The following is a 123,699-nucleotide window of genomic DNA, read 5'->3' as shown; positions in this document are numbered from 1 at the left end:
CCATAGAATTGATTACATCTATCAGCATCTCGATTACCTTAACAGAGCAATCAAGTAAGTTTTTTTTTTAACAAGCGATATTATTTATACTAAGGGGGTGAGGGATTGGGCTAGCAATAATGTGATTCAAATTCGCATTTAATGAGAATTAAACCTAAAACCTCTTATTTACAAATGAAGAAAAATATCATTAAACCGTAGGACTAAATAACAACAAAAAAGTTCTTTTCACTAGTTATTACTAAGGTTATTTATACATATGGTCTAGCCTTGTTACATTTTGGTTATTTAATCATTAAACTAGTTATCATTGTATTTAATTTTCCTCTCTTTTGTTTGCGGGGATGGTGTCAATGTGAAAGGATACTTTTCATGGTCGTTACTAGACAATTTTAAATGGTCTGCTGGATACACAGTACGGTTTGGTTTGTTCTTTGTGGATTTCAATGACGGGCTAAAAAGGCATTCAAAACTGTCAGCATGATGGTTCAAAAATTTCTTGAAAGGGTGGAAAGAAGTCCGATTGCAATTATTGTTCGTGACATTAGACATTTAAGCACATCATTTCCCCCTTTTAATATTTGTATTCCTTCAATAATATGAATTTTATTTTTGTCTACGGACAAAAATAAATGTATGTTTTGTACCAAAAGATCAATAATAAATGTCTATTGGTGATCAAAATTTTAACTTCCTTGCAGTAAACTTATCAGTCTGTGTATAATACAAATATGAGATAATTATTTCAACCTATGACATTCAAAATCCAAAGAAAAGTAGCATGAAAGTCAGATTTAGATCATAAATAGAATAATGCTTGGATTCTTCCTTAAGGGATGCGCTCATTCACCGACTTACTTATAACGTATATATGTTTGTATGAAAAAACTCCACGTAGCATACTCACAACCCTACGTCCTAGGTGTGTACACGAAAGCTCCTATTTCTCCGAATATAGCTCACAAGGGCTCAATTTTAAGATTTGAATGTAATCCATTCACAACTTAAAGAACGTATAGCGCATTGACCGCTTCTTATTGAAATATAGGGCCAGGGAAAGCTTTCCAAGTATATCCCCTTCTTTATTGTCCAACATTTTAGGTTAATATGCATGGAAGCGTTTATAAGAATCGAATCAGATGGCATAGCTTTCAAATTAATATCACTAATTCCTCAGTCCTTTTGTTATTTCATGGTTTCTACATGATTTATATAAATGCCCGAAACAAAAATACGAACTTAACAATGGCACTCCAAGGCAATACTATCCTCTTCAGCTTGCTACTAGTTCTTGGCTGTGCAGTGACAAGTAGTAGAGCTATCAATCAAAGCCATTTTGGTACTACATGTGACACTGGTGTCCTGAAACGAAGCAGTTTTCCAGCCGGTTTCATTTTCGGGGCAGCTTCAGCGGCCTACCAGGTAGTACTTGACTTTGGCTTTTTCGCTAAGGTTATGGTCAGATGACAAGCATGGTTTTGATTTATATTTTGTGTGCGCGCACGTGTGTTGAATTTAGTATGAAGGTGCTGCAAATGAAGATGGTAGAGGACCAAGTATATGGGATGCATTCACTCACAAATATCCAGGTTTTCTTCTTTCTTCAATTATCAAAAGGATATTGAATTTCTTTTAGCGCTGTTGAAGACTTTAAATCCAAACCTTGTGATTAGGTAATTGATGGTCAATAAGCTTAATTTGGTTCTTGGTTGCTAGCTCTTAGCTCGTATTCACAACGTTCGCACGGATAAAGAAATGCGATATGCAAACAAATTAAACATTGACGTTAGACATACTAAAATAGCTTAAACAAAATTATCAGTAAATACCGTGTTAGTTGAAAAACTACAATAATATTTCAAAAGGGCAATATATTTATTGATTTATTTTTAATTCTACATTTTGACGGTCTATTTCCAATACTTATATGTTTTAATGGGAAACAAAATAGGTAGGATAGCAGATGGCAGCAATGGTGATGTGGCTACTGATCAATATCATCGTTACAAGGTACAATTAATTAAGCCCACACCATATATATATATATATGAAATCATGTACAAAGAACAAGAAGGTTTCTTTTTTATATGCCTATACTTTCTTATTTTTTTTATTGGATTCTCTAACTTCCTTGTTGTTATAGGAAGATGTTCAGATTATGAAGGAAATGGGATTTGATGCTTACAGATTCTCAATCTCATGGACTAGGTTGTTACCAAGTAAGACGATTCATAAAACTATGTGTGAGATAAATATATATATTTTTTTAATTTTGATTAGTTCTTTGTAATTCCTACATTGCCTTGAATTTTCAATACCTGAAAAATTATAAATGAAATTGATTATGAGAGAGGGGATCGTTGATCCCATACATAATATAGATAGGTTATTAATATTTTTCCTTATTTTTCATTGATGTGTATTATAGTAGATTTTTTCAATGTGCCGAGAACATGACTGATACACCAAGGGTTATAACATAAATGGTTGAATACTTAAAAAGAGTTCAATCACTTATATTATGGCACTTGCTATATGAACCGTGTTGCTGGACATGAATTTTTTTTTCTCCTATCAGAGGTGGGAGAATTAACGCTTCTCGCCAACTACAATCCCTTGCTTAATGATTTTTCATATCATACATGTTGAATGATTTTTTTATGCCATGTGTTTAATTGATGCTTTAACATGTTTGTCCATACTTTAACTTGGATCACATTGATCAGATGGAAAGTTAAGTGGCGGTGTGAACAAAGAAGGAATCAGATATTACAACAACCTTATCAAAGAGCTTCAAGCCAATGGTTATGCACCCGACTCCTATGACTAATAGATAGGATAATGTTAGGGAGATTAATTTTTTAAACTAAATTTTGTAAATCGTATGATGTGTATTGATGATTGAATTATTACTTAAGCGTCGATTAACGTGCTTATTTTCTATTGATGACACATTATATGATTTGCAAATTTGATTTACCTAACATTACTCTACTATTATGCGTCCTTAATGAAAAAATTAATAAAGAAATCAGCTATTGATGTTCATTTTCTTTTTTCAATATATTAATTGGTGAATGCAGGTCTAAAGCCCTTTGTCACAATTTTTCACTGGGATGCTCCCCAAGCACTGCAGGATGAATATGGTGGTTTTGTAAGCCCTCGAATTGTGTAAGTGAAAGTTAGTCTATTCCCGTTGCATATCGAACCAAAACATTATCACTTTTTGGTAAGACTTGCAAATATACGCTCGACAATAAAGCCTTGCTATAATACATCTTAGAGATTCACAAGTTGTGCTGTGTGTGGATCGTGTTGTTAAGAATACGAATAATATATCCCTAGAAAATATTTGTATAAGAATGTAACAAAAAGCTTGCTCCAAATTTTATGTTTTTCTTTTTGTTTTCATTCTCCTCCTAATATACAATATACAGGGAACATTTTCGGGACTTTGCAGACTTATGCTTTAGGGAATTTGGTGACAAAGTTAAGCATTGGATCACGCTAAACGAGCCGTGGAGCTATACTACTCATGGTTATGTGGAAGGAAAGTTTCCACCAAGTAGAAAATCAGGGACTGAGCCATATTTGGTGGCACACAACCTACTTCTATCTCATGCAGCTGCTGTAAAGTTGTATAGAGAAAAGTATCAGGTCATTCATAGAAATCTCTAATGCATTACTATAATCTAATTATATATATAGATGTTTATGTCAAAAATATATTTATTATTTGCAAATGCTCAAATAATAATTTGTAACGTGTACAGGCATCACAGAAGGGCATAATAGGAATAACGTTAATATCACATTGGTTTGTGCCATTTTCTAACTCAAAGCAGGACAAAGATGCCGCACAAAGAGCATTGGAGTTTATGTTTGGATGGTATAATTATGTACATTTAAAGGATAAATATATATTTTTAAATATAACAATAAATTATACTGAAGTGGGGAATAAATTGGTTTGAACTCATCGTCAATGAGATTCAAATTTAAGATCTTTCGTTTATATAATTAATGTAGGTTACAAATTTCCTTTTAAAATAGAGAACTTTAACAAAAAACTTTAGATACTGTTCACTTTAACGAAAAACCACATTTTTACACTAAAAAGTCAATTCTAGTACTATTCACTTTGCTCTTTATTTTGTTCTTATTGTTAAAACTTAAAATTTTCAAACTCTTTTCATTAGCTTTCCTTTTAAAATATAGGTTTATGGATCCCGTGATGCATGGTCACTATCCGCATAGTATGCGATCTCTCGTCCAAAATCGATTACCCAAGTTCACCAAAGAACAATCCAAGATGCTAAAAGGTTCATTTGATTTTCTTGGAGTAAATTACTACACAGCATATTATGCAGCCAATGCACCTCCTCCTAATGCCAGAAACCCAAACTACACGACGGACTATCGTGCCAATCTCTTAAGTAAGTAGAAAACTAACAACTTTGGCTGACGATGTTGCCTTTCTTTCTTTATTATATATACACTCACAAGGCTTTGAACTTGTATATTGCTGCAGCTAAGCGTAATGGGGTTCCAATTGGTCCAGAGGTATGTACTGTGTGAGCCTTGAGTGTGTATATATACCTTAAACTAGTATAGTAGTATACATAGTTTCCGCAATTATGTTGATCAAGTTTCACTAAGTTTCACCCCTTGATATTTATTTATAGTGAAATTGCTGAAGTTTCACCCTCCTGATATTGCAGACTCCTTCAGATTGGCTTCATGTTTATCCAAGAGGAATTCGAGAGCTATTGCTTTACATCAAGAGAACGTATAAGGATCCACTAATTTACATCACTGAAAATGGTAATTTGTGGCTTTTAATTGAGTCACTTTGTGTTATCAGATGTTGTCCAATATGTACTAGACTTACTAGATATTAGAAATTACGTAACAATACCACCTATCATTGTAGGAATTGATGAGTCGAACGATCCCAAATTACCACTTAAGGATGCTCTAGTTGATAATCAAAGAATTGACTATTATGATCGTCATTTTGATTATCTTCATACTGCGATATTCAAGTAAGCTTATAACAAAAACAAGATTTCATTCTATTACTTGATGACTAAATAATTTCGCTGATATATATGGTTGTATCTGATTCATATTCATATTTTCGAGCAGGGATGGCGTTAATGTGAAGGGATTTTTTGCATGGTCATTGTTTGACAACTTTGAGTGGGAGTTGGGTTATACTGTAAGGTTTGGCATCAACTATGTGGATTTCAAAGATGGGATGAAAAGATATTCCAAACTCTCAGCTTGCTGGTTCAAGAATTTTCTTAAAAAATAAAGTCATTTGAAGTGGATGAATTGCATTTTTTTTCCTTCCTAGCACGTCATAAGTCAAAAGGAAATGCACATGGTGAAAATGTGAATTTCTAGGGGATTATATCCATCATGTGTTGGGTAATAATCAACAATCAATGACAAATGTATATATATAACAAATGTATATATAGAAATAAATAAAAGATGTACCTGTGCTTTGCTGCGAAGTTTGAAACATTGTCGAAGGTGTAGAAAGGCTTGAAAATATATGTGCCAAAGAGTAGTGTGTATATACATATATTCAATAAAATTTCCATCTACATCAAAATAACCTTCTTCCCTCTCCTTGTTCAAGTTGAAAGTTTCTGTTCGAATCCCATCCTCGACAAAGTCCTCGTAATTCTGCCAAAAGATACCCCCAATCATTGGCTATCGTTTCCATTGATCCAAGTAGCAGAAGCATCCGGCAATCTTCTCGTCTGAAAAAATTCCTGCCAATTTAGAAAAGAACCATTCCAAATTACAGATGTACTCTATTAATTTAACCAAGAGCATGCATGGCACCGCTACTATTAAAAGAGCAACTTATAAAGACAAGTTTCTACATTCCGTTGTTAAATTGCTACCAAGAACATGTATGGAAATTTTAAAATGACCAGAAAGATGATGTTTATATGCGCACTGAGAGGAAAAATCTTCTACAAGTGAAAAAAAAACGTATTTATATCAAACAGACCTATCGCTTCAAGCTTGAGCTCGCGCATCATCTGAAAAAGCCTCTTGTATCCATTCCAATTACTCTTCTATGGAGCATGTCCCTCTACTATTCTCCTCCAGAATCAACCATAATTGCCATCTACATTAACTGATTCAATACCCTTAGCTGCTTTTGTAGAATTTAATTAATTTCATGAGAGAACTATATATGAAAGAATTATATATTCTGTAAAGAATGCAACATATATGGAACATATAAAGCAAATGAGGAATCTGTATATGAAGTGTAATTGAGAGTTACAGTATATAAATGAGTAACATATACAGTGTTGTACTGGATAAGGGTGTATAAATATATGGAATATATAAGGTAAGCTGGAAATGGAATTTGTTATTCTAGAATCAATGGTATCTGCAATTTTAGAATCATTGTTAATTTGTGGATTTATTCATGCAGGGTGTTTCCGTTTTTAGAAAGTATCCGTAGATGTTTTTCTATTTGTTTAGTTTATGAATCAGAATGTGAGAATTGATCGGTTCATTTTGTGTAAGACTACAGCTGCAAGATTGGTAATTTTTTTTTTTTTTTTTGTACAAATGAATATAGTATAATACTTTAAATGCACGAATTATCAAGTCATTTTATGTATGACTGACAATATGAACAATATGAAAATGGAAGAATGCTTACTCCCTTTCGGGGAACGATGTAACGCATGTGGTTGCACGTCTAATTCTGTAATCCAAATGTGCAATCTTGAAGCAGCAAGAGTATCAATAAAAGATCTTATGTAAGGAAGGTTAGAAGCCATACTGAAATGGGGCTCAAGCCGAATCCCTAACCGTGTATTTCTGTTACCCGGAAAATTGTATCTCCCTCACCTTCTGAAGTTACTTAGCTGGTGCACATAAACCATCTCTTCTGTCCTCAATAGTATTAAATTCATTAATGAAAGTGGTGGTTAATCCATCAGCTCTAATGGCCATATTATATATAAAAAAAAAGGGCAGAAGCTTTTGAGCCCAAGTACGTTCAAAGAAATTAAGAAGTAAATTTTCATTCACAGCATCCCATACTATAACTTGCTCCTTGAATCTATTGATAACAGAGTGAAGCCTTGAGTTTGTAGTAGCACAAGATTTTTCGTTTTGTATTGATCTCCTTGTTTATCTTCCTTCGAGTTATTCTATCAATGCCCTTTGTTATACCTCAACTTTAGTGTTTTGATATATTTCCATCATATTTCGTTTCTTGTAGGCTGCCCGGCATGCTTGAGGAACTTCCTAAATCAAAAGAGCCAGTGAATTCGCCTTCGCAGCTAATTTGCCCCTATCCATAGGCAAGAGCATTGATCCCAACACAAAAGCAAAGACTTGTAATCATACCAAAAATATGCGCGTACCTTTCTGCATAGCGAGGAAGATAGTGATAGTGATGAAGCACTCTGATTCTGCTATTTAGCATCTTGTTGGCACTGTGAATTCCTGTAAGATGAGCAGCCACTGCACACAACCCTGGTTGATAATCGACTGCAACTACGTGATAACGATGGTCGTGACTTGTGAATACTTGATTTCAACCGTGTTATTTCCTCAAGACTTTGTCTGCTTATCTTGAGGATCAAGTTTATTTTTATTTTTCTCGTAGTATTCTATCTTTTTTCCTATAGTTGTTTTGTTGAGAATGAGTGCCACAATGATGGGAGGAGGGACCTTGCATGGCTTATAAGAGGTTGGGCTACTCCTCAGATTGTCAATTGGTTTTATAGTGGAACCTCAACTTTCTTCATGGTATCAGAGCAGGTTATCCCACGTGTGAAGTCGAACAGCCACACGCATCGAGTGATGTAGAGCACATGTGGCCATTGAACTTTCCACATGGAACAATTGCTACAAAGAAAGTGAAAGTTCCACTAAAAAATCAATTAGCTATATGGAAAGTAGTCATATTAATCAAAAAAACCATGAAAGAACCCTACCTTCATCCATGTAATCTCAAAAAAGTTAATTGATATTAACCTCCACATCACGAAAGAAGTTATTGGCATTTGGAATCTTGGATTTTGGCCTAGGTTTTACGGACACCTTGACAAATGCTGTCTGTCTACTTTCTAGTTAGAAATCGATTTAGAGCAAGAGATGCTTTAAGGTTAATTTGATTCTGTCGGACTAGAATACCATACGCAATATTCATTTGCACCCATCTTAATGCTACAAACACAAGCTACCTGACATACACGTACGTACACATCAACTAACTTTCGAATTCCCTCCCATTACTTGAAAAAAAAAAAGTTGTGTGACGATTACAACTATAGTTATATACAAATAAACTTTCGATCAACTTTTTAAATGACACCTGATAGGATTTTTACCACCTACAAAAATAGAGATAAAAACACATGAAATACTTGCAAGAATATAAGGATGTTATAGCATAGATGCTTATGTAAGGTCGTTCTCTTCAAAGACTATTTGGATAATTTATGTAGAAATAATTCCTAATTAAATACTTAGAGTTAAAAATTGAGAAAATAGATTCTGAAATTAGGTAATATTAAAAACGAATTTTAATTAAAAACTAATATGACAAAAGAAAAGAGTTTTAAATACCAATTTATGAAAGCACTAGGATTCCACCATCACCTAGCAATCCTATGTACTTTTACCAATTACCTATAATCTACACATGCCACTTTGAAGGTTAGATTTTCCTAATTTATATTCTACTTGGAACCTCCAACATAGAACGTATATCTAACATACAACTCGTCCGGACGTTCAAATCAAATCTGACCATGAAATACTCATTATGCTTTATGAAAACCCCAACACTTAAGACGCAGTGTTCATCTTAAGTGAAATTATAATTATTAATCATAATAAGCCAACGTCAATTTCAGGAAACCTTTCGACCAAAACTGCTTCAAATTACTTTTCTAAATATCCTAATGGTGATAAGACATTAAGACAATTATAACTGTTTATTCATTTAGCACAATAGAAGTAATTTTTATTTTTCTAATACAGTAATACCAAACTAGTTTTAAATTTTCCATGAATAAGCATATGATAAAAATATTTTTTCAAAAAACGCTTATAAGTGGCTGGCATTAATATTTAAAAAGAGATAAAGAAGAAGCTGTATTCGATCAAACGATATGAAAAAAATGGCTACAGAAAGGAGAGGAGAGATGTGCTTTATACAAAATATAAAGCTGTGTCATCATCCTAGGATTGTGACACCTGTCATCATCTAGAGCATTAAACCTATGCGCATGGTACTGCTAACAGCCAGACCGTTGTTGCCGGCGACCGGCACACTTGGTCATAACTCGCCGTCCGCGATTCCCCACTCAATTAATAAATTTGTTTGAAAGTTGAAAACCACATGCCGTTGTTATGGAATCACAACGTTTCGGCCGGTGACTCGGTCGCTCGCCATAGAACACAAGGAGAATATCACAAGCAACCCAAAAATGTTAACCACAAACCTCAAAGTATCAACCAGATATCTTCTTGTTTTGATCAACGATTCTGTAATTAGCCATCATTTTTTAATCTTTAATTTAGTCCCTAAGTTTAAGGACCATACCATAGGAATCTCAATTGGAACCAATATTCCTTTACCCAAATATTTTCTTTGAGACCCTATAGAGGTTATCAAAAGTGGTGGTGTAGGCCTTATTTTAAGGTCTTTCATTGGAAATGTTCTTCCATATATGTTGCAGTTAAATGTACCTGCGGACAAAATATTAACAACACATCAACAACCATATCATTCAAATGTTAACAATTGTAAATTCACATAATCAACGATGTCAATAATATCTTACAGCATATAGCCCGATATCAACAATATATATGTGTGTGTGTGTGTGTGTGTGTAATGGAAGAGACCGCTAGTAGAAACAAGCTATTGCTGTGGTGATTAGGTGGATAAATTTTTCATTATGACAAAAACATAGGTGGTACATCACGTGTTTTTATGTAAGTGGTGGAAAATTTTATTTTTTAAGTTAATAACTTTTTAACACACAAATCCTCATATTTGTATAGTAATACGTGATGTACCATCCATGTACTGATCACACTGAAAAATCTCTCGATCAGGTGACACCGAAAATGTGAGTTGTGAAAAAGTTATTCCTAGTCACGTTTTTGTATCAGTATACCAACTGCCACTCTAAGAATATTCTCGTCACTAGTTGCTCACTGTTGCTCTCTTTTCTACTGATATATTAGCCTGCAGTCTTTTTCTATGTCTTTGTTTCGTTGTATTCTTGTCAATATATATTTGCTTGAGCTGTCTATAAATGCCTCCTGGTAGCTGAAGGTGCATAGCTTATTGTTAACCAAAATCAATCATGGCATCCAGATCTAGAGGCTCTATTCTTATACAGCTTATAGGTTTACTGGTAATTGTCCTTGCCTCAATGGTGAAGAGTAGTAGAGTTACAATACCTAGAGTAAGTACAGATCTGTACGACACTACTTCCCTCAACCGGAGCAGTTTTCCTATAGGTTTCTTATTTGGAACAGCTTCAGCCGCTTACCAGGTAAAGTACTTTGCTGCATAAATTTTCAAATTTTGCGTGTAAATTAAAGGAAATAGTGTGTTCTCCATGTATTTTAGATTGTGTGTCGTCGTAAATATGCTGATATATTGTCACACAACGACTGATCAACATGATTTTTAACTGAATGTATGGTCTTGATTAATATTACAATATAAGCTTTTGTAGCAACATACGTAAGTCTTGCAACTAAATATTCTTAACATATGATTTTGTCTTTATTATTTTGTGATGCATTTACCCACCTGTATATGTAACTCTGCGTAAATTTCAGTATGAAGGTGCTGCGAGTGAAGATGGTAGAGGTCCAAGTATATGGGATACATACGTTCATAAATACCCAGGTCAGTTTTAATTTCTTGTTCTTCTTTTAGCTCAAATTTAGTGGCTCCCTGGGATGCAAAGAAAATTATAAAAAAAAAAAAATCAACATTTAAGTACTAATCCAATCATCATTAATCAGGTCATAATTTACAAAATTTGATCTAAATAGTTAGTCTTCCTAACATTATCTTTTTTTTACATTCTTTTTACGAAATTGAGTGGAATCAAATTTTAAAATTTCATGAGAGAAATGCAATTAACACTTGAAATATTGGCGAAATTATCAGAGGTCGTTTGGTAGCTAGCATCCATAGTTGTTGTGGCATGATTGATTTAATAATATGCCCCGAAGAGCTCAAACCATACTTATCATTGTTGCCGGCCGACACGGTTTTATAGACGAGTGACGAATACTTTGGAATTGCATATTAAATCATATAGTATTCTGTTAGAGTAGTCCAAATGGCTAGCTCCCATTGAACAAATTATTTTTTCTTGCTTTTTGTCAATATGTTGTGACAAATTAAGGTAACCCAAGTTATAAGGTCTAAATAGATCATGCTCCAATATGATTTGCAACCTACCCTCCCAAATTAAGGTAACCCAAATTATTTTTTCTTGCTTTCTGTCAGTGTGGTGTTGAATCAAAATGGATCATGCTCCAATATGATTTGCAACCTACCTGTCCATAATGGAGGATTAACTACAATACTTACATATATTTAATTCAATCACCATCTGACAGCCAGATATACTTCATAAAATATATGTATTTAATACAATCACTATTTAGCTGTCGAGATGATTATATTAAATACATGTAAATATTGTGACAAAATTCTCAACAATGGTTAGGATTTTCCTTCTAGTTAACATTCTCAAAGTTTAGAATTTTATTATGCAGTAAATTACTTTAATGTCCTATTTAATTATAAGGTTTGCACTACTAGACCAGGCGTTGACGTTTGTGTATTTTGCTAACCTGATTGAATAAAATATTTTATGAATAGGCTACTCTACTCGGCATGATTTTAAAACCATACTTGCATTCAGTTTTGAACTATAAGAGCCAAATTAAAAAAACCTATAAGAGAGATTAGAATCACCACACACATAGACCAGAAAATATGATTTGGATTTTTTTCTAGTTACAGATTTTTCCCAGTGACAATGAGCAGTTAACCTAAAAAGAGTGAAATTCTTGTAATTTAACTGATAAATAATTTTGCACGTATTCTTAATATAATATTTGAATATGCAAGTTATTATGGTGAATTGCAGGTAAGGTAAAAGATGGTAGCAATGGAGATGTTGCAGTAGATTCATATCATCGCTACAAGGTACAAGAGCATATAACTAATTGAATAAAAATATATATGCGATATATGTGGGTGTATTTCAATAATTAATTGTGAGACAATAATTTTAATGGAAAACGTATGACATCATTCTTTGATTCCTAATTCCATATTTTTTCAGGAAGATGTGGGGATTATGAAGGAAATGGGTTTGGATGCTTATAGATTTTCTATCTCATGGTCCAGAGTGCTACCACGTAAGTTTAATGACATATCTCATGGCCCTTATATTTGTGCTATATGTCCATAGGACCATAGATCTTTATTTATCTTCCACACTCAACTTTTAATTTCAGCTGTCAGATCGATAATTGAATAATATTAAAGGATAAAAATTAACTGAGTGTGTGAAAGATAAAAAAAGGGTATAGTAAATTACACCACCCTTAAATTAAATCTATTAGTGATGATTTTCTATATTTTTCAGATGGGAAAATAAGTGGAGGTGTGAACAAGAAGGGGATAGAATACTACAACAATCTCATCAATGAACTCCTTGCCAATGGTAATTTTTAATTAAATACTGAATACTACAGGTATCGTTGAATACTCAAAAAAAGTAAATGGTAGTTTAATACTATTTTTCTATTAACGAATGACTGCAGATATAAAGCCCTTTGTAACACTCTTCCATTGGGATCTTCCCCAAACCTTGCAAGATGACTATGGTGGTTTCCTAAGTCCTCAAATTGTGTAAGTGAATAATGTTATGTTACAATACAACCTTCTGCTTTTCGCATCCAATATTTATCCATGAATGACTACATATGAATGCAGGAAGCATTTTCAGGACTATGCAGGGCTTTGTTATAAAGAATTTGGTGATCGAGTAAAGCATTGGATCACCTTGAATGAGCCATTGGCATATAGTGTGGCTGGTTATGCCACTGGAGATTTGGCACCTGGACGATGTTCCGATTCGCTAAAACGCAACTGCACAGGTGGAGATTCAGGGGTTGAGCCATATTTGGTCACACACAACCAGCTTCTTGCTCATGCTGCTGCTGTTAAATTATACAAGGAAAAATATCAGGTGATATCTAAGAGTTACAGATCACTTTCGATATAGTTACAGCGAGACTAACAAAATGTTGTGACATGTGCAGACATTTCAAAAGGGATTGATAGGGGTGACATTGGTTTCCCTAGGTGTGGTGCCATTTTCTGAGTCAAAGAAAGACAAAGAGGCTGCAGTTAAAGTCCTGGATTTTACATTGGGATGGTTTATGGACCCAATGTCAAATGGTGACTACCCTTATAGCATGCAATCTATTGTTGGAAACAGATTGCCTAAATTCAGCAAGGAGCAGTCTAAATTGCTAAAAGGATCATATGATTTTATCGGATTGAACTATTATTTTTCCAAATATGTATCTGATGCACCCCAACTAGCTGTTAGCAATGCAAGCTACTTAACAGACTTTCCCGCTTCGATGTCAGGTACGAATGATATAAACTTAAAGTTATCATTTAGTTATATTATTCGTATTCTGACACAATTACTGTTGGTGGTTAAAAAACTTGAACGTATAAGGCCTTTCTCGGTGGACCTGAAAATTTGAATTCGATTCTTATAAAACTGGAATCAAACTCACAAAGTGAGCCTAAAAATTTGACTTTAATTGCTGAGTGTAATATGTGGTCCTCTTGAGTTTTATTCTTATATAATAATGAGCCACAAAACTATTAAACTCACGCTAACAATAGTGTGTCATTATAATTTAGGATCGAACTCACTCCATGAAAGTAAGTGGATTTCACGTGTACTCCAGTTGATGTGCATGTTTGAAACCATGCATGCACATCAGTTGGTATCTAAAATATCTTAACGAACAGAGGATTTGAAGAAAATTAAAACTGCAGCCTGTAACTCTAAACATAATTAATGAAGGAAGAAGAGCTGTAGAGAGAAAAGGTTTTTGTATTGCGGCATATTCGATTGGTAACAATTGAGCTTGCTTAGCTCTCAAGCTATCTCATTAACCTCCTAACAAACTCAGTTGTTCCCTCACAGCTCGCTAACTTATTTTTCTGACTTGGACCTTATTTAATAAAACGTACCCAATATATATGTGTTATATTGCTGCCTAAGCTTAGAGTAACCCTGACCGTTTGTTTTGCCAGATGAGCGTAATGGAATTCCCATTGGGCCAAAGGTGAGTATCAGATTGATAAAGTCTTATAATTTCCTTTTAAACATACTTCAAGTAATAATTAATATGATTAATAATCTGATCCAATGGATGATAGCTAGAGGATTTAGAAATTTAATCCTATATATAGTGAATGATTACTATCACGACCTCCCAATTTACATCAAGTAATTGATCTTGCAGGCTGCTTCACTCTATATTTATCCGAAAGGCATTAGAGATGTTTTGCTCTATACGAAGAAAAAATATCATAATCCGCTTATTTACATCACTGAGAATGGTAATTATTTTCTACATGACTACATATTTGACTCATTTGGAAGTGTTTTTACAAGGACTGAAACCGTTTTTAGAGAAAATATTTTGGGTTTCAAAAGCACTTGAAGTGCTTCCTAGGTGTTTCTTGCAATTCACTTGCATTTTTGCTAAAAATTGATACCAAAGAAATTTCACCAAAAACGCTTTTAGTCATTTTAAAAGCATTTATATTTTTTGAAATGACGGAATTGTTTTTATTGATGTGGTTAAGCTATAATAGTTCATATATAGAGTTTAAGGCTTTGTATTTGTTTCCCCCTTGTATTGTAGGCGTGAATGAGTTTAATGATCCTAATCTGTCGCTTGAGGACGCTCTTCTTGACAACCAAAGAGTTGACTATCACTTTCGCCATCTTTATTACCTTAGAGAAGCAATCAAGTGAGTATTTTTTTTTTTTTCCTTTTTAACTTTTACGTACCATATTCACTGATTTTGTTCGACTTTCTCTTTTTGTGAGAGAGTTGTTCTAATAATATCGGTGATCAGTATATAGTACAATAGTACGGTGTTATTATGTCCACCCACCTATCATATTTTCTCACTTACATTACATATTGAGTGGAAAATATGATACTTAGTTGGGTTAGCACCGAGAAGAATATGCATGTGGAATGAGTTAAAATGAGTATTATGCATAAAGAGAAATTAAAAGGTGTGTCAGAAAATAATAAGAGAGTGCATATGCAGTGATATGATTATATTGCCTCTAAGTTCAATACTAGTATTCAACGTTTAAACTTGAAGAGGGCACATGAGTACATTTACCATTTTAGTTGTCAAAGACAGTTTTCTTAATAATAGTATGTACATTATAGATCGATATATAAATTAGATATCTAATCTTTATTTTCTATTTTATTTTTTTATTTTATTTTTTGCAGAGATGGTGTCAATGTGAAAGGGTACTTTGCATGGTCACTATTGGACAATTTCGAATGGACTATGGGTTACACTGTTCGATTTGGTATCAACTTTGTTGATTATAATGATGGGTTGAAAAGATACCCTAAGCTTTCTGCATATTGGTTCAAAAATTTTCTCAAAAAGTAAAGACATAATTTATGAGTGGCTCAAAATATCGACAATAAAAAAAGCAGATATTTCTTTCCTCTATGTTTAGAGGTTCTTTCAATAGTTGGAGTGTTTTATACATGATAATGGGATCTAAATATTTAACGAGTGACGAACGTTCTAAATGTTTTATATATTTTATTTCTAAGAATAAATTGTAACAATGGTCCCTTAATTTTAACTCAATTGGAGTAACGGTTTCTCAACTAAAAATCTATTACCATTGATCCCTTAACTCATTAAAACGTGAAACTATGGTCCCTCCACTAAAAATTCATTACCATTGGTCCCTTAACCTTAATCCAACTGGAGAAATAGTCTCTTAACTTTAACTCAATTGGAGCAATGGTCCCTCAGCTTTAACCCAATTGTAGCAATGGTTCTTCCAACATAATTCATTTTGACAAAATTTTGACGAAGTTGACAGTGGCGGAGCCAGGATTTATTGTGAGGAGAGGCCTCACACAAGTATAAAACAAAACTAAACCAATAGTGATTATAAACTTACTAATGCAAAACATCATAACATATATCCAAATAATTATGAGAACTTTAACGAAAAGCTCCCAGTACTGTTCACTTTAACGAAAAACCATATTTTTACATTAAAAAGTCAATCTTGGTACCATTCACTTTACCCTTTATATTTTATCTTTTTCGTTAAAACTCAAAGTTTTCAAACCATTTTCATTAGTTTTCCTAATAATTAAGTAGTCAAAATTAACATATGCATAGATAATTTTATCTATTTATAGTAATTATAATTATTCTCGACGAATTTCGTATTTTGAAACCATTGCATGATGTCATCTATACTACTTGAAGTATAATTAAACTCAATAGAGAACATTACTAAAAATTTTGCAAACCCTAAACCTCAAGGAAGAGGTAGGATAGAATAGAAACAAATATTTTATAGAGAATAATAGAGTTTCACAAACCTTATTGTTCTTTATTCAATAAATTTGGGATTTGGAATGGCTAAATATATGAAATTCAAGAAGAATAGGGGGAATAGCTTGCCAGTGCATGAGTGAAAGACAATTTTTTTAATTAAAAGTGAATAATGGGTTTTAATTTAATCTCATTGGTTTGTGATAATGACCATTTGATATATTATACTTAATTTTGGGATGAGATTTGGATGAAAAGATAGATAAATGATTGGATTTTAATTTGTGTTAAGTGTTGAAAAGGGTTGCAAAGCAATAGATAGGCATAATACTAATCTTGTTTTTTAAAGTTAGGGTAGGCCTAAGACTACTCTAGTGACCTAGTCCTCATGTGCCTCTGCTAGTGGAAGTTGATGAAAATAACTATTGCTACACGTTTGGATAAGTTGAGGAACCCCAATTGTAGCAATGGTCCTTCCAACATAACTTATGTTGCCAAAATTCTAACGAAATTGACGAAATGGCTATAGCCACACATTTTGATCAGTTAAAAGACCAATGATAATTGATTTTTAGTTGAGGGACCATTGCTCCAATTTACTCTATTTCTAAACATAAACATTTTCAAGAGACTAATAAATTTGAAAATAAAAACTATGTATATTTTTTTTCAAAAAAATAGAAGCTATATATTGAAGTCTTAAAATAAGCCACTGCAAACTTGCAAAGATGGTAATTCCACTAAAATAATTGAGCTTTGATTGTTGTTGAAAGGATAAATACCAATACAAATTAACACATATATAAGTGCTGAATAGTCGCTATCTTGCCATGGTTTCCACTATATTATTCACTCTTCCTCGAGCTCTATCTCGAAGCAAGATCATCATCATCAGGATATCCCAGAATTTGTTATAGCTAGCAATTAGGGGAAAACTTTTTGCATGTGATTTTGGCTTTCATAATAAAATATATGAGAAGAATACAAAAATGAATTTTTGAAGAGCCAAAAGAATAGGACATATGCTGGTTTTATCTTGATGCATATGCTCTCTTTTTGTTCACCATCAGCACAAGACTAATTAATCATCTCCCACACACATATAAACTTTAGTGAGAGAAAAAGAATTATATATGTTCGAATTGTTGAGAGCATCCTACATTAGAGAATGGAGGTTTTGCACTAATGTGTATAATATCTTCTTAGTTGTTGAAAGTATTCATTAATTAGATAATAAAATCTTTGTATTAATGCTTAAAGATCTCGAATTAATTTATTTTGAGTTTAAATATTCATATCTTGATATGGTATACAAGCAAACTACCTACATGTCGAACTTAATATTTACTGAATATTGTTGGGTTTATACATCTTACCTCTCAAAATATATGTATGAGAGCCACCAAATAATAGTGAGATCCACACACATCATGCAATGGATGTTATATAGAATTATCATGCACATACAACAGTTTCTTCACTTATCCACCATATAAAATCATGTGGGGATCAAGATTTTACAAGACTAGCTAGTATATGCTTTCGATTTCAAATATACGGTGAAGTTCAATACTTTCTTTTGTGTCACCCTAAAAATGACATCTCCTTATGAAACCGAATGAGTACTACATAATACCAATAAATAGAACATTTGTAGCCATAGAAGGTAGGACCAACTTGAAAAATATGATACTTCAATTGTAACAAAAAGACAAATTGATGAGCTCGTAGTTTTGTCGAAAGGCGCTTGCATGGGCTCATGTTCACATGGATCTGGACCACATTGGCATAGTGTGTACAATTAAGCAACCATGGTCCATATATTGACTGATATGTTTCGACTTTGACAAGCTAACTCAACAGCTTTCACACATTATTGATCAGAGAAAGAGTAGCTGATACCAATCTATAAAATATTTGATATTTCTGTTGTTCTCAATGTTATGTTACTATTTTGTCGATATATATATTTCTTAATGTTGACATTGTACTAGCAACTGTAGATTGGGAAGTATCACACTTTTATTGGCTCCATAATAGCAAATGGAAGTATTGATAAACTTATATATTATATTTTCAGCTTTGATAAGAGTACACACTCATATAAAAAAATAAAATATATATATATATTATATATATATATACGCACACTCACTCACAATTTTATTTCTTAAACCATGGAGGTAATGCCTATTGCTACTGAACACGGTTCCAGCTTTCTACATTGCGTAATTGTGGGGAAAGCTCGCCAATATCATTGTCAGAAGTCATATGAGTTAAAACTATGCTAACAAAAAACAAAAGGAAAGAGAAAGAGTTATGGACCAAAAGCACACACTAGTTCATTGTTCAAATAGAGATACTATACGGAACTCCCTTTCCTGTAACCCCAGGTTGTGAAAAGGGTTTCAAAAGCTCATAAGGCACAACCCCAGCTCCATTTCGGTTCTTCAACTCACTACTGGCATTTCGATCATCGATTGTTCCTTCAAGCGCCAACAATCTCCCCTTAAACCGCTCAAACGCCGCCTTTATAACAGGCTCTTCAGCCCACGCCTGCTCCATCTTCTCTCCAATGTACTCTTCATCCGGTGAATGATTCGACAAAATGTCCAAAACAGCCATGATTGTTGTTGCTTGGATTTGTGTAGGAAAGCATTGCAAAAGTGCACTTTCAGGTTTTCTTACGAAGTTTTTCCAATCCTCTTCTGAGGGGTCCTCAGTGGGCATATTGGTCCTTGCAATTGTTGGCCTGTTAGGAAAATAACCTGCATAGGCATATTGGCCAAAGTTGACAGCTGCATGGTGACCAGATGCAACCCAAACCATTGTTGTGATGATGCCCATTAGGTCTTCCGGAGTGTTGAGTTCTGGCCACCATGGCTCATCTTTTTTGTCTGCATGGCCAACTGTTTTAATTTCTGTCCACCATGCTTGGAGCTCTTGATCAGTCTGGACAATGCTGGAGTCTGGGTAGTAGTGGTTTACATAGTCAGTGACCCATTGTTTAATGGCATCCCATAAGAGGAGTCCATCATTGGCAAAAGGGTAATCTTCAATTGTTAGCCTTAGTCCATGTGGAGCAGTTGGGTCCTCAACAGCCATGCCCCTAGCAATTACAAATTAAATATCGTCACTAACATGTTAGTTAAACAGTACCTTTAGAAGAAAATTAGATAATTTGTTCTATTATCATGTGAGGAAGCTCACAAGAAAATATGTCAATAATCACTTATATTAGTTCCACAAATGGATTGACATATGAACCACTAATAGACCTTTCATCTACTTCATTAAGTCATCCTGGTATCACGAAACTACGTGCAGGTTAGGCATGTTTAGTTGTCAAACTATCAATCTATCAAACTGTCAATTTAAAACGTCCATTCAATCAAGAGTCCACATAATCAGTGTCCAAATACTTGTTATTATGTTAATTATATCATAACATGTTAGACTCTTTAACAAGAGACGTTTCCTTAACATTGTGTATCTACACAGCCAGATAAGAGTACATACCTTCTAATAAGGTCAGCTGGGAGTGCCTCTTGGTCAAACCGCCATTCCTTCCCATAGGCAACAGAGCAAAGCTCAAGGGAGTACTTTCCAGGCGAAAATGAGGTTTCGATGATACCACCGGCATTGATGAGTGATTCGCGAGCAAGAGAATTAATCTCCATGGTGTATCTGAAATGGGGATGTAACAATCTATAGATTGGGTGCATGACACTCAGTTGGCGATTTGTGGCGATTATGTAGGGTTCTGTGGCACAATGTGTTCGTAGCCTGCAAAGCAACGAGAGATACTATTAATCGGTTCCCCTAGAATATTGGATGAATAAAAATATTTCGACTACATTATTTGTATCACCTTTTAAATCACTAGTGTAAGAATGTGATATTTTAAAATCACTAGTGTAAGAATGTGATATTTTATGTAACATTAATTTTATTTATTTCTTACCAATGACTAACAAGCTGATGATAACCAGAATCGTGGGCAAGGACATGAGCTTTAGCAAGCCTCCAGAGCCAGACATCCGTGGCGTTCCACGCCGGTTGGAAAACTTGCTTCCATTGTGGCTTTCCGTCCATCGGTGGTCTTGTTAGCTCAATGACCAGTGGCCTGAGTGTACCTTCAGGGGTAAGAAAAAACAAAGTCCTCGATCCATATAGTGTGGTGCCTTCGAGCTTTCTTACTTTGCTCACATAGGGTAGAAACAAATCATGGTAATCTAAAATAAACAACTTCTTTTCTTTTATGGCCTGCATCCATATATCAAATCCATTTAAACGATATAACGTGTCAGACTTCGAACAAGAACATATATTATTCTCTTGTAAATAATATTATGATATATCTACCTCAGTAATTGTTGCGAAACCTTTTATCTCTTGCTCAATTATTTCTTTGGTTATAGCTGATTCAGGCGGGCCATAGATCTTTGGGTCTAGTTCACTCTTCAGTGGCCATTCCTGCAATTATATTTTATTTATTATTTTCATATTTTCTTTTTTGGAATTCTATTTTTGACAATATGGACGAGCATAAGAAATAAACTTAATGCTTAGTAGTGTTACTACACAGAGATAAGTAATTCATACCGTCACCAATTTGATGCTGTAAGGGTTGAGACCTGCAAGAGTCTGCCTAGCAAACTCGTCGTCCCTAAACCAAAAGAATTTGTCCCCTAAATATAAGCCCAACGAAGAAAGTTCAGTTAGTTAGATATTGTGAGAAAGTTATGCATACAATGATGCAAATACAAACATAAATGCCACTTAGTACTACAATCTAGTGATATTCCTCTTCATTTATAGGTGAGATGTCTTAGGTTTGATTCTCACCAAAGGTGAATTTGAACAACATTATTGGTAATCCATTGTGAGGCTTAGCCCACTTCCTCACCCATGAATACAAACAATTCAAAAAAAAAAAATTACACACAAATAAATGGAGAATATTTGATATTTTTACTTTTATATTTTTAGATTGTAGATGTGGACCACACACATATATATATATGCTTTTTTTTTTTTCTTCAACAGTCTACAACTATATAAGGAAAAAAGAACAATAGTCACAGAACAAGCGTGGCTTAATTTGTAGACTTTTTATCACGCTTTATATCCGCTATCTAACAACAACGACGTTGCTTAGTAATTGTTGCCTATTTTGTTGTAGTTTCACTTAACTAACAGTTGTGAGGCTCATTGTCTAATACACATATATTGGTACGTGAGAGGTTGAATTTGCTTACGATTCATTGTTTCTGGGGGTACAAAACGCAAAACGTCATCTCCAGAAGACATAACCTTGACTAGCATGGGAAGCAAGGCTTTGAGAACCCCTTGTTCCTTGAAGGGAGGCAACTGAATCCCCTCGTGGAAAAGTGAGTCTATGGCCGTGAAGTACTTGAACCCAAGTTCAGTGTCAGCGATCGCTATCTCCAGCGATGGTACCAATGCGTGCATCACAGAGTACAGTGTCTTTGCTGAAAATGTTAGCTGCTTTACTTCTGAGAAGGCTTCATCTCTAGGAACGTACCAATGTTTTCTGCTCCTTTTCTCGGACAATGAATCTATATATATAACCATTGATTAGTAACTTTAAGATAACATTTTAAAACAGTGTTCTCTTGTCATGCAATTATATATAGTACACAATTTTTTTTTTTTTAATTACTATTATTAAGGGAATGGAGAAGAGTTTGAAACAACTACATTAATTTAGAGAGGAAGTTCTAAACCTTGGACGTATGGGTAGAAGAAACACAACACCCTATCCACTAGGAGATTGGACCACATGCAATAATAGTACATGGTTAGCTAGCTATAATTTTGTCACCATGAAGTCAATTTTAATTTGAGTTTGTGCAATCAATCTAAATTAATAATCTGATAACATAACATGTTAGATTATAGTGAAAAAAACATGTCATGTTGTACCTGCGTCGCATGGTGGTCGTCCAGTTCTACAACGTCTGGGATACGGGAATTCTTTGCCACCAAGTACTCGTCTTTCTAGTCTTAAATTCTTATCAGGATCACCAAGATCGTTGTAAACATCGTAGTCATATATCCTCTCGAAGCTCTTCCGCTCTCCCTGCCATTGCCTCGCAAGGTCACGAGCTCCTCTTCTCTTAGCTTAGCCAACCCACTTGGTGTTTGAGATGGCAAGTATGACTGTTCCACACATGCACAAAATCGTGCACCAGTCGAAACGAAGGTCAAGATCAAACGGTTAAAAAAATGCATGTTGGGTTTTAATGAGTAATAACCAATAACAAGTAATCCTTATTTAAGTCTATTATTTCATTCTCCACGGAGCAAAATTGCAAACAGATTAAACCAACTAATTAAGTTGTAGGGTTTTTATTAGAAGCACAACAAAAGTTTTATTAAAAATTAATTGTTTTAGGGAGGGAACCGGATCCCCTCCAGATCCAATAAAACTGAGTCTGCTAAGCAATCGATCGGACCGTTGAAATTAGATCCAACGGCTACAAACAGGGGGCCTTCTAAAAGTTATAATAATTGTAGTCATTGGATCAAATTTCAACGGTCCGGATCGCCTGCTCAACATACTTAGTATATATGGATCCGGAGGGGATCTGGTTCCTTTAGGGAGAAGCACTTGGTTTTTTCACAAAGCACTTTTTGTGCTATTATAATCCAAATCAATTTTGTTGCAGATTTGTTGGAAATATTTTTAGTGTGACTGGCACACAGGATAGTACATCACATGTCACTATATAAATTGTGAGATATGTGTGTTAAAAAGTTAATAACTTAAAAAATAAAATTTTCCACCACTTACATAAAACACGTGGTGTACCACCTGTGTTCCCGTTACAATAAATTTCACGATTTGTTGACTGTTGGCATGCCATGTCACTTTAACTACAGATATAATATATATTTTAGCTAGAGATATAATATATGTGATTGGAAAAAGGCTGACCTTGTTTGTGAAGCAGACCCTCTTTGCAGGATTGTCATACTTGGAGTGAATCCAAGAGTTACAGCTATGATGAACAGAGCCACATGGGAGGCCATCGACGACAATTTCCTTGAGAAACATCTCCTTGTGGTGCTCATTCTCTACCAAGATAGCACCTATCTCCCCAAAATCTACTGGAACTTTGAAATCTGTCTCGTATATTATCTCTCCTTCCTGCCGGCGACTCCTGTGTGCATACCCCGCAACCTTCTCCTTCTCCTCTCCAGTTTCTTCATCACAAAGCTTAACAAATTAATTAATCTTCTTTTAAAAAAAACAGTACCAAACGTTAATTACAACCTGCATCTATTTTTAACCACTAAGTATATCTAATTTCTAAATCTTTTTGAGATGAAAAATATCAATTAATTTAATAGCTAAAGTTTACTTTTGATCAGATTCAGATAGAAGGGAGAAATTGATTATATACTTTGTATTTTAATAAAGAAAAATGCTAAAGAAACTATATTTTTGTACTACATTATCATCTAATATGGCAAGTGATATATACATATCAATTAATGAGCTCACCCCCCTGACCAACCCCACAGCGGGCGACCCTCTAACTCTCTCTATTGTTCTATCTCTCTCGTACCCACTGTTTGGGTTTGATTTTGCTTGCATAAATTTACAGCAAAAAAAAAAAAAATGGTACATACACATAAAGATATATAGAGGGAATGAGAAACCCTAAAATCATTATCGAAGACTCCTCCCATCAACTTCCACCCCTTCGAAAAGCTAGTTCAAGAAACCACAAAACCCCTCTATCAAAAGAGAGGAGGGAGGGAGAGAGAGAGAGAGAGAGAGAGAGAGATAATGCTACAAAAACCAAAATTTTAAATCAAATTTGCAAGCCAAATAATGTGTCACCAATAAGAAATAAGCATTTTAACCAACACTTAAGCAATATATAATCCAATCATCATCATCCACATCATTTGGTTAAAATTTTTGCCGGCAGTGGAGTGGGGTGACTGAAGGGGTAGGTTAGGGCGTAGGGTTTCTTTCTGGCATAGGGTCTTTTGGCTGACCATTTTAGGTTACTCGATCAGAAATCCTTAGAAAGGTCGTTTGTCCTTTAATGTTCGCATGATAGTAGTTAAGATATGGTTTGATGCATATGCATGCTGTGCCGAACGCTATATACATACTTACTGGGATCAAGCTCAGCGCTAACAAGCTCCAATAAGAGTGATTGACCGAGCAAATCTGTTATATCATCAAGTCCTCGTGCTAGACCAAGGTGTGACAGAAAGCCTCCAACTGTAAGCGTCACGGTTAGAGTGGCCTTAACACTATTGAACTTCTTGGTGATAACTTCGGTAGTCACAATGGTAGTGGTGGTGGCAGGAGGAGGAGTTGGAGTAGTAGGGTCTGGAATCGGAGTAGTAGTAATTCTAGTAGTAGTAGTAGTAGTAGTAGTTTTAGTCGTGGTAGTAGGAGTATTACTATTATCACTACTACTACTACTTGTGGCTTTTATGTTTCTGTATTTAATTTCCGGCATGAAGGAAGGCCTTGACCAGACAGGAAATGAAGCACTTCTGGCTCTGCCATGAAAAAATGGCTTTTGAAGGAAGAGAGTTTGGCTGGATTTTGATTGGTGAACTTGGGGCTTCAACATCTGCTTATTTGCGCACAAAGAGAGAGAGAGAAAGGGAGAGGGAGAGGATAACGAAGATAAGAGTGTGTATGTTTGTTTGGCGACTTGGGCTACATGAAGTTATCGTTATATAGAGAGTAGGGAGAAGCATATTTAATTACAAAAAGATTAGTGCTACACTTGTCATCTATTTGTACTATTAGTAATATTAGGAAGGTTAAATTTGTGGTCAAAATTTGCAAACTAAATTATGTGTCATCAATAAGAAATGAGCACGTTTATCAACGCTTAAGTAATAATTCAATCATCAACTACCATGTCATTTAGTTTTTTTTTTTTTCAAAAGGGGGACAATTGGTGGAAAGCCATGGATATCCACCCCTTTCGAGGGCCTGAAAGACTCACAGAGACATTTCAGCCTCCCTCTGGAGACAAGTCTGGCTTCCACACCAGAAGCGGGTTTTGAACCCAAGACCTCCAGTTTTTAATTTAAAGGAAGTCTCGCAATCCGCCATTTATCACTAAGTCACCAGCTCGTGGTTCATGTCATTTAGTTCATAAATTTTGTTTAAAAATTTAGTTTCTCTAGCATTACTATATACTATTATTGTATCATCTCTCTAATGTTATTCTTACCCTATTATTATATCACCAGAATACCACGTGATGTGGAAGTTGAGGTGTCAACCTAGGTGGAATTTCTGTTTATTTTAATAAATGTTTTTTTATTTTTATTTTATTTTTATGCTTAAACCTTATCTGTTAAGTTCCCTGTTTTGTACGATTCACCCCTCCACCTGATCTGAGGCAAACAGATGATAATTCCAATGAAAATTCAAGCCAAAAGCTTCGACAACATCGGGACATAACATGGAATTTTTCATTCCTAAAGGAATAGAAAGAGGTTTTGGCGCTAACCAAAAGTCATGAAGAATTAAGAAAAGAGGTTGTCTTCCAAATCTTCTTCCACTCGGCAAATCCCTAGCAGTAGAAGAGAAGGGAAAACATCGTATCCAATCCTTTTCATATTTTTGCTCAATGTTGCTGGGATAAAACCCTATGAAATCCAAAGTTTGGCTAGAAGGCACAAACCATTGAAATTGCAAACTTGAAGTTGTTGGCAAAGCAAAACAATCGCTATCAATCGCTGGAGCGCGATCAGGTTGTAATTTGCCCAGTTGGCAGTGATGAAGGGGGTTGAGCACCATCAATCGTCGATGAGGAAGGTGAAATTGGAGAGCGAAGAGGGAGGGGGCGCAGCGGTGAGGTTGAAAACATGAGCACGTAGGTTTCATTATTATTTTTGTTAACAATTTTATTAATAAAAAATCATTGATGTAAAATTATAAATATCCACCTTGGCTGACATATGAATCTTTTAATTGATGTAGATGTTCACCTTAATTATGTAAGATGGAATAGAATTGAGATATATTTAGATAGGTAAAAATAGCATTACTCATAGAAAAATAGACCCCTTCCCTTTTGAAATTTTGGTGGTGAATCAGAATTGTTCCTATTGATGATCGTGAATCACAATAAAGAAAAAGAAAAGAAATGAAAATATAAGATGACAATTCATGTTTGTGTTTGTATTTTTTTTTATTATTATTATTTTGAAGAGAAATAGGACTTTATTACGTCAAAACATCCCCATCGTACGTAAGCATAGCATGTAGAAAAAGGTGGCCAAGGAAAAACCTTGTAAGGGCAATCCTTATGGAAAACTCCCGCGCAAGGAAAAAGAGTCACAGATGCCTTCAATAACAATCATTCTAATTTATTGTCATCAAATAAGCAATTCGTAAGTCATGGAGTACTCGAGCTCTCCCGGTAGGAAAAGGTAGACCTGTAAGCTATATCTTGCAATTCGGTGAGCAAATTGGTTTGCGTCACGAGGGACAAATTAACTAAACCTTCGTTCTCTTACAAGAAATGCTATTGGTCTCTTTTAAAAGTGGAATTCTTTATGAATCTTTGTTATTTTATAGTTTAACTTTAATTTCGTGTTAAAATTATAACATTTTGCAAAAGACAATGAAATGACTGAGAATTCATAAAGATTCTCACTTTTAAAAGAATCCCTTAGCATTTTTCTTCTCTTATCGGGTTAAGTATACAACAATTTTGTGGGGACCACTAGTCCTCATTCCCATCCAACCCGTTCCAGTTTCCCATTCATCCCACCTTTCTGTTCCCAAACGACAAAACCACTTCACTTTTGCAGTGATTTTTTTGCTTGGTGTAGGCAGGGAGAGCTTTTACGTTATTGTAGTAAAATTATAACATTTGAATTTCTCTTACATTTTACATTTTCGAGCTGATATAAAAATAAAAATAAAAGCGCTAGAATCTACAGATACACATTGATATTTTTTTTTTTTAAAATTAGTAAGTTGAAGTGTGGTCCATATGTATATTGATGCTGCTATTTTGTAATTAAGTAAAGAATATTCAAAACTCAATTGACACAAATACGTGAAAATTAATGTTTCCACATAAATTGTATTCACATGTCAATAAGACTGCAAAATGGCAACAATATCCTTTCTTCGTCAAACCAATCTATAATATAGATTTCAACTTGCACTACAGCAGTACACAATAATTAACTCAAAGAATGTACACCCATTTATGAGGTAAAACCCTAGCACTTGGAGAAATGTAATCGAACTTTGCCAATAAAAACAAATTCACTAAAAGTCAAATAAATGCAAAAAGTTGAGGTTTAAATATAAAATCAATTGGTAATACGAAAGTAACCAATTAATACTCGCAACCCACTTCATCATGTGTGACGAATTTCAATTACCTTCTGTAATGAATTTGAACGTTGTTGTCAATCATCTTGGAGTCCGAAAAAAAAATCTGCTACCACAATCTAGTCCGCTTTAATGCTGTAGTTGGCAGCTATATATATATGTTGAAGAAACGTGTGAGGCTCTCGATCAAGGTAAGCTGCATCTATCATATACCAATTACGGGAAGACCGATCTGCACCACAATCGTCATTTGATGGATAATATTTAGAGAGAACAACCTTGGTTAGTAACGGTACTCAATCATGAATTCATCTCATTGTATTGTAAATTTGTAATGAAAAAAGGGGCATATGCACTTCTTTCAACTAATCTCTTTCAAATCATTTGATTTATTTTGAAAATAACAGACCGGTGATGTGTGAAGGAGCACAAAAGAAAATGATGTGAAAGAAATCGTCTCCTTTCAGAAGGGAAATTCAAACTAAAAACATCCTCGATCACTATCGCATATAAAAGAACAAAAGCAAGAACATTATATAAGAACTGCAAATGCCACAGGTGGCCCTTGTTCTAGCTTGGCCTTTTCTTGGATCTTATTTTCCTTGTGTTTGTTTTGTTTATTGGTAATAAGTTTTAGGCAGCTGATCAGTTGCTTTCGATGAGTCGCTTCAATACAAAGTCACAAAAACAAAGGCAATGCACGTGAAGATTGGAGGAGGAGAGGAGACGAGTGGAGTACTGGAGGTGGAAACTGTAGAGCCATAGGGACGGAGATTCCTCGTAGACAATTTTAATCTCTACAAGTTACAAACCAGGGGTCCAGGATCGTGCATAAAAATGATATGGACATACATGCACACCCACACAATACATTTTTTTTTTTTTTCCTCGTCTAGTCTACTACTTGAGATTATAGCAATCGATATCCATATGGCCCGGGACTAGGGGCCAACATTTTGAAATTGTCTTGTTATATAGTGTAAGGGTAAATATGCAATAGAATTGTCAGAGTGGTGTCATATGGGAGTCTTGGACGCTAAAACCTAATGTTTTATGTTTATGTTATCTATAAAGAAATGATGTTATTAACACTTCAAAAGTATTATTATTCGCTACTAAAAATTTGGACACTGAGCACAAACTTGAAATTGTGCCCTATGAAGCAAATTCTTATATATTAACACCAATATGTTTTTTATATCTAGCGACAGTACTTAATTATTGTGTCCTTTGCTGGCGTGTTCATTGTTCATAGGACCCAATATATTGTTTTGTGATAAAAAAGTGAAGCACAAATACGGACTGAAGATCCTCTCCCGATCTCTATCTGGAGATTCGACAAACCCTTAAATCCTGGTCGTTTACGGAAATCAAATGGCGATAAATGAATCACGGAAATCAATGCAGCATCAGAAATAAATCAAGAGAAATCTCTCCTCTGTGCATCTCATATCGCTGAAACCAAAAAAAGAACAATTTATGAGCCTTCATGAATCATAACTGATACCCATGGCGGTGGTGCTATGAGCAGAGAGAGAAAAAGTGGAGACGAAACTGAACGGAAGAAACTAAAAAGGGCTGAGGCAACCGTGAAAGATCCGGAGAGGATCTCAATGCCACAAATACAATCTGTTTCTATGAATGAGGATCTTCTTTGAATCATTTTTGTGAAGATTCTTCAATCGCATCTTTTTATCGTATATTATGTAACCAATTTTCATTAGATAATGTTTATATTCAATTTTAAATAAAAAAAATTTCAACAATTTCTAATTACACGATATACGATAAATACATACAATTAGATAGATACAATTAGAAATTTCTAGATGCTCCCGAGAGGATCCGAGAAAGATCTTCATTCCATTTCTATGTCTCACTTTTTGACAATCTAACAACCACCAAATGAGCACGTTTGCACAATATCCTATGAGAGAGAGTGTGACAGGGCCAATAATCGAAGACAAATAATATATAACAAACAATTGTGGCTTTTTATGTGTTAAATAAGGACACAAATATGATGCTCGGGTGTGTTGTCCATATTTGTACCACTCGTTTAAGAATGACCACAATTAATTGGTGCCCTTATAGAAAAGGAATCAAATAAAGTCTATTTGTGTGATATGTTGGACAATGAGACAATTCTGCTTTTGTGTCCTTAATTTTATACCTAAAGGCCAGTGTTTTTTTTTTTTTTTTTTATTTTTTTTTTTTTTTTTTTATGGTTTATAAATTTATAATAATTCATGAAGATATTTTGAAAATATTAATGAGTAATATTAAGAATACTAAATTTGTAGATAAAATTTTAAAAATTAAATTACATAGAAGTTGATAATTGATTCATTACTTAAGTATTGATAAACGTGTTCATTTTTATTGATGACACATCATTTAGTTTGCAAATTTAGTATTCATAACATTACCCATATTAATCACAACAAAGAGAATTTACTTTGTCAATAAAAGAAATTAAATCAACATAATGTTGTTTAGCACTTATTAAGTTTTCCCTACCCTCTTATTTTTTTCTCTGTATTGTTTTTTTTGTTAAACAAACGATATTATCTACATTAAGAGGGTGTAAGAGTGGGCTAAACCTCACAACAAGCTAGCAATAATGTGGTTCATATTTGTTTTTGACGAGAATTAAAACTAAAACCTCTAATTACAAGTAATTACCACATAATTAACATGAGTGAAATTCTTTTTCAAGGTAAAATAAGGCGAGTCATGGGGCTCATCGAATTACTCTATTGAACGTATGCGAGGCTTCAGCGACTCATGGATTGTATTCAAGATGATGTCTCTTACTAGCATTCTAAAATGGTTTGTGCTTCATGTTATGACTCTGGTGAGGCCTCAATGTCGTAGATTTTGATGTAAGGTTCCACTGAGAACTAATGAAATATCATTAATTGTACTTCTTGATTATGTTTAATGATTTATTATACTAAATTGTTTCTTCATTATAATTTTTTTATTCTTCAGACAATCTCTGATTTCATCGTTAGGATCTCTTAAGATATTTTATTTTCTTGTTACATCGAAATGTTCCAATATAATATGCAGGTCCACTGGGAATTCTATAAAAAAAACCCATGCTCATAAAAAATTAAAAGTGCTTTTAGAAGAAGTACATCTCCACAAAGCACTTCCAAATGCTTGTAAGGTATAGGGTTTTATGTTACACACACATGAACGAGTTACAACATATCACCGGGAAAACAAAACGGTTGGTCCTCCCTCTATCATTTGGCTGGAAAGAAAAAAAGGTCTATAAAAGTGCTGGTCCGGTACACATGTCCAACAAATGTCAAATCCAATCCTCAATCAACACCGTCCATTCTCATCACACTGCACCTAATAAAACCCTAGCTTTCTCTGCTGCTGCTGCTTCTTCTTCTTCTTCCTCCTCTCTCCAAATTTCGGGATTTTCTTCTTTTTCCAAAATTAGGGTTTTTTTTTTTTTTTTTTTTTGGGGCGAATGTTTGAATTGGGAATTTGGAATGGAAGCTGGATTAGCAGCAAGAGCCAAGCCTTGTGAGAAAGGGGTATTTATCATTAATAGCCAAAATTTAACACCTAATTTCATAAATGTCTTTTTTTTTTTTAACTTTCAAATATAGCAGAAAACTCACATAAATAAACCTAAATACCCTTAAAATCCAAAACTCAACACTTAAATAGATCTCATTAGCATTGTTGTTCAAAGTGCGAGGCCCTCCAGAGAAGGATTTTGAAGGTAAGGACGCTGCAACCAGTAAAACATCTTCTACAGTCAAACCCAATGCCTTGAGTTCCACAGAGAACTAGTTGAGTAAGTTGATTGTCTGAGATGAATCACTCTCTAATTCAACAAAAGCGAAACACATTCTCCTTGCAAGACTAGTACCTTCCAAGTGCCGCCAACATTTCAATCTGGGTAACAGACCTAATTCCTACCTTGTTCCATGCACCAACAGCAACAAATTAAAGCACCTTGCCAAATCCCTAATAATTACACCCACGCCTCCCAGACTATTCTCTAACCTTGTAGCTCCATCCACATTCACCTTAACCCAACCATCTCTAGGAGTCTTCTACCGATGCTGCAACAGTTGTAGTGACGACGATGAGTGAGAGACAGCTGCCATAAATTCTTGTAACCATGCAGTAGCCTGCTGAACAACATCAAGTGAGTGATCGATCCTACCGTTCTACACTCTAGAATTTCTCTACTGCCAAATAGCCTAAAGAATCATGCAGACTAAATTAAAATTCTTTGGTTTATGTTTATTTGGTTTTTAATTTTGAGAGTTTAATTCATTGAATTTAGTTTATGTTTATTTGGTTTTAATGTTGAGGGTACTTAAGTCTATTTAAGTGAATTTTCTGTTTTTTGAAAGATTTTATAAAATGTGACATTTATGAAATTTGATGTTAAATTTTGACTATTATCGATAAAAACTCGTGAGAAAGATTAACTTGTTGAACACTCTAGTGAGTGTTTTACAATAATTGTATATATGGAGATAAGTGTCATTTTGTTTTATAGAAAATTGAAAGAGTTGAGCGTTAGAAAAGGAGTCCAAAAGAATAAGAATAAAAATAAAAATATTACAGGGTTGGTCAAGGGCCAAGTCCAAATGATGAGCCTAAATACAACTAGATCGAATAAAATGATGGGCCTGATCCCCATAAAACTAGGCCGACCGCGATCAGATCTAAATAGATAAAATCCTACCCGGTTTTTAATTCGATCATCGTGGTCTTGATTGATACATAATTTCGAAACCCTAGCTTAAGCCATAAGGTATCTCGAATATGGTGAAGCGCTCCGTTGATCCCAATGACTACCGTTCTCGGACAAGAAGTTAAATCTCTCTCTCTCTCTCTCTCTCTCTCTCTCTCTCGTATGGGGAATTGGACATGAATTTAAACTTGCCAAAATTTGGGATTGAAGAAAACCTTAATAATTTTGTGGTGTTTGTTTCAGTGCGTTGGATGTTGTTGGTGGTGGTGATGCTACTCTTCTTCGAGTCAAGGAATATTTTTTGTTTTGTTTTGACAGAAGCCATAGAGTTTCATTACCACAAAAAACCAATTACAGACTAATTACAAGGGTGGTAGATGGGTATATATGCTCTGGTGATCAATTTCTTGATTTGAAGGACATTAGCACAAGAACGCAAATAATTTAAAACCCATATACAATTACCCCACAAATCATATCACTAAAATGAGGAGTCTTGAAACAGATATGCTACGTAGGCGAGACGTGATATACCAAGCATTAGAGCAGCTCTAGCGGGAGCAACTGCTTGAGGGACAGGCTGCAGAACAGGGCCTGATTGCCAGAGGGAGGAAGTCCAACGTTGGCTGGCAAGCGAGCCCGAGCAGGCCCGAGCTCCAGGCCAGTGGATTCCTGCCAGCTCGAGCGCCCGAGGGCTGTCTGACGTGGGCTGATGTCATACACCTACCGAGTGAATCAGAGGGCCACTAGACGACTGTATGACCTCCTGAACATCCTCGTCGTCGTCCTCTTCTTTGTCATCGTCGTCCTCTTCGCCCTCATCCGCGTCGTCGTCCTCGTCGGCGTCCTCCTCTTCTTCGTCTACGCTGTCGTCGGATTTGGACTTGGACTCGGACTGCGACTCGTACAGCTCCAATTGCTCGGCGGTCAAAGGCTTAACTTCTTTTTCCTCCACAACTTCCTCCATAGCCTTCATCCTCTCAAAGCTCACACAAATTTGCAGAGAAAATCTCCTCTTTGTATTCTTGAGAAAACGAATTGGGATTGGATTTGGGAAAGTGAATGAGATAGAGGGAGGGAGGGACAAGAGAGGAGCTGCCAATTGGGATTGGATTGCAAATAAAATTATTTTATAAATAAATAAAATACTAATATTTTATTACCAATTACTGGGGCTATTCAAGTGCAACGGTGGAGATACAAAAGGTGATTACTGTTTATTAATGGTAATTACTGTTCATAAGATGGATTAAATAGTGAATAGCCAGGGGGGAGGGCTTCTACGCTGGAAGTGCTCTTAAAACCCTCACAAAAGCCAGTGCAGTGAGCGAGACTACAAAACACCGTAGCGGCACAGTCATCTTGACGAAGCAAGTAGACAAAATAACAAAACAACCTAGACTAAAAAAGCAAGAAAAACCGACATGTCCATAGTGGAGGAACATGTGTAGAATTGACAGGAGACATGGGAGTAGAGTCACGTGCAGGGATGGCAAGAGGCATGGGACACCAACTATAGCTGGGGCAACACCCATAGCACCAAAATCCGTCAGAAATTTTGTTGTTCGGTGTGGGTGTAACGGCAGTGAGGTCCCAAGGTTTACTACATCTCACGTTAAAGCCACACGCGGTGATCAACTGGATCATGAAAAAATTGCTCGTCGTCTGGAATGTGGTAGATGGTGATGGTGATGATGAACAAACTTTTACATTGTATTCTTACTATTGTGCTACCGTTGTGCTACTTCGCGTATTAGATATTATCCACTTGTTATTCTGTTATAGGCATTGGTTATGGTAGCATGGCTCATAATTTCACACAAACGTTTTTGTTAAAACACAAAACTGAAGGTAAAAGGCACACTTTTTTGTTTGTTAAGTTTATGTGCGAAGTCTTTCCTTTATAAATTTGCAGAAATCAATCAAGAAATTTCCGTAATAATTGCAAGCTTAATTATCCAAATGAGAAATCAAGAGAAAAATCGACGAACATGAAATCCGATTAACAAGCAATAATTTAACACAAACTTTTGGAGGCCTGGTTAACATACAAAACTTGAAGAAATAATTCTTCTTTTTCATACAATCACTAACACAAACTGATGAGCTACTCACCACTTTAATGGTTGTGAGTCCTTGATGATAAAAAAATCACGACGATGGTTTTGAGTCCTTAATGAATTTGCATCTTCCAGCTTTACAAGAAAATGAACTTCATGAATTGGAAAACGCTATATATGAAGTGTCGTACCTTACACGAGCTTCCTTTGCTAATCGTTTCTAGATAGAAAATGGATATTTAGCCAAAATGGTCTCAAAGGTTGGTAACTCCTCACTTTGGTTTTTGAGATTTAAAATCAATAGAAATAGTTCTTAAGTTTGTCCACCATCAATAATTTTGATCATTTTGTAAAAAGTCATTAATTAAGGATAAAAACTGACCAAACGATCCTCAATTTTTGTCAATTCTCTTTGGCCCATGATTTTTAAATTGAACGTATTTTTGTGGTCCTTATTTAACAGAATATTTCATTGATAATGGACAAACTCATGAACCACTTTCATGAATTTCAAATCTTAAGAACCAAAGTCAGGAGTTATGTTAATCTCAAATACCATTTTAACTAAAAAGCTATTATGAAAACATCTGGTTCGACAGATCAAAACAACGTGAGAATCAACAAACTTAAGAACTGGGACGGAGGTGGATGTAGACGTTTATGAACCCAAGTAGATATGCCAATATTGAATCGCATGGCCTAATCATGTGTGCAAATTTTCGCAGGTGGACTATGAGATGGCATTGGAGTACGCTACACAAAGCGGAGTGAGTGAGGAACCAAGAGACGCCATATTTCTGCAGTCATTGGAAGCTGCTGAAGATAACTTCATCGACTTGCATAGTCCCACATTCGTCTTTCGGCTGTTCTGCTAGGAACTTGTTTTATATTTCAACATCTTCTAGTTCATTTCTAACTGCAAACTGTGTCTGAGAATCATGATGTTACTGATTGTTTCAGTTTGTATGTAATTAAAAGCTAATAATTGAAAAGGCATCTTTGATGCTGAATTATGATGATTCATGGATGTGCATATAGATCTTCCTAGCTTGGGAGAATTTGTACCCATTTATATCGCTATCTCTCTCTCTTCTCACGTGACCAATCATGGAAGAGGGAAGATATTCCCGATATTCAAGTTTCTCTAGGTCGTCTTGATAGTATGTAATGACACACAAACCCAAAAGTTTAGGAAGCTAATATGTAATGAACACTTTCAGTCAGTAAATAAATAGTTAGTGAAAATTTGGATAGTAGTGGACAAATGTATATTCACAAGAATATAGCTGATAAGACTATCTATAAAGGAGATGTCAAATTGTAAACATAAAATTTGAATTTGACAGCCTATATGGTATTTTGACATTTTTAAAGTTTTGCTCTTCATCCGATATATCAAATTAAACTATTATTTTATTACACTATTTTCTTTTCATAATTGTTATTATATATTTTATATTTTTACATATATAAATAATTGATAATAGAAATTCATATGACGACTAGTACCAGTCCCAGATTCCAGCTCTTTGTTCTAATTGGGGTTCGACATGCTAGGTGAGTAGGTGGGCAACTAAAAGAGGGACTGAGATGGATAAGGGAGGGGACGAAATTTGCACAGAGATGGAAAACACAGAGGAAGGAGAAAATGGAGGGGAGAAGAAAACAATAAAAAAATATTTAATAATTAATTAAAAAGCATTTGAAGCTGCTGTCAAATTTTACAAAAGGAGGAGAGATGTCATTCCATGTCATGCCACATCATATTTGGCTTCTCGGTTAGAAATCATTGATGCTCTGATTTTGATATTTTAACATCTCTTTTAAAGATGCTCTAAGATTGTATAATCACAAGACTATTTAATATTGATAAGATATTAATTATTAATGACATTTATAATTGATAAAATCTTATCATCAAATGACAAGTTCGGCTACTTAATATTGATAAGACATTAATTATTAATGACATTTATATTTGATAAAATCTTATAATCAAATGACATGTTCGGTTACTTAATATTGACAAGACATTAATTATTAATGACATTTATAGTTGTTGTGTTGGGCAAAATTGTGGGAAAGAAATCCTCTCCGGATTTTTTCCATCAAGGTCCCTGAATCAAATGAATCGGACTTTTGAAATTTCATCATAACGGTTCAAAATTGTTATAGTTTTTAAAAGATCAAAATAAGTGGACCGTTAAATGAAATTTCAAAGGCCTGAATCACTTAATCTGATAACCTTGGTGGAAGAGATCCTAAAAGGATCTCTTCCAAACTTGTGTTTAATTAAGTTAGTTATTAAAATAGTGTGTTCCAACAACTTTACTTTTGTAGTTAAATTCAAATTTTTCATAGTTAATATTATTGATACTTGTTATTTACTATTGATACAATACCTGTTACGTTTTTTTCATTGAAATCTACTTAAGAAGCAACTCACGACACGATATCATTTTACTGGGTAAAAGAATGACTTATATAACATGAGTACACTATTACGTAACGTCTTCTAACAATAAAATAAGAACATGTATATTTATTATGTGTAAGTTATTCTCATCCACTGACTTGACATACTTTTTCCCAAGAATGGGGTGTAATAATGCCAAAAAGGAAATTTCGTTGCATGGCAAAAAGTGAATTGTACAACCCCTGATTATAAAAAAACTGTTATGTAAGTGCAAAATAAGAATTTTAAAATTATGATAATTATTCTCTAATTAATTATATAGTATTTATGGTAAATAAAATGTTATTGATACTTTAAAAATCTTATTTTACATTTTTTATAAGTGTATTTTCTTTTTCATATAATAAAAAATTCAAAACGTAAAATGAAATTTTTGGAAACGTAATAGCAATTCTCTTATAATTGTCTTAATTAAAAACTATTCACCGCTCTCACTCTCAGTCACCATCGTCACTGAATTCCCAACCCAAATTTAACTGTTGAAATTGGGAAATCAAGCAAAGATCCATTCCAATCCAAACTTGCAGGATCAAAATCCCATTTGCTATATTTGCAAGAAAGCAGACAACTTACTGTATTTTGGTTCTGAAAAATGGGACCCCAGATTGCCATTCTTGGAGCTGGAACCTTCGTCAAGACCCAATACATTCCAAGGCTCTCTGAGATCTCCAACCTCCTCATTCTCAAAGCCATTTGGAGCCGCACGGAGGTACAATTTTCCAAAAGCTTTAATCGTTTTATTTACAAACTATAAAAGTTTTAATCTTTTTCCAAATTTTTTGGTGGGTTTTGTTTGTTGTAGGAATCTGCTAGATCTGCGGTTGAGATTGCTCGGAAGCATTTTCCAGGAGTAGAATGCAAATGGGGTGATAAGGGCCTTGAAGAAATTATTGCAGATAGTTCGATTCTTGGTGTGGCAGTTGTTTTAGCTGGCCAAGCTCAGGTAAAACTCAAGCTTCTGTAAAAAAGAATAAATTGTGGGGTTCTTTTTTATATAAAATTTAAAGCTTTCGGGTTTAAATTCTAATTTGTTGGTAATTTGAATGTGTGAGGATCTTTATTGGATGACTAGTATTATAGGAATGCTTCATGTAGTTGGACTGTTGGATTGACTACAAGTTTGTTAATTTTAATAACTGATGTTGCAGGTTGATTTCTCACTGAGGATGCTCAAGGGAGGGAAGCATGTGCTTCAAGGTTAGTTTTAATTTTCGACGTAATTGTTAGTTGTGTGAGGATTTGAGAGGCCATCTTCACCCGCCATCAACTGCCGGGGAGGTGCATTTTTTTCTATTTTATTGAATGTCTAAATATTATGATGCAATGGTATGGACTAAATTTTTCTATTTTTCTGCGTGCTGTATCTGCTCACTATTGTTTGGCTGACTTGGTGGACTCGAAGAGAAACCTGCGGCAGCTTGTAAGTAGGATGCAGTTTCGGTTGAATTTATTGTGTTATTTGTTGCCTTTGTATTTTGTATATTTGTATGACATATAGAATTGAAGATTCTGGCTATTTCTTTCATTGTTTTTACATTTAATCGTCTTATTGTCTACCGGATCTTCACATATGATACAACTGCACCAAGGTTGAAGTTAATTTGTAAGCATCTTGAGGTAGCATGCAAGTTATGGTTTCTCTTGCACACAAAACTTTTCATGATATTAACTAGCTTTCGAGCACATAGGGTGTGTGCTATACGCAAGAACATAAGAAACAAAATGATCATCAGATTGTGTGTCCAAAACAAATTTAAGAATTTCTTTTTCCCTCAAGCTTCTGTGCTTCCTATTCAGTTTTCCTCCATTATCTTTCTTATTTGACCATCACCTCTAATTCACACCACACCAGTGCTTCTATATCAGGATTAGATATAATGGTAGACAAAATATGAGAGGATATATGATTGTTCAATCCAAAAGTTCAAATTTCTAAATTACTGATCTGATAATGCAGCTACAAGTGAATTGGAAACTGCGCTGTCAAGTTATAAGTCAATTGTTGATAATGCCCCTGACAAACCAATTTGGGCTGTTGCAGAAAATTATAGATTTGAACCTGCTTTTGTTGAGGTACTCTGTTTCCACTGCAGCTGAGTTATTTTTACTTTTTCAACTTGAAATATCCTCATTGTCGCTTCACAGGGAAGGAAACTAATGACTGAAGTTGGAGACGTGATGAGCATCCAAGTTATTGTTGAAGGATCAATGAACAGTTCAAACCCTTACTTCTCAAGCTCCTGGAGGCGTGATTTTACTGTAAGTGATTTCTTTCAACTTCTTCCTCATTCATTAGAAATTACCATAAGCAAGATTTCCTGAGATTCGTTACGTACTACTTTGGTTTTCTTTCTCAACAAGATTATCTCCTTTATGGCAGGGAGGTTTCATTCTGGATATGGGTAGTACATTTCATCGCAGGACTGAGGATGGTAATGTCACATTTTTCAAGTATTTAGTGACAGTAAAGTACGGTTTTGGTTTCTGTGAACACGTTCTGTTTCTCTTAATGTACTCTCTGCTGCTTATCCAAGCATGAATGTTGAAGTTTTATCTGCTGAATTTGACATTCTAGATGTACTTATGCTGAAGAAAGACCAAATAATGAATCTAGAATCTGGTGACCGTAAGTGACTACTTCATGGGACTGTCATGGAATTGGGGATTTCTTGGTAGATGCGTATATATTGTGAAACAGTTATGTGGTTCTCTGGGCCTGTAGGCAATTGGTTTTAGAGTTGGCCTGATTAGTTTAAACTTCAGGTTATCATTTATAAATGCATAAAGCATGGTCGAGTAAATTCATCTTACGACAAGTTTCTTAATCTGTCCTGTTCCCTTCAACAGCTTGCTGGATGTGAGTTAGTATCTGTGTCAGCTACAACCTCTCATGTTGACAAGACCTTGCCGGCACCAGATAGCATTTCCTCTCTCTTGTAAGTTATTATTGGATATGGTTAATTTACAGAATTTGTTTTTTTTTCCCTCCATATATTCTCACAGCAACAATTCCACATGTGACCACTGGATTTTGTTTCTTTAGTCAACTGGAGAATGGATGTTCAGGTGTTTTTGTGATGGTGGTCTCCTCAAGGTCGCCAAAGGCATGTGGCAAAACTTAATTTCACTTTATCGTTTTTCATCTGCATAAACTTTTTTTTCTCATGGTGCTTTATACCATCAGATAGTTTGGCGATTTTCTGGCTTGAAGGGGACGCTGCAAATTGAGCGTGGGAACCAAGATGGACGGCATGGCTACGTGGTATGTTGAAATTCATCCTGCAGTGTACTTAATTGTGTGACGTTGGATGTCAGAATCGGATTCTTTCCTTTTTTCCATCAAGACTCGAATTTCATCAAAATTAACTTGTAATAAATTGACCAGCTCTTGATTGCTTATCGTACTATTATAGGTTTTATTTTATGGTTCTGATGGACAAAGCAAAAGCTCCTTCTACCAATTTAGCGGTGTGGATGAAGAATTCAGAGCTTTTTTTTATGACATATCACAGGCCACTCTAAAGGTAAATTCATATGCCAATCGTCATGCTATTTAGTTTTAGCTTTTAGCATGTTCCAAGTGACCTTTGTATTTACATATTTAGTTGTTTCCGTTTTACTACTCTGGTGTGTGTCTCTGTGTTTTCTGTTCATCCCCATTTTCGGATTGTATTTGCATTGTTGCAGAAGGGGACTAGCTACGAAGCTGAGCCTCGCATGTCCTTTTTGGAAGGTGCCAGAGATGTTGCTGTTCTAGAGGCAATGCTTGATTCTGGAACAAAGCAAGGGGCACCCGTTCAAGTGAAAAAGTTTTGACCAAACAATTAGATCTCTCTCTCTCTCTCTCTCTTCCCTCCAGCTCCAGCCCCGGTTGCAGTAGCTTACAGTATTGAGGTGCATTCTCAGTTCTTTTTTTTTACTTTTTTTTTTTTTTATTTTTTATTTACAGTGAAATTGTTACGTTGAAATAAGAAAGGGAATATATTTATGTTATAACGTTGAAGAGTTCTAAACGATTGGTTATTGCCTCTCGAATGGTATCCGGATTGTAAAGTAGGGGAGTGTAGCTTCTGTAACTACACATTTATTAAGAGAATTCTGGTAAAGCTGTTTGATTTTTTCTGTTCAATCCCTTAACCTCTTCCAAACCATTGTCCTACCTGGGGTATGTACGGTACACCACCACGGGGCGTAGAGATCCTTGATACTCGGTTAAAGAGTATTGTAGTCGTAATTCAGTTCTTATTTGTTTTCAAAGCATTTCAGCTCTAGTTGGGAACAAATGCTTGCGCTTGAATCGGTTCCAAGAGTTCTCATCACTAATGAAATTTTAGTTGTTTCATTTGCCATGCACACCTGAAAAATGGAAACCTGTGAAAGCCACTTAAATCAAAAAGTACTTTAATGAAGGTTAAAAAAGTTGCTTTTCCTTTGAGATGCAATGAAAGTATGGGCAGTGAACTCGTCTGAGAGACTTGTGTGGACAACCAAATTTTCGAGGCAAATGGCCTTCTTTTGTCAAGAAGCTTGTAGGGTACTGAGTTTCACGACTGACATCTGCGCTCATTTTTACTTTCTGCTCACCTGCTTACCCATTTTAATTTTCAACACCCTTTTCCCCTTTTTGTTCACAGGATGTGATATCTAAATATTCTATTTTACTTCTCATATATTTTTTTAATTTTTGGCCGTCGGATCGGATGAATTGAAGAAGATCAACGGGCAAAAATTATCAAGAAGTGTGTGAGAAGTAAAATGGAGTGTGTGGATAGCATACTTCTTTGTTCACCCACTTACCCCTTTTAATTTTTCACATTTTTTTTTTTTTTAACTTTCTGCTCACCCGCTTACCTCTTTTAATTTTCTTTATTTTGTTTAATCCAATAGTTAGACATTCAGTTGTCCACAATGGCATACACATTCTGTTTGATTTTATTTATTCCAACAGTAAAAAATAAAAGAAAATACTAAAGAAGGTAAAAAAAAAAAAAAAAAGCGTGCAAATCACCGCCCTCTTTTCTTTTCTTTTTGACTTTGCACGCGTCTTGCGGATTTGCTTGCACATGGGTCATGCGTCATGAGTCATGAGTACTGTTTATGTCACTCAAACCTCCTCCAACCTTAGGCTATTTGCCAAATTTTCTCTCAAAATTTCCCTCCAAACACCACCCAACTCAAGTTAAAACATTAGGCTAAAAGCCAAACGTTAAAACTGGGCCAAATTCCCCTCCCGGCACCCCCCACCAAAACGCGTGGACTCATTGCAAATTGGGCCAGTCTCGGCCCGCCCACACGCGGATGCACCCCACGCGGTTTGCTTCCAATCAACTCTCGAGCCCAACGGCTCTTTTCCACATCCGATGACCATCATTTAAGGACTGTTGGTTCAACCAACCGTCTAGATTCAGATTTCAATTTTTTTAAAATATGTTATTTTAAAATACATTGAATCCAACGGCTGAAATCGAATATAATCAAATCTAACGGTAAAAAAAAGATCTAACGGCCTAAATTAAAATCCAACTGCTAAAATAATTAAAAAAAATTATTTAACACAAAATTCACCCAAAAACTCTATAAAATTTGTTCAAGCATCCACACAAACTCAATTTTCTTCTACAATTCTTCCAATTTATCTTTTTACCATTTCTTTCCATTTCCAAATTGTTCAACATGGCAAGAGAGCATATTAGAGGTCGTAATTGGACCTGTGAGGAAGATGTTGCTTTATGCGTGGCATGGGTTTATGTTAGTGAAGATGGTGCATCTATCTTCCTTGCAAAGTAGTGGTCATGATTGACAACTGCGTTCAAGATGCTTTCAAAAAGCTCTTTCCTCATCTGAAACCGCCTCCAAAAATCATGAGTAGGAAATCTCAAACGCTCGATGAAATAATCTTTCATCATTTGGTCATAACACTCTTCTCTATCATGCTGCACAAATAAACGCCTCGTGACAGAACCACGATGGCTAGATTCGCCATGGTGCTCAGATTGCATAAACGAGTTGACAAGTTCAACTTTGGCGTTGAACAATTCTGCATCCTCAATCTCAATCCTTGCTTGGTATTGTGCCATCTGCATTGTCCCTACTATGCCTTCTTCTATCACCCATTGATGAGATATTGAGGATTTTTAGGAAACAAAAATTGTTTGAAAGTTGAAAGATTGGTGAATATAGAGGATGATTAAAGGTTAAAAGATTGTGTGATCAACTAATATTGAACTTGTGTTTATATAGAGGATGATTGATGAAAGTTGAACGGATGGTGAAAGTTGAAAGTTTAGTGTTGAACGGTTGGTGAAAGTTGAAGGCTTGATCTGTCAAAAATTTAATGATTTTTCAATATTTATCGGAATTTAAATTTTTTTATATTAAAATGTTCATAAAATTAATTTACCATAGTCTACATGTTTATTTAAAAAATGATTTAACAAAAAAATTAGCCTAAATTCATTCTTTAATAATCCCGGATTAAAATTTTAAACCAAAAGAGTTGGAGTAGAAAAATTGTTTTTAGGCTAAAAAATTTGGCTTTTAGCCCAAGGGTTGAAGATGATCTCAGGAAGATGTCACGAATCATACACATAAATGAGGTTTATTTTCTTGTCATCTCTCCATTTTGGATAACTTGATGGTTCTACCTAACACACCTACGACAAATGACTCCAATGTCCAAAGTCTCCCACTTGATTTTTCATCTCCTCCTTTTTCTTTAATTTTAATTTATGTAATAATTATTCATCATTCTCCAATACAAATCTCTCTATGTTCGTATGTATTACTCATCTTAGGAGGAATTCTTTTGTCCTTTTACGAACAATCAGCACAATGGATGAGATCAAAATACAAAGAAGTGAGGAGTTTTTTGTGTACATGATCAAACGACCATTTAGTCTGAGTCTCCGTACCCATGAATTCCTCCCACTTTTAAATATTCAAACGTTCAGTAATACTTGGAGTATTAAGTTAGATACCAAAAGAGAGAAAGGTTTTATTTTTTAAGCTTAAATGTCAAAATAGTCTTTGTGTGTTATCTTATCGGTCAATTTGGTTCCTGAGTAATTTGGCCAAATTGATCTCCGTGTTTACCTTGTTAGCCAATCTGGTAAAAAACCATTAAAATTAACATGTATCTTGCAAATGAGAGAATAGAAATGTAACTTCAGTGTAAAACCATTAAAATACATGGAGACCAATTTGGCCAAATTAAACACACAGTGACCAAATTGATCAATAGAGTAAAATACACAAACCATTTTAACTTTTAAACCTTATTCTTTTAATATCTTAAAAAATGAAATTTAATTCATGGTTCTAATATACCTAACAATAAAAACAATTTCTTTCTCATTATTTTTCAACTGCCAGCATTGTGGGCCTAAGTTTTGCAATTGTTTTTCTCAAAACATGAATACCATTGTTCATATATTAATGTAGGAGGTTATACTTTGCTTTCGATATTGGCCCCATGAAAGTGAAACCCCCTTGTCAATGCCATATAAATCGAAATTTTGGCCATCGGTATGGCCAAATAAATTAGTTTGTGACATATCATACATATATCATTTAAGAGTTAAGGCTCAATATTTATTTCATATTCGATTTTTTACTTCTACAGTTCTTTCTTGGGAAGTGACTTTCGTGATTTTGTTTTCTCGACACTCATGTCTGGTTTTATATTTGAATTGAATAAATTAAAAAGAAAAAACATAAATAAATAGAGGCGTGCATAAAGAAAAACAAAACTTTTTTGTAAAACTAAATATTATGATTTATTTGATATTATTGATGACTAGTTATGGAGTTACCGCTTCATTTTTGTAGGTTGGTCTAGTCTATTACTCTTTCTTTGTGCTTATTTCACTTTTAGGGGGTTGGTTCACCGGTACCACCTTTGTAACTTCATGGTATAACCATGGATTGGCAAGTTTCTTGTGGTAAGAATAGGTTTCGCTCTATTGTCCGAAAATAATATTCCAAAGCTTTTGTATGTTCTCCGTTACTTGAATGCAATGATTTTAGAGCAACCTCACTTTAATGTAGTCCTTTATGTAAGAAAATGTTACAACTATGAACACAATAACTTTGGCTAAATCAAGCAATTTACAATTTTACCTATGTTTTTTTTTTTTTTAAGACAAAATAAGATTAAACAAGACTGACTCTTCAATAATAATTGCACGTGAAACACCTACTTTCTTCCAAAAATTGAAAACCATTACACCCAGAAACTTCCCCTCGTTGCTCCTCCACCAAATATCAATAAGTTCATCTTAAGGTCACATTGTAGTACTTGTAGTACCATTGAAATTTAATGATGTGACGTTAACCATTTTAAGAACGTGTACCCTCATCAATCAACTCATAATTACATTCCAATTGAGAATTAGTCAAGTTATTAGCCTTTTTCTAACGGCACACGTGATCACAAATCAATTAATAAATTAGTTTTTTCTAACATATTGACATAGGTAATGGTCGCCTTCGACGTTGGTCTATTGTGTGATAAACGCATGCTCTTAATTATTTAGAGTAAATATCATACAATACAAGTAAAGTGATGACTTTTGAGTTATAAGAAGCAAAGTTATATTAAAATCAAGTTTCAATGGACGTACCTGAAACTGACCCATTTTGTATTGTAATATCAATTTTGAGAGCTTGCGTTAATTTTGGAGTGAAGTTTGAGGAAACAGTAACTTTTGAGTTATAGAAGGTAAAATGTGATCGAAATCAAGTTACAAAAGATGTAGCTAAAATAAACCTACAAAAACATAGGTGTTTTTTCCAGGGTTGATAGGTCAGTAACTCAATGATTGTGTGGCCAACGTAACTTTTTCTTTTATAAATTAGAATATTGTTGTATAAAAAATAAAAAACATAGGTATCATCTAGGGCTGGAGGCTCAAGTAATTGATACTATTTACTTATACGTTTGAACTCGAAGGTTTTGGATTCGATTTCTCCTCCCTCAAGGATACATTTTTCCAATTTTCATCAAGGTTACTCCCAACCCATTATGTTCTCGCTATCACGTAAAAATTTTGGAATTATCATCAAAATACTTAATTATATAAGAAATGCAAAAAAGATTCTCTCAGAGAGTGAGACCAAACACTCATTTCATTATCAAAGCAACACACATGGTGAGCAAACCAAGAAACATATTAAAGACACACAATTGTCTCATATCTCTGAGAAACACTACTCCAAGACCAACAAATGAACACGTATCCACTTTCAATTGGGTTTTCAACACGATTGTTGGTCTTCTTTAAATAGCGGAGCATTATTTTCAGGAATGGTGCCAAAACCGACCACGATCCTCTCACACGTGTGACATGACCTCTCTTAAACAAAACAATAAGAATTAACAAAACACATAAAAAATTGTTAAGGAAGTGTGAAAAAGTTGGCACTTAGTAGGTTTCTTTCTGTCGAGAAGAGATTCTTCCACCATAACCACCGGATCAAAAGATTTGAGCTTTTAAAATTTTATGTAACGGTCTGCTTATTTTGATTTTTTTAAATTATAATAATTTTTAATCGTTAAATAAAATTTTAAAAGTTCAGATCACTTAATAGGGTAATCTTAGTGAAAGAGATTCAGGATCTCTTCTCCTTTCTGTCTATGCTCTTGCTCTTTATAGAAAGAAGATTCAGTCTTCCTCACAGATCTCAGCCCCACACTCTTCACTCTCTTCACTCTCTTCAGCTGCCTTTTTTTCTTTCCTTGCAAAAAACTGAAATTTTCCCATTTTTTTATTTTCTTAAAGTTGGAAGATTTTCCATGGAAGCACCTTGAAGAAAAGCACTTTTAGATACCTCAGGTTAGTGTGTTACTTTGTAAGTCTAATAAGTTGGCATTACTTGTAAGGTTTTCTTGTTCCCTTTTTTCTGCTTTTTTTTTTTTGTAAGTTGGTCATTTAATATGCTTGTGAAGTTGAACAATGCTTGCTTGCTTTTAAGATTTTCCTAAAGTTGGTTTTTTTAGTCGTTGTTTGAAACCCTTTTTTTTTTTTGAGTGTGATTAGTTGAAGTTAATGTGCAAGTTTTCTTTGAAATTTGAGCTTACTTGTCGTCTTGGACTTGATGGGGTTTCTGCACTGGATCTGTGAGTTGTGAATATAAAGCTAAGTTTGGTCATTTATCTTCTTTTAGTACTCTCTGATTTGGTTTTGGTACTGTGAAATATGTTTGGTTGCTCAGAAAATATATTGATTGAATAGAATATATGTATTGGTTGTTCTCAAGTTGTATAAATGTTGAAAAAGGGAAAACTTTGTGTCTTTCTAAGTTGAAAATACTCGAAATGATGTTTTTTTCTTCATTTTCTCTGTGATCCGAAAAATGGAAAAGGGAAGTGACATTTGAATCTCTCTCTCTCTCTCTCTCTCTCTCTCTCTACTTTCTTCTCAAAGAAACCAAAAGAGGGTTAATTTATGGAAGAGTAATATATTGATTCTTGATCTCTTTGAATCTGCAGGTTGTCAACAAGTCCTTCATGATTTCTTTCTTTTGAAGTTCTTGGTAAAGTTATCTCTTTTATCTTTGAGATAATCTTTGTTCCATTTTACAGAAAATTTATACATCTTTAGGAAGGAATTGATTGTTGGTGTTGGAAATCTTTTGAGGTTTCACTTGTACTGAGCATCTGTGTAATTCGAATTCGATTTGTTTGTTTACCCTGGTTTGGTGTTTAAGGAGTAGCTTCTCTTTCCGTTCCCACAAACTAGAAAAATGCAGAAGCCTCCGCAGTCTCAAGATTTTGCTTTGAAAGAGACCTCGCCAAACATTGGCGCGGGCTCTATCACCGGCGACAAGCTCTCATGCACCTATGACCTCGTAGAACAGATGCACTACCTTTACGTTCGTGTGGTGAAAGCAAAGGATTTGCCTGCAAAAGATGTCACCGGTAGTTGTGATCCCTATGTTGAAGTGAAACTCGGAAACTATAAGGGAGTTACTAGGCATTTTGAGAAGAAGTCCAACCCTGAATGGAATCAGGTGTTTGCTTTCTCCAAAGATCGACTTCAAGCTTCATTTTTGGAAGTTGTGGTAAAAGATAAGGATGTTGTGATAGATGATTTCATGGGCAGGATCATGTTTGAGCTCAATGACATCCCGAAACGCTTTCCACCAGATAGCCCACTGGCACCACAGTGGTATAGGTTGGAGGACAGGAAGGGGGTTAAGGTCAAGGGGGAGCTGATGTTGGCAGTTTGGATGGGAACTCAAGCAGATGAGGCGTTTCCTGATGCGTGGCATTCTGATGCTGCAACAGTTGGGCCCGAGGGTGTCAATAACATTCGATCGAAGGTATACCTCTCCCCCAAGCTTTGGTATGTGAGGGTTAATGTTATTGAAGCTCAGGACTTGCTACCTAATGACAAGAGTAGGTATCCGGAAGTTTTTGTGAAGGTTATCTGTGGAAATCAGGTATTGAGGACTAGAATATCACCAAGCAAAAGTATTAACCCAATGTGGAATGAGGATTTGATGTTTGTTGCTGCTGAACCGTTTGAGGAACCGTTGTATCTTACTGTGGAAGATAGAGTGGGATCCGGCAAAGATGAAATTTTGGGTAAGTGTGTGATTGCTTTACAGACTGTGCAGAGGAGGTTAGACCATAAACCTGTGCACACTAGGTGGTTTAATCTTGAGAAGCATATGATCGTGGACGGGGAACAGAAGAAGGAGATCAAATTTTCCAGCAGGATTCATTTACGGATTTGCTTGGATGGCGGGTACCATGTCTTGGATGAATCAACACACTACAGTAGTGATCTCAGGCCAACAGCAAAGCAGTTGTGGAAGTCAAGCATCGGAATTTTTGAGGTAGGGGTTATAAGCGCAGTTGGTTTGATGCCGATGAAAACAAAAGATGGCCGAGGTACCACAGATGCTTATTGTGTAGCAAAATACGGGCAGAAATGGGTTCGCACAAGGACAATCGTGGACAGCTTCAATCCCAAGTGGAATGAGCAGTACATCTGGGAGGTTTTCGACCCGTGTACTGTCATTACAATTGGGGTTTTTGACAATGGTCATATACATGGAGGTGATAAAGGGGGAAAGGATTCAAGAATTGGCAAAGTGAGAATTCGGCTATCTACACTTGAAGCTGACAGGGTTTACACGCATTCGTACCCTCTTCTGGTCCTACATCCATCTGGGGTGAAGAAAATGGGTGAAATTCAGCTGGCAGTGAGGTTTACATGCTCATCTTTGATTAATATGCTGTATATGTATTCGCATCCTTTGTTGCCAAAAATGCATTACATTCATCCATTATCCGTGATTCAGCTCGATAGTTTGAGGCACCAGGCTATGCAGATTGTCTCAATGAGGCTGAACCGGGCTGAGCCCCCACTGAGGAAAGAGGTTGTGGAGTATATGCTGGATGTTGATTCACATATGTGGAGCATGAGAAGAAGCAAGGCAAATTTTTTCCGAATAATGGGAGTTTTAAGCGGGGTGATTGCAGTAGGAAAATGGCTTGATCAAATCTGCAATTGGAAGAATCCTCTCACAACCATTTTAATTCATATCCTCTTTATTATATTGGTTCTTTATCCGGAACTAATTCTTCCCACTATTTTTCTCTACCTATTCTTGATTGGAATTTGGAACTACCGATGGAGGCCGAGGCACCCTCCTCACATGGACACACGGCTATCTCATGCTGATGCTGCTCATCCTGACGAACGAGATGAAGAGTTTGACACGTTCCCAACTTCCCGGCCAGCAGATATTGTGAGGATGAGATATGATCGACTAAGAAGCATAGCAGGGAGGGTTCAGACTGTTGTCGGTGATCTGGCAACTCAAGGCGAAAGGTTTCAGTCTCTTCTGAGTTGGAGAGACCCTAGAGCCACAACCCTGTTCATAACTTTCTGTTTGATTGCCGCCATTGTTCTCTACGTAACTCCATTCCAAGTTGTGGCCCTTCTAGCAGGCATTTACGTGTTAAGGCATCCCAGATTCCGCCACAAACTTCCTTCAGTGCCGCTCAACTTCTTTAGGAGGTTGCCTGCAAGATCAGACAGCATGCTATAAGCACACAACCCGCCTTCACGAATCACTCCTCTCCTCTTCATCATTGTATCTGTGTTTCGAAGTTGTGCAGATGGTGAAGCAGGGTGAAAAGTAACAAAAATCGGCAATTTTCCACCACATAAAGTGGTGATTTTATGAACTTGTTTATGTCTTTGTATTTAAAATTTTAACTTCTGCTTATGGTTTACAACGCATGTCATTTATCAGATTCAATTTGAATATAGCCAGTGCAGAACCAGAATTCGATTCGTCATTGCAGTATGTTAAAATTTTAACCATGCAAGAAACATACGAAATTTGAAATTCCGACTCATAAACTTTGGTGCTTCTGAAACTCAGTATGAAACACACCTAGTTACTGTATTTATAACATTAAACTGTGGAGACTATAAGCAAATCTTAAACTCCGGTAGGACATTGGTACATGCTCGATCTGTCCGATGGCCCCGTCCGGTTAGTAGAAGCTTCCTCATGTTTCTTCCTTGTTATAAGCACACAATCCTCATGTTTCTTCCTTGTTTTCTCTTGTCACCATTGAATTTCTTGCGTAAATCGAATTCGATAAGTTAGTAAACTAGTCATACCAGAAAACATGAAGTTGGACGACCTTGCTGCAGAATGAAAGCTTAAGGGCCTAAATAGTTTGAACAGATTAAAAAGCTTCCAATGTTGTAATTGGTTCTTGGTGGCATTACAATTTCATGTCAACTTGTTGAGGGATCTGTAAGAAATATGTGAATTGTATATATATTACTAGTTCGTAATGCATACGGATGTTTTAGTCATTAGATTTTATTTTTATAACTATTAGATCTTCTACTTTTAATCTTAACCATTCATTTTTCGTATCATTCGTCATTACATAATATAGAAGAAAAATTGAATAACATACAAAGTTACTAAAATCCCTCTCAAAGCAACCCAAGGAGCAAGGCTCACCTTGATATGGGTTTTAGAATGTTTGGCCCACTTAGTTGTTGTCCCCCTCCTTGTTGGTTTTTTGCCAATTTCATCTTCTCCTCGAGGCTCCAGCATAACAATTTCAATTTTTTCCCTTCAGATTCTTTTATTTTGTGTTGTATTCATTACTCCTCCCGCAAAACTGCTTCATATCCCACATTTGCTTTTATATTCATGCACGTTTGCGTTCCACAAAACTGCTTTCATTACATAGTTCAAGCCTTCAATTGCAAAATAGCAATTCTAATTGTAAACGTATTAGGTTTCTTTTTTTTTTTCATTTTTTTTACTCAATTACTTAAAGCAGTTTGAAAACTGCAATATCTCCTACAGTCCCATGTTTCTTTCCAATTTTTTAGTGCATCTCTTACCTTTAGTATTTATCTACTTAAAAAAAAAAAATGAAGATCAGTTACCAATCACTTAGCCACTATGTGGACTCTCGACCAGTGTTGGTTTTAAATTTTGTTTTCTTTTTTATTTTTCTTTTTTTATTTATTTTGTTTTCCAATACAGTTTTTTGTTGATATATGGTATTTTACCAGTTTGTCCTTGTTTTTTGAATTTTTTGGGTTTTAATTGTGAAGGAAAGAAATGAGCATTTTGGAAAGCTTCACCGAAGTGGGACTCTCCCTTTATATATATATATATATATATATATATATATATATATATATATATGCATAAACCCAAGATAACCAGCACAATGATTTATTTGTTGTGGCGTAAGATGAACTTGGACATCGGTACATATTACCAACACTATAATATATATTGAAAATTTATAATCTTATATGTTGCTATTTAATAGTAGAATCCATAGATGAATTACTTTCGATTTGGCTATATATAACAACATGAAATTCAACTTCATGAATAATATACCTTAAAAATTCATTTGGACTGCACGAATCTACTCTGAAGTTTAAAAGGAGAAAATAATTAACATAAGAGTTTAAAAGGAGAAAATATATAACTAATTACAGAAATTAGATAAGAGGGATGCATATAATAAAGAAAACTTACTAGGTGCCAACAATTCCTATGAAGTTTCTGCATACTGGGCACGCAAGCTTTCCTTTTCTTTTAAAACGACATAGTTTTGAATCTGGTCTTTAGTTATCTTTTTTTTCAAATATTTTTAAAAGAAAAAAAAAACAATAAACCTCCTTGTATCCACACCCATCCCCGATTACTGCCCCCAAAAAAGAACCTAAATCACTGTCATATCAACTCCCAAATTGCACAGCCACTGAGCCACCATAACTCCCCAACCCCGGAGAAAAACTTATATAAGACTCAACGTCCTATTGGATCATATTGAATGGTACTACAGACTACTCATAATTTGCCATGTATTCAACATTAAATATGATTTCTTATTTTTTGTTTTATATCAAAATAAAATAAATTAAATTAAAGCATTATTTCTTCAAGAAACTAAAATTGTTAAAATAAAACTCAACCGTAGTTCAACCTTCCTCCATCTCCAAACTCGTCCATGGGCTCTTCTCTCTCGTCGGTCAATGTCCCCAACGCCATCAATTCTCCTCCTTTACTACTCAACCTCCCACTTCCTTGGTTCCCCCATCCCTCATCTGTCTCTCTCATGATTGCTTATAACTAATGCAATTTCACATCTATAACTAATTCAATTTCACATCAATAGTCCATAGTATTTGAAAACTGGGAACTACAAACAACTGGTGAAGAAAGGTGGCTTTTATAATTGGGTTCTTCACCAGAATTTATATATCCTTGATAATTATTCGATAAGTTATAAAAATAATGAGGTTAGTCAGACACGTAATTCATTTAAGATGGATTAATGAACCTTTGAACCAGTAATTACACAAATTCTACACAATTTCCCAGCAACCATGTAAGGCCGTGAGAAAGAGAGGTGTCCCTCAAAGTCAAGCCTTTTAAAACTTTACTTTTTCCACATAATTTTTTTATTTTTTATTTTCATTAATTGTGATATAAATTGAAAATAAGAAATTACACTAATGCAGCAATACTTTACACTTGGCAAGCTATGAATGATGTGGTAGTGCTACTTAGCAATATTTAGGGGTGGTTCGGTATGGGATCCCATACCGAAACCATTGTCCCGATTCCCAAACCGAAATTTTTGGGAATCCCAAATTCAATCCCAATCCCAAACCAAATTTTCGGGAATCCCGAAATAATTTCGGGATTTCGGGACAAATCGGGAATCCCGAAATGCTTTTGGGCTTTTGGACTAAAATTTGACATATTATGTTTTTGGGCTAAAATTTGACATATTATAAAGTAATAAATAAAGTAACAAACTCAAAAGCAAAAATAGTAGTTACAAGCCAAGGTTTATAAATAAAGTAACAAACCCAAAATCAAAAAAATTAGTTATGAGCCAAAGTTTCAATAATTAAGTTACAAACCAAAAGCTAAAAAGCAAAGCTTAAAGTCTATAAATATTGTTGGCCTCTTCGACCCCTTCGTCCCCTTGATCTTGTTGATGCTTGTGGTTGCTCCCTTCTTGTTGGTAATTGTACTCTTCCCCTTGATGTTGATGGTTGAGCCCTTCCCCTTGCAATGGGTGGTCGTGGAGGTAGTGATTGATTTTGACGTTGTTGAACTTCAACTTGGAGTGGTCGAGGAGGTGGAGGTGGCATTTCATTTTCTTGTGTTGTATTCTCCTCACCTCCCAAATTAGCCGTGCCTAAAACAATAAACCACAAATCATTTACATTGAATTATAGTCTAATAGATAATAAATACTAAGAAAATAAAAGAGGATATACGAAGCACAACAAGGGAATCAAACTTTTGTGCCAACCACTCGGTTTTTTTACCATTGTAGATTCAAGGGCTACCAAAACAGGTTATGTGTGTATGCCTAACTATCTTTATAATAAATATATGTTTTTTTTGTTACAACTAATAAATAATGAATAATTCAAATACAAACTTTTCATATCACTAACTATTAGTACTAGTTAGAACTTAAACTACATCAAATATTAAGGTGCATCAATTATAACTATCAGTATACCCTTTATTAACCTCCCTATAGTGAATTACACCACATCAGTTATATTAATTAGTTTTATTAATGTACTAGTTTATCAATTAACAATATGCATGCACAATATTAAGATACTAGTGTAATATATGTATACTGATATATATAATCAAACTTTTCTAAGTCATCTAACCTAAAAACAAATGAACGGCACAAATTAAATCTAAAATAATGAACGGTTCAAATAATTCTCTTATAATAAAAAAATAATATATATATAATATTTATTTCAATTCGGTATGGGAATACCGAAAAAATGGAGATGGAATACCGAATCCCATACCGAAAATTTCGGTTTGGTTCGGGATTACATACCAAAAATTTCGGGAATTTTGGTTTGGGATTTTTTTGGTTTGGGATGGGGATTTTTTCGGTTTGGTTTGGGATTTTTGGGATTTTTTTCCAGCCCTAGCAATATTTAGTCGCAAGCCAAGCTCCACGTAATTCTTTCTCTCAACCCCACCACCACATGCGGCCATTTTGCCACCGAGCCACTACTCTCTCCTCTCATATTTTCATTCCCAAATTTTATATAACTTTTAAATTATAATCCCAAATATTATGGTTTATGAATAATTGGATATTGAGATTTAAAAAAAAAACATTAAATTCTTTTACCTATTAATTATGGATCCGCCGCTCACTTGTATATATAAAATTCTAATCCATTTATTGCAAAGCAGTAGGTTGATAAACATATATTACAATAGATCTAAACACCTTATTTGTGCACGCTATCTAGGGTATAATTCAGTGATAGATCCATTATAAACGGACATAGATGACTTGTTGATATCGGACTCCAACGTTGTCATTGACGTGTTCCCCACCACTTTGCCTTGGAGGAAAAATGCCGGTTCTTTAGGTAATGGTAGATTGACAGAGTAACCATTGAGCATGAGAACTACTGATTGCATCGTAGGCCTGTCAGCTGGATCTTCCTGAACACAAAGTAAGCCGATGTGGATGCATCTGATTACTTCAGTCCTTGAATAAGAGTCTCTCAGACTCGGATCCAACAATTCCAAAGATGTCTCGTCTCTCCATAACTTCCAAGCCTGTATAAAACTCAAAGTTTTAACTCATGATGCTATGTCAATGCAGGAGAACAGAACACTGCACTTTTCATTTTAAGCTTACATGGCTTGCCAGGTTCTCAGCTGCATTGGTCTGAAAAAAGTGACTGTTCTTTTTGCCATTGATGATTTCTAGCACTAAAACACCGAAACTATACATATCGGACTTGACAGAAAATTGCCCGTGCATTGCATACTCGGGAGACATATAACCACTACAAGTTGAGATGGGAAAATTTGACAAATTCATTAGTACAGATAGTGCAAAGAAGAGGTGGTCGTGTTAAAAGAAAAGAAAAAAAAGGGAGAAACTTACTACGTTCCGACAATTCTATTTGTATTTGCTTGAGTTTGATCAACCTCAAAGATCCTGGCCATGCCAAAATCAGATATTTTTGGATGCATGTCCCCATCTAACAATATATTGCTGGCTTTGAGATCACGATGTATAATTCTAAGTCGGGAATCTTCATGCAGGTACATGATTCCTCTAGCAATTCCTGAAATAATCTGGTAACGTCTTGACCAATCCAATTGCCCCTGTTTCTCAGGGTCTGCAAATCATCAAAATCAAGTTATCATCGACGAACTGCTATTGCAATAGGGAAAGACTTATCAGATGTTTGAGTGTACAAACCAAATAGGAAACAGTCGAGGCTTTTGTTGAGCACGTATTCATAAACAAGAATCTTTTCTTCACCTTCCAAGCAAAATCCCAAGAGCCTAACCAAATTTCGGTGTTGAAGCTTGGCTACCAATACCATCTCGTTCTTAAATTCTTCTGTGCCTTGGCAAGAGTTCCTTGATAGCCTCTTCACAGCTACTTCTTGACCGTTTGAAAGTGTACCCTGCGAGAAAACTTCAATCAAACAATGGAATGTCCACTCATGGCATTCATGGACGGCTTCTGAGGCTCCAAAATTATTCAGATTTTGCATGCATAAAAGTTGGAACTTTGTAGACCTGATGGAGCACTCATGTCATATACTGATTAACATACCTTGTAAACTTGACCGAAACCACCTTTGCCTAACCTGTGATCATCGGAGAAATTGCTCGTAGCTGCTTGGATGGTAGCAAAATCAAATTGCAAAGACTCGACAGTAGTAATGTCATTCTCACCTGCACAACCAACCAAACCATAGAAGCACAATGTTTATAGACGAGGAATAAACAAAAGGAGAATCAACGAGAATAAACAAGAGGAGAATCGCAGAAGAATATATTTGTTTACCGCTTGGTTCGTCTGCTGCTGCTTGATTGTACTTCTTTCTCGCTCTCCTAGTTATGCAGCAGTAACCCACAACGAAAAGTAGCACAGATACAGATATTGCTACAGCAATGGCAACAATTGTACTAGTTGGGGTTTTGCTTTTTCCTGCAAAATAAACAAAAAATATTGAGAAATTGGTAAACTCAGCGGCCACGGCACAACACCATATTCCCCTGTTCCAAAGTCCACAATAGCTATCAATTACCTAACAAACTAATCGGACAATACAATAATCACTTGATTGGGGCTTCTAAAAAGGTTAGAAACATTTTTGGGGGCTAGTGTATACCTTTAGGCCCTTCTCTGATGGAGGCTGGCGGCGGTGGGCCGGAGGAGTAGAAGGGGTAAATTTCAAACCTAAGATTGCAACTGGGTTTTAGAACTCGTCCCCCAGCACTTGTTCTAGGAATTTGTGTTGCAGCTACCAGAAGACACCAATTGCAATCTCCAGGGAACAGGTCCTGCGTGCACTGCCCAAATCCGTACAGCGTAATGGAACCTGAAACATTCGTTTCTTTCGTCGCAAACTTGTGACTGCTATTGGAAGTCCGAGCGGCCACTTCGGTGACCGTAGCTGCCAGTACCTCGTTGAACCGGTTTTGGTCCGTTATACTACTTGCATTCTGCGTGTTCCAAAGGTACACGGAAGGCTTGTCGGCTACCCTGGAAAAGAAAGACTCGTTGGAGTAGCGTAGCATGCAGTAGTCGTACCAGATCACCATCTCTTTTTCTACAGGGCAGCGTTGTGGGGCCTCGGCGGTAGCGGTGGCGACACAGGTTTCGCAAGCGTCGGTGCCGACGACATCGCCGCGGCAGAGGAAGAGGCCGTAGACGGAGTTGTTTGGGGCTTGGACGGAGGCGTTGTAGAAGCCGGTGGAGCGGTTGGCGTTGGAGGAGAGGGTGGAGAGGAGGCGGTTGAGGTTGGACTGGAAGGTGGAGTTTGGGGTGAAGGTGGTGGTGTTTGGGCAGATGCGAGCCAGGTAATCAGCATCCGTAATGGTCGGAAAGCTGAGCAGAGTAAAAACGGAGAAAATCAAAAGAAGGGTTGTCATGCTTTCATTTTTTGGTGATTCATCGTAACATCATAGGTTTTTTTTTTTTTTTTTTTTTTTTTGTGGGAAACTAACTTCATAGGTTTTTTTTTTTTTGAACACCTAACTTCATAGGTTTTTTTTTTTTGGAACACCTAACTTCATAGGTTTTTGTACTGAGTATTAACAAGTGATCAGGACTGTTTGCCCTCCCCACCGCATGAACCTGGATTGTCTGCCCTACTTATCCTATATCCTTCCCATTCTTTTTTATTTATGTGATCATGGTTATGCCACATCAATATTTTATATTGATTTTTTTATAGAAATAATAAGACAAAAAACAATGAGAATACAAAATGTTGACGTGACTTATCCTTGACCACAAAAGTATAAGAGGATGGAAAAAATATGGAATGGAGACCTGGATTGTTTGCCCTCCCCATCACTTGACTAACATCATAGGTTTTTGTATTGAGTATTAACAAGAGCAATGCAGGGGTGGAAGCAAGACTTTTCTGTAATTGAGTGTTGCAGAAGAGTTCCTATCATACAACCGGGTTTTAGCCACAGTGCCATCAACCTCTAATAAGTGCTTCCAACTTGTTCAAAAGTTGCACTATTCTGTCCACTGACCAAGTGTTTAGTGGTGAATTGGTAAAAAAAACAAAGGTGATTTTAGGGAGATAAAAATTTTAAGTTAATTTTTTAAAACAAAATGATATAGTTGTTGATAATTAGATTATATTAATTATGCATTTATTTTTTATTGGTGACACGTCTTTTAGTTTAAAATTTTAGTCTTCCTAATATTGTCTTTTGATTAAGCCCACCTTGTAGGTACCTTGTGTCCATAAGATAGGTTTAGGTTAGCTGATAAACCGTTAACCCGTGTTTGATTGTTTCTTCGTTGTTGCCTTCTTCTTTTTCTTTTGGTTTTTCAAAGTGGTATGTTCATGATTGAAATGTAGCCATGAATTGACATGAGCGTTTGAACTGACAGACAAGTTTTGTCCTAAGAGCTGAGTTGAGTCGATTGGAAATTTTGGCCAAATAGTTCTTGTTGTTTTTTCCTCCTCAAATATTCAACAATTACACCTTTGATTATATGAAAAAAGGTTGCAAATACAACTCCTAAAGGGATATAAGAAAATTAGAGTATTGGTCCTGAATTGAAAATCTATAAGCATCAGTCCTTAAATGGTTCATAATGTGGAGTATTGATTCTTTTGAGTAGTACTGTTTAATAGTATCATCCAAAATAAAGGGTTTAAAAAAGAAAAAGTCTTTATCATATAAGGCAAATAAAGAATAAGTTGAGCATCTCTCACTCAATGGTACAATCTCTTAATTAAAAATCAATTAAGCGCAATCATCATCACTCAAATTCTGTCTACTAGCAGTAACTAGTAGTGCCACACTCGGTATCATCTCTAAATTCCTGGCAAAGCAACTAGGAGCACATACCTGGTCAACGTTGTGATTAGTTGCAGGTCTTCCTGTAAAGAATGCAGGTCGATCAGGTTTGAGAAGACTAGTAGCTTCACATTTTAACATTAGAACAACCGACGACATAGTTGGTCATTTGTTTGTATCCATCCTCTTGGACACACAATAATCCCGACATTGATGCATCTCAAGAATTCATTGGAACTACATGAGTCTTTCAATAATGGATCCATTAACTCCAACCCTTTCCCTTCGTTCCATAATTCCCAAGCCTGCAATTGATACATTTCAAAAATTATGTATATACTAAAAGAGGAAAAAGCCTAGAACACTCTTCCTTTGACAGTGTGATTCCTTTTTTACCCCTTCTTTGTTTCTAGAGTTACTGTTTATTGTACAGTGTGATTCCGTTTTTACCCTTTCTTTGTTTCTTTGGTCTTTTGGCTCTTCTCGAGTCTTCTGCTTCGTTTTTGTCTATCTGAGAAGGGAAGGATCTAGATGTACACGTGTGGGTCATCTAGGAATGCAAATCTTAAACTCCGGTAGGACATTTGTACATGCTCGATGTGTCGATGACCCCGTCCGGTTAGTAGAAGCGTCCGATTGTATGTGACACGAAGTTGACTAATAGGACTAACACCAAACCACACAATCCTCATGTTTCTTCCTTGTTTTCTCTTGTCACCATTGAATTTCTTGCGTAAATCGAATTCAACAAGTTAGTAAACTAGTCATACCAGAAAACATGAAGTTGGACGACTTGCTGCAGAATGAAAGCTCAAGGCCCTAAATAGTTTGAACAGACTAAAAATGCTTCCAAAGTTGAAGTTGGTTCTTTGTGACATTACAATTTCATGTCAAATTGTTGAGGGATGTATAAGAAATATGTGAATTGAATGTATATATTACTAGGTTACGGATGTTTTAGTCGTTAGATTTTATTTTTATAACTATTAGATATTCTACTTTTAATCTCAGCCATTCATTTTTTGTATCATTCATTATTATATAATATAGAAGAAAATTTGAATAACATACAAAATTGCTAAAATCTCTCTCAAAGCAACCCAAGGAGCAAGGCTCACCTTGATATGGGTTTAGAATGTTTGGCCCACCTAGTTGTTCTCCCCCTCCTTGTCCATAAATCAAATCAAAACAAAAACAAAATTGAGTGAACAAGAATTTTCTTTGGGTGCATGCAACGTGACATTTCTGGTCCGAGAAATGCTTGGCTTCTACAAGATTGAGAATAGGTTTTTCTTCAAAACACTTCGTTGGTTTACAGAGTGTAATGTTTATGATAAAAGGCTTTTGATGTTATAAATTTTTTTGTAAATATTATCTGTGAGAAACAATCAATTAAAACTAAAATTATTTACTTAATCAATTGTAGTGAATAGATAGAAGATTCATAATGTTTTTATTGAATCCGACAATCTGATTTTCTACAGTTCAAAAACTAAGCTAAGTGGGAAATATTCAAATATCACAACTCATACGAGATTTCTCAAAACAAATAATAAGGAAACATATATATATATATATATATATATATAGACATCATCTTATTGTTCTTTTATAAAAATAACATCATTTTATTCTATAGAAAAAATATATTGACATCATCTTAGCTTTCCACCATTCACCTTCTAAATACATTTTCACTTAAAAGCTACTTATTCATTCTGAAAAAAAAAAAAAAAAAAAAAACAAGAAAGAAACTATTTATCCATTCATCTCTTAAAATATGTAACATTATTGATCTTTGTGTTTATGGATAATATTTGTTTTGGTAACTGTGTTTTCAATTTAATCATTGTACTTTAAGTAGTTTAGGCTAACTAGTTATAACAATATACTCGTTGTTAGAGCCTAAAAATGTCATACACCAATCCAACTAAGTCCCAAGACCTAAGATCCATTTGTCAAGCAAGCCTTCATTCAAGCCCAAACATATGCCGGGGTGTGGGATCGATAAGGAAATACATTTAAAAACAAGCCATGCCACAGGTAATTAAGCCAGATATTCACATAAATCACGCCATGCTCATGCCTATTCATCATGCCAAGCTTCCTCATGCTAGTCACTATTCATGCTAAGCTCAAGTCACATATTCAGAGCTTGTCAAGTGGATTGTGGTGTGCATGGTTCCGGAAGGTTATTGGGCCTATGTAGAATAGGGGTTATGGAAGACTTTGGGCTGCTTGGAGGTCCAAAGATCCTAGCTCATACCCTTTGCATCTCACGAAGGCAACATTGAGAGAGAACTAGCCTAGTTTACCTCTTTTCCTAGCAAGCCAATCCTCCTAGTTAGGACTAAACGGGCTTACTGCATTAAATGTATGCTAAACCTAGCAAGTCAAATGCTGACTTTCCCTTCCTAGCTTGCATAGACAACCAACGCACAAAAGCCATGAAGCACAATTGATAAGACCTCAATCGACCTTAACTCTAATTGCAAGGAAAACTACAACTTTCATTGGACCAGAAAACTAATACAAATTCTTCACGCGACCTCCATTACAATTGATCACTATATAGCCTATTTCTCATCTTATTTAACCGACTTACAACAACAACAACTAAACATGGTTTACAATAACCCAACAAACAACTAACCAAGGTTAGACATATCAACAAAAAATTAACCCACAGTAAAGAAAATAGAAGTAAAAGTAACCAATATTTACAAACCAATGGAGGAATGCCATCTAGCATCCTAACAGCGCTACCAGAAGTAACGCCTGCAAAAGGTCGGCCTGGAAAACCCTTGCCTCAAGAAGAAGCAGAATGTAGGTCTTAACATTGCAGCTACATTACACCAAAGGGGAAATAGTAGGAGGGCTAGGAAGAAAGGAAGGGGAAGACCAAACCACAAAGGGAGATTCCCTTGAAGCCTAGAGAATAGCCCTTCACTTACATAAGGACGGAGAAACCATTTGAGCAAAGAGGTAACACAGAGAGAGATAGAAGAGAACGCAGGGAGAACACCACCAAAAAAAAAAAAAAGAGCCTAGAGAATTCCATTTTAGTCCAGAAGCATTCTTCAAGCCTCAAGCATCATCATTCATACAACCTGAGTAACTCCCACAACCTTCCATTAAACATCCCAGCCATTAGAAGCCATACTATCATCCTAGGAAAGCCCAAATCATCTAGCCAAGAATGTCATGCAACCATGCAAATCCCTTCTCTCTCATGTTAAATAAATAATCTTCTAGCTTCCACACTACGCTTCACTTGAGCAAGTCATTATCTTGATCAATCATGCTATCTTCAGGTCATTGATGTTAACAGGGTATTTCCTAAGATAAGCTAACTCTTTCGAGATATTTTGGAACTTGGTACAAATCCTAACCAAGGGAGACAAGATGACGTTCTCAAAGCCTAAGTTCATCTCGACCTAAAAGTCCCTTAGCACTGTCATTTTGCAATCAAATTGGAGTTCTCCTACTAACAAATTAGAGTATTTTGAAAAATCACTTGTCAAAGAAAAATAAAAGAAATCATTCTATTATTTTAGTTGATTCTGTAACATCTCACATCGACCAACAGAGAGGAGGTGATGTGCCTTATATGTACATGCCCACCTCCATATAGCACGAGACATTTTGGGAACTCACTGGCTTCAGATTCCATCAGAACTGCGAAGTTAAGCGAGTTCGGCTGAGAGCATTCTCAGGATAGGTGACTCACTGGGAAGTTCTTGTGTGAGTTCCCAGAAACAAAACCGTGTGGGCGTGGCTTGGGCTCAAAATGGATAATATTGTGTTACAACGAAGTCGAGATCTAGGATGTAATAGATTCTCACAAGAACAAAGAAAATCTATACCTTGTTGATTCCTACGAAATACCCAAGTTGATAGAACAAAAAAGAATAAACTCTTACTTCTACTTTAACGTCCAAAACTCGCTGCGAATCTAGGGGTACATAGATTTACAAGCTTTATCCCCCATCCCATACATTGAACTCACCACCCAAATTAACGTGATAGATGGATCCAATTAATCCCAATACAATGAGCCTAGTACCAAATCTTATGACCACTCTAAGATAATCCTAGTACATACAACATTGTTAAAGTCAAAATAATTTTCTAATGCACCGCATGGACTTCCTCGTGCATAAATTTTATCACGGTAATTCATATATGTGAGTGCTACTTTATCTGCATTAGGTATGCATACACGTGGCAAAAATTTGGATAAAATGACGCTTTCAAATGATAAGTAGCAAATTATAACTTTAATTCCACTATCGTAAATGATGCTTTATTGCAATAACGGAAGTTAATTATGTTATGCACGTAAGAACTAACAATTTAACTTGCTAGGGCTATTGTTAGTTAAAAAAAAAAAAAAAAAAAAAACTGAAACCAACACCCACCCTCTAATATTCCCCTCCTACACAAAGTAGCAAAACAGGATAAAGAGAATCATATTAAAATACTAAAATTGGCTTGTGATATCCGTCACCACACGACAGTTTGCTTCCCCAAAATCCGACTTCCATTTTACATAGTGCCCACAGATCCCTCTATTATCCTGCATATACAGATGCGATATATCAATCGCGTCATTCACGAGAAATTTGTATAGGGTTTGAGTGGTCATTAATTATGTTGAGTGGCATTACTAACCATTTAAAACTTGTTGTGTTTTTATCATTAATTTCCTAATTATTATACACGAAAATACTTTTGCTCACTACTCTTAAGTGATGATAATTTTCACCACCCTCTTTATCACCGCCGTTTGATGAGTTTAAATTTTCAGTTGTTGGAATTGTCACTCAATAGTGAGGGCGAGCCTTGGTGAACGGAAATGTTGTTTTTTTGTGACTAAAATATTACGGGTTTGAGTCATGAAAACAACCAATTTACAAAATAAAAGTAAGGCTGCGTACGATAAATGTTCCCATGACCCTCGTAATGCAGGGTACCTTGTTGGCTTGGGAGTAGTATTACTCAATATTGTTAAATGGCATGTTAAGCTACATGTAAAATGATACATAATGTTGGACGTGGCTTCAATGCTAAGTAAGACTCTATGATTATTTTAACCGTTAAATTCCATTATCACAATGATTATATCTTTTATTTTCAATCTCAATTATTCATCTTCGGCAACTAATTATTAAAAAAAAAAAAAATGAGTTTTAACGAAAGTTCACGGTACTATTCATTTTAACGAAAAATCATATTTTTACACTAAAAAGTCAATCTTAATACTATTCACTTTATACTTTAATTTGTTCTTATCATTAAAACTTAAAGTTTTCAAGTTTTTTTTCATTAGTTTTTCTTAAAAAAAAATGCATGACTTATATTATGGGTAATGCTTAGGAGACCAAATTTTTAAAAAGAAGTTTACAAACCAAATGACATGAACGATGGTGAAATATAAAGACAGGAAAGTCAGGAATATCTGAATCTTTGGATTGTGAATTCTCGGAGTCACCGAGGAAGTTGGGATTTACGGAAGCAAAAGAAACAGTCATGGTGTTTTTTGTCTGTTTGTTGTTGGCGGGAAGAGGCTTCTGGGTTGATTTAAATATCTGAGAAAGTTGCAAGGAAAAAACAATGAGATCAGCAGCTTGCTTTTTTCTGCTTGAAAGAACGGCTTTTTACCATTTTTACATGCCATTTGGCATTCAACTGGATAAACCCAAATTGCCCAGGTGAGTCCTTTACATGGTGGTGGTGATTAACAATTATCTGGGTGTCGAAATTAGAGTCTAGAGAGAGAGAGAGAGAGAGAGAGAGAGAGAGAGGGGTTGGTAACTTTATATGAATGTGTAGGTGGGTGGGGAACAGAGGAAATTTATGCTTATGAAATGTTTGATCTTTGGTCTGAAAGAGAGTAGATTAGCTAAAGAAGAGTCGTGTGTTGTAATGTGTTGGCTGTATATTGTGAATTGGAGAATAGAACTAGTTTCTGACGTTAAATGGGTGGGTAAAGATCGGTGCTTTCTTTCGATGTTCCTTTCGTGTTTGTGTGTAATGTGTTGGCTATGTATATTGTGGATTGGTGTACAACTAGTATGTGATGCTAAAAGGGTGTGTGCAAATCTGTGCTTTCTTTCAATATTGTTTCCGTGTTTGTTTTCTGAACTTGAGGTGGTAATGGTGTTGCAGGGACTATTTCGTAGGGTATAGTGAGTTGATCAAGTTGCAGCCTTTGGAAGGCGTAAACTATATATTCTACAGTCTGTCCGTTTCTCACAAGTGCAAGGTATGTTTTCGTTCACCTCTCCAGTCTTTGCCCTTGTGTCTGCATTTTTGCTATATGAAGAAGATAAGTAATTCGCTCGTATGAGATGTAACTGCTATTGCGTTCTCTTATTCAACTCTTAAATGTATGAACAGCATGCTTTCAGCCTAGTTGCCATTTTTACTTGAATTTTAACCATTCTAAAGTTCAAATGGATAGAGGCACAAGGAGCTTTATAGTCTTATAGACTAGGCAATTAGCACTTGGGGTAACCTTCTGTGTTTGTAACCAAAAGTCAGCTCTTTACATCAATTTGTACTCTATTGAGTTTGACGGAGAATTTTCAGAAAATAGTATAACTAATTTTTGTACCAATGTATGAAATGTGAATACTTGCAATTGATTACTTGGACAGTGTCTAAATCCAGGAACAACTTCTTGGTTTTCCTTCTTAATCGACCCTTCCATTTTCTTCTTTCCATCCAATCTTCGCACTAAAATGACCTTCTGTTCTTATAGCCAAAAGTCAGATTGTTACATCAGTTCATACTCTATTGAGTCTGACAGAGAATTTTCAAAGCACATGGTGCTGTGTTTATGCATGAAATGTGAAACTTACAGAACATATTCTACTTTAATCAGCGATGGATCACTTGGATGGTGTCCAAATCCAGAAAGATATTCAAGGTCTTCCCCATCTTTCCATTTGATGATCCAACCTTCCATATTCCCCATCTTGACATTTTCCCTTTTCTGGCAACTGTAGAGTTTTTATGGCCATAAGGAAAGACAAATAGCTGATACGGCTTTTTATTCTTTGTGAAATAATAAATGGTGTAAGCCAAGATATTCTATTCATTCATTGTTATATACATTGGTGGACTGTGTGCACATGAAATCTTGTATGAGTTATAAAAACTAAGAATATGTACCTAGCTCCAATTTCAGCCTTCTAGACTTTGAGCTTCATTTGAAATATCAGGTTTTCCCAACATCGGTTTATTCTCTTTGTTCTTCTCACTGTCCTTACTGGATAGTTGCACAAATGCTCTTGTTTTCGTGTAATAACAAACAATGATACACATAACATAAGAGTTTGTTTTCTGGAACTGTAGATTTGGGTTTATCACCAACTGTAGTTATAACCTTATGCTATTTATGGACAATCTTGTGTACGGTTACCTATAACTGGGAGTTAGAACTAGAACAAAGTTGAACTCAGTTTGTTATTTGATCTCAATATGTACAGCCAGAAGGCTTGAACAACAAGGGAGATGGACCCTGGAAAATCAGTAGAGGACCAGTTCTCCAGGCTGCATCCATGCCTTCCACTGAATACAAGAATTGGGATAGTAGGCGGTGGTCCAAGTGGTTTATCATCTGCTTATGCACTGGTGAAGCTTGGTTACAGCAATGTGACCGTGTTAGAGAAGCACCATACTGTTGGTGGCATGTGTGAATCAGTTGATATTGAAGGTTAGAAATATAAGATGGTGTCTTTTATGCCTACTCTTTTATGCCTACTTTGTTATGCAATTGAGTTTGACAACATGTACTACCTTTACAGGGAAAATTTATGATCTCGGCGGCCAAGTTCTTGCTGCAAACAGCGCCCCTGTCATCTTTCACTTGGCTAAGGAGACTGGGTCTGAACTAGATGAAATGGACTCCCACAAGCTTGCGCTTATTGACAAATCAGGGCAGTATCAAGATATAAAAGTTGCAGATGATTATGTATCCGTTATCTCACTGACGTTAGAACTCCAGGTTGGTACCTAGTACCTTACACCCTGTTTAGTTTCTTGATTTCTCCGCTCGGCAATATTGATATCTCCATTTTACCTTTGATAGGATAAGGCAGCAAAGTCGGGTCGGATTGGGGTCCATGCTGTGAGTGAATATGCGTCAGACTTAACTCCTGTATATCTTGAATGTCAAGGATTTAGTTCTGTTCCCAAATCCGTGGCTTATGGATACACTGCTTCTGGTTATGGGTTTGTTCAAGATATGCCATATGCCTACATTCATGAGTTTACACGAACTTCCATGGCTGGTAAAATTCGCCGCTTCAAAGGTGGATATACAAGTTTTTGGGAGAAGATCAGTAAATCACTCCCAATGGTTCACTGCAACACCGAAGTGTTGGAAATCAGACGCTATTCTGATAGTGTTGGTGTTGATGTAAAAAGTTGTGATGGAGAAGTTAAATCTATGGAGTTTGATAAGGTCATCATTTCTGGTTCCTTTCCTTTGAATAGCGGAAGAATTTACAGATCACCTTCACATCCTACAGGTTTATTTATTACTCCCTCTCCATTTTTTTTCTTCGATTATTATCATTGCAATTCCTTTTTATCTGCTTGATATGCCTAATAAAGAATTCTCGTAACAGAACATGGAAGTGAAGTGATGGAGATGGGTGATGTCGAGAAGGAGTTGTTTAGCAAAGTGCAGACAATTGACTACTACACTACAGTTTTGAAGGTTAAAGGAATAGAACATATGCCGATTGGTTTCTTCTACTTTGAAGAATATATGAGCAATCCTGCAACAATCGGAAATCCAGTTGCAATGCAGAAATTCTATGCTGACACTGATATTTTATTATTCTGGTCTTATGGAAATTCTGTTGATATTACGGGAACAACTGTGACAGAGCTTGCAATTGATGCTGCTAAACTTATAGGAGCAGAAGTTACGGAGGTGGTTCTCCAACGACGATTTAAGTATTTTCCTCACGTTGGCAGCCAAGGTATGCCAATGATTTGCTCTTACGCCATATCTCCCTGCCAATTAGGAATGCTAATTTTAATTATTTCTATACAGAGATGAAGGATGGATTTTATGAGAAATTGGAATCTGAACTTCAAGGCTTCAGGAACACTTACTATGTTGGCGGTCTTATGGCTTTTGAACTGACCGAGAGAAATTCGTCATACGCTATGGGTTTAGTCTGCAAGCACTTTGCAAATGACAATTCTGTGCCGAAATTTCCTTATGCTAAGGTAACCCCACATCTAAGTGTTGAATTTGACGAATAATCGATCAAAATGAAATGATTGAAAATTCAAAGTTGATAAATTCCTTATTTAGTGTAAACATGTCTCTTTGCAGAGTTTGTTTTCCTCGCAACAACGGTGGGGAGGAAGCCCTAAACGCATGACTGAAGTACCAGGAGTGGAGTTCCCAAACCTGTCTTCCCTCGATGGCTATCTGAAGCACTGGGGAGCTCACGGAGTCACTCAAAACAAGACACTCTATACTTGGATTAATGAAGAAGGGGTGGTAGTGAGCCAGCGAACTTATGCAGAACTTCATGACAATGCTTCTTGCATTGCTCAAAAGCTGTTGACATGCAAGAATCCAGTAATCAGGCCTCGTGACAGGGTTCTCCTGGTCCATGTCCCAGGTCTGGACTTTGTAGATGCCTTCTTTGGGTGCTTAAGAGCAAACGTCTTACCAGTCCCAGTTCTACCTCCAGATCCTTTACAAAGAGGCGGTCAAGCACTTTTGAAGATTGAAAACATTGCTAAATCATGTGGTGCAGTTGCAATTCTTTCTACCATTAGTTATCACTGGGCTGTCCAGGCAGGTTCCGTTAAAAATATGATCTCACTGACAGCTAAAAAGCCGAAATCCTCAGGTCGTTGGCCCAATCTTCCTTGGTTACATACAGACTCTTGGATTAAGAACTCTAAGAACGTGGTTGTAGAGGATTTCAAAGATGAATTTGAACCACAGCCTGATGAAGTATCCTTTCTGCAGTTCACATCAGGTTCGACTGGCGATGCTAAAGGAGTCATGATAACCCACAGTGGGCTCATTCATAATGTGAAGTTGATGCGAAGGAGATACAACAGCACCTCAAAAACAGTTCTAGTTAGCTGGCTCCCTCAGTACCATGACATGGGGCTGATTGGAGGAATTTTCACAGCCCTTGTTAGTGGTGGAACTGCAGTTTTATTTTCCCCATTGACGTTCATCAGGAACCCATTATTGTGGCTCCAAATCATGAGCAAATATCAGGCTACTCACAGTGCTGGCCCCAATTTTGCCTTTGAGCTAGTCATTCGAAGGCTGGAGTCGGACAAGAACAGGAAATACGACCTTTCTTCCATGAAATTCCTGATGGTTGCTGCTGAACCAGTTAGGCAGAAAACTCTGAAAAGATTTGTCGAGCTCGCTCGTCCTTTTGGTCTTTCTCAAGAGGTGATGGCACCTGGCTATGGCTTGGCAGAAAATTGTGTGTTTGTCAGTTGTGCATATGGTGAAGGGAAGTCTATCATGGTAGATTGGCAAGGAAGAGTTTGTTGTGGGTATGTGAATCCCGGTGATGAAGATGTTGACATCAGAATAGTTGATCCAGAGAGTGGTGAGGAGCTCAAAGAAGCGGGAAAGGAAGGAGAGATATGGATCAGCAGTCCCAGTGCTGGAATTGGGTACTGGGGTAGGGAAGAACTAAGCCAGAATACTTACAGAAACAAGCTTCCTGACTATCCTGGACGTATCTACACTAGAACGGGGGATTTAGGACGAATCATTGACAGAAAATTGTTCATCACTGGAAGAATCAAGGATCTCATCATTGTAGCTGGAAGGAACATTTACTCGGCAGATGTAGAGAAGACAGTGGAGAGTGCAGCAGAAGTTGTACGTCCAGGTTGTTGCGCTGTCATTGCTGTTCCCATGGAAATCTTATCAATGAAAGGTATTTCTGTTCCAGATAATGCTGACCAGGTTGGTTTGGTCGTAATTGCGGAGGTTAGGGACGGTGAACCTGTTGGCAAGGATGTTGTTGAACAAATTCAAGCTCGTGTTGCAGAAGAACATGGGGTTACCATTGCTTCTGTTAAGATGATCAGGCCAAAAACCATCAGTAAGACAACGTCAGGAAAAATCAAAAGATTCGAGTGCCTCCAACAGTTTACTGATGGCACATTGAATGTCGTTCCAGAACCAATTCTAATAAATAAAAAACTGATGCGGTCCTTCACTACTGGAACATGCAAGGAGGGAACCCCTCGTCCTCAGTTTGTGAGAGGTTCTCCACCACCAAGCCCCAAGATAAGTAATAAAGATATTGTAGACTTCTTGAAACGCCTGGTTTCCGAGCAGACTGGTATTTCAATCAGCAAAATCTCAAACACTGAAAGTCTAGTGTCTTATGGAATCGATTCAATTGGTGTGGTCAGAGCAGCTCAAAAACTTTCTGACTTTCTTGGAGTGCCAGTAGGAGCTGTGGATATTTTCACTGCAACTTGCATTGCAGACTTGGCAAGCTTCTCAGAGAATCTGGTAATGAATTCTCAACCTCAACTGTCAACAACTCCATCCAATGTTCCACAGCTTGAGACTGAGACTGAGACTGATTCCGCTGAGCTTGTGATGGAACTTCCCGAATCTCAGCACTTGGTGATCTGGTCTTTCCAACTTTTGGCTCTTGTTTACGTTGCTTTTATGCTCTCCATTCCCGCATACTTATCAGTATCTGCTTTTATGAAATGCATCTCAGCCACCCATGCATTGGTAGAAGGAATTCCCTATTTAGATTATTTGATCCTTCTGACGTTTGCTCCCCTTGCTTGGATCTTATGCATACTTTCTACCTGTGTTTCAATTGCTTTCTTGGGGAACTCTTTCTTAAAACCAAACTATGCCCTGAACCCCGAGGTTTCCATCTGGTCAGTGGATTTTGTTAAGTGGTGGGCTCTTTACAAGGCCCACGAAGTTGCTTCGAAAGTTTTGGCAGAGCATCTGCGAGGAACCATGTTCCTCAAGTATTGGTTCAAGATGCTTGGAGCTAGGATTGGATCCTCAGTTTTTCTTGATACAGTTGACATAACAGACCCGTCTCTAGTTTCGATTGGAGATGGAGCTGTGATCGCAGAAGGGGCTTTGATTCAAAGTCATGAAGTGAAGAATGGAGTATTAAGCTTCCTCCCAATAAGAATTGGCCAAAACTCGTCAGTTGGTCCCTACGCGGTTGTCCAAAAGGGAACAATTTTGGGAGAAGACCTTGAAGTAATGGCCTTGCAAAAATCTGGAGGCAAATCTGCTGCCAAGGCTACAGATCTTCAAAATGTAAGAATCCTTTCTTCTGCATGTTTATCCAACCATCATGAATTCTAATCTTTTTTCTGAATCATGATTAGATTTTCCTTAACTTTTAATTATTTTGGAATCAATTTTTTTTATTTCCTTAGATATTTGACGTACAACACGGCTATATAGTTTATTTTTATTAATTCGTGAACGCTTTTCATGCAATGAAACTTAGAAACTAATATCAACTCAATACTTTTCTTATACATGATTCAGGGTAAAATGCTGCCAAATGTTACAAAGGAAACTGAAGATGGGGTTGTTTACCAGTTCATAGGAATCTACATAGTTGGGTTGCTCGGTACTCTTTCAGCTTCTATTGTGTACTTGGTCTACATTTGGATGTCTCAGAAGCCTCTTTCCCCTCAAGAATTTGCATTTGCTTGCTTATTTGGGGCCTTTCACTGGATGCCTTACACCGTCATAGCATATGCCACCATGTTTTCTAATGTCCCATTAGGCATAATTTACTCATCCATCTCAATGGCGGTTGCTTATTTGGCTTATGGCGTAGTACTTAGCTTCCTCACAGCCGCCTTGACCCGTCTTATTTCTAGTAACCAAGGGAAAAAGACAACCCATTTTAGAATGTGGCTTTGCCACCGAATCACCATTGCCTGCCACCACAGATTTGCGAAGCTTCTGTCTGGAACGGAAGCGTTCTGCATGTACATGCGCCTTCTCGGTGCCAAGGTTGGGAAACATTGTTCTATCAGGGCCATCAACCCAATTTCAGACCCGAAATTGATTTCACTCGGTTCTGGCGTCCATCTTGGTGATTTCAGTCGGATCATTGCTGGGTATTATTCCTCCCATGGGCTTGTTAGTGGGAAAGTTGAGGTGCATGATAATTCAGTAGTTGGGAGTGAAAGTGTGGTCCTTCCTGGTTCAGTTCTTCAGAAAGATGTTATTCTTGGTGCATTGTCAGTAGCACCGGTGAATTCAGTGCTCCAAGCGGGTGGTGTTTACATTGGGTCTCAAGCTCCAATGATGATCAAGAACACCATGCATTCGTTGGAGGATAGAATAGAAGAGATGGACATGAAATATAAGAAAATTGTTGGTAACCTTGCTGCAAATTTGGCTGCCACAACTCTGAAGGTTAAGTCAAGATATTTCCATCGAATTGGTGTTAGTGGGAAGGGAACCTTGAAGATATATGACAACATCAAAGGCTTGCCAGACCACAAAATCTTCTGCCAAGGAAAGAGCTACCCTGTCATAGGTTCGGCATAGCAACAGCTTGAGCGCTGATGATGATGCAAGGATTGATGCGCGGGGTGCAGCTATAAGAATACTTTCAGATGAAAGTAGTGAGTCTTCACTCTTTGACCTGACACTGAAGACAGGAAAGGCATTCTACGCCCGCACAATTGCAGATTTTGCAACATGGCTTGTCTGTGGGCTTCCTGCACGGGAAGAGTATGTTAAGCGAGCGCCACATGTGCGTGATGCAGTATGGACTTCCTTGCGCCATGCAAACTCATATGCTGAACTACATTATTACTCAAATATCTGCAGGCTGTTCCGGTTCGAAGATGGACAAGAAATGTATGTCAAGTTCAAGTTGAGGCCTTCTGATGAGAATATTAGTGAGGAAGCTGGTAAGGTGGAGCCAATTGGAATTCTTCCACCCGATACAGGTGCAATTCCAAGGAGTGATAATGATACTCGTCCTCTACTTTTCCTTGCTAAAGATTTCCAAAGTCGTGTGAATGCTGAAGGAGTCCGTTATATTTTCCAGTTACAGGTCCGGCCAGTTCCACGTGATGAGCTGCCCGGGACATTGCACTTGACTGCACCAAACCATGGAGTGAGTCTGAGTTCCCATATATTGATGTTGGAGAGGTTAACATCAACCATAATCTATCTGCAGAACAATCAGAACAGTTGGACTTTAATCCATTTCTACGATGCCCTGAAGTGGATGTCATCCGAGCTTCATCATGCTCCCAGAGTGCTTCAATTGATCATGGACGTTCATTGATCTATGAGATATGCCAGCACCTGAGGAACGGTGCACCCCTTCCAGAGGCTTGGAAAATCTTCCTAGAGCAGTCCGATGTCAAAGTAGACCTTTCGGGTTGTCCAATGGCAGCATCATTGATGAAGAAGGATGCGCAAAAAGTGACGTTGGAAAGAACTTTGTTTCAGGCTCTATGGGCCACTTTTGCTCAACCTCTACTACAAACAGTGCTGCCTCATTTCCTGCTGGCATTAGTAATCTACGCTCCTTTGAACTGGACTCTGCACATGAACAATACTCAAAAAATCGCTCTACATTGGTTGTTTCCATTGTTTTGGGTTTCTTCTGGTCTTTTGGCCGGATTAGCTTGCATTGTGGCTAAATGGTTACTAGTCGGAAAGAAGAAAGAAGGCGAAACTGTGCACATTTGGAGCATAGGGGTCTTTTTGGACACTACATGGCAGGCATTTAGAACCCTAGTTGGGAGCTATTTTGCAGAAATGACAAGCGGGTCAATTTTCTTCGTTCTGTGGATGAAGCTTATGGGTTCGGAGATTGAGCTGGACCAAGGCGCTTATGTAGACAGCATGGGAGCGTTGTTAAACCCGGAAATGGTGGAGATCGAGAGAGGCGGGTGCGTGGGACGAGAAGCTCTCTTGTTTGGACACATATATGAAGGTGATGAGGGGAAAGTGAAGTTTGGAAAGATCAGTGTAGGAGAAGGTGGGTTTGTAGGGAGTAGAGCAATAGCAATGCCCGGAGTGAGAGTGGAAGTTGGGGGAAGTCTCAGTGCTCTCTCGCTTGCCATGAAAGAAGAAATTATCATGTCAAGGTGAAAAGGGTTTGATGCAATTTCATATATTTAATATTTATACCATGATAAATAAAAAGTTGCAACACTTTGTTGCCTACATTTCATGCAAATCTGGCTGGAAATTTTTTGAAAATGTTTCAGCTCCATTGAAATAAAATTATTATTTTAGACCTGGCAACATGTCGAGTTTTACAGTGATCCTCATGTATGAAAGTTTTCTTAGAAACCTGATCCGTTAGCTTTTGTGTCGAATATATATAAGCTCAAGCTTATTGGCAAATTTTACATGTCATGTTGTGTTTCACCTCGTTTTCTCATCTTTCTTGTCAACCAAAACACAAAACATAATAAATAACATAATAATATCAAGTGTAATATATACAACATGATGTGGGATTGCAACATGACTCCGATCCAAGTCACAATTTCCATCAATATATGTATGGGTGGATTTGTGGCACTACATTTATTTTGACACATATTTTTGTGGGCTTACTCTGTAATAGTATTTCAAAATGATTTAAACCGTCTGTCTTTTATTTTTTCTCTTAAAGATCATGTCTACCAAAGTCACCTAAATCCGAAACTATATCATAGTTAGATCAAGTGCTTTAAGGTTTCTTTGCAAAACCGTATTCGTTAATTTCCTTCACTATAGATGAATATTTTAATAGTTCGAATCATTGACATACATTACAGAGTTATCCTCATCAAAACGTATGTACAAAATTGTGTAAAAAACGATACCGTGAATCCGCCCACATATATAAATACATGTATGTAGCAATTAGCATGTGTCCCCATCTACCAAATTGGAATGTCCGAAAGCAACCCATGGGTCAAATTGGTACAGGAATATTATCAATCTCTGAATAATGAATTCAAAATGGGACTTGATGCTTTCCGACCTCAATTAGCATGTATCACCCTGCATGCTAGAAAACGACTATTGGATACACCATATTTTAGTGGGTAACATTTGATTATTTTGTGGAAGAGGCACATTTTGTGGTTGGTGGCCTTAAGCCTAATTTGATACCGAGGTGATTCTGGAAAAAAATAGGTATAAAAAAAAGTTGGGAGCTTTGGTAAACATTCAGCTTCGACTTTTTTTTCATAGTTTTGGATGAAAAAAAAGCCAAAAACACAAAACTGCAAAACCAGCTTTGAAAAACCAGCTCTTTTTCACATCTGTTTTACATAAAAGTTTATCAAACACTATAATACTATTTTTTTTTTTTCAAAAGCACTTTTACAAAAAAGTTTACCAAACATTCTACTGCTTTATTTCACAGCTGCTTATTCTCACAACATAGCAGAAACAGTTTTTTTTCAAAGCACAAAAATATCAAACCAACCCTAAATCTTCTAATTTTATAAAAGATTATTATAATTAATTGAATAAAATGATTTTAAAGCCCCACTAGTTTGGTTCTCACTAATAGTGGTCTCCATCAACTCCAACCAGTGGTGAATGACTAATTAGCAAGCAGTGGATTGCAATGGTTGTCAGAGTATTTTTTTGTTTTCATGTCACTGTGTTTTGCTTCGCCCTTTCTTAGGCCTTCCACAGTAATTTAAATGGGTTTAATTCGTATATATAGGAATCATGCACCTTAAATTTGCTCCACAAGGATCCTTTTCGGATCTGCAAATTGTGTCCATTCATTGTACATAATTAAACATGAACAATACCTGATGAAAACTGATCGCACGATATACGACAAATTGACACGATTTGAGGTCTCAAGAATCATCACAAATAGGATTCGGAGAGGATCCTTGTGGAGTAAGTGCCCTCCTCGACAAATTTAAGACCACTTTTATAAATAGTTAAAGGGTCATTTGATAACCATCGATGTTGAATAATTATCAAACAAAAAATTAAAAATTAAAAATAAAATGGTTATTAAACGGTTCCTGAGGAAATACTATGAGCAAGTAGTACTAAATTGTAAAAACAAAAAAAATAGTACTACTACACCGATGCCAAAAGTATGCTAATATGGTGGTCATTGTTTTGATTTAGTTAAAGTATGTTCATTTTTACTCAGATGAAAATATGCTTGATATTCATTTTATAAAATACACTAAGGCACTGTTTGGCACACTGGATAGTACTAATAATACGGAGTACGATATTTGGTGTCTGTTTGGATTAAATAACCACTGGATTAAATAATCCGACCCCACCTCCTTTATCCGGCTGATACCCGCTTAGTTATACCGCCTAAAACCTCGGTATTAGTTAGTCGGGTGGAAACACTCCTCTCTCGCTCTCTCCATCCCGCATCGCTTGCTCTCTAATCTGAATCTCAGGTTCTTCTCCTCCTCCTCCTTCTCTAATCACTGCGAATGGCGTAAACGGAGGAAAGAGGACAATTGCGATGGACTAACGAAACTCAAATGGGAGAAGCAAAGTGCTTCTTTTCTGCAAGTGAAGAAACAACACCCTATAAAAAGAAAAATAAACCTATAAGTATCAATTTTTATGTTAAAATATTAATATTTTGAATTCCTTTTATCCGGTATAATACCAAATATAATATAAATAATACGGTTATTAATCTGATACTGCACTAAATGTTCGATTAATTTAGTCAGTTCTATTCGGTGGCTATTTATTTCATCTGACAGAAATAATCAATACAATCTGAGCTGCTAAACGAGGCCTAACTGAACACCATAATGTAATCTGGTTGTAAATACTAACAAGTGTTTCTCTTTAATCATAATTTCTCTCTATCCGGACTATGAATATTTCATTTCCTTTCTTGGGGCACCACTAAGATAATTACTATTGATCATGTGTGACATCCCACATCGCCCAGGGGACTGATCCTTATATGTATATTCCCATCCCTACCTAGCACGAGGCCTTTTGGGAGCTCACTGGCTTCGGGTTCCGTAGGAACTCCGAAGTTAAGCGAGAAGAGGGCTAGAGCACTCCCAGGATGGGTGACCCTCTGGGAAATTGTTCGTGAGTTCCCAAAAACAAAACCGTGAGGGAATGGTAAGCCCAAAGCGGACAATATCGTGCTACGGTGTTGTAGCGGGCCCGGGAAGTGGTTCCGCCCGGGCCGGGATGTGACATTTGGTATCAGAGCCTATCCCTGGCCGGAAATGTGCCGACAAGGACGTCGGGCCCCTAAGGGGGGTGGATTGTGACATCCCACATCGCCCAGGGGACTGATCCTTATATGTATATTCCCATCCCTACCTAGCACGAGGCCTTTTGGGAGCTCACTGGCTTCGGGTTCCGTAGGAACTCCGAAGTTAAGCGAGAAGAGGGCTAGAGCACTCCCAGGATGGGTGACCCTCTGGGAAATTGTTCGTGAGTTCCCAAAAACAAAACCGTGAGGGAATGGTAAGCCCAAAGCGGACAATATCGTGCTACGGTGTTGTAGCGGGCCCGGGAAGTGGTTCCGCCCGGGCCGGGATGTGACATCATGCATGTAGACTAAATCCACGGACAAATACATCCAGCTATTTTCTTCAATATTTTTTTGGTTAAATTTGTTAACTTCATTGTATGGTTAATATATCCTTACGTATTATGAACTTGTTGAAAAATCTTTAAAAAATGGTATGTCAATAACAAAAGAAATTGAAGGCAAAAACGTCAAAATGTAGACAGAATTATGTTAAATCTTAGAGAGTAACGCAAGCTACTTTTCTTTCTTACGCCATATTTTTAGTGTATTAGTATATGGTTCAGTATATAAATTATAATAATACAATTAGTTAATTTTTTTAAAAAAAATTCTAACTTATTATATTATAACATTAAATATACCAAATTATGTTTCTGACACATTAAAAAATGTCGTCTCCTTATCTTCTCCAAAAGGAGTCAACTGCTAAAGACAAAAATCCCTCCTAGGCACTTACGAAGTCAAACAAAACGAAGTCATCCACAAAATAATAATTTCATAGACGCGATGCAGAGGATCGCAGCCTCTGTGTTGGCAACTCAGAGGAGTTCTCATCCGTTTGTGACACCTTTTTTTGTTCGATTTTTCGGCCGCCGAGCAATTCCCAATTCGCTACTCGCACTTTGCATCTCATCACTTTCTCTCTCTAAAGAAATGTACTCTCTCTCGTCCTCTTTTAATTTTGCAGTTGAATATTTTGTTCCTTTTAATTCTCGGTACAGAAATTTCCAGCCATTTTCTTTGCAATCGATCCCTTTTAGGGATTCAATTCCCCCATTTGGATTCACCCTTCAATCCCTTATATTCTCAGCTTCTTCTGAGAAGAGAGAGAATTCAGTAGCAGAAAAGAAGAAGAAGAAGAAGAAAAGCTCAGATTTTTTGGGTTTGCGCAAATTTAGATTAGATGGGTGACGTTGGAGAGATTGGACCTGATATTAGGTAAGATTTCCGAATAATTTTTTTTTTGGGTTTCAAGTTTTTTGAGTTTTTGGTGTGCCCAGTAATTCAGTTTTATTGGGGTTTCTGTAAATTTCACTGTTTTATTAATTTCATATTTTTTTTTTATCATGATTTTGATCATTAGTCTCTATGAATTATTTGCATGTTCATCAAAATTTGTTGTATTTAACTTTATGGGGAATTGGTGATGTGGGTTTTTTTTTTATATGTTCTCTCTGTGAGATCATAGAAAAAGATGGGTTTTTTTTTTTTTTTTTTTGGAGAAATATTGGATTGTTATCATTTCCCAATTTTGTTTGGCTGCTGAGAAAGTGGGGGAAAAAATAGAAGAGAGTACTTTACCAAGACTAATACAGCTGATTGACTTTGATTGCTAAAGGATCAATTTTTCGATTCAATTTCTTGCCATCAAGTTTCTCAGCAGCCGAGCACAGTGGGTTTTTGTAGTTTTGCTGATTGGAGCAATTTTTTTTATTTTATTTTTTTATTGCTAATGACAGTTCGGATATAGAAGAAGACTTGAGGTGTGATAATATTGCGGAGAAAGATGTCAGTGACGAAGAGATTGAAGCGGAAGATTTGGAGAGGCGAATGTGGAAGGATCGAATTAAACTCAAAAGGCTTAAAGAAAGACAGAAACTTGAAGCTCAACAAGCTGCTGAAAAGCAGAAGCCAAAGCAGACCACTGATCAGGCTAGGAGAAAGAAAATGTCAAGAGCACAAGATGGGATTCTTAAGTATATGTTGAAGCTGATGGAAGTGTGCAAAGCTCGTGGTTTTGTGTATGGTATCATTCCTGAGAAGGGCAAGCCAGTGAGCGGTGCTTCAGATAACATCAGGGCTTGGTGGAAAGAAAAGGTGAAGTTCGATAAGAATGGTCCTGCAGCCATAGCCAAGCATGAAGCGGAGTGTCTTGCCATGAGTGATGCAGATAATAATCGAAATGGGAATTCTCAAAGCATCCTCCAAGATCTACAAGATGCAACTCTTGGTTCTCTATTGTCTTCTTTGATGCAACACTGTGACCCCCCTCAAAGGAAGTATCCATTAGAAAAGGGAGCTCCACCACCTTGGTGGCCAACAGGAAATGAAGATTGGTGGGTGAAACTAGGGTTAGTCCATGGTCAGATTCCTCCTTATAAGAAGCCACATGACCTAAAGAAGATGTGGAAAGTTGGAGTGTTAACAGCTGTGATAAAGCATATGTCACCTGATATTGCAAAGATAAGGAGGCATGTTCGCCAGTCAAAATGCTTACAGGATAAGATGACAGCAAAGGAAAGTGCAATTTGGTTAGGGGTTTTAAGCCGAGAAGAATCCCTCATTCGGCAGCCTAGTAGTGATAATGGGACATCTGGCATTACTGAGATGCCACAAAGTGGCCATGGCGAAAAGCAAGGTGCTGCTAGCAGTAACAGTGACTATGATGTTGATGGTACTGATGATGGGGTAGGCTCTGTTTCTTCATCCAAAGATGATAGGAGGAATCAGGTGATGGATGTGGATCCATCAAGCAATCTACACAATAATGCTCGTAATAATGTCCAAGATAAAGAGCAAGGTGAAAAGAAACCGAGGAGAAAAAGGGCACGTGTCAGAGCAAGCCCTGTTGAACAACGTCCTGCACCATCTCACAATGAGCATCTACATGTTCCACCAAGAGGTGCATTGCCTGATATAAACCACACTGATGTACAGATGATTGGACTTCAGGTTCATGAAAATCAACAGGAAAATGGTACCATTACAACTTTACGGCCTCTGGAGAATGATCTTGATGTCCAAGCACAATTACCAGCGCCAGAGTTTAACTACGACCCTGGTGTACCTTCTGGCAATGTAATTACGACACAGGGCATGCATGTTGGTGGAACACCCTTGCTTTATCATGGGGTACGAGATGCTGACATGCATCACGAAGATACATTTAACCAGCATCATGGAGATACATTTAACCTCTATAATCCATCAACACAATATCCCCCAAGTCATGACCGGCAGCCGCCTCAGATTGTAATGAATGAACCGCAGATTATACCAGCAGATGGAGTCCATGTACCAGTACATAGAAATGGAAGTGAAATTGCTGGAGGAGATTTTCCAAATTTTGTTCAGGACACATTTCAGAGTGAGCAAGACAGAACTGTCAATGCTAACTTTGGGTCTCCAATTGATAGCCTGTCGTTGGATTATGGATTGTTCAAAAGCCCATTCAACTTTGGAATTGACGGCACCTGGTTCATTAGATGACCTTGAACACGAAGAAATGATGGAGTACTTTGCAGCATAGTCTAATTGATCCTATATCCGCGTAGCTTAGATTGTAAGTTATTTTTCCTTCTTATATTCTACCTTATTTATAACTTGTGTTCAGAATTTGATCAAGTGGTTCGTATTTCTCAATGTTTCTCATGGCATCTTGTTAATAACTAGCCTTAATAATTTGATCAACAAAGTGTTTCTCATGCTACCTTGTCTATAACTTTGTGTTCAGAATTTGATCTAGATTCTTATTGTTAATTATTATTTTCATTTTAGGGACTGCAAAAATGTTGCATTCATTCCCCACCAGGGAATAACTCTGTCGCTGTTTGTGGGACAAGTTCTCATCTGGGTTTTCTTGTTTGTGTATTCCGAGACTTTAAGTTATGATTTTCTTTTTTTCTCGGAGCTCATAATTTCCAAATCAGAGTGACCGGCATGATGTGATTTTGCTTTATAGTTTCCCTCAATAATCTTCAATAAGAATGAAACTGTCAGTGTAAATGAGTTGATCTGTTAGACTGGATAAATGACTAAGTTATGATAATTTCTTCAGTTATTTGCACGACATGACTTTTAATACAGCTATGCTCATAGTTACCGTCCACATATATTGATGCTCGTATTTTGTAACTGTGAGTCTACTGCATCCATTTTGTTTGTTTTTCCTGCAATTTTTGTTTCACTTTCGTTTGGCAGAATGCTTTGTTCACAAAATGACTGCTTTCGTATTCGTCCTTGCTCTTAGTAAGGTAGAAATGGTATATGCTATTTGTTGTAGTACCTCTGTCATAAGGAATTGAGCCTAGTTTCCCAAAAAAAAGCCAAAGGATCGAAGTTAGAAACGAATGACATTCTTTGAATTAGGATCGTAAGAAGGTAAGCAGACCAAACAATAGCATGTTAAAACACTCATCCCTTTAGTAGGACGCCGTTTTTAAGTTCAGTTGTTTTCCTGTAATTAAGATGTTCTACGCTTACTTATGGAGAAAAACTTGTGTAGAGATAGGCGGACCACGTCATCTGTAGGCCACTTCTCACAAGTCGCAACTAAACGGAACCCCCTGCATAGTGGTCCCACCTGACCCTACTCCAGTCTCAACGGCCCAGCTTTATTACGAGAGTGCCCTATGGTTAACGTGATCATGCATCCGTTGAAGACTTTCTCCAACTTATGAGAAAACTATGCTGGCTAAGACCTGATCCATCGAAAGCAGCCACGAATCAAATGAATGGTCTCGGACAGTTCTACCGTTGCTTGACGATTCGAGCTTCAGCAGTAGGATTCCAAACCTAAAATCCAGGCTGATTTGATCTGTTGAAATCTGTTAGATGAGAATATTCTTCCCTTGTTCATTGATTTGGTTGGTTGTATTGATCAGAGAAAGGAGGATGAAGGTTAATATTGGAAAGTCCATCCCCTCGGTAGGATTTTGTTTCAGCATTTAATGTTTCCTTAATCAGACAGGATACAAGGTCTCCTAGCAGATTTGTGTCTTGTCTGTTTCAACACTCCATCGTTGACTTCCAAATGACTTTGACTAATGACAACTCTTTCTTTTTTTCTGTTTTTTTTTTCTTCTTCTGAAGCTGGTTAGAAATTATTTATATTTTGGGATGTTTTGTGTGTCTGGGATAAGTTTGTGCAAATCCAATTAATGCTTCATTGTGAAATCAACTCAACGTTAGATGAAAATCATGAAATGCGGCACGCTCGGACATTTTTTCTGTTTCATTTATTACGTGATTTGTGAAATATGAAGAAGGGTATGTGCACTAGGTCACAAAGTAGATCCTTAGACAAGTACAATTATTTGTCATTTTAATAGGAAAAATGAAGATTGTTAAAAGAATTAAAACAACTTAACTTGTATCATATCATTTTTATAAAGTAGAACAGTGTGTCAGTGAATTTGAATACAGTTTCACTCCATGTATATACACGAGTCCCCGCTCCTTATGACCTGGTGAGAGTGTGACCAGTTACCACTCCTTATGACATTGTGAGCATGAAGCTACCGCGATCAAGCTGAACTCCTGAAGTTTTTATCCTCATCCTACACCAAGCTCATCAATAATTTCGCTGTTCCAACTTCCGAGGTCATATGTGTAATTAAAAGTAGAAGAAACAAGACCAGTGTGATCGCCTGGGCCCCACTGGAATTCATTGGACGAAGGCAGCCCTCACACTCTCTGTCTCTCTCTTTCTCTCTCCTCTCTGTCTCTCTGTCTCTGTCTCTCTCTCTCTCTCTCTCTAAGTGGCAATGCTTTTTACGACGCCTGTCTTGTGGCAGACAGCCTCAGAGGCTCAGACTCAGACCCAGTCGTTTCCTTAATCGTGGCCTGCTCCCTCCAATACTACCCCGACACGTGTCCTTCCTCCTCACCGGGACGCCGCCACACCTACCGTACGAGGATGTACAGACCGACGCGTGTCCCTACTGGTTTTCATTACGCGCCCCAGCCCAAAAGTGCCTGGATTGTGAAAAGACGACCATGCCCTCTTCCATTTTTCCATGGTTCTTTGTTTTGTGATTGCGATATTCGCAAGTATGTTTAGGGTTTATAGCAATGTGATCTTTAATATTTGAAAATTGTAAAAAATAACTCTTAAAGTTACAAATTTTTGCAGAGCGATCGATGACCTATGTTTTGACCTTTGAGTGTCGACGCTTGATGAGTCACGTCGGCCACTATTCATTTGATATCGTATTTGGATTGTTAAGGGTTTTTTTTTTTTTTTTTTTTTTAATGAAATCATTTCTTATTTGATTTCCATATGACATATGTTAATGCACGTGTCGTCGGACTAGATGAAGTCACGCTTATGTAAGAAAAAGAGTGAGAGAACGAAATTGCTATGTCTAAAAAATAAAGGTTCATTTGGAAGTTAGATTGACAAAATGACCAATGGTGTAAAGATTGGTAATTTTTAGGCTCCGTTTTTTCGATTCATGAATCCTTACTAAAAGGTACAAAGTCTTATTATCCAAGTGTTAAATTGGTCATTTTCATCGATCTTCGGATGAAGATAAATTCTTTAGTCCAGATGTCTGTATAAAACGGTATATAATAAGAGTAAACCCAAATTATAAAGATTTAGGATTATCTCTAGTTGCAGTCGAACATACGAGACTGCACAACCAAGTGGTATGATCGTTTGCAACCAAGAACTTTTCGTGTGTAACAGAATAATATCATCATAATTTTTTTATCGAGCGGCGATTTGGACATTTCATCCAAACATTTCTACAAAAATTGCATGTCATCGTCACCCCATCTCTTTGCGTTACCAGGCGCTGTCATAGTCAGTATTTAAAATGGGCGTGTCGTACCCGTTGCAGAACGTACATTTTTCATCACCACCTTCTCTCTCTCTCTCTCTCTCTCTCTCTCCCTCTGCAATTTTCTGGGATCAACAAATCAAATGGGAAAGAGTAAAGCTCACACTTTTGCTGGGATTTCAACCTTCATACTCGTTCTAATGGTGGCTTCAATACCATTTGTCCACCCTTCTCGTAAGCTTCTCTCTCGCTTTCTCTCTATCCTCTCCTCTCCTCTCATCTCTCTCTCTCTCCCTCTCTCTCTCTCTGTCTCTCTCTGTCTCTCTCTCTCTAACATCCTGTTTTCAGGTCTCCAAGGAAGAACACCAATTATGGCAGGGAGAACAGGCTCAAAGGTAACAAATTTCGAAGTAAAAGTCTTTTGATAATTTCTTTGGAAAAACCCCTCTTTTCCCCCATATGTTCATTTACACTTCTACAAAACCTATTTTCTCTCTCTACACTCACACTTTTATATTAAAAAAAAGTGTTATTTTTCCCTTGTTTATATTTATTTCTAATGTTTGTGGAAAGGGGATGCATATCTACGAGGCTGAGATATTTGGGAAGGGAAGAGGAGACAGAGTTTTCAAAGCTGTGGAGGACATGGCGAGGCAAGTTCCAGGCGGGCCGGACCCTCTCCACCATAACAGCAACCCATTTGGTCCTTAAATCTCACCCGCCTCTCTCTCTCTCTCTCTCTCTCTGTCTCTCTCTCTCTCTCGCTTTGAGAGAAAATGCAAGGATTTAAAATGTTGGGTTTTTTTCTTCTCTAATTTTATTATATTTTAAGCTAATATATCAGAGGATTAGGGTTTTGTTTCTTCCTTTTGTGGGTTTCCCTTTTTATATATTTAAATTTAATAAGGTTTATGACTTATGAATTCTAATTGGAAACATGGAAAGAAAAAAAGAGCAGAAAATTAGAAGGAATGTTTTTGTGCTGTGTCACATTTATGGAGATTTTTCTGACTTCTCGATACAAAAACAAATTCAGTTGAGGATGAAGATGATCAATTTGATGATGTGGGAAGGTGGGATTTTATATAACAGTAGCTTGGCTCTTGTTTTGAGCCCAATTATCAGGGAAGGGGGCCAAAATCTAGGGCTGCGCATGGCTTGGGCTTGCTTGAGTTTACATTCCGATGTTAGAATTTCTTATCGGGAAATGATTTTCGCACATTTTTTAATTCTTTTTGAGCATATTTCATATTTGATTTTCAGTTTATTCAATATAAAGGTTAGAAATAATCGGTGTGTGGGGGGGAGAGAAAATGAGTGCAAATATTACTTCTATTATCTTTTTTTTTGTTTAAGTTGATTTATATTAGGGTACTTTTAATTTCTACAAGAAGGTGATTCAAACTTGAGCATGAGGGGACGAACACACTATTATGCACACCTGTCTTAAACTACATCTGCTTTTACATTATAAACTTTAATGTTTGAATGAAAGAATCCCCTTTTTTGGTTAACAATATTCTTCATCACCACTAGTATATGCCCACACACAAAATGTGTGAATTTTTTAATTTTTTTTTAATTGTAGGAGAGAGGAAGAGAGTGGGAGGCGAGAGGTTTATTTTTTAATTTAAAATAAAAATAAAAATGTTAAAATCACCTGTAGATGAGGCCTTAACAAAAAAAAAAAAAAGTAAATTTTTTTTTGGTAAAATTACTTTACTGTCCTTAACCACTTTGTTGTGATAGAAGACTAAATAGTCTTTTCATCCTCTTTTGGTTGACAAAGAGAGTTCTGTTAATATGTAGTTTAGATAAAAGAAAAATTAACCCAAAAAAAAGTTCAAATGTCTTTAAATTTAGGTTTTAGATCGTTGATTACAAGTGGTTAAATACGAATTATAATAGATTTTGCATGGAAAAATATATTTTGGAGAACATGACTATAATAGTTTGTTGTTATAGTAAGAGAAATAAAAGAAAAACTAACAAAAATGTGCAAGAAGGTTCCAAATTCTTGCAGGTGCCAGAATGACTGCTCACATCCAACAGATTTTCTCTAACTTAGGGCATAGTTCACAATTTATCTTGGCTCGTCTCAAACTGTCACGGCCATTGCATGATCTCATTCGCTTCATCTTGATCTTTCGAGAATGGTTCGACTAATAACATGCTTGTTGCGACCCGTTCTCAAAAGATCAAGACATGGATTATAAGAAAATTTTCACCAAAAATATATTTTGTAGAATATGAAGATCATAGTTTGGTGTCATGGTAAGAGAAAAAGAAAAGTTTAACAAAAAAAACATAAAATAAATACAATTGATGGTTTAGGCGCAATGAGATGTAGCAGAAGCAATGGAGGCCCATAAGGTTTAGGTTTTAAGAACATGTGAATAGTAGCACGTGAACATAAGTGAATAGAAGCGGGCTGTAAAAATAACACGTTGAGTTCGACACATTTCAGCGTTCGGCGCACTTGAATGTCTTGCCTCGTTTTGCGTCTCAGAAGCCCACCTGATTTTCTGCGTGCGAGCTTGTCAGGTTTTGCATGCCTAGGCTTCCTCATTCTGCGTGAGCCGAGTTTACCTCCTGCCTTGTTTCACGTGTGAAGAGTTCACCTCGTGTTGCATGTCAGAAGACCATCTTTTTTTTTGCGTTCATTTGGCCTCGGTTTGCACGACGTATCCCACCTCATTTTTCGTGCATGGAGCTCGACTCGTTTTATGAGCACCTTGGAGTTTGCCTCCTTCTGCGTGTGTGGAGCACGCCTAGTCTTCTATGCTTGGGTTCGCCTCACTCTGCATGCAAGGTGTTCGCATCATTTTGCGTGCCAAAAGCCCACATTTTTTTGTGTCCATGGAGCTTGCATCGTTTTAGCGTGCATGAAGCCAGCCTCATTTTCCATGCTTTGTGCTTACGTCGATTTGTGCGACGTATCTCGTCTTGTTTTTCATGCAGTGTATCCCACCTCATTTTTTATGCCAGAAACCCGCTCCATTTTCTATAAGGGGAGCCCACCTTGTTTCGCGTGCCATGGTTCTGAAGGAATATTTGTGAAAAACATGTTCATTTAAGCAACATCAATAGCATGCAATTAACAATTAAAGGCGGAATCATGCTTGTATGCACTTAAAAACAAAACATTTACCCATGAAATTCAAAGCCTAGTAGATAGGTGAACCAAGACTCAACTCAAAACAAAGTGAGTTGAGAAATCAATACCTTTGTAGATTCCTCTTTGCATAAGCAAAGGCTAATCACCCAAAGAGAGGGCCTTCATTCCTTGCATCTTAGATCCATGGATTTGGATGGATGAAAAAGTTTCTCCAAGTTCCCAAAATTGAGAACCTCTAATGATTCATCACCAAGGCATAATGAAGAAGAAATGAGTGACCTTGGAGGAGTTTGATTGCTAGATGATCCCTCCAAGGTGGCCTAAATTTTAGAGAGAAAGGAGAGCTTGTGTTCTCATCCTTTCCCCAAAATTACCATATGTAAATTTTAGGCTATAAAGTCCTTTATATAGTCCCTTCAAATAAGTGACCTAATGGACCAAAAGCCCTATTCTTCTAACATGGCAAGCCTATAGGGTTTATTGGGCTTTCAAGCCCTTTGTTTATTCAAGTTGTCATACAACTTGAGTTAATGGGCTTGACATTCAAATCCCATTGGGCCTTGCGGCCCAAAACTAACCCGAGGTCTTTAACGAACTTATTCGTTTGATTAATTAACATATTAATTAATCCTAGCCTTAGATAAATAATTAAACCATTTAATTATTCTTACTCATCTCTGTTGTTTCTTCAAACTCTACCTTACTCGGTGAACGATCCATTAGGTTCCTTTTAGCGAGGCAGTGGGCGATTAAAACTCTTTCTAATCGATTGTGAATTGAAACTTACTTTCAATTATCCCGTTAGTGATAATACACTTTTAGGGCTTCCACAAACCATGGTTAACGCCTAGCAGCATGTCATGGTTACCCAAGCTAATCAGAAGAGGTGGAGAACCTATTCAGTTTTAGGATTACAAATGCAATACGGTCTTTCTCTAATACAAAACTCTTGACCACATTGTTTGGTTTGATAGTTTATTTATGTCTACTATCCAATGTGAGTCTTGTGCTTAAATGATTACCTTGAATGTGATTTGGAACACATTCCTAAATCTCATTCATACTTTGGCCAAAGATTCTTAATCATATCATAGAGTATTCTCCCTCAAACAGTTTGAAGGTTAGAGATCCCTTGTTGCGCATTCACTTGCCTCCATGGCTAAGTGGCTTAACCCCAACGATGCCATGGACACCCTCCTGATGGAGTGACTTTGACATAATCAAAGATTAAGGACCTAACCACAAGACAACTGTGATGCCTCAGGTCAAAAGACTAATTTGCATTATCCCAACCATGAGTTCTCATGTGATATGAATATGAGAACTCTTCGTTGATCGTGTTCAGTGAACTCATTCTCTATTGAGCACCTACGTACTTGTCTTGATGTCACACACACCAATGACTCGAGACTAGTCACTCTCCCTGAGAGAAGACATAGCACGTACTGATCTTAACGGACTGTCAATGCCCAATTGACAATCCTATGATCAGGAACGTTTAGGATGTGTCAACGAAAGAATGGTCTCATGAATCTAACTTCTTTAGATCGCATTCTTCCAATCACATATTCCTTGGACTTATCGTTTAAGCATATAACATTTATATGAGACGGCTCAAACAATAATGTTTGCCCTTAATATTAAACTAGATTAGTTTAACATGTGAAATGTCCATAAAGTATCATCATATGATTGGTTTTAGGGCACATTTCCAACAGGTTCGTCTCATTCTGCGTTGAGTCCGTCTCATTTTACGTGCGTTGAACCCTCCTAACACACATGTGTTTTGACAAAAATGCAAATTTATTATTTTCGCAAAATATTTTTCCTAAGCATTAAGTAAAACTTTTTAAGGAATTTTCAAGCAGTTTTACGGTTTATTGAGCGAAAAATGTATATTTAGTAGAAGATTTGAGCCGAAAACTTAAAAAATAATGGAAAATATAGTAGTGAGGCCCATAACATTGTCAAATGGGGTTCTACACTCAAGAATCTCAACGGAAAGTCTCAACTTAATTTTCAAAACTTCATAGTGAGGCCAGGTGAAAATAAATAGATTGAATGGTGATTTATGTACGAATTTACAAAATCGACGGAAAATCGTGAACATCCACGTTTTTTTGTAAAAAATGTAAGTTTTTTATTTTCTCGAAATATTTTCCATCAGCATTAAGGAAACCTACATAATGTGTTTCGAAGCGGATTTACGATTTCTTGAGCAACAAGAGTATATTTAGTAGAATATTTAGATGTTAAAATGTAGAGATATTTAAGTGAAAAATATAGAGATGTTAAAACATATATTTAGTGTATATTTTTTAAAATCACATGTAGGTGAGACTTAAATTAAAAAATGGCAAAATTTTGTTTTGTTAAATAGTGTTTCACCCACTTTTGGTTGACAAAGTGTGTTCTAATAATATGTAGTTTAGATTTAAATAAAAAAAAAACTAACAAAAAAGGGTACAAATATCTTTAAATTTAGGTTTGAAATCGTTGATTACAAGTGTTTAAATATGAATTGTAATAGATTTTACATGGAAAAATATATTTTGAATAACATGAATACGATAATTTGTTGTAGTGGTAAGAAAAACAAAAGAACAATTAACAAAAATGTGCAAAATGGTGGGGTGCCATAACGTCCCACTTGACTTTCTGGCATGCTCAAGAATTTACATCATTTTTATAGATTTTTCTTTTATTTCTCTAATAATTGGAGAATGTGTTAATTGTTGAATTCGACGGTTTGACGAAGTTGTTGATTGAATCTAACTGTTCTGGAAAAAAAAATATGGATTGGACCTATGGACCTGTCCTGATTTGACCCGTTTTAAACGGGTTGGGTTAGGTCTGGTTTCAAATTTGGGCCCACCCCTGCCCGGCCCGTGCCCTCCCCTAGCTGGCACAACTTGGAGAAATTCTTCAGTGCAATAGGAAAATAATCTGATACACCAAGTGTCATAATATAAATATTCCAACTAATTATATTATTATATTTAATGTACTGATCCGTATTTCCAACACATCGTCCCAAAATAAAACACAACAAAAAACAAAACAAAACAAAACAAAAAAAAAAAGACTACAAATGGAAACCAAAAACCGCGCTAACACGTCGCATACATACTTTCTAGCCTTTATCAACAAAGGAAATATCTTTCGGATCTCCTATCAGTTATCAGTCAGAAAAATATCCGACCAAATCTCTCTTCTCATTCCTGCTCAACCAACCGCCATGTCCGACGCCAACTCCGACCACCACGTCGACACCCCAATTCTGGATTCCGAGTCGACCCACCTTCTTCAATCCATCTCCGAGCAAGGCGGCTACGCCTACGTCAGAATGGCATCTCGAGCCGCAGCCGGGGACCTCCGCGCGGGAAAGGCCGCTCGCAAGATGGCCTGGGAGCAGCTCCACTCGGGTCCCTGGAACTCCGTTCTGCCAGTTTGGCGCACGGCTACTCCATGGCCTGCTTCCACGTGGCCAAGCTCCATGTCGCCGCCGGTGAGTTCAGCGACGCTCTCCGTGCTCTCGATATGGGCCTCATCATGGGCGGCCCGCTCTTGAAGCCCGACTTGCACTCCCTCGTCTCCGTTGTCGCCGCCAAAGCCAGGGCCACTAGGGGTCGTCAGCAACAGCAGAAGTGTCCCAATTCGGACCGCCGATTGGTCCGGCAAGACGTCGTCTCGGAGGAGGTGAGGTTCGTCATTTCACATCAAACTTCACAGCCTTTTTGACTCTCATAGCTCAAAGGCAGCGTCTTTCTTTGCAATTCAGAGCATTAATGATATCCCAATTCCTAAAGTCCTCTGTTTTCAAAAGGGTAGCTTTGAAATTACTGAGGTTCTTTCAAATTACCGTTGATTTTTACTGTGTTTACATTTTGATTTTCAGTTGCTTGGAGTTTTGCCCAGAAAGTCACTTTCTTGTAAAATGGTTGTGAAGAGATCAGGTCTATCTTTGGAGGGATTTTGAGTGAGTGCTTGTTACCAGGTTGCCCGGTGATAATAACCGATGGCATGGATCATTGGCCGGCCAGGAGTAAATGGAATGACTTGGATTATCTAACAAAGGTTGCCGGTGATCGCACCGTGCCAGTTGAGGTGAGTTTCTTCATAATGTAGTAGTACTAGTTTGTTAAAAATTGATGCTTGATTGAATTACTTCGTTCTTTCGTTGATTTTTTGTTATATAACTGAAAATTGGTAAGGTTTTGAATGCACTGCAGGTCGGGAAAAATTATTTGTACCCGGAGTGGAAGCAAGAGCTTATTACGTTTTCCCAGTTTCTTGAGAGGATTCAGGCTAATGGCTCTGCTTCTGCTGCCCCAACGTATCTTGCTCAGCATCCATTGTTTGATCAGGTGTGTTCTTTTACACCGTTACCATGTTTTTAATGGCGATACGCCTACTTGTTGGGCTGGACTTTGCCAATTTTCCACCTACGTATATCTGATATCCCATTACTGATATGCAGATAAACGAGTTACGTGAGGACATTTGTATTCCTGACCATTGTTTTGCGGCGGTGGTGGCGAACTAAGGTCTCTAACTGCTTGGTTTGGTCCAGCTGGAACATAACTCCATTACTTCACGATCCACACCAGAATGTTCTTGCTCAGGTATATTGGATTCAGTTTCCTAAAATTAACTATTTACATCATTATGTTGCCTTCTAGAGTGTTATGATTTACTTACTCAGTAGAATAATCATCCAGTAAGCTGGATTTACCGTAAAATTGTTTCAATTATGAGTTCCAGAGTTCGTTTATAGTTTTTCTAAGGGAACAAAAAAAAAATTGTAATGGGATAGTTGTGTGTGATGGTGGATATACGAATCTCACGGAAAGAAAACAAAGGATTGTATACTAAACGCATTGTCACAGTTCCATCTCTAAAAAGTAAAACCATGTGCATATCTAAAAGGTAAACCCATTGGTCATTTTCGGGTAGTTGGCAAAAAGTATGAGTGTCTTGCCTGATTCCTTTATCTCTGATGAGGTCAATGTAGATCATATAGATGGAATCGGATTCCCTGTTCTGAAGCTCAAATATATATACTGATTGAAAAGACTTTGGTTTGAAGGTTGATCTAGACAACATAGATGAGAACAAGTTCCCAAAGATGTGTGACTTGGAATTTCATGACTGCATTTCAGAGGAAGGTGATATGATTTATATTCCACCAAAGTGGTGGCACTATGTGCGATCTCTAACACCAAGTCTCTCTGTTAGCTTTTGGTGGAGTGAGTATGAAAGTTCATAGCTTTTACGGTGGAGTGGTGTGAAGTTCGGAGCTTTTGGTGGACGAAGGATGACAGCCCAGCTATGTCTTGCTTATTGTTTTTTATTATTGGCATAGACAGGGCAGTTTTCAGCTGCAACAAGACTACATTCTCATGTATAAGCAATTCTGCTGAGTTTTATAGCATATCATTTCAACCTCTCTCTCTCTCTCTCTCTCTCTCTCTCTCTCGTTTCATTAATTGAGTCAGATTCGTTCAATTTGGTTTACAGTGTTATGCTACTGGATATTTTCTGATCATGTTATGTGCGATTGATTTGTACTTAAATCAAATATTTGTGATTAGTTGGTAACTGAAACTGAACATCAACTGCAGAGAAGGGAATCAAAGTTAAGCAGACAAATTATAAAGGCAAGAAAACAAAATCATAAACCGAAACAATCTTAAGAACCGCGGCCTTTAAATTCTTTACTTTGCAAGTGCTAATTTTTCTCTCCTCTTTAGTAACGTTTCATTTGGTTTTGAGTTCAGCGTTTTCTTCGACCCTGTATGACATTGCAGCAGCTGTTAGAAAGTCTTCCAAAGCCTTAGTAGAACATCCTTTGTATCCCTCCTCATCCTTCATGGCATCCCTAATAATCTCCTTTACCTCGCTAGCTTTCCTTCTCATTTGCTTACCTTGCTGTGTCTCGTTCATCACCAACTCCAACTTCGCCAATATATTTTCCTTATGAACCTCACAACTCTTCCCCCTCGCTACTTTGACGCAAACTCGGACCTGCTCCACCAGATACTTGACGTTGAAAAACTGTTCTGAAGCCATAGGCCACCCAAGTAAAGGCACCCCATGAACAAGGGACTCGATCACCGAGTTCCATCCACAATGGCTCAAAAAACCAGAGGTTGCTTTGTGAGACAGTATTTCCACCTAAGGTGCCCATTTTTCAACAATTAGCCCTTTGTTTCGAGCTTTAATCCTCTGCACGAACCCTTCCGGAAACCACTCGTTCTCCATGAACTCTGGATCAACATTATATTCCAATGGTTACCTAACATCCCAAATGAAGTTTTTACCACTTGACTCCAATGCCATTGCCAATTGCATCATCTGAGACTTCGAAACTGTGTTTTGAGAACCAAATGAAATGTACAAAATTGCCAGTTTTTGCATGCTTCTGGTACGAGTCCGGATTCTTTTCCTGCCCTTTTAGTCCCATTTCTGGATGATAGAAGAAGCGGTCCAACTGCCCAAACTGGCAATTTAAAGATCTTCCGGAGGTACAATAGCCCGGTTTTGTCTAGCTCCTCCACCATGTTGATTACCAATCCGTCAGTTTTCATGCACTTATTGAATGCTTTATGCACAAACACTGAAAAGGGGTCGGTGCCATTGCTCAGTCTAAGACTTTCTGAGAGCTGGGATATATGAAATTTCTTAGCTTCTGGAAAATCAGGCAGTGTGAATTCATATTCTCCGGATTTTGCTTTCAGATGAGGTAAATGCAAGCAGAAGGAGTAATAGCACACCATGCCGAACCCTCCAGCTATGGAGAACACAGCATGGGACATGCCAAACTCATGAGCTATCTCAATCGTCCACCCAAAGAAGATGTCAGTGATCATGCAAACCGGTTGGCGCAGTCCATTTCTTTCATGGACAAGACCGTGCATTAGGTTTCTGAAAGAAGGCTTGAGTGACAAGGAAGCTTGAAAGAGTTTGAGGATGAGATGGTAGGATACGGAATTAGTGTTTTCGGCGTTGCTGGGAAGACCGTGGTCGGAGCTCTTGAAAGGGATTTCGAGGAGGCGAATGGTGGTGTTCGGAGGGAGGGAGGAGCTGAGCTTCTTGGTGTTGAGTGGGGTGTTGATTAGGGTTATGGTGCAACCTTTTCTGTGCTCTAGTTGTTGGGCCAAAGCAAGGAATGGAATTATATGGCCTTATGCCATGAATGGGAACATAACTATGTGTTCCTTGACTTCTGCCATTGCTATTGAAAATTGAATGAAAAATATAGATGGATATTGTGTTGCTTACTATTCCTTACCAGAACCTGTGAATACATATATATGTGTGTGTGTGTGTGTGTGTGTGTGTGTTCTATATTGTGTTGCTTACTATTCCTTACCAGAACCTGTGATAAATATATATATATATATGTGTGTGTGTGTGTGTGTGTGTGTGTGTGTGTGTGTGTGTGTGTGTTCTATAGTGTGTTGCTTACTATTCCTTACCAGAACCTGTGATAAATATATATATATATATATATGTGTGTGTGTGTGTGTGTGTGAAGAGAAAGGAGATTATTAAAGGGTTCATTTGGGATTAATTAGCATGCATGCACCGTCCTGGATTGGGAGCCACTCTGGATTTTTATGTCTGTTGCATGCAGATTGAGAGATTCGGACCATTCAATTTTAATCATACAATTCCTATTAGCCCATTTCACTTGTCCACTTCACAAAAATCCAAAAACTTGAACGGTCCAGATCTCTTTCTCTCTTTTTGAACGGTCCGAATCTCTAGGTCCACGATTTTCAAACATAGAAATCCAAAGGGGATCTCATTCCCTCTATACTAGCATCTTGAGACCTGCCAACCCTGCCGGCAACAGTTGATATATCTTGGCAGCAAAGAATAAAGAGAATGAGAGAGATGGTGGGGGGCTAGGGTGGCTTTATGGGCTAGCCCAGCCGAACTTCTCTCTACTTGTTCAAACCTTATATGCTTAATTCTTCTTATCTTTGCTTTTTTATTTCTCTCTTGATGCACCTAACTTTTTGTTTAACATGCCATAATGGTCAGGTAACAACTGCAAGAGAAATTTATATGAGCAGCAAACATGGTACCAAATATTGTCTAAATCCTTTCCCATTGGCCAATATCAACATTAACTTTTTAATGAATCCGAATGCAAAGACAAAAATGATCTAGAGAAACTGTGCAACCAAACTGAACTAAGTATATGTGAACTCATTGAAGCACTTTGTCATGGGAAGGTGAAACATGGGTGGCCTTTGGGAGCTGAACCTGAACAGTTTCACAATGCTAAGTTCTTGGGAGAAGAGGTCGGCGTGTGTGTGGAGGCGGCGAGAGGGCGGAGCTGCATCTGCATGGTTAAAATAAAGAATGCTTGTCTTGTGAGGTTAGGGACATGTTCAAAAATGCCATAAAAGATGAGGGGGGGTTCTGTCCAAGCCATGGAAGAATTACTGAATGCTGAAGAGCTAAGGAGCAAGCCAACAAATTAATTAGCCCTGCGTTCGGTACTGTTTACTTTCCTTCACTTTTAGTTTACTGTGTTTGTGCTAACCCTAGTTGCATAAAGCCTTTCGGCAGATCCAACCGAATTCCTTTGAAAGTTCGGCAGAAGTCAACGAAGGTTAGTTAAAGATTCGGCAAACTATTACTCAAGTCTCGCATCTTCCCTTTCTCTCCAAACGTTACATAATCGATCCAAGACAATAGATTCATACTAACCCAATCTCCCTGTCCTTGAACCGATAACCATCTTTTGGCTAACCTAGCCTCCTCTATCCTTTGGAACCAACAAGGAGTAGTACAAGAATATTCACCTATTGTCCATTGATTACGCCTTTTGACATGATTTTAAGCCTTGACTCACCCTCCGTGGACAAACCTTGCGGAGGAACCTTATCTCAAACTTAAAGCTGCCAATCTATTGAAGAAATCAATGAAAATCAAGAGAGGAAAGTAATGAATTAGATAGACTTGTATGTTTGTAGCTTTGTCCCAAAGTTGATGATACGAACGAATGATAATATTTTGTTACATTCAGAAACCTTAATGAACAAATGTCTAAATTATAAACTAGGATAAAGATTTGGGCCAATTCTAAAGTTAAAAATGGATAGTGTTAACTATGCACTCATTTTTACCTCTCACAAACGTTTGTTAATTTTTTGTCAGAGATCTTCTTCATTTTTATTTTTTTGACCAAACAATATTATCTATACTAAGAGGGTGGGAGAGTGGCTAAGCCTCACAATGGGCTTGTAATAATAAAATTCAAATTTATATTTGACGAGAATTGAATCTAAGATTTTTCACTTATAAATGAAATAGAATATCATAAAACTGTAGTACTAAAATACACTTCAATTTATTTAGTCCAAAGCAAAAAAAATTAAAAGATTTTTATGAATACCCACAAAAAGGGCACAACGTATCTCTCTCTCTAAAGCCAAATAATCCACTGCCGCAACAGAGAGAGGAGAATGGCCTCGGCAGCTATGGAATTAGCTCTTAGAAATCCGTCGACTTTATTCAATCCCAAGTCTCCAAAACCTTCAAAGCTTCGCGCTTTCACTCTCAGATGCTCCCCCGCCACCTCAACCGCCGTCCCAGGTGCTGCTCTGCCGCTACCTCTTGTTTCAATTGTTTTTCTTTTAGTATTCCAACTTTCCCGTTACGTTAATGCGCACGAATATTCAAAAGGTTTGTTTTTTATTAGAAAAAAAAAAGAGTGTGTATATTTGACGGTAATAAGATGGGAGAACAAGTTAATTGGGTGCCATGGAAATCCAATTTTATGTCCAGATATTTGAAAAAATTAAAAATTAAAAAGAAAAAGGAAAAATAATGATGGGTTTATTTATGGAAATTCTTGTTCTTAGGCTCAGCATTCACTCTCAGACTCGTATAATGTTGTTAATTTCTTGATAATACAGATTAAATATGTAGTTTTATTATTAAAAATGTATAATTCTTTGTGTTTTGCATTGCTTGTGGGGGTTTAGATTTGGCAGAGAAACCTTGGAAGACTTCAGATGCTAGGCTAGTGCTTGAAGATGGTTCAATCTGGAAAGCAAAGTCGTTTGGTGCTTCAGGGACCCAAGTTGGTGAAGTTGTATTCAACACATCCTTGACCGGGTGAGACAACTTATGATTTTGTATCTGCCAGCAACTTATCTTAACATTTTAACTTTGATGTCGGGTTCTGCATATTCGTGGAACTTAGCTGCATATTCGTGGGACTTAGCTGCATGTCTTAACATTGTAACGTTTTGTAGGAATAACCTTTTGAGCTTGGTAGTATAATAACCAGAGTAGTAGGTGATTATTTGTTAGCCTTCTCAGACTGTCTTCAACCTGAGCGATTATGTGAAGTTCATAAAGCTCCTGTGTTTCTTTCTCCCATTCCGTAGTGATGATCACACTTTGGCTAACGTAATTTTGGTACTTGTATTATTGAACTAGTTACCTCGTCTTTGGTTGGGCATCAATGTCCAAGAATTGATAAGTTCAGCATGAGTATTATATGGAGTCTGATACACATGCATTTTACATGTTTACGCAGGTACCAAGAAATTATTACAGATCCTAGTTATGCTGGCCAATTTGTCCTGATGACAAACCCACATATTGGAAACACTGGTGTAAATTTTGGTAGGTGGAGTTTTCTTTCTGTACTTTTGAATTTATGCCATCTTGGATGCTGAATTACGAAATTGGTGTTGTCCTTATCAGATGATGAAGAATCAAGGAAATGCTTCCTTGCTGGTTTAGTGATCCGAAGTTTAAGTATCAGGTGTGCTTCCTTGCTGTAGGAATATTAATTTCAGCTGCTTCCGTGATTGAGCTGTGCTCAGTTTTGACAATAAACTAAACTGTGTGTCTTCAAAAATTTGCAGTACGTCAAATTGGAGATGTGCAGAAACAATTGGTGATTATTTAGCAGAAAGAAACATCATGGGAATTTGTAAGTTAGACCCGGTCATCAATATTTAAGGCACTAATATTTTGAAGAATGTTGTTAGTTGGTGTGCTAAGCTGTATGTGTGTAAATCTCACTCTTTGTGTCCCATGCTGATTGATTATGCAACAGATGATGTTGACACACGTGCTATCACCCGAAGACTAAGGCAAGATGGAAGCCTTATTGGTGTTTTGAGCACAGAACAGACAAAATCAGATGAAGAACTATTGGAAATGTCTCGTTCATGGGACATTGTTGGTAAGGATTAAATCAAGCTAGTTGAATAAGTCAAAGGATTTAACAGAAGAAAAACAATGTCGAAGGATTAAAGTTCCAAGATTTATTGTTTTAATTTTGCAGGGGTGGATCTAATAAGTGGTGTGTCTTGTAAGGCCCCTCATGAATGGGTTGATAAAACACATTCAGAGTGGGCATTTAACTCCAGCAAAAGAGATGGAGATGCATTTCACGTAAGTCAGCATTGAGTCAAATTTGAATTCCTTCCGCAATGTTTGGTATCATTTTCGTTCTTCGTTTTTAAATTAAAGAGAGGGAAAAAGGAGAGGAGAATGAGAACAGAGATGAAGGGAAAATATGCAGGATGGTTTTGGAAGTAAATGCTTTTTAGTTCTAATTGTATCCTATTATTCTTACTCTCTTCGTCACCACTCACCTCTCATATCTTGTTTCTCTCCTCCTCCATCCTTTATCTCTTTAACTAGAAAACAAAAGGCAAACACATTTGCTAACGGACCAGTATTGCTCTGATGTTGGTACTTCGGTCTTAGTTGACCTTTATTCTTATTCCTTTCGGTATGAATTGAAGGTTGTTGCATATGATTTTGGAATCAAGCATAATATACTCAGGCGCTTGGCTTCGTATGGTTGTAAAATCACTGTTGTGCCTTCAACATGGCCAGCTTCAGAGACTCTGAAAATGAAACCAGATGGGGTCCTTTTCAGCAATGGCCCCGGAGACCCATCTGCTGTTCCTTATGCTGTTGAAACAGTCAAGGAAATTCTTGGGAAGGTTCCCGTTTTTGGAATTTGCATGGGCCATCAGTTGCTTGGCCTGGCATTAGGCGGTAAAACTTTCAAAATGAAGTTTGGCCACCATGGAGGAAATCATCCAGTCCGTAATCTTCGTACTGGAGATGTTGAGATAAGTGCTCAGGTATCTCAATCATATAAATTTTATGATGTTCGAAATTTTTGAACTGTCATCCTAAAGTAAACATGACAAAGTGATAGACATCTGTGAACCTCATTAATTTTGTCGCAGAATCACAACTATGCAGTTGAGGCTGCATCACTTCCCAAGGGTGTAGAAGTAACTCATGTTAATCTCAATGATGGAAGTTGTGCTGGTCTTGCCTATCCTGCACGAAACATCATGTCTATTCAGTACCACCCTGAAGCATCCCCGGGACCTCATGATTCAGACTACGGTAATGTGAATTGTGTTTCTACATACTGATAAGTAAACATTAAATTTAGTAGTATTTTATGTGGTAGGTGCTTGCACCAACTAGAGACATGCACTATTAACAGGAAATCTAGGAATTTCATCATCTACTGAAAGGTGAAACTAGAGCTCATAGCAATGGCGGCTTTTCTTTATCCTGTTGCTTCTTTCTAGCTACTTTCTATCACAATTACGATACCATTTCTTTATAAAGTTACATATTGTGTTAGCGTTACATTACAAAAAAAGTTCAAAGGGAATTTTTTTTTTTTTTGCTGCAGTTTTTAGCGAATTCATAGAGCTGATGAAGAAAGTAAAAGTAAATCCATGAAGGTATCTGCACTGAGCTTCAGTTGATGGACGGCATGCCCTGAGGGGGCGAGGGTTCAAATTGTCATAAACAAATCCGGCCTCTGCTCGTATCTATGGGATTAACATTTACGGTTGCAAAAAACTTGTTGGGAGTTCCACCCCGTCTTTTCTGGTCATGATGCTCTAATTGATTCGTTTGTACTTGTTTTGAGATGAATATTTGCCACGCTCGAAACTTTGCTCTAATTGATTCGTTTGTACTTGTTTTGTTTGCTTTAATTGGTTCAATAGAATGGCTATTCTACAATATCAGTTACATTTTTTTGCTTCAGAATCCATGAGATCAGTGGTTTAACCAAAAAAGAAGAAAAGTTGCATAATTTAATGAATTTTCTCATTTATAAGCAGGTTCTGGTTAAGGGGGGGAAAAACTTGGGTCATACCGCCTGACCAGTTTACTGGTCCGACCCTCTAAATTCTAATGGACTGATGCCACATCGCTAGTAATTTGCCATGTAGACTTTCACTGATAACCATATTAACACAATACCAACAACTATATAATTGAAAGTATGAATTGTCTTAGACGATATATGTCGAGCGGAAGCAAGAATCTCGGCTTGAGTAACGCAAATATTGGTGAGAATCAAACCCCAAAATCCTAAGGGTTCCTCCGCAAGGTTCGTCTACGGAGGGTGAGTCAAGGGCTTAAGATCAAGCCGAAATGTGTAATCGATGAACAACATGTCAATATTAAAGGAGGCATAGTGAACAAAATAACAGACCAATCTTTATGTCAGCCTCTACTTTAAACATCAAGGGTACATACTTCCTCATGTTGAACAATTAACCCATAAAAAATAAATTAAAAAACCTAAAAGAAGGCAATAATTGATTGATGAAAAAACTAAGAAAAAAAAGTTAAAGAGAAAGGATCAATTTACTGAACCTGCAGACTTGTATCTGCAAAGAACCTTACACCTTAAAACCCTATCCTGAACATAAAACCCCGGCATTACCATAATCTTAACCCGGCTCGGACCGTGCGATCTCTGCCTGTCCATGAACATGTCTTCCATGTAGTGTGGATCAAAGCTCCTATTCTCCTCCACCCTCAGAATTCCGAGAGGCGGATTGAACGAAAATGCAAGCAAATGAAGCAACCAAATGCACTTGGTAGCAACAAAGAATGCTTGAAGAACCTGCTCCGGCCACGGCCTTGTCCAATTCAGTGTTGTAATGATGCAACTCATCTTCTGATCACAAAACTTACTGAATTCTTCGCAGTAATACTTCGTTCCCTTTCTTAATACTTCATTCCAGCTCAAGTTTCTGAGGGCAACGAAGGAAGAAAACTGCGCTTGGCGTGCTTGGTGAGGGTCTAAAATCTTCGGCGAGCCATTTTTCTGAAACATACAGTTCTCGAAGTCTTGGTAGAGTGACTGGTTGATGATGGCTTCCAAATGGTACAACACTGCCTTGGAGTACTTAGAACTCAATGACAATTTGAACGGCTCGAGAAGCATGTTCAAATTGTCCACCAGGGTGTTATCCGTTACTTCGATCTGCGCTACAAGGATCTTGCAGAACTGTCTTACAGACAGTCTTGATTCCGATACTATCTGTAAGAAACCTTCCACCATTACTTCCTCGCTGACCGGCATTAGGTTTTCTGCGTTCCCATCGTTGGATTTGCCACTCTTCGGAAAGTTCCCAAGCTTTTCAGGGATTTGGATCTTGGTATGTGTTGCTTGTCTCAAAGCTCTCTTCAGCTCTTCACAGTAAGTTTCCAAGTAGTCCATCTTCTGTTTCAGCTCCCCGAGCGAAGATCTCATCCCCGAAACCTCCATTAACGCGGTGTCTCTATGCTCATTCGCTTCTATGAGCTCTTTCCTCAACGTCTCAATCGACATTATCCCCAATTCCCTATATACCTGAGAAACTTCCTCTGATTCTGTTCGGTTTGGAGAGCTTTCGTTCTTGTGCTTCTTCCTTAACTTCGGAAACAACCATGAAATCACTCCCCGGCTTTTTGGCTGCGATTGAACAGACGAATGTGATTCTGTCAACGGCACAACAATGTTAGAATTCCTGCAGTTCCTCATCCCAATCTCCGAATCGCTTGTTATGGTCGCTGACTTGCATCGATTACATGATGAAACCGAGTTGAAATCCCCCAAACTATTTCGCCTTCTCGACCTGAAGTATTCATTGGCGGGTGATGTTTGAAGCACAGTGATGTTGTTTGCATATGAAGAGCTTGTAACAGATTTGTGATCCTCAGCTGGACAAGCATGGGACTCTAAGTTGGCGAAATCGGAAGGGAACCCTTTTCTTGAAGATGAGTTTTCCTTGTAATTTGATGCAACTGTTTCATCCCCATTTCCTTCTAGCCCACTGTACTCGTCCCAACTCTCGGATAACGTTCGATTCATCGTCGGAATTTGTTGAAATCCAGGCAGTGTTTCATCTGCGTAACTCTGTAAAATGTCTCCAAACTTAGTGAACTCTTCAGCATTAGAAACCACAAAATACAATCCTTATTAATTTTATTTTTTTTTCAAATACGAAAATCTAAACTACTCTAATATATGACGGGACGAATTCAAACTTTTTAAGGACTTAGCCAACTGGCCTAATCCAAGTATCCATAAAATACAGCATTTGAGTATTAGATTTAGGTTGCGAAGAGTTTGTGATTTTCACGCTCCAATTTTCTCCTTATGTTGTCCCTTTTTTGTGTTCTGAATTTTCTTTTGATATATCCAATCCAAAAGCTAGAACAATGTATTGGGCCGAAAATAAGATTGCAAAAAATCACCACCTTTCATTTAACTGAAAATAATAACTTCAACCAAAGAATTGTTGGTCTATCATGTAGGAACTTGATGAAGAAAAAACACATCATTGAATCATTGAAAGATTACAACAAAGTCTTATCCTATTAAGTGGCGTCGGCTGTATAAATCATAAAATGCTATTGTATTTGTTTTTGCACCAATATTCCGTTAGCTCTAAATACACCATTATAAAAAATTATAGTCATAAAAAATGTTCCCCTTCACTCATTAGTTCTATAAAAATGTTTAAAACTACATTATTAGGAATAATTATATATTAGTTCTAGATTCAAGTGGTCCATAATATAATTGGGAACTAAAACTACATTATACACCAAAAGCGTTCATTAGAAAACCAAGAACAAAAATTTCTCACAATGACAAAGAAAACAAAGCAAATTCCAGGTTAGATAATGAAAACGAAAAAAAGGCGAAAAAAAAATTTCTACTGCGAAATTTTTTTAACCGAATAGTGGCATGCTCGCAATCACAAAAAAATCACCCTCATTATAAATTAAAACCATATTATAAACCAAAAATATTAGTTAAAAGAAAAGGACAAATTGCTCACAACAAGTAAGTTAAACAGAATAAATTCAAGAAACCAGAGGATGAGAAATGCAGAATGTCGAAAATTTCGACTCACCGGAGTGAAAACAGGGTAGTCTTGGGCAGAGAACTGAGAGGCAGGGCGGGAGGAAGGGGAAGAAGAAGGGAACCTGAGATTTGCAGGGCTGCTTCCTTGAACCAGAGCAGCATGGAGAGCTCTCAGCTCCACTGCTTTGGCAATGGCGGCTTGGATTTCCTGCCTGCTGACATCATTTTTGACATGGGAATTATTCCCTTGGGGTTGAAAATTGTTACTATTTGTAGTAAAAGAAGCCATGAAAAACCAGAGAGAAAAACAGAGGAGGGCAGAGGAGGAGTGGGGTGAGATTGTTCAGGGAGAGAAACGAACAAAGAGAATGGAGGAGTGGGAATCCAATGGTTGGATTTGATGTGAAGAGATGAAGATCATATCCACAGTGGAATCTTGGAAAACCAGAAGTTAGAGAGAGAGAGAGAGAGAGAGAGGGATACCCTAAGGCCAATGAGCTTTTCTCTTGGTTCTTGGTGGATTTTGATAGAATGTGAGCATGTGAAGCACAGAGAGAGTGAGAGAGGGTAATTCTTAATCACCGAAGCAGCTTCATTGTAAAGTAAAATTACCAAAATGCCCTTATGGCCATAGTTTCCTAAAATAACCATGCAACCAAAACATGAGGTGTTGGTACTACTGTGAACATGATTGCTTGGTACTATGGGAAGAAATTCTCCACTCTCTATGTTCCACTCAATTGTTTGTACTTTCAAGAAGTGATGATGCCCACTTTAATTGTGAAATACTCTTTATGTTATCATGGCAATTGATGATATAAGTGAGTTGGTCCTTTTAAGTTCATGTGCATGTGATTGTACATGCTACTTCTTCTTTCAATAGAGTAAAACAAAAATGAAAAGAATGCGATTAAATTGACGATGATAAGAGCTACAAAACTTACGATAATAATTTTTGTCTAGTTAAAGCTAAAATTCAAGAAGATGAGCATATGAAAGAAGGCTCATGAAACTGTAGTTTTTTTTACTTAGTAATACCTTCTACTCTTCAAATAGTTTGGAAATCATTTGGAAGTATATGATCCTTTATGTTTGCATTTGAGGAAATATAAATCCTAGTACAAAGATTTTAATTTTAGTGGCAGAGCATTTCTTCATGGATTTATTGTCAGAGTATGAATTAGTGGTAGAGTACTTATCTCTGCACTTGCAATCAGAACGAGTATAAATGATAGAGTGTTTATCTCTGCATTTACAATTAGAATGACAACTAAATAAAGTACTTATCTTTACACTTACGATCATAGATCGATTCTCATGCTCTCATTTCCACCATCAAGCTTTAATTTCCATCATCTAGCTTTAGACAATACATTTTTAGAAAAAAAGTTTGAAGAAAAGGTAAACAAACGAGGGTCTTATGTGTAAGTGAATGAGGAAAGGGTAGTTTAGTCCATAAATAAAAACTTTCTGAGCTGTCCAAGGGCCGAAAGGGGAGTTGGGGACTGGGGACAGAAATATCGAAAACCTTCCAAACACTCGTTGTCATGCCGTTCTGTAATTAGTGAATCTTGTAAAGTAGTGCTACAGCGGGGACCAAACGGGTCATTACCCTCTCCCAGTATATTTACCAAATTACCCATGCTTAGATTTTATGTTTGGAGTCATGGGAATGAAAGAAGCAGGGGTAGTAAATGAAATAATGACTTTATTGGAAGGCCCTTTGTTTATTTTGGAAAAGGAATTCCATGTAGGATTAAGGAAATATTTAAAGTTTGCGTCATTGTTTGACCCTTACAAAGTAGTTTGAGTGATTATAATACTTATATACAAGAATTAGACAACCTGAGTTTGATACTTACAACACTGCTGCTACATTAAAGTGAGTTCAAGATATTAATATTACACTGATGAGTTTAATATATCACACTCAAATTCTTTAGGCCACTATTAAAATATGATTCCTTTACAAATTAAATATATTAGTATCACATTCACTTTTTCCGATCTACTTCTTTTCAATAACTTTGTTAAGAAGAAATGACTAAGGATGTTAACTTTATGATCACCAACTTCCCACCCAAAAGCTAGAGTGGTTTGTCAACCTCCACATGCAGAAAAGTGTTTATTTTATTTTTTTAATCAACTTCATTTCACGGATTATGCTTAAATTAATCACAAAGTCATCTTTTTGAAAAAAAATAAAATAAAATAGATTTGAAATTTTGCATATTCTGTCCTCAATGAAACAAATTTGAACTTATTAGTTTCTTTTTTAGAATGAGTTAAAGTTGGCTTAGTTAATGCCAAATTTACTATGTCTTAATGTTCACTTGATTATGCCTTATATTTAGTGACTTTTTCGGTGCGACTGTGTACACCACTATGTGATATTGACACACGGCCGTTTTCTTATTGGTTTTAGCTATACACTTTGAATTTGATACAACTTTGATAGAAAACACTAAAATCCTAACTTAATTCTATTTAATGACATCTTAAATTGTTATAGAAGCAAATGGTCAAATAAATTATTTATATATATATATATATATTTAATCTCATCTTTCTTGAAGGAGATGAAGGAAAGTCATACCACGTTAGGGTTTCCCATTGCTTGCTACTCACTACACTGTCTGCCCATCATGTTGGTTCAACATAATTAAGTTCTATACTTTACAATAATCTTGATATTTGCAATAAAAATTGGTGATTATCTTACATAATTAATCATACCGTGGATGGATGGGCATTGCATACATCATGTGTGTTCAAATGGGCTGAGAGTTAAATAAAGAGAGATTATATTCATACATCACAAATTATTTCTCCCACATCTTTTTAATTTTTTAATATTTTCTACACACCACTAACATTTGATAAATTAATATTAAAAAATTAAAAGGATGTAAAAAAAGTAATCTGAGGTGTGAATATAATTTCCCTAAATAAAAACGAGGGTGTATTTGAATGATATAATATGCAATCAGTTCTTACTTTTATAGTTTTCAAGTTAATAGGCCAATAATTAAAAATAATAGTTGACAAGATGGGTGTAATATATTATAATATGGACAGATAAATACATCTGTATGAGCCTTTCTCTATCATTTAACTTATTTAATTTATAATTAAGTATTTAAACAAAATTAATACAAAAACAACTAAATTTTATCCTAATAAGTGGGGTCAGCTGTATAAATCATAAAACGTCATTATGCTCGGCTTTGCGCCAAGTCTTCCGTTAGCTCCAAGATTACATATCTTTTCTTATATTCTCTTTCAAAGTCTTCATAGGTTTTGCTTTACTATTTTTATTTTGAGTCTCCATCTCATAGTCGTATCTTCTAATTGTTGCATTCATTTAGTTATATTTTTCATCTAACAAAGTGTTTTTTTGTACAAAGTTTATATAACCAAACAGTTTTGAATATGAAAAGAAAAAAAGTTTCGAATATGGATGATTTTTGGTAGGGGTGAACATTTAAGGACTTCAAATACAGACGATTTCAAATTGCTAAAATGCATTGTACAAAAAATAATGACATTCTTTTTCTTAAAATAAGGGCATCCTTCTTCTTGTTTAAAAATAAGGACATAGATAATAATCATAATACAGAAAATAATATTGCAGGCAGATAACCCTAAACCCTAACTTGATGGTAATTTAGTTTTTCCAGTGAAAATACCAACCACAAATATCAAAACAACTTCTTCTGCTCTATCACTTTGTGCGTGGTTTGTGCACTGTGTCCTTTATATACATATACATAATTGTATATACACACAGTCACACACATATACATACAAGTTCAAAAATATATTGTGCCATTTTAAAGTACATATTCTTTTTACAAAGCTGAGTTCAAAGCAAGAAGCAGAAAGAGATACTGTACTAATATTCTTGTTGGACTTCTTCGGATGATGCTTAATTTTGTCATGTTTTGATTGTTTGATCATAGTAAAAGTGGATTCGCGAGGGTTTTATTTTATCACCCACTCCTCATTACCAAAACTAGGGTTTTTACTTTTATTTTATTTTATAGCATTTCATGTCGCTGTTGTTACCCGTGTCTTTGTTCTTTTGGGGATCCACGTTGTGTCTGTTCTTTTGCAGTTCTTCTTAAACAAATTGATTAGGGTTACAATTAGGGTTAGGTACTTGTTTTGTTTCCTTCTTCTCTTCTTAATTAGTAAATAATACAGATTCTTTGTTTCTTCTTTGTTTGTGCAGCTGTCTTCATGCCATATAGAGTGGATTTTGATCCGAAAATGTGGGATCATATTGCCTTGTCGATATCGTTCATTGCTATCGTACAAGTTGAGGAACTACTACTCCTCCTACCAATTAGCTTCATTGAAATAATACTACTGTAGGCCCTAATTAGAATTATGGATGTAGCAAAATGGGTTATTTTATTATGGCTAACTAGCCAAGGTCTTCCATAGTGGACTAGAAAAAATGAATGTCATATCAATATATTGAATTCATATAGAAATCACACTCCTACAGTATGCGAGAAAATTTGAGTGTGATATATATATATATATATATATATATATTGTGAAGTGTGATATACTATAGAACTCATGAGAGTTCAATATATTAAACTCATAATTGTGATATATAAAACTCATGAATGCGATATCAATATATTGAAATAACACTTGTGTAGTAATAGTGTTATAGTTATCAAACTCATATTGCATAAGTCTCATATATAGTCATATAGGTATCATACTTACTTAAACTATTGTGGAATGCCTAAGCATAGTAGTTTAAGTACCATTTTTTTTCAAATGCCAAATGTTGAAATTGTTAAAATAAATCCACTGGGTTAGTTAATTGTTTTTGACTTATTAAAGACTAGCTAGACGAGGGGAGCCCTTGTGGTTTCATTTGGGTAATATGCCTAATGCATGATGAAGTATATATAGTTAGGACAGTGTTATCCACATATTTTTTTTTTCTTACACATTCTTGTTAATTTTGGTCATTGATCTATTTCAATTCATTCCATTCAATGGCTGAAAATTGAGAATGATGTGTGAGAAGTAAAAATAGATGTGCGAATAACACTACCTAAAGTTATACGGGTTTGTCTCCAATCAGCCAGAATTAAACTATTTATCAATTGGATTGTTAAATTGATAAAAAAAAATAGTAATTTTTCAATTCAATCATGACCGTCTATTTTCTGTGCTGATATATCACATATTTACGCTCACAATGAAAGACTCACGAGCTAGTGTTGGATTAGTTAAGCTGGCTTGTCAATGTTATTAGTCATACCATTCTTGTCAATATCGTTAGTCATACCAATCTTAATCTTGACCCACGAAAAGGATACTCCGGTCTACACTCTTCCGCACAACTTCTTCAGATTCAGAGCTATACCAACTTTCAGCTCTTTTCTATAGAGTTAGTTAATCTGCTAGATTAGGGCAGCTTTTTCGGGAAGAGGATCCTCTTCTTCAGAATGGGGATCCTCCCAGCCTATCCGAATCGTTCAAATTTAATCCAACGGTTGCAATTATTATAACTTTTTAAGGATCTCTCTGTTTGGAGCTGTTTGATTAAATTTGAACGGTTCAGATGAACTGCTCAAGAGGATCCCCATCCTGAGCTCATGAGAGAATCCTCTTCCGCTTTTTAGCTTCTACAACGAAATATCCAATTTTGTTGCCCTTCTTTTATGTTGAGTCTCCTTTGCCAGTTTTGCTGAACGGTATGATAGTATTTCGCTTCAACATGTAAGACCTAAAGTTGTGTTTCATTATTTGAGTTTAGTTAAGTTGACCACAGTAAAGTGTTCCCTATATATTATCTAAGTTTAAATTCTTCTTCTCGTAATTTAAATGAATTTAGTGTAGAATATTTCTCGTTATTTAAAATAATAACCCTACAGAATGAACAGGAAAATGGGCACTGGAGTTGGAGAACGACGTTGTGGTATTTGCTAAAGAACTTTTTTTCCGATGGTTAAGTAGAGAGATTGCTTCTGAAACGACAATGACGGTTGTTTAGGGCTATGGCGTTTGAGCATTTACGTTGTGTATCTTGACATTGTGTAAAAATATGAAGTACCCTCGAGATTAGTAGAAGTACTGAGGATCTGTAAGAGAGATCAAGCTCATGATAGCCAAGAAAAAAAATGAAATCTAATTTGAAACTCAGCAAATTCAACCCCCTCACGTGAAACCACAAATTTTCACGAGCCACGTGTGTAGGAAATTCTTTGTCGAGATACTGAAACTAATGCCAATCTTTTTGAAAGCTCATCAAATTATAATTTGTTCTCATCAAATCATAATTTGTTAGAACTAACACCTCTTTTTGAATGCTTAGCTGAATCTAGCACCAATTTTACGAAAGCCCAATTAGAACAAACACTTCTTGCTTGACCAACAAATCATAATTCTTGAAACTAACATCTCTTTTCGAAAGCCCATAACGTTTTTTTTTTTTTTTTTTTTTACTTTTTGGAAAGCCCTATAAATAAATCTCTTGACGATTGTTGACAATCTTCCTTTTTGGTTTTGGGTGCATGAAGAAAAATTAACTTTGTGCACTCACAGGGAAGCGCTCACAGCAAAGTTCAACTAACAATCGAACTTTGCTTTGATATCAAATTGAAAATAAAACGTTTATGATTAATATATTTAATAATCTCACAAACTCGATCAAATACTTTATTCTTGTACATAAAGAGTTTTATTTTTAAAGATTACAAAGGAGCCTAATAGAAAATAAATCATATAAAACTTTTGTCCACAAGACATAAAACTTATACCAAATCAAATCAAATCAAATCTCTAATTTAATCATATCTCTAAAGTACTCTCCTTTATATTTTCTAATCATTTATACAGTTGATCTGATTTAATTTGTAAAAGAAATAACAACCAATACAAATAAAATAAGTTAAATATCTCCTAATCCTACAGGAGAAGTAATTAATTAGGTGACTACTTCGTCATGCCAATCTTAATCTTGACCCGTGATTAGACACTTGTCTTCAATCTTAACTATACCAACTTTCAGCCCTTTTCTATAAAGTTGGTTTGGTAGCTTTTTGGGTAACTTTTTGCTTCTAAATTGAAATGTCGATGTCCGACTGCACTGTATAAGCAGTAGCCACTCTTTATGTTGAACCTTTTTTACCCAACAAATACATTGGAGGTAGAACCTTTTTATATTAATGTGAAAGAACCTAAAGTTGTGTTTTCAATTCAAAGAAGGAATCACTACTTCAATGCAATACAAAAAGCTAACTTGAAGAGTGTTGGAAGCTCAAACTATTCATATCTAGTTGCCTGTAATATGTTTTCTTATACCTTATAAGTATAGAGATAACTAGAGTTAAGTACGGATAACTAACTAATTTTTCGAGGTGATTCTAAATTAGTTTCAATCTTTTAAAACATTTTAATTATCTAACATTTTTAAAAGTATACATCTGTTAGGTCACAGGCTTTAAAGTGATGACTTTACCAACGCTAAGTGATGATGTTTCTAGCATTAATTCTCTGAATCGAATCCTTTTAGCCAAGTTAAGCCATAATTTTGATTAGCTAAATTGCATCCATTCAAAGCTCCATAGATGACTTGAGAGTAAAAGCCCTCTTTATAATTGTTCACATCATCACTTAATGCTAGTGAAGCTAACATACGTCCACTTTTAAAAACGTTAGATAGTTATTAGGAATATTTTAAAAAGTTAGGACTAGTTTAGAATCACCCAAAAGACTAGATAGTGATCCGTACTTAATCCTAAAAACTAAGTTGAAAGGAAATTCTACTATAAAATAAGAATATTATTGTATGTGACAGTAACACAACATGAAATGTTGTTACAAGTCTGCAAAAATGATAATGCTATAGTAATTAAGATTGAGGGCAATAATTGATGTAGTCGATCTCGTTTAATTTGGAAAAAGGCTAAAACTATGATGATGTAACCATGAACAAGTAATTACACTCAAAATATATATTACACACGCAAATAACTTACACGAGTACTCCTAACCCGGCAATGTTCCGAGATGAAACTCAAATTGTGTCTCAATTAAGAACAACAATCATATATGAAGTTATCAACGATTCTCACGACTTGCGATTCAATAGATAGTTTCGTTTGACATCGTGATATAGTACATGGCACAACAATTTCATCATTCTTTAGAAATCATCATTCTCTCTTTCTTACCCATGGCAGCAGTTCACGCAAACTACCAAAAAATTGTGAGATTCTAAGTGAAAGGACCAACAACGATGAAAGAGAAGAAGGAGGAGTCAGGTCATTGATAACTTGAAGATCTATTACTCCAAGTATTTTCCTTACCCTGCAATAGTGAATTGTGCTGATGATTAAGGCACCTCTTTATTCTTTTCAACTCATTACATTTCGAGTTTAAACTCTCGTCCTTGAGTTCAAACCCTTTCCCTTATCAAGTTCAATCCTTCCCCTTCTTTGGGCATAATGTTTAAACTCACATGTTCCTTGGATCTTATCTCATTGGGCCCTTTTCACCTTTGCATAATTTTCCGGTCCAGCCCATGTCCAGAACACCCAAAACTTGACCCGCCATCTGACCCCAAAATGAAAAACTTGACCCGCCAACTTGAAAAGTCGAAAAACACTGAAAATCCAGTTGCCGCTGTAAAGCCAAATCCTATTGGCTGGTGTCCAGAGCACACGGATCGCTATCCGCTTCACTCCATGAAAATAATGTCAACCGTTGATAACAAGAACAAATCAACGATCTGTATTACCTCATCCAATATTTTCAAATTCCCCAAATATTTCAAACTCGCCGCTTCTTTTACTCTTCCACTCTATAAATTAATCCGATCAAATCCTTCGAAATTTAAAAATTCATCGCATTTTCTCACTGATTTTCCCGAGAAACAAACAGCCCAAAACAGCCCAAATCCCTCCTAATCCTAAATCCTTCAATCTTCCCAACTCCAATCCCAAATGGCTCGTACCAAGCAGACTGCTCGCAAGTCCACCGGAGGCAAGGCCCCACGGAAGCAGCTGGCCACCAAGGCTGCCCGGAAGTCAGCTCCGGCGACCGGAGGAGTGAAGAAGCCCCACCGCTTTAGGCCCGGGACCGTGGCGCTGAGGGAGATCAGGAAGTACCAGAAGAGCACTGAGCTTCTGATCCGCAAGCTTCCGTTCCAGAGGCTGGTGAGGGAGATCGCCCAGGACTTCAAGACCGATCTGAGGTTCCAGAGCAGCGCTGTCGCGGCGCTTCAGGAGGCGGCGGAGGCGTACTTGGTGGGTCTGTTCGAGGACACCAACCTCTGCGCCATTCATGCTAAGAGGGTCACGATCATGCCCAAGGACATCCAGCTCGCTCGCAGGATCAGAGGCGAGAGGGCTTAAGCAAGAAAAAATCCCAATTTCTTGGGTTTCAGGTTTCGATAACTTGTAGTCGATTCAGGGTTTTTATTTTACTCTCTGATTAGGGTTTTAAGAATTTGATTGTTACTCACAATCATGAATTATCTGCTGGGCTTGAATTTGTATATCTTTTTGTGATTGAAATGAAACATTTGCAGTTGTTTAATTAAATTGTGAAATTATATTGTGTTTGTCTTAATCCCAATGTGGGCGGCAAAGAGTTGTGAAGACTCGTACACTCCTGTTTTATGCCGGACATGTACGGATCGTTCGATTAAGACAAACTCTTTGCCGCCCACATTGGGATTAAGACTCGTACACTCCTGTTTTATATTGTGTTTGTCTTAAAATATTAGGCTATTATGTTTCGAAAAGGACGAATCTATGTATTTGGGCGCAAAAGGAAAATGAGTAACTAAATGAACAAATTCAAGGCCGTTATGTTTCAATGAGACGAATCTGTTTGTTTTGAGTTCATAAGGAAAAATAGTAAGTGAAATTAAAATATGAGGGCAGCTAGACATGCCTGAAAATAAGCAAAGGAAAATATCCAAGTCTTGAAATCATTTACACTCAAACTTAGAAAATTGGGATGACACTCCAAAGCCAAATGAACTCCATTCTGAGTGAAAGGGTCAAACACTTTGCGATTTGGTGCTTGAAAAAATTTTGCCCACAAAAATTGTAATATAACGAATATGAAGACATTCTTTGAGAATGAGCAGTGTCGACTCTAAAGAGGAACTAACAAGGAACCAATGAGTGTCCATACCAATAGGAATTTTTTGCTCAACACCATTAACAAAACCACCAAGAACAAGGAAGTACGCACACTAGAAGCCCATAATACATGAGCACAAAATTAAAATAATAACTAGGGGATACTAATAACTTCATCAAGAAGGCACTTATAGACCGAAATACTAAAACAAAAAACAAAAATGCAACGATCGATGAAAAGAGGAAGGAGGAAGGCTGGCTAGGAGAAGTGGCAAGGGGCCGACAACTATGAAGTAAAATTAGATTTAGAGTTTTGGTATGAAAAGGAGATAAAATTTCCATCTGCACAATTTATTTTATCTTGTAAGTGCAATTTTATGTGTTTTTTTTTTGGGTATAATAAATTGAAATTCTATGGTGCTTAATTAGCTAATTCCCAATTGTATTGTGCCCTTATTTGGCCAGTAAAAAATGGAATTCTTACGGTAATTTGGAATGGCACTGGTAAAAAGTTAATAATAGATAAAATGTTCTGAGAAAATTTAATTAATATGGACTACCAATTTGTTACAACTTCCCTTCTTCGCTCTTATGGACTCATGGACATAACCTGAAGTACTAGCATCGTGCTAACTTGACATTGCACGAGCTCCTCTTCTTGATCGCTCTTATGGACTCATGGACATAGCCGGAAGTACTGGCGTCGTGCTGACATTGCACGAGCTCTTCTCTTCTTGGCTCTTAGGGACTCATGGACATAGCCTGAAGTACTAGCGGCATGCTTTTCTGCAGCCACAACCAGAGAGGTTTGGTTCTGGACCTCTGGTGATCAGAGACACCTTATGGTCATCATGCACCCTTCTTCCGGACTGAGGCTCAGCAACACCACCACCAATACCTAATGCCCGAGCTATCTTTTGCTAATTAGCTCTCACTGACCTGTGTCATTGATGGCCGGAAGTACTTGCCTCGTGATCATGATGACCCACCACCAGACTGGTGCCATTCCGATGATGCACTCCTCCACAGAGAGCAGCAACCGCATCAGCAAGAAGATTGATCTTCATCTTCCGGCCTCTCTTCTTTGCCGCGGTGCTTGTAGGATTTACAGGCACCACAGGGACACTGCCGTTGTCAAATTCCAGGAGCTGGAGTTTTGACTCACCTTATCGTGCTTCCGACGGAGTCTTATTGCAGTCGCTGCAGTGCGCAGGGCCCTGTAGTGAACGCCGGTGTGAGCTGAGATCAGCTGTGGTGACTCGTACACTCTGAGGCATATTGGACAATTGCACCAATTATTTGATCCGCGGGGCAGGCTGTGTAGCTCCCATTTGAGAAATAATATTTTCCTCGATATCGTCAAACTTCTGCTGAAGTTCCTCCTCGACATTGTCGTCGCCATTCTGTTGGTAAGGGGTGGGGTTTTAGCTGCCCGGTGAAACCTGAAAGAGCTCAAACCTCGTGGAGATTTGTACATAATACCAACTATGGCAGACCAATTCTTTATCAGAAGAATGGCCGGCATAGATCTGTTCCTTTACATGATCGATTCCCTAGGCGAGGGACATCAAGTTTTGATGACGATGATCATGCATGTATCCCCGATGCAATTGATTGAAGTGAAAATTTGAGAAGTTCAAAGGTGAAAGAAAACTTTAATAATTAAGTTCGAAACTGAATTTATATAAACATGCATGAGAGTTGAGCGAAAAGCAAGATAAATGGCTTCAATGGTCGATATGTTTTTGTTCTCTTAGGCTTCTCCTTACTAGGTTATATAGAGAGGCATGGGAAGAATTCTTTATCGGAAGGGCACAATGGTAAGTTCATGAGTTCTTTTTTTTTGGCAACGGAGGATACAAATTGGATTGGACCAACAAAGAAAATTAAAATTCCGAGGCCTTTTTGTTTCAGTAAGACCGAATCCTGATTTATGTGTTCATAAGGGGAAAAAAAAAAACTAAAAATTAAAATATGTTACCATTTTTTTCCGATAAGACCGAATATGTGTGTTTTGTGTTTCAGGAAAAAGAATAATTGAAAAATTAAAATCTGAGACCATTACGTTTCAATAAGACAAAATTTATGCATTTTTTGCGTTCAAAAAGAAAAAAAAAAGTAATTGAAAAATTCAAACACGAAATGTTATGATAAGACCATATTTGTGTGTTTTGGGAAATAGAGTAACTAAAAAAAAAATATATGTGGCCATTATGTTTTGATAAGATCAAATCCATGCATTTGGCGTTAAAGAAAGAAAGTAATTGAAAAATTAAAACACGAGAATCTTTTGGTTTTGATAAGACTAAATCCATGTGTTTGGCGTTAAGGAAAAAAGCAATTGAAAAATTAAGACACATAATTCTTTTGTCTTGATAAGAGCAAATCTATTCGTTTTGGAGTTAGAGGAAAGAAGTAACCGAAAATTCAAAACATGGAATCTGGCCATTTTGAGTTCATAATAAAAAAGACCAACTGACAAATTAAAACAAGAGCATTATGTTTCGATAAGATCAATATGTATGTTTTGAGTTCATAAGGGAAAGGAATAAATGAAAAAATTTAAAGTTCAAGTCTATTATTTTTCAATAAGACTGAATATGTGTGTGTTTGAATTCATAAGGAAAAAGAGTAACTAAAAATTAAAATCTGTGACCATTATGTTTCTATTAGATCGAATATATGTGTTTTGAGTTCATAAAGGAAAAAGTGGCTGAAAAATTAAAGCATAAGACCCTTTTGTTTTGATAGGATCGAATTTATATGTTTTAAGTTCATAAGAAAAAAAAGTAACTAAAAAAGTAAAATATGTGGCCATTATGTTTCAATGAGACCAAATCCATGCGTTTTGCATTCAAGGAAGAAACCAACTGAAAAATTAAAACACATAATCTTTATGTTTCGATGAGACCAAATCCATGCATTCGGCGTTCAAGGAAAAAGTAACTAAAAAGTTAAAACAGGGAATCTTTCTATTTCAATAAGACCAAATCCATGCGTTTGGCGTTAGAGGAAAAAAGTTATTGAAAAATTAAGACACAAAATTTGTGTTTTTTGAGTTCATAAGGAATAAGAGTAACTAAAAAAAATTAAAACACGAGAGCATTATGTTTCGGCAAGACCAAAATGTGCGTTTTGAGTTCATAAGGAAGAGAGTAAGTGAAAAAAATTAAAATCTAAGACCATTATGTTGTGATAAGACCGAATCCGTGCATTTTGAGTTCACAAGGAAAAATAGTAATTGAAAATTAAAATCTGTGATCATTATGTTTCGATAAGATCTATTATGTACGTTTTGAGTTCACAAGGAAAATGAGTAAATGAAAAATTAAACATGAGATTGATATATCTTGACAAGAACGAATTTGTGCGTTTTGAGTTCTTAAGGGAACAAAGTAATTAAAAAAAAAAAATTTGGTAGTTATGTTTCGAAAAGATCAAATTCACGCGTTTGGTGTTCAAGGAAGGAAGTAACTGAAAATTTGAAACACGGGATCTTTTTGTTTCGATAAGACCAAATTCACGTGTTTGCTGTTCAAGAAAAAATGTAACTGAAAATTAAAACACGAAATCTTTTTGTTTCAATAAGCCCAAATCCATGCGTTTAGCAAGGAAAAAAGTAATTGAAAATTAAAACACGGGAGCGTTATGTTTGATAATTAAGACCAATAATTACACTTTGAGTTCATAAGGAAAGAGTAAGTGAAAAATATTAAAGTCCGAGGCCATTATGTTTCGATAAGACTAAATTCATGTGTTTTGAGTATAATAATGAAAAAGAGTAACATAGAAGTCAAAATCTAAGGCTATTATTTTGTTTCAATAAGATCAAACATCTATGCGTTTTTCCAAGAAGTGCAACCGTGATTTCACAATTTTTTTTCTACAGATAATACCTATTGGTCTAATGAGAGATACCAAAATACATAGTGGACCCCTACAGATGCCAAAAGAGGGAAGACGTTCCTGTAATAAATATGTGCATTATAGGTTCATAAGGAGAATGAGTAATTGAAGACTCTAAATGTGAGGCCATTATGTTCAATAGGACCAAATTTGTGCCTTTTTTACGGATCCCGATACAATGGTAATTTCACGAATTTTACCTTGAAGAATAAAGATTGAACCAACGAAAGATGCCAAAAGAGAGAAGACGATTATATTTCGATAAGGCCAAATCTATGCATTTTGAGTTCATAAGGAAAAAAGAGTAACAAAAAAATAAAAATAAAAAAAGAGGCCATTTTGTTTCGATAAGACCAAATTTATTAGTTTTCTCAAGAGGGTACAATCGTAACTTCACTAATTTTCCTCTTATAATACCTACTGGTCCAACAAAAGATGCCAAAATACATAGTGGACCACAAAAGATGCCAAAAGAGGGAAGACGTTTCGATTAGATGGAATTTGTGCATTTTGAGTACATAAGAAAATTAGTAGCTGATAAGATCAAATTTGTGTGTTTTGAGTTCATAAGGAAAATTAAAATATGAGCTCTTTTAGTTCATAAGGAAAAAGGGTAATTGAAAAATTAAAATATGAGGCTATTATGCTTCAATAAGACCAAAAGTACATTTTGAGTTCAGAAGAAAAAGCATAACTACAAATAAAATAAGAGGCTATTATGTTTTGACATGACTGAATTCATGTGTTTGGAGTTCATCAGAAAAAAAAAAAAAGAAAAAAAAAAAGAGTAACTGAAAAATTAAAATCCGAGGACATTATTTTTCAATAAAACTGAATTTGTGAGTTTTCTCTTTGAAAATGAGTACCTGAAAAAATAAAATTGGTGGCCATTTTTATGAAGACTTCTTTTAAAAATTAATTGCAGGTCATGTTTGTGAACACTTCTTTTTTAAAACCTACATCGGAATTTATAGTGCCTTCTCTTGGAGGTGCAATTTTATGTTTTTTTTTCTTATAATTATATTAGATTTCTATTGGGTTTAGCTAAATCCCAATTGCATTGTGCTGCTTTAAGCAGTAAAAAAAATGAAATCTTGACAGTAATTTGCAATGGCACTAGTAAAAAAGGTAATAAAAAGATGAAATGTTCTGTCAAAATGTAAATTAATTTAGACTTTCAATTTGTTAAGATGGGAGAACGGTACATAGAACCGTAACAAAGAACTAACTTCGGCAGCAAGGAAAACCTAAACAATAGATGAACCAATGGGGATAATCACTGGCATCGTTCCCGTCGTGTAATTGCACCAGCTTGAGTTTATTATTTTAGATATCCTTCTCGTGCTTTCGGCCAAGTCATGTTGTGTTCCCTTAATTAGGTGCTCACCGCCTTGTGTAGTGAACACTGGTGAAAACCGAGTAAATAAGCCCAGTGACCAAGCTCAAGCTCCTCCTCCTCCTCTTCCTGCTCCCCCAGCCCATCACCATCCTCATCAAAATTCCTGGGGAGTAGAACTCTATCAGAAGGTTTCGATTATAAGGTTGGTGGGGATGGGGAAACAGAAGATGGCTTGCTGCTGCTGCTGCTGGTGCCGAAGATGGGTTCGGAAAGCATCTGTGACAAGAGGTAGTGTTGGCAAAGATCACGACCATTGCAGACAAAAGGATCCATTGTTTTGCTTGACGGAAATGGGAATTTGGGAAATGTGGATGACGAGAGGAAATTGAAGGTGGGGATGAAGGTTGACAAAAATGGGGTTTGGGCCGCGGACGATTATTTTCCTTTTTTTGGTTCTGTCGAAGCTTTCATCTTATTCTGTTAGGAACTTAGGATATATAGAGAAGCCCTGTGCCGACTCGTACACTTCGTGGCATATCAAACAACTGTACCATTTGTCGGGTCCGCAGTGGCGCATGCTGTGTATCAGCTCATCAGCTCCCAGATGAGAAATAATTTCCACATCAAGCGGCTGCAGCTTCTCCTTGATAGCGTCGTTATTGGCATACTCCTCGGGGACGGGTAAAGGTGGGGTTTGAGCTTCTTGGTGAAAGCTGAGTGGATCATCCGAGTGACCAAGATGGCTTGCTGCTGCTGGTTGTGGTGGTGCTGCAGCCCCTCCTTGATAGCGTCGTTATCGGCATGCTCCTCTGGACCAGTGGAGGTGTAGTTTGAGCTTCTCAGTGAAAGGTGAGTGGATAAGCCGAGTGACCAAGATGGCTTGTTGCTGCTCGTTGTGGTGGTACTGCAGCCCCTCCTTGATAATGTCGTTATAGGCATGCTCCTCGGGACGGGTGAAGTTGGGGTTTGAGCTTCTCGGTGAAAGCTGAGTGGATCAGCCGACTGACCAAGATGGCTTGCTGTTGATGCTTGTGGTGGTGCCGCTGACGGGTCTGCCGGATCCGTTGTTTTGCTTGACGGAAATGGAGTTTTGGAAATGAGGATGACGTAGGAAATTGAGGTGGGATGAAGGTTGACGGAAATGGGAATTTGGGTAAAGTACGATTATTTTCCGTTTTGTTCTGTCGTAGCGTTCTGTTAGGAACTTAGAATATGGGTTAGTGTATAACGATAATTTCAAGTTTGCCTCGTGATCATGGCGACCCACCACCAGAGTGTTTCTGTTCCGCTGATCCAACGGCACCACAAAATCGACACGATCTACCCCTCTTTGAGGGAGGGTGTGTATCCGTCCATCATCATCTCTCAGATGAGAAATAATATTCTCATCATCAATGGAAACATTTTCGTGATCACCACGGCCATCGTCTTTGTCTGACGGATGGTGGACTCCCTCGGCAAGACTGGATTCTCGGATATCAGGAGTTGGAAGGTCAAGATTTTGCTGACTGGCGTCATTAGGCATGACTTCATGATAAACGAGGATGATGATCATCATGAATGAATCCATGATGTGATTGTTTGAAATGGATTGGAGAAGTTGGATGGTGAAAGAACAATGAAATAATTGAGTTCGAAACTCAATTATATAAACCATGAGAGTTGCGCAAGCTACACAGGGTAAATAACTTGAATGGTAGATATGTTTGTTCGTCTTAGCTTTCACCATGTTGGGTTATATAGGGATGTTGGGATGAATTCTTGCTTGGGAAGTGACAACGGTAATTTCACGAGTTTTGTCACGAATAATATTGATTGGACCAACGAAAGAAGCCAAAAGCGGGAAGATCATTATGTTTTGATAAGACCAAATATGTGCGTTATTGAGTTCATAAGGAAAAAGAGTAATTGAAAAATTAAAATCAGGTCATTATGTTTCAATAAGACCGAATCTATACGTTTTCTCGAGATGCTGGTACAACAACAGTGTCACGAGTTTTGTGCATAGAATAAAGATTGAACCAATGAAAGATGCCAAAAGAGGGAGGGCCATCATGTTTTGATAAGGCCAAATCCGTGGGCTTTGAGTTCATAAGGAAAAAGAGTAAATTAAAATTTGATGCAATTTTGTTTTGATAAAACCATAACGGTCCTATGAAAGATGCCAAAATACATAACGGTCCAACAAAAGATGGCAAAATACATAATGGACCACATAAAATGTCGAAAGAGGGAAGACGTTTTGACAAGAATAAATTTGTGCGTTATGAGTTCATAAGGAGAAAGAGTAACTGAAAAATTAAAATAGGAGGGTATTATGTTTCAATAAGATCACTAAATATGTGCGTTTTTTGGGAGGGTTCAATAGTAAATTCACAAGTTATATTCCACATACAATAGAGATTGAACCAACGAAAGATGCAAAAAAGAGGGAATGCCACTATGTTTTGATATGATAAAATCCGTGCCTTTTGAGTTTATAAGGAAAAATAGTAACTGAAAAATAAAACTTGAGGCCATTTCAATAAGACCAAATTTGTGTTTTTTTTTTAAGAGCATAACTATGATTTCATGTGTTTTACTATGGAGAATAGAGATTGAACCAACAAAAAAATGCTAAAAGAGGGAAGATCATTATGTTTTGATAAGACCAAATCCCTGTGTTATTCAGTTCATAAGGAAAAAGAGTAACTGAAAAATTAAAATCAGGTCATTATGTTTCGATAAGATCGAATCTGTGCGTTTTCTTGGGATGCTGGTACAAGGGTAGTGTCATGAGTTTTGTGCAAAGAATAAAGATTTAACCAATGAAAGATGCCAAAAGAGGGAGGGCCATTATGTTTTGATAAGACCAAATCTATGGGCTTTCAGTTCATAAGGAAAAAAAAACAAAAAAAATTAAAATGTGATGCAATTTTGTCTTGATAACACCAAATCATTCGTTTTTCAATAGGGGTTCACAAGTTTTTTCAATTAATACCTACTGGTCCAACAAAAGATGCCAAAATACACAATGGTCCAACGAAAGATGGCAAAATACATAATGGACCACATAAGGTGTCGAAAGAGGGAAGACGTTTCGAAAAGAATAAAATTATGCGAGTTCATAAGGAGAAAGAATAACTGAAAAATTCAAATATGAGGCTATTATGTTTTGATAAGATCACTAAATTTGTGCATTTTTTTGGAGGGTACAATAGTATATTCACAAGTTATTTTCCACATAGAATAGAGATTGAACCAATGAAAGATGCCAAAAGAGGAAATGCCAATATGTTTTGATAAGATAAAATCTGTGCCTTTTGAGTTTATAAGGAAAAATGGTAACTGAAAAATAAAACTTGAGGCCATTTCAATAAGACCAAATTTGTGCGTTTTTTCAAGAGCGTAACTGTAATTTCACTTGTTTTACCACATAGAATAGAGATTGAACCAATGAAAGATGCCAAAAGAAGGAAGAACAAATCCCTGCGTTATTTAGTTCATAAGGAAAAAGAGTAACTAAAAAAAGAAAAAAATCTAAGATCATTATGTTTCGATAAGACCGAATCTGTGTGTTTTCTTGGGATGTTGGTGCATTAGTTTCACGATTTTTGCACGAAGAATAAAGATTGAAGCAATGAAAGATGCCAAAAGAAAGGAGGCCATAATGTTTTGATAAGACCAAATATGTGGGATTTGAGTTCATAAGGAAAAAGAGTAACTATAAAAATTAACTTCTTGTTTTTCCACAAATAAAACCTACTGATCTAACGATAGATGCCAATTACATAATGGACCACAAAAATGTGAAAAGAGGGAAGACGTTTCGATAAGAATTAATCTATGGATTATGAGTTCATAAGGAGAAAGAGTAACTGTGACACGCCCCGACCCCGATATTCCCCGAATACCAGGATGGGCACGTGCTGGCTGACACCCGAGGGTGACGAAAGCCATTTATTGAGTGCAAATGCTGAAAACAAGGGATAAATAAGGCTTATAAATATAAATGAATAATGAATATGCAAATAAGGACCGTGTTCAGAGCACACCACTAATCTAGAACACTAAAAGAATATAATATAAAATTGAATGAAACAAAGGAGTGGGTCTTACACCGAGAGGACTCGAAGATGCCGATGCGGAAGTGCCTGGACGTCGGGATTGTATGCCTCGATTCTAAGTCCTGAATGGGGCGCAAAACAACCATGAGTGGATCAAGTTGATATACATATAATAAAACAGTTATCAACATACTAACCCCCAGGTTTTATGAAAACACAAATATATAATGATAAACATAGGTTTTCCGAAACCTAGCATGTTGTGCAATGTCTCAAATCATAATTCGCATAAATAATAAACACTAGTGAATGTCCGATAACTCTTCAGGCCCCATGCCGGCTTCTCGTCTCCGAGCCGACAGTCAGAGGAAAATACACTTCAGGCTCCATGCCAGCTCCCCATCTCTTAGAAGACAGTCAGAGGAAAACACACTCTAGGCCTTATGCCAACACCAAACTGTCGCCCGGGACGGACTGGATCTATCCCTACATCCCGTAGCGGAAAAGACCACTAGGTAAGTACAAAACCAGTGAACATACATATATTGAAAATCAACTTCATAGTATAAAGTCATGCATCATCTATACTATAAAGAGGTGTTCTAAACATGTTCTAAATATCATATCGTCATCCATCAGATATTCTATAAGAACATGAGTTATAGGAAAAATA

General features: G+C 36.6%; 12 protein-coding genes and 2 pseudogenes across 13 annotated transcripts in view; 10 read left to right on the top strand and 4 right to left on the bottom strand.

Moving 5' to 3' along the window:
• The window catches only part of LOC103954646 (beta-glucosidase 12-like), a 7,858-nt gene extending 7,374 nt beyond the window's left edge, over nt 1-484 (top strand). Inside the window, exons 12-13 of the mRNA XM_048570120.1 lie at nt 1-54; nt 343-484. The exon at nt 1-54 is cut by the window's left edge and continues 55 nt beyond it. Coding sequence (XP_048426077.1) covers nt 1-54; nt 343-484 — 196 coding nt within the window. The remainder of the gene's footprint in view (nt 55-342) is intronic.
• A 694-nt stretch (nt 485-1,178) lies between these two features.
• Nucleotides 1,179-5,541, top strand: LOC103954663 (beta-glucosidase 12-like). The gene is made up of 13 exons (XM_009366489.3): nt 1,179-1,422; nt 1,520-1,589; nt 1,952-2,010; nt 2,144-2,219; nt 2,727-2,804; nt 3,084-3,171; nt 3,438-3,657; nt 3,774-3,889; nt 4,219-4,436; nt 4,532-4,563; nt 4,722-4,824; nt 4,934-5,045; nt 5,149-5,541. Exons 1-13 carry the CDS (start codon nt 1,204-1,206, stop codon nt 5,315-5,317), a joined length of 1,560 nt encoding a protein of 519 aa, XP_009364764.3. The 5' UTR covers nt 1,179-1,203; the 3' UTR covers nt 5,318-5,541.
• Nucleotides 5,542-10,300: 4,759 nt separating this feature from the next.
• Nucleotides 10,301-15,901, top strand: LOC103954664 (beta-glucosidase 13-like). Its single transcript, XM_009366490.2, has 12 exons — nt 10,301-10,571; nt 10,864-10,933; nt 12,195-12,253; nt 12,393-12,468; nt 12,699-12,776; nt 12,877-12,964; nt 13,049-13,304; nt 13,378-13,711; nt 14,396-14,427; nt 14,608-14,704; nt 15,013-15,121; nt 15,625-15,901. Exons 1-12 carry the CDS (start codon nt 10,380-10,382, stop codon nt 15,791-15,793), a joined length of 1,560 nt encoding a protein of 519 aa, XP_009364765.2. The 5' UTR covers nt 10,301-10,379; the 3' UTR covers nt 15,794-15,901.
• A 2,857-nt stretch (nt 15,902-18,758) lies between these two features.
• LOC103954602 (linoleate 13S-lipoxygenase 2-1, chloroplastic) lies at nt 18,759-25,381 on the bottom strand. The gene is given in 10 exon segments (XM_009366441.3): nt 18,759-19,817; nt 20,228-20,494; nt 20,673-20,974; nt 21,074-21,184; nt 21,314-21,399; nt 21,970-22,290; nt 22,658-22,807; nt 22,810-22,894; nt 23,673-23,941; nt 24,870-25,381. Coding segments are annotated over 10 exon segments (2,820 nt in total). The 5' UTR covers nt 25,339-25,381; the 3' UTR covers nt 18,759-19,057.
• A 12,526-nt stretch (nt 25,382-37,907) lies between these two features.
• On the top strand, nt 37,908-41,482 carry LOC103954617 (dTDP-3,4-didehydro-2,6-dideoxy-alpha-D-glucose 3-reductase). The gene is given in 13 exon segments (XM_009366452.2): nt 37,908-38,062; nt 38,156-38,296; nt 38,502-38,550; nt 38,756-38,773; nt 39,311-39,426; nt 39,499-39,612; nt 39,734-39,757; nt 39,759-39,785; nt 40,201-40,289; nt 40,397-40,457; nt 40,538-40,615; nt 40,767-40,877; nt 41,041-41,482. Coding segments are annotated over 13 exon segments (1,074 nt in total). The 5' UTR covers nt 37,908-37,945; the 3' UTR covers nt 41,170-41,482.
• A 5,282-nt stretch (nt 41,483-46,764) lies between these two features.
• Nucleotides 46,765-50,668, top strand: LOC103954600 (FT-interacting protein 3-like). The gene is made up of 2 exons (XM_048570134.1): nt 46,765-47,186; nt 47,843-50,668. Exon 2 carries the CDS (start codon nt 48,097-48,099, stop codon nt 50,413-50,415), a length of 2,319 nt encoding a protein of 772 aa, XP_048426091.1. The 5' UTR covers nt 46,765-47,186; nt 47,843-48,096; the 3' UTR covers nt 50,416-50,668.
• Nucleotides 50,669-55,093: 4,425 nt separating this feature from the next.
• Nucleotides 55,094-57,928, bottom strand: LOC103954619 (cysteine-rich receptor-like protein kinase 10). The gene is made up of 7 exons (XM_009366454.3): nt 57,081-57,928; nt 56,753-56,896; nt 56,519-56,640; nt 56,156-56,366; nt 55,835-56,072; nt 55,583-55,733; nt 55,094-55,500 (listed from the first exon to the last, which is right to left on the bottom strand). Exons 1-7 carry the CDS (start codon nt 57,841-57,843, stop codon nt 55,177-55,179), a joined length of 1,953 nt encoding a protein of 650 aa, XP_009364729.2. The 5' UTR covers nt 57,844-57,928; the 3' UTR covers nt 55,094-55,176.
• A 6,759-nt stretch (nt 57,929-64,687) lies between these two features.
• LOC103954620 lies at nt 64,688-74,575 on the top strand. The gene is given in 11 exon segments (XM_048569979.1): nt 64,688-64,952; nt 65,410-65,506; nt 66,735-66,961; nt 67,053-67,252; nt 67,337-67,778; nt 67,878-68,237; nt 68,312-68,490; nt 68,600-71,566; nt 71,804-72,811; nt 72,813-73,356; nt 73,359-74,575. Coding segments are annotated over 9 exon segments (6,933 nt in total). The 5' UTR covers nt 64,688-64,952; nt 65,410-65,506; nt 66,735-66,759; the 3' UTR covers nt 74,390-74,575.
• A 3,745-nt stretch (nt 74,576-78,320) lies between these two features.
• Nucleotides 78,321-81,164, top strand: LOC103954621 (ETHYLENE INSENSITIVE 3-like 3 protein). Its single transcript, XM_009366456.3, is given in 3 exon segments — nt 78,321-78,740; nt 79,262-80,996; nt 80,998-81,164. Coding segments are annotated over 3 exon segments (1,824 nt in total). The 5' UTR covers nt 78,321-78,705; the 3' UTR covers nt 81,052-81,164.
• A 9,400-nt stretch (nt 81,165-90,564) lies between these two features.
• Nucleotides 90,565-92,872, top strand: LOC103954596 (annotated as a pseudogene).
• Nucleotides 92,873-92,989: 117 nt separating this feature from the next.
• LOC103954622 lies at nt 92,990-94,660 on the bottom strand (annotated as a pseudogene).
• Nucleotides 94,661-96,848: 2,188 nt separating this feature from the next.
• LOC103954624 (carbamoyl-phosphate synthase small chain, chloroplastic) lies at nt 96,849-100,475 on the top strand. 2 transcript variants are annotated; one of them, XR_007253006.1, is made up of 11 exons: nt 96,849-97,040; nt 97,433-97,565; nt 97,993-98,081; nt 98,163-98,223; nt 98,327-98,394; nt 98,521-98,649; nt 98,752-98,861; nt 99,218-99,565; nt 99,674-99,839; nt 99,907-99,973; nt 100,138-100,475. XR_007253006.1 is itself a non-coding variant. In XM_009366461.3 (10 exons), exons 1-10 carry the CDS (start codon nt 96,911-96,913, stop codon nt 100,185-100,187), a joined length of 1,284 nt encoding a protein of 427 aa, XP_009364736.2. In that variant the 5' UTR covers nt 96,849-96,910; the 3' UTR covers nt 100,188-100,475. The 2 variants fall into 2 exon arrangements, 1 of the variants encoding a protein (XP_009364736.2); XM_009366461.3 differs by lacking the exon at nt 99,907-99,973.
• A 470-nt stretch (nt 100,476-100,945) lies between these two features.
• LOC103954625 (IRK-interacting protein) lies at nt 100,946-104,125 on the bottom strand. The gene is made up of 2 exons (XM_009366462.3): nt 103,655-104,125; nt 100,946-102,648 (listed from the first exon to the last, which is right to left on the bottom strand). The coding sequence occupies exons 1-2, from the start codon at nt 103,892-103,894 to the stop codon at nt 101,104-101,106; spliced, it is 1,785 nt and encodes a 594-aa protein (XP_009364737.2). The 5' UTR covers nt 103,895-104,125; the 3' UTR covers nt 100,946-101,103.
• An 8,340-nt stretch (nt 104,126-112,465) lies between these two features.
• Nucleotides 112,466-113,181, top strand: LOC103954627 (histone H3.2). Its single transcript, XM_009366463.3, has one exon. It carries the CDS (start codon nt 112,587-112,589, stop codon nt 112,995-112,997), a length of 411 nt encoding a protein of 136 aa, XP_009364738.1. The 5' UTR covers nt 112,466-112,586; the 3' UTR covers nt 112,998-113,181.
• Nucleotides 113,182-123,699: the final 10,518 nt, after the last annotated feature.

The sequence above is a fragment of a genome, unplaced genomic scaffold, assembly GCF_019419815.1.
Source record: "Pyrus x bretschneideri cultivar Hongxiangsu unplaced genomic scaffold, Pyrus_bretschneideri_v1 Contig51, whole genome shotgun sequence".
NCBI classification, from domain to species: Eukaryota; Viridiplantae; Streptophyta; class Magnoliopsida; order Rosales; family Rosaceae; genus Pyrus; species Pyrus x bretschneideri.
Note: the sequence above shows the minus strand (reverse complement) of the source record. Positions and strands in the feature narration are given on the sequence as shown.

Bases quoted from the DNA above. Each gene is read 5' to 3' on its own strand.
- LOC103954664 (XM_009366490.2), top strand. From the start codon at position 10,380: ATGGCATCCAGATCTAGAGGCTCTATTCTTATACAGCTTATAGGTTTA. The intron at 10,934-12,194 runs GTCAGTTTTAAT...GGTGAATTGCAG, and splicing joins ATACGTTCATAAATACCCAG to GTAAGGTAAAAGATGGTAGC. The intron at 14,428-14,607 runs GTGAGTATCAGA...TTGATCTTGCAG, and splicing joins GAATTCCCATTGGGCCAAAG to GCTGCTTCACTCTATATTTA.
- LOC103954625 (XM_009366462.3), bottom strand. From the start codon at position 103,894: ATGGCTTCTTTTACTACAAATAGTAACAATTTTCAACCCCAAGGGAAT. The intron at 102,649-103,654 runs GTGAGTCGAAAT...GACATTTTACAG, and splicing joins ACTACCCTGTTTTCACTCCG to AGTTACGCAGATGAAACACT.
- LOC103954600 (XM_048570134.1), top strand. From the start codon at position 48,097: ATGCAGAAGCCTCCGCAGTCTCAAGATTTTGCTTTGAAAGAGACCTCG.
- LOC103954663 (XM_009366489.3), top strand. From the start codon at position 1,204: ATGATTTATATAAATGCCCGAAACAAAAATACGAACTTAACAATGGCA. The intron at 1,590-1,951 runs GTTTTCTTCTTT...GAAACAAAATAG, and splicing joins ATTCACTCACAAATATCCAG to GTAGGATAGCAGATGGCAGC. The intron at 4,437-4,531 runs GTAAGTAGAAAA...ATATTGCTGCAG, and splicing joins CTATCGTGCCAATCTCTTAA to CTAAGCGTAATGGGGTTCCA.
- LOC103954627 (XM_009366463.3), top strand. From the start codon at position 112,587: ATGGCTCGTACCAAGCAGACTGCTCGCAAGTCCACCGGAGGCAAGGCC.
- LOC103954624 (XM_009366461.3), top strand. From the start codon at position 96,911: ATGGCCTCGGCAGCTATGGAATTAGCTCTTAGAAATCCGTCGACTTTA. The intron at 98,082-98,162 runs GTAGGTGGAGTT...TGTCCTTATCAG, and splicing joins AAACACTGGTGTAAATTTTG to ATGATGAAGAATCAAGGAAA. The intron at 99,840-100,137 runs GTAATGTGAATT...TTTTTGCTGCAG, and splicing joins ACCTCATGATTCAGACTACG to TTTTTAGCGAATTCATAGAG.
- LOC103954619 (XM_009366454.3), bottom strand. From the start codon at position 57,843: ATGACAACCCTTCTTTTGATTTTCTCCGTTTTTACTCTGCTCAGCTTT. The intron at 56,367-56,518 runs GTATGTTAATCA...GTTTTCTCGCAG, and splicing joins GTTTCGGTCAAGTTTACAAG to GGTACACTTTCAAACGGTCA. The intron at 56,073-56,155 runs GTTTGTACACTC...GATGATTTGCAG, and splicing joins CCTCGACTGTTTCCTATTTG to ACCCTGAGAAACAGGGGCAA.